At 43.4% G+C, this 116630-nt stretch overlaps 2 protein-coding genes across 3 annotated transcripts; both read left to right on the top strand.

Annotated features, from left to right (window-relative positions):
• Positions 1–9789: 9789 nt before the first annotated feature.
• On the top strand, positions 9790–45609 carry eif3ea (eukaryotic translation initiation factor 3, subunit E, a). Its single transcript, XM_084052633.1, has 13 exons — positions 9790–9987; positions 11350–11467; positions 11762–11879; positions 15542–15584; positions 16765–16869; positions 25378–25503; positions 26487–26611; positions 29196–29322; positions 30567–30668; positions 37527–37636; positions 43510–43612; positions 44099–44233; positions 45450–45609. Exons 1-13 carry the CDS (start codon positions 9898–9900, stop codon positions 45483–45485), a joined length of 1338 nt encoding a protein of 445 aa, XP_083908759.1. The 5' UTR covers positions 9790–9897; the 3' UTR covers positions 45486–45609.
• A 2761-nt stretch (positions 45610–48370) lies between these two features.
• Positions 48371–114954, top strand: rspo2 (R-spondin 2). 2 transcript variants are annotated; one of them, XM_084052878.1, is made up of 6 exons: positions 48371–48710; positions 49242–49589; positions 79949–80137; positions 90749–90892; positions 91491–91679; positions 113341–114954. In XM_084052878.1, exons 2-6 carry the CDS (start codon positions 49487–49489, stop codon positions 113463–113465), a joined length of 750 nt encoding a protein of 249 aa, XP_083909004.1. In that variant the 5' UTR covers positions 48371–48710; positions 49242–49486; the 3' UTR covers positions 113466–114954. The 2 variants fall into 2 exon arrangements, with proteins under 2 accessions (XP_083909004.1, XP_083909003.1); XM_084052877.1 differs by having other exon boundaries at positions 48371–48938.
• Positions 114955–116630: the final 1676 nt, after the last annotated feature.

Below are 116630 nucleotides of genomic sequence, written 5' to 3'. Positions count from 1 at the left end.
CTGAACTACCCCGACACAAAATAAAGCATATTTTGAATGATTTGCCTAAGTATGTTTTAAACGCCAATACTCCAGCACTTTAACTCAAGTCCAAATTTTGTAGAGCAACCTTCACTTGTAGTTGAGTAATATTTGACCAGGAGTATGTATACTATGATTCAAGTACTGGGGTGTAGAATGAGTACTTTGTCCACCACTGGATATTTACATACCAGCCTGGCCAACAATATCAGTTGCTTTTTTAATATAATTGTATTGACATTAAACGTTATGAAAAGGTTACTGTATAGGTAGCAGAATGGACTAGAACTCAGTTCATGTGCAAAGCACAATTTGTAACATTGTATTGAAGAGTGCTAATAAAATGTATTATGATGATGATGATGATGATGATGATGATGATGATAATGAGCTACGTTGTGTTTATCAGTGTGGATTCTTCCACTCCTGACATCACAGTATGAGAAATGTATACTCAAACAATTTCCAAAACCTATAATAATAATAAAACTTTATTTATATAGCACCTTTACAAACTGGGTTACAAAGTGCTTTGCAAAGGAAACAACATTTAATGCCAAATTATAGCATAGGTACTGTTTTTCAAATTTAAAGTGTTTAAAAGTATCTGTTGCCCTGTCTTTAGGGGGATTTTTTGGTATTTGGTTGTGTGCTGTGTCGCTGTCACACATCAAAAATAGCAGATCGACAAGCTCACAGTGCACTGTACATGCTTACAGTACATGCTTATTGCTTTACATTATGCAGGTGAACTATTTATTTGCCTACATTTAAAGACTATTCTTTAAATTCGTCGTTTATAACTGCAGGACAATAAATCGTGTTGAACTAATTCTCTCTATTCTTAACATTGTTGTTCCTGCTGCAGCAGAGACCAGTGAATAATATTAATGACTTTTATCAATTTGAATGTTACAAGTCTAGATCATATATGCTGTGCAGTGTGAAGGTCAGCGAACAGATGTGAGGCACTGGGAAGCTAGGGTTCCAGCACCATCTACAATGAATCATAATAAATCTGTCATTGCCTACCCATAGCACTCTCCAAAGACATAATGGTCTGTAGGCTGGACCTTCAGTGAAACCATTTACAAGGCCAGATGCTGTCACTCTGATGCTCCATAACATTCTCAAATCATTCCCTGCGAAAGGATCGATTAGGACAGTCAACTGAACCTAGAATATATCAACTGTCCTCCCAAGATTAACATGATGAGATGTGCTTCTCCTTCACATGTCCCATTTTCTTCCTGTTTTGCCTAGGATTTAACAGATTTCATCGCCACTCTGTGTTTGTTATGAGCTTCTCTCTCACTACATTACCCACTTGTTGTGGTCCAACATTGGTCATTGCACTGACTGTAGCCTATAGCGTATTCATGTACTTTGTTAATGTTCTATTGTCTCAGTTCAGGTTGCAACACCCTAATTAAGACTTCATAACTGAAACATTGGTGCTTCAATAATTGTCACTGTAACTATGAGGAGGAATGTGCAGCCACTTTTTGTTTAGTACACTACTTACTATTGTCACAGTTCAACATGGCGGTGCTTTCCTGAATTACGCATGATCATTGTTGGGCAAGTGCACAAGGGGATTCTTAAAATGTCATCATCTTTGTCAAATAAAAACACTTTGTGTTGTTTAATGTACTTTCAGCTGAAGCGATCCATAGACTTGTAATTTTCAAGTCTGCACATGGCAGTCGGTTGATATGTGGTTGGGGATTTTGCTGGAAAACCAAATACTAAAGGAGCCACGTTAGAACAAGTGAACACTGTCCTTTGGGGTAAAGGGCATAACTCTCCCTGCCAGGGTGCTAGTAAAAGGCCACAGGCCCAGATCATGACCTGAATTAAAGAACAGACAGGGCCTGACTCATTGGATGACATGGCATGATGGTAAATGCCCTCTGTGCACAGCTTTAAGTATTTGTCTATAGGATTGTCAGTGTGAGGTGCATCTGACCCAAAAGAAGCTTTTGGACATAAGGTGCCTATTTACCTTGGAGCTACTCTCTCGCACAGAAATGTCACAATAAGGGAGATCAATTGCAACCATCTGAAAAGCCAAATTGTACTACTTGACTGGTGCTTACGTAGGTTTCCATTCTCTGGAAGCCCCACATGGGACAAGCATACATATATTTTCCCTTTCAGTGTCCATGCATTAAAAAAAAGAAATATTCCAGTAGAAACACTTCACAGACAGAATATTTTGATTTGTGACAGAAGCAATCAGAGTTGGCAATCTCTAAAATGAACAGTTATGAATTGAAAATTGAGGTAAGGTTGAGGTGCTTTCTGTGGTTTTGAAACAGCTCCTGTTCCATCTAAATTTCTTTCTCGTTGGTGTCGCACTGTGAGTTGCGGAAAATGAAGACAGATGCAATTAGCAACAATGTTTGGACTCAGCCCTCTGGAGCCAGCAGTGCTGTGTTTACTTTGAAATCTGATTAGGTCCCCTGTCCGACCAAGTTGCATTCACCTCACTGTGAATCACTCTCTACAGATGACTCCAGCACACGTTGCCTCTGATGGTCTCCCTCCATTGCACCTTTGACCTCACCCATATCCTGAGTGAGAGGCCCTGAGCGGGAAATTATGGCACATCACAATTAGGCTTCCTCACTCTCTCCTCTCTCCTCTCTCCCTGGGTTTCAGTGCTTCAGTGCCAAGAACAATATTCAGCCCCATGTCAGACCAGCTCCGTGCTGGTAATTGACGTTACTCACCCAGTACGAAGCTTAGGATGTATAGCTCCCAAGACACCTTGTGTAGCAATGCGATTGCTCATTGTGGAGTGGAGTATTACCACATGCACTATATTATGTGTTGCTGGATTGGTTTTAATAGCCAATCCTTCTTGCTCATTAAATTCAATTCAAACACGAGTTTAACATCACCACACGCACGATTATTTCCAAAAGACTTTAGCACACTGTGTGTGTTCAGCCACATCTGAACGACGTGTCAAGACAATTAGATGCATGTTCCATCATGAGAAGGGGTGGGAATTTACAAACCAACAACCCCATCTGTGCAACCTTTGAAGTTACAATAAATTGATTTTTGTACACATAAAAGTATTCTGCCTGGTACTGGTTACATTAACAGAGGAAAAACAAAATCAACATGAAGTAACTATTTTTTCATTTATTTGTATTTGAGTACTCTAAATAAGTTGACACAGCAGGGCTACTGCAGAACTAGTTTGACCCTTAACCCTGTGTTCATGAGTACACTTTGCCAATAATGCAAAATCTCTGGAGACCTGTAAATCAAATATTGCAGTTTTTGCTCCCTGGAAACCACAAAACACATTATTTTCCCCTCGGTTTGAAATTACACACATTAGAGGTGCAATGACTGGTGAGGTTCATTGATTCCCTAGCATTTGTCCTATTTTTCCAGCTTGAAACGCAGAGCACTTCTACGTCCCCTCAGGGGGGCTTACTTGAGGTTTGCCGTTCAGAGAAGTCGTGGCCCTTGCTCACTCTCATTAATTGCTTTCTTCCAATTGTTCTGAGAGTGGTTTTCTTCGGGGGCCTCATATAAGTTACACAAATACATGCAACAGCCGTTATTCCAGAAATCCAGAATCCAGACGAACGGGAATAATCAAATCCCCTCCCCTCTACGGCAAAAGCCCATTGCTAAACAACATGATCTGGAGTTATCAGGTTTCACTCGTCTTTTCTTTTTCTTTTTCTTAAGAATTTTCATGACCACAAATTTGGAGATAGCACCACATTCCCTGTAATGTCATGTTTTCAGAGAAAATTGCAGAGGAAAAGTGAAGTTATGCATATCATGGAGAGTGAGTCTGGGAAAGGGTTTGTGAAGGAAGATTAGGGGGGTCAAATATTGTTCATGCCCTTTTCTGCCTCAGGAGATATTGCTGAAGTGTATAATCCACGATTATGGCATCACACAATTTTACATGCTAACAGCCGGTGTGTTTTGTAAGCATGTGGCATATGGCCATGTGAGGACACGCTAAAGTTGGAAGAGTACATGATATGCACTCTGTGTAAAGTTGACATGTGCTGTACAGATGTTCTGCCATGCTTGGTGCCACTGGCTGTTTGCTGGGAGTTTGTATCTTTTTCTGGCCCCTATAGGCTTGGTTGATAAACTTGGTCCCATCGAGTATGACAGTGCTGAAGTCAGCATTGGGCTCAGGCTCAGGAATGTAGGCTACTGATTTATAACCTGACACACACTAGGAGCGAGGTAATGCATATCAAAAAAGTCTACAAAAGAAGCATTGAAATTCATATGAGATATTCTGAAATTACTATTCGCAGAGGGGATGCTTGGCTTTGCAACATCCAGCAGAAGCATTCATCTTCTGATCTTATTGATTTATTTTTTGATAGATATAGAGAGAGGGGCTGGTGGTTGGTGTCTTTGGCAGTGTCATCCCCTCTCCCTGCCTTGGATTCATCCGTTGACCGAGAAAGCGCTCTCTTTCGGGGAAGTGAAGTTCTGAGGTTTTCCATGGAATCTTTGACCCATCACTTTAGCCCCTTTAAGTTTATCCCATTAAGGCAGCTAAGGAGTATTTTCTACACGACTGACACATGAAATGATTAATAACTGTTTCGCATGCTGAAATGTTTCTGACAACATCCCTATATTGGATGGCGATAAACAGAACCTTGGATCATGTGTGGTCAAAAGCAAGTCTCTTGCTTACAAAAGCACACATTTTGATTTACAGCAGCAGAAATGGTATATGACTGTTTACAGTTACATTGTTTTCTGAGCTTTGCTTAAAGGTTTGATAAGCTCCCATCCTGGAACTCTTCATGAATTATAATGGTGATATGATGTGGAACTAAAGCTTAATTTATATTTTGTTTATGACAGTGTTTGAGATGAATTAGAATTTAAGCTATAAGTCCCTCTAGCTTGATTGGGCTGACCACAGAAGCATCTTGGCACCTATTTGACACTGCCCAGACATACTGTATGTTATTTTTTGAGACCACTGTGTATTGTATCCCTACCAAGTTTGAGTTTGACAAACAGCAATGGAAGTGAATTTAGATTTAGGTTCACATGGGGAATAACTAGTTTCAGAGAACAATGTTGTGCTTACCCTACCAGCATAGTTGGAAACACAACATTTTGGTTTGTGATAATCAGTTCTCCACAACCTAGCTCCCACATTTCAGTACCTACTTTTCACTACCATTCGCTACCAAATTTATTACATCCTGAATTTCCGCACTTTGAATTATTATTTTTGAAGGTTTATTATACTGCTGATGTATTATCTGATTAATGTACCTAATACACAACATATCATTACAGTGCCCAGAATCCCTTTATATTTTTTACTATATGACGTGGCCAATTTTCAACTCCTGTGGGAGTTCATGGGTTTGGCTTAGTTTTGATCTGTGGGGATGGATGAGCATGCAATTGAATAATTTAATTCACCCTTTTATAAAACATGAGTTGAGACTATAGTTTAGAACTACATTATGTTCAGTTGTTGAGATTCTCTGGTTAGGAAACAATCAAGAAGACCAATAGGATGGGTTCTGGATCCAACACACGGCTCTTGTTCAGACTTCTAATATATACTGTACTGTACAGTCACCATCTTGTTAAATACCTACAAATCCATGTGACATAACACACCTGTTGCACAATTGCCATCAGTTAAATTGTAGAAAACACAAATGCATTTCATGTATTACTATACACAGATTTATAGATACTCACTACATATATACAAAAGGTACCTGAAGAAAATCACTGTATATATAATTCAGGGGGAAACAGTTGATACTGAATCCCTATATCTTATGTCCCCTTTGATGGGATACTGCCTGCTGCCAAATCCTATTACCTGTATCTTGGATCTTATTAATCCATTCAATCCGGGAATGCATCTCTGTCATTTTAGAGTTCTTTGGCTATTCAAAAATAGCAGATATACAAGCTCATAGTGTGGCACTGAGTGCCGTACTATGAGCTTGTAGATCTGCATGCAAATCTTTTAATATTTTTAAGCGAACATTTGTAAAAAATATTTTGTTCCAGGGACCCCCAGAAGCAAAGATTTGAGATATATTTGCACAAATGTTCACGAGTTTTCATAATGAATAGCCAATGAAATCTAAAATGGCAGAGATGGGTTCCCAGATTGACTGGGTTAAGGAGCATGTCACACTTGTACAGACTCCCTAACATGAACATGCTGGTGAGAGCAGACCTTCCCCCTCCATCGCCCTCACATATTTCCTTTGCTCTGTCCCCTCTGGAAATTACCCATGCTGTATGTGGTCATTGCCAACAATGCCATTTCTCACATAAAACGTTAGCACTATACTGCTAACATCATATACAGTACATGCTTAAATGCCCGTGTGGACTGGCATACATTGGTAAGACCACAAGAACGTTAAACACTTGAATCGCTGAACACTGCAGTACTATCAGAAACCATGTAACATCTAGTCCTCCTGTGGCTGTACACTTTGCCAAGGCGAAACACAACACTTCCACTCTCAGATATATGGGAATTGAGTTAATAAAACATCCAAACAGAGGGGGAGTTATAAACTCTATGCTCCTAAAACATGAACTCCTCTGGATGCTTATTACACTGGGCACTTGGATGAGGATTTTGATCTAAGACCATTGCTGTGAATGAATTCCCTGAGTCATGTCTCTGGTAACACTGCTGTTTTATACTTTATATTTTATGTGTTCTTTATTTTGGAGTGTTCTTTTTTTGCATATGGTGATACATTTTCCCTATTTCAAAATACCAGGTGCTCTTATAAATAGACAGAGGCGCCTGTAATAGGTATGGCTATTTAGCCATCATATACAACTACCTTTTGGAGTCCTTTTGGAGTACAAACTATTGAGGGCACATGAGTTGTATAAATGATTGTCTTTATGTACCTCTTGTAGCCCTACTGTATACAGTATGTAAATCTGCATATACTGTATGTAGAATATGAAATACATTGTGTGTTTCAATTTGATTCATGGCTATGTAAAATATGTTATGTCATATGGTATGACTTTCTGTACGTAACAGAAGTCTTAGGAAGAGCTGTGTGCTCAAACATCACAACAGCAGAAAACTAAAAATGTTTTAATTGGAGCTATTAGTTGGGGATATCTGAGTTCAACTTGACGAGATTCTCTGGTTAGGCATAATCTGATCATTACTAAAATCAATTCTATCAGTGTTTAGCTCCTGTGGTGTTGCATATGGTTGTACACAAAGGTGATGAGTAATCAATTCATAATGAAACAGTTCATGCAATATTCTTGGCCTGCCATAGAAGCACTGTTACATACTGTATTCCTTCAAAGAAGAAGATTATGTCACATATATTTTGTAAAAGGGAATATTTATCTATTCTATAATGAAATTCTGAAACATGGTTGTTGTTCTGGGGTAAATTGATTTATGTGAGGGTTGTAACACTGCAACAAAGTAAGCTTTAGAATGGAAAACATTCAAACAAACAAAAACATATCCTTATCCATTTGCTGGTTGAAATAAAATAACGTGTGCAGTTTAGCAGTCATATGTGTTTGTTATTTGGTACTTAACCAATTTGAAAAATACATCAAATGAAAAGTATTTTATTGCCTTTGTGTATAAGAGTATCTATATAAACAAATTTGCCTATATGCATGACAAGCATAAATTGAAATTGCACTGTCAACCGATGCAAACATGGTTAAAAAGCTCACTTTTATATTTTTTATGTTGCATTCATTTGTCAGCTCCACAAATGTGTTGGATTCAGGTCTTGATTTTCCTTTTCACTGGGACAGAAATGTTAAGTTAACAGACTTACTATTCCACAATGCAACATTTCTATATGTACTTGGGAGGCTCTTCGTTTTAACCCTTTTTTTAAAAATCATTTTGAACAGAACACACAAAGGAGGCTTCAGAAGCGCGCTGACATTAAGCCAAAGCTGCTGGCTGTGTCAGAAGCACCCAGTAAAACAGCATCGGCCACGGTGTGTGCTGTCTATTTATGACTCATTTCTACCTGCTGTCAGAGGGGAGGGAGAAGGAGAGAAAGAGTGGGAGAAAGCTCCACAGTAACAAGGACAGAATTGTTAGAGGATTAGTGCCGTGTGTGGTTGTCAAGCAAACAAGGTACTAGTGAAACCTATTAGAGATGGGCCATTTGGTAGCTGATATTGGCTCTTCTCTTCTGGGTATATGGTCAGCACATGGAGCAGCTGCTGAATTGAAGAAGAACAATATTACATTCACCTGGACACACAGTGAAGACATTTTAACTTTTGGGAAATTTGGAGTATTCTTATTTTTATGGAAGGGGAAATTTTATTAAAAGCCGGGGCTCAGGGCTCAGGAAGATGCTTCTTTTTTACCTGTTAAAGCCCTGAACAAGGACAAAAACAAAACAGAAATCAAAACAAAAACTGTATTCAATTCGTAAATACCCGTTTTTGCTGATACTGTACTATACAGTACCTTGCACTAATAAACAGTGTACTATGCATACAGTATTTGTATACCTTGGTGTACATTCTATAAGCCAAATACTAAACCAACACATATTCTGCACATTTTACCATTGCTGTTAAGTGTTTTTACTTTTTACCTGCACTATTACCAACATTCTCTTTTATCTCTATTCTTCTTTTTTATGTATTTTTATGACATCCAGTGTAATCATTATTATTGTTATTATTATTATATTATTATTTAACTCTATTTAGCCTGCAATTGTTCAATTATCGTTATTATTATTATTTTTATAGAAACATACTGTTTCAGTTATACATCTGTGTATGTATTATATCAGAGAGATATGGAGATATGGAGGAAACCTGATGTGCTATGATTCAACATTAAATTGACCAATTTACTTAAATGAAATATGTCATTGTATCAACATTATTAAACATACATTATGCATGCATCCTTCAGAAAAACATGTGCAATTACAAACATGGGTTTCCACTGAAGAGGGACCAGATATACAAGCCAAGTCAATATAAAGTTGTAATAACAACTATGATTATATTTTAAGAAAATCAAGGTCAAAATTGATTGATCTGTGAATTGGGAGGCTGTAATTGCAGCTCTCTGACGTGTTACGCTGAAATAATATCATATTGCTGTGAGTATTATATTATTATTACATTATTATTATATTATAATACAATGTGATATTATTCCAGCATAAAAGGATGCAGAAATAATAGGATTATTATTACAGTGTAATAATAATCCTGGAAAATCCGGGTCAATCAATTTGTACACAGACAAATGTGTCTGTGGCAAGACTTGTCCTTGTCCGTGGAAAAAACAGATTTTGTTTTTACATTACATTATAATGATCTCATTGTGATCATAAGACCCAATTGCTGAATGTCAGTCTCCAGGTTTTCTTCAAAATATGTATGACACTGATTTGCTACAGTATTGGCACATTAGGAGTCCACTACCACTGTGGTTCTCAAACATTTTATTTTCAAGGACCTCCATAACTCTGAGTCCACCTTCAAAGAACCTCTCTCGACCTGCTTTGAGAACCACTGCGCTGCAGCGCTATAGTTTACATTTTCGGCTGGCTCTTTGTGTGTTTCTGGTAATATTACTGTCCGCTCATTTGTATGTGCATGGCAAAAATATTATTTGGACAAAAATGTCCACCACAACAAGCCAGCATGGCGATGATGACCCCTGCTTTTGGCACTTCTTTTCTGATTCTTCTTGGAGGATGGGGATGCTGAGGCTCAGCCTGTCGCTGATTGGCTGGTCACAGTCACTGTGTTGACACCGCTGCTCCAAGCTCCTCCATCATCATCATCATCATCATCATCCTCCTCCTCTCTCTAGTAAAGATGGCGGAGTACGATCTCACCACCAGAATTGCCCATTTCTTGGACCGGCATCTCGTGTTCCCTTTGCTGGAATTTCTTTCCGTCAAAGAGGTTTGTTTCTTGGATTTATTCTTTAAGTAGACGATGCTACTGTTCTCTGGATTTACAGACTAACGTAGAAGGCATTTTCTAAGTCCTAAAAACGCCACGTGCGCTGGTTGTTAGTAGTGCAGCCTTTACTACGCTGTTTTCAGCTGACTTTGGAAGCACTCGTTTCAATACACCCGGTATAGATTTTATGGGCGGTGTTCCTTAATGCCAGTATCGTGACCGCTCGAGCGGAGCACCCGGTGTCTTAAAACAAACATTCGCTACGCCGTTGCTATCTATGGTTGCTATGCTAACGGCATTGCTAATATCTTAGCTTAGCAATAGATGGCCGCGCATAGACAGCTGATAAGTGTATTATCATGTCTATCGTGTCTAGTATGAAGCTGTGTGACACCATTTATAGGTAGTTGACGAGTGTCTCCCGGTTCCAAAAGTATTTTAGTGATATAAATTACCGTTACATAATCGAATAAGTTACTTGCTAGTTGCTAATGCTAACTAGTAAATATCAACAAAGAGTTGGCTACGGGTATCAAGATAGGTGGGCACTTAAGGACATCTGGGCACCTCGATGTAAAATTGGCTCATTTGTCCAACATGTAAAAAAAAAATGGAATATTAGAATAATGGTCTTAAGAAATGTAAAGTATACATGATTATTTAGAACATATATCCAGTCCCTTTGGCGCATAAACAAGAAGTTGAAGGATACATTTAAGTCTGATAATGATGTATCGTGCAAAATGTTAAAATATTTTTTGGACATTTTGGACAAAATAGCCAATTTTACATTGAGTTGCCCAGTTGTCCCTATAGTGCCCACCTATCCTGTATCCGATTTAGTGAACATCGCCATGTATCATATTAACTAATGTTCACTAAATCTAACAATATTAAACCTTCGGCTGTTGAATCTCGTGCAAACGACCCAACAGCAACTCAGATATGTTGTTGTTGATGTACTTTCTCTATTAAATCCTTGAGTTTTACAGTCACAACACTGAAAGCAGGCCACAATGATTCAATTATAATTTCATTCTTATTCATCTTGCAGTTCACCCCAAAACAATTTAGTTGGGTTTAATTTGTATTAATGTTATTCAGGTAACAATAGTTGGACATTAGCAGATCGAAAAAATAATATGAACTTTACTGAGAGGTAATTAACAGATAATAACCAACATGAAATCAATTATTATGGTAGCTATTGGAACAGGCTCTCACGTTATTAGTAATAGAATATATAATAGTACATAACAATAAATAAGCAAGTAATAGTAATAATACCAATAATATTAGAAACATTTAGGCCTACTGATATCACTACATCCTCATTTTGTTCTGTTATGCCTCTCTTTATAGATCTTCAATGAACAGGAGCTGCTTCATGGAAAGCTGGACCTCCTCAGCGAGACAAACATGGTGGACTTCGCCATGGACGTGCACAAAAACCTTTTCCCCGATAAGGAGATCCCCCCCAGTATGTGACTGTCCATACTGTCTGTACTGCTACACTCATACTGTCTGTACTGCTACACTCATTTTACTAACGAGCTGTCAAGATTATGCTACACACACACACACACACACACACACACACACACACACACACACACACACACACACACACACACACACACACACACACACACACACACAGTTGTGTGAAGTTGTTGCTATACAGCATATTTATAGATTATGTATTTTCATTATTGATCATGAACTTCATTTATGGTGCCATTGTCTAGAAACACTACCCCCTGTCATTATTCAGCGCTACGGGAGAAGAGGATATCCGTAGTGGCTCAATTAAAGCAGCTCCAGTCAGAGACAGAACCCATTGTGAAGATGTTTGAGGACCCAGAGACTACCAAGCAGATGCAGTCCACCAGGTGAGTCTGAGTGAGCTACTGTAGTGGAAATAGTCAAGTGTTCAGTGTCATTTCACCCTGCAATTCTTATCCAAAAGCACAGTGACAGAGAGCATAGTCTGTTTTTTGCCAAACATACCCGCAAAAGAGGTTTTATGCAAGACATGTAGTGAGGTTGCGGTTGACATTTATTAGTGGTCGTGTTCTTGTGATTCCAGGATGAGTAAAAACAAAGTGTTATTTAATACAGTAGATGGCACGGCAACACCACGAGGGAATTTTGTAATTGAAGAAGTGATGGGAATGCATCAAATGAAAAGAATTCTCTCATTCTTTTAAGGGTCTCGTTGAGCAAACTCAGCAAACACAGGGAGGAACAGAGACAGACACAAGATCCTGTGGTTAACTTTATTAAGGCTATTTTGTCGTCTGCGGTGATTAAAATATTTTGGTCCAATTCAGTCTTTATCCTTTCCTTTTGTCTCTTGGCGAGAGTGAGTACAGTTGATCAAAAGCATTTTTCATTTTTATCCATTTTCCAGTTTGGACTTCTCTCGTTATTCTTTTTGTTGAATCATAGACATTTGTTTATTAAAGCCAACATTTCACAGGGGTTATAATTGAACAGTAACGTGAGAGTTGAAGGCTGTGCTTAGATGTTAGCTCATGTATATGTTTTTGTCAGTTTGCAGTTTTGGTAAATGTCTTTTTTGGACACGGTATCATTTTGCTGTTTCTGTCTTTTGTTATTCTTAGATTCTTTTTGATACCGTTGGATTTGTAAAACAATGGGAAAGTTGTCTGGGGAAACGAAAGAATTCTGTCGTAAGCCAAAAGACAAGCAAAAGACTTATTTAGCTATTGTGGCCTATCTGCTTAACTTATGCTTGATACAGTGGAGTATGTTTAACATTATTTCTCGATTTACACAGAGGATCATGTACTGAAGATGCTAAAACGGTGCTTAGATGTTTGAAACCATTAGTCCTGTCTTCTTGGGTTAATACAGCCAGATATGCAAACGATAATACAGTATTGAAAAGCCTGTTGTACTTAAAGCTCTTATCCAACAGAGTTTGCCAATTATCTCATACCAGACTTTTCTTCAGACAACTGAAGCCAGAAATGTAATAGGCCAAACCTAATCATCATGGTCAATCTCATTATGGCTTAATCTTTAAACAGTCAGTCATTATTAGACACACTTGCAGGATTACAGTCACCATTAGGCTCTAAGCTATGTTCTCATTTGTTTGGATTTGTTGAGGTAATGAAAACCACTTTTGGGGGTTTTGATTGTGCAAACTGCCTCCGTTTCCTTGCTTTGTTTTTAGTGCAGACAGAGGCAGTAATGCAGTGCAAACGTTTTTAACAAAGGGTAGTTACTGGTTGTACCAGCAGATTTGCTCTCACCCAAAGCCGATCATAACATTGGTACTGGATAGGTTTTCATCATGACATTAACCCACGTAAAGCCTATATACTTAGTTGACCGAGGTCCCCCAGGGGTCCTCTCCTTTTTCCCTCCACACAATATCTCTTCACCAAAAATAGCCAATCTATATGCCCGTAACGCGTTGAGTTGCAATGACGTAACGTGCTGTGAGCTTGTAGATCAGCTATTCACTTTCAGCAAATGTTCACTCATTATGACATAACCTTACATCCTTAAATTATATTCCATGTTCGAAAAAGAGTAGGAAGAAGTTTTCTGAAAACATATCAGGTCCTACCCCTTCTTTTATGTGTCTCAAATATCTTAGCCAAAATATATCTTGGCTTTCCACCCCAGTGTTTACACACTTTCATTTAAAAACAAAAACAAAAAACATATATATATGTACTTTGGCTATTCAAAAACAGCAGATATACAGGCTCATAGCGCGGCACCAAGTGCCGCTCTACTAGTTGTAGATCTGCAATTTTTGGGCAAAATCAAAAATTTCAGAGTGCCGCGCTACAAGCGTGTATATCTGCAATATTTGAGTAGCTAAAGAAATCAAAAAATTCGATCCAATCTAAAAATTCCCGGTCTAAATGGCTTAAGCATGCAGCTATTCAAGTCATTAGTTGTACAGATGTCCTCTTATAGGATTGTATGGCCAGTGGCCATACAGTGATACATCATCAGGTCCTGTGTTCCCCACCAGACACCGCAGGCTAACATTCCCGTCCACAGGGAACATGGTAACCTTGGAGCTCCTACAAACTGTCCTTCATTAGACTCTTGGCAGGGGGTAGCGAGAAGATGGCAGATAGATGCCTACCAAGAATTGTGTCACTGAATACATGTGCACAAAATGCATGCGAGCAGCATGTGCTCCCTTTTGGTACAGCAGTGGCTCAGGAGGTATCAGAAGGTTCTCGGTTCCATCCCTGGCTCCCCCTTGGTTTGTGTCAAATTGTCCTTGAGCAAGACACTTACAGGAGTAGTTCACACAAAACATTACTTATTTTCTATCAATTACACAGTTACACACCCATGAAGCATTGAATTCATCAAGATTCTTTAGTTTTTGTCGCATTCCTAAGCCAATAATTTGGCGACCGGCGGTCTCTCCGGTAGGAGACTCAAAGAGTTTACTTTGAGTCTCCTACTGGATACATTAGCATCTTTCCGCCGGTCATCAAATTATTGGCTTAGACAAAAACTAAAAAATCCATGAATTCAATGCTTCATGGGGTGTGTAATTGATAGAAAATAAGACTTTTTTTTGGGTGAAGTACTCCCTTAAGCCTTAACTGCTGCCTTGCATGGTTTCCTCTGCCATCGGTGTATGAACGTCTGAATGGCTGAATTTATTGCGCACACTGTAAGCACTTTGGATAAGGGCGCTATATGAATGCAGAATTTACCATTTACCTTGCATCTGTCCGAGATCCTGTCCGGACCACATCGCCTATACTATTAGGCCTAGGATAACCAAATTTGCGGTAGGTTACATCCAGGGAAGGCAGTGTTTTGTGTACCCAAAGTAGGTCAATGTGACCCTAAAATCAGAACCACTGCTTCGTCGACTGGTGGACTACAGATGTCCCTGCAATACTATTCCTTGTTTATTGAATTTATTTTTTCATTTTGAGATGTTTGTTACAAACGTCAGTTCTGCTATTTGCCACTACAAAAGAAAGACAAATATATAAATATTATATCTGTGACAGAACAACTAGATGGAACAATGTGGGCGTAATTTCCAAGACCATAGCCTCAAAGTCTGTACCCAGAACTCACGATTGATTTGGTTCATGAGAAGTTCTAATTTGCTAGACATGGGCCCTAGACCGCTGGCGTAGCGGTCCAGGCACCTAGCTAGGCTCAATATAGCCTGACAGCGCGTCGCGGGTTCGAGTCTCGATCCCGACAGCTTTTGGTGCATGTCACTCCCCATCTCTCTCCCCATTTCCTGTCAGCCTACTGTCTTATCCATAAAGGCATAAAGGCCCCCCCCCAAAAAAGACATGGCTAACACAGAGGTATAATGGCCAACTCAAATGTTACAAACAGCCCATCAACCTGATTTAAACATGAAATGGACTTAGTCTTTATTTGCCTACAGCTTGTGATGTACACCAGACATGGAAAAATACACCTGAGTGACGCTCCGGAGAAAGGGATGTCAGCCAACTGGCGACTCCCGTTAAACGGCTTCTAACCACGGCACTGTCTTGCTTTCTTTTTTCAGGGATGGACGTGCGCTCTTTGATTATCTAGCGGAGAAACACAACGTAAGTTCTTCATTACTGTGTGTTTCCCATGACTCCTATGTGAACTCATGGCTGTTTAGGGGTGCAGTGTGGGAGGGGAAGCTGTAGCAAGGGAGATGCAAAATTACTTCCCAAAAACCTTAACTCATTTTCGGGGTTTGTATGGCTTGCAAAAATTCTGTGGACATTTACATTCTGTGGTGAATTGTTAAGAATAAACGGAACAGTTCGGGACTCGTGGATTTAGCCGCAAGAATGCCGGAGGTTCTATATTTGGCACGTTGTTTGGCTTCTTCCCCTCCCCTCTGTCGGTCCCCTCCCACTCCGGTATCCCGCTGACCTGCACCCTGTCCTCAGTGCAACTCCGTGCACGGCCCAGGCTCGGGGCCCCTCGGCCGGGTGTGGGAAAGGCTTGGAGCACCCGCTGTCTGTCAGAGGCACAAGCATTGAATGGCCTCGGTTCACACTGACGTCAGAACAACAACTGCTCTGAGGTGCCGGACAGCAGGAAGGATGTTCAAATATAAGCATATAATGTGGAACCCAAATTATATCCTTGTTAGACACACTTCAGTTGAATGTGACCACTATGTCGGATTTTTCACACAACAAGTGGAATGTGTTTGTTTTCTAGAAGTTTTTATGTGCTTGACTGCCTTTTTCCTTTTTATAAATGACCTCTGTATGACCGTATCACATTGTTGGGAGCAAAGAGTTTAACCACTTTCAACCTGTCATCCCTGTTATTGGTCATTATAGGCGAACATTTTCAAAAATGGTAAAATTGTGAAAATAGCAGATCTACAAGCTCACAATGCATTGCGATGTGAGCTTGTAGATTGGCTATATCCGCTATTCAACGTACGGCAAAGTATGTAGGGCATAACTACTTAAACCATACATACTACATTGACTGGGGTACCCCGAGGGTCTCTACTTGGCCCCCTCCTTTTTATCCCTCTACACCAAATCATTTCGCTGAAAAGCTCATTGCGACACATTGTGAGCTTGTAGATGTAGATTTGTTTGCCTATTATAACATGCCCAGAATCGGGACGCTATAGGCGTTAAGTAATTAAATCTGATACTGTAAAGCAATGTTTTATCACGTGTTTGTTTTATGTTGTACTGTATGGCAGAAACTGTTGTCTGCTGAATGTACGTGTTAATGGTTGATAATTTGTTTGTGTTTCCCTTGAAGTTTCGCCAGGAGTACTTGGACACCCTGTATCGATATGCCAAGTTCCAGTATGAGTGTGGAAACTATTCTGGAGCTGCTGAATACCTCTACTTCTTCCGAGTCTTGGTAAGTTCTCAACCGTTGTCAGACACCCACACACTAAAGCCTCATTTATACTCCACACCAGTGGTTCTCAAAGTGGGGTCTGGGGACTCCCAGGGGTCCTTGAGTTTGTAACTCTGGGTTCTTTGTACTCTCTCAGAGTTAGGGTTTTATAAGATTGGAGTCCCTGAGATAGAAGATGGTTTCAAATGGGCCTCATGAATATCAAACTGCTACAAACAGGTTCCTTGAAATAAAAAAAGGTTTGACAACCACTGCTCCACACCATCACACGACAAAGAGTCTATCTATGTCATCACGCAGTACGTTTTCATTTGACGGAAAGTAATTAAGATTGGCTATTTAGGGACTTTTGGTATAAGAATACAAAGAAATTGATTTCCTTCAATGTTTTTTGCCATCTATTGGTAGGTATGTCCATATTATGACCATGGATATGCTCTGAAGTGTATTTTTCATTTCACCACTACTTTTCAAACACAGCAGAAGTCTCTTTCTTTCTCTCTTTCTTTGCGCTGGCCGTGGTTGATGCTGAGAAACACAATCTCTTGCTAGATCAAATGAATGATAACTTCATACTTATTTTGTTATATAACCAATAAAGCTGTAATGGTTTAGATACAAGCCCGGACTTAAGGAGAACGGAGACGCATCGCTCCAAGGATGTGCCTGCCCATTGTGCTGTCATGGAAGTTGGAACAATCTTTACCTCGAAATGAAACAGGAAATTATAATCAAAACAATCTATTTGTTCTTTGTTTAAATCAAATCAAGGTAGGCTAGAAGAGAAATGTGACAATTAAGGGAGTTTTACCGTGAGGGACAATCCATACATAGTTTATATCGCTTTTTTTGGTTGAGTTTCGTTCGTAAACGGTCTGCCATCACTACCAAATGAATAACCCGTTTCAGTTTCACCCCAGTTATCATTTTGAATCAATTAAAGTGACGTTGTGTGATGATGATTAAACGTGTGTGCTTTCTAGTACCGACCACCGAGCAGCGAGCAAGTCTGGTTAGTGGTTACTGTGTGTGCGTGTCTGCCATGTGAAGTCTGTGTGTTTACAGCGAGGCAGCTGATTTATCCTTCATTGTATGATGGTGTCGCGTGGAAAACACAGCTAATCTACAAGCCCACAACGCGTTGCAGCGATACATTGTGGACTTCTTGTAGATCGGCTCGTGTTCACGCGTGACACCGCCATACCATGAAGTAAAGGGTCTTTAGGGGAGACTTCTCGACTTCTCCCTTCTGCCTCTCAGACTGACGGCGAATGAAGGAATATTCGAATATGGAATATTCGTTGACAGCCTTAGTGCAGCGGAGTAGACGGCCAGCCAGCTGTGTTGCCATATCTGGATATTATAAGCGACTTTGGGCTTGTTTTTCTGTAAAGTCGCTTGTAAATATTGGTGGTTGCAGACTTTTTTTTGGGTTTGTTTCTTAAGTGTAGTTGCTTATTTGGGCTTGCTTCCTAATGTTGTTTGAACCAGCGAAACTGGGATTGTTCCGAAGCAAATAATAAATGTAGTCAGTCGTGTGTGTGTGTGTGTGTGTGTGTGTGTGTGTGTCACATATCAATTATTTCAATATTACAATATTATAGTTGATTAACTTGATATGAACCTGAGTGGGAAAATGACTGTGTTCAGAGCAAAATGACGTGTTGGTACTCAAAGGGAGGTACATCTGTGACCTACTGGCAGTGTGCGCTTGAAATTTGGTGCTGATTGTTCCAGCGGTTTGTGAGGTTAGCTCCAGGGACACAGACAGACAGACAAGACCCTCTGATAGACTGCTAGCCTCCAACAGAGCCACATCGCAAAAATGTTGTTTATTTTTTCTCCCCACTGGGCAAATTCATTGGGCAATGGATTGTCATTTGGAGGTCATATGAAGTTAACTCTGTTAGGTCAATGTTATCACACACTTGTTTTTCTTTACAGACCTTTTCAAGATGTCTACTTGCCTTTTACATTCATTTAACAATGTGGGTTGTGCTATAGCACGGTTCTCTCTGAGCTACTGGCCCCAGCCAGCCCTACGATGAAATATTGAAATGGCACACCACTTTTTTTTTATTGTGTTTGCCAGATTACTTTAATTTCTCTAAAGGCCAGCGCTTGCGCAGAGGAGGAAAAGAACACTTATCGGTAATTGAATGTGAAAAGCTTACGTCATTCCCTCTTCAATTCCCTGCACGTCGTCTGTATTAGGGGAAGGCTGCTGTTCAAGGACTTGAGTAGGATCTTTTACTGGGCCAAGTGTTCAGCAGCAGACTTCATAATCTGTCTTTAGTCCTCTTGCTGGGCGGGCCTCAGACGAGAGCTTATTGATTTGAACATTGCAGCCAGATAGCTCCATGTCCTGATTCCCGGGCTTTGGTGTGTTTCAGTTAGGGATGGGACGATATGAAAATTACATGTCACGATTATTGTGGCAATTGTTTTTGCGATTAACGATATTATTGTGATAATCAAAATATGCTTAAAACTTTAAAGGACACTTTAGTTAACCACTTGAACCCCCAGCATCGCTAATCTGGGGGGAACGTTCGCCAGAAATTGCCCCTCCCCTCTGTAGATCTGCTATTTTTGGCGAATTGATTTGTGTAGAGAGAAATAAGAGCTAGGGGTGTTGGAAAAAATCGATTAATGTAAAAAACTTGCCAATTTTTACACAACCCTCTCTGGTATTATATATTTTTTTGTTTGAGCTGTTGGAAATAACTAGGCTACACTTGGTTGTTAAAGTCCAGATGAAAACAATATGACTTAAATAATGTTGATAAAACTGATTTGGATTTTTCTTTTTTCATGAGAATCCATTTTTTTTAAATCGTTTTGAATCGGATGCTGACCCCAAGAATTGGGATCGAATCATGAGATAGCAGAAGATTCACAGCCCTAATAAGAGCGTACCAAATATGCTCTTTATAGGTCCGTCTTATCAAGTATAGAGGGTTTAAATGGTACCGAATTTGCAGCTCAACAAAAGCTAATTCAAACTAGTGTATGACGGAGGACAATTTCACGATAAATTTAAATATCTGCGATGCGATTATTGTGAGTGTTTTCTTATCACGATAAACGATTATCGTCCCGTCCCTAGTTTCAGTTAAGCAAACCAGCCCCCTGTGAACCTTCATGTAGCCTATTGTATTTTATCACACCGGCTTGTTATCGAGAGAATTTATGGCAATTTTGCAAGGGGAAAATTATTTTCAATTTACTGAATGAAGGCCCTTTCATTTCTTTCCCACCCACGTTTACACTCTGCGTGTGAACCAATGTGAAAATAATAACAAAAGGGTGACAAAGTCGGAGGTATGCACACGCTAGATTAAATAATTTCCAACAGTTGAAATATTTTGGAAATCAGATAATACCAAAGTAGGTTTTGCGGGGGAAGATAATTACAGTTCACAGAGAGTACTGGCAGTATCTTCGTTACACATGCGTACTTCTTATTTCCTCTATAAACAAAGGACTCATTGCCTGGGCTCTGGTGTTAGTGGCTTCTATCCCACTGCCCTCAGAATTGAGTGAAAGATGAACTACACAGTGAACAGAGCGAGGTGCAGCAGGACTCGGAGGGAGCTGCACCTCCTTAGAGGGCTGCAAAGCCCTTTAGGGGCCTTGGTCGCAAACTCGAGTGAGGGGAGAGGGGAGTTTGGGTCACAATGGAGTGTTGTAACTTGTAACATTAGCTAGCCCTAAGTCTTGGGAATGGTCAGCCTGTGACCTCTTTCTTTGCTTCGCAGAAGTTGCCACCACAATGTTACAGATGTCTTTGTTAGTTTCTTGGGGACTGGTGAGTCCTGGTTTTGTTTGCTTTTTTGTGTCACTCTTTGTCTGTTAACCACTTAAACCGTAATACTTAATTGACTGCGAGTCTGCACTCTGTGGTCCCCCAGGGCTCTATACTAGGTCCGCAAGTATTTCCCTCTACACCAAATCTCTGCAAGCTTGCAATGCGTTTCAACGCTCTGTGACGCGTTGAGCTTGTAGATTATGCAAATATATATTTTTTGCCCCAGAATAGGGACGCAAGGCTTCATGTGGTTAAAGACACACATTGTAGTTGCATTTGGAATGAAATACAAGAGGTTTATGGGTATTATATATTCCTTCTGGAAGCAGGGGTTTAGCTCCTGCTGTGGTGTCATATAGTAGCCAGTGTTAACAAGTTCATCCCTACAGCATGTATGTCCTGTAATGACCGGCACAACCAGGCTACACAGCCAGTGGTTTCCAAGTGTCACTCACTTGTCTTATTGTTTTTGTTTGTCCTTGGTTCTGCACTGAGTTTTGTGGTGAAGTAAGGACTTGCGCCAAAGCCAATCCTGAAAGAATGGGCAAGAATAAAAATCAACATTTTGTCCTTCATTAGAGTGAAAAAATATATATATATCAAGACCATCCATCTTTTGTTCCGATTCTAATTGGCATTTGATACTCGACTGTGTTGCCTCTTCTTGTCTAGTGGATGTCAGTGACTCTGGCGAGTCATGCACACTGATGGTGCTGGAGTGTCCTCTACTGAAAGGCTTGGCAGGGACTCTGAACCATGATGAGCCCTCTCCGCTATAAACAAGCCTCTTAACCCAAAGCAGTTGGGTACTTCATTTGATGGCTTGTCTCACTGATGTTACTCGCCTCTACAGAAGGAAGACTCGTCCCAGAGACGAGATGATGAGTTAGAAATGAAAAACAAAGAAACAAAAAATTAAAAAAGAAAGGAAGCATGCAACGGCTATGCCCCCACATCCCACCAACAGTTGTTTATGGCTCTGCAATTCTGTCTAAATAAACCAAAATTGCTCTAATTGAGGTATGTTGTTCTTAGTCCAGCAATGATTTTTCTTTTTTTTTTCTTCTCCCTTTTCGTTTGCCCCTCAAATCGTTAGACCCCTCATTTTAAGTTCCAGCCAGAACAGGCTCTGTAACTAGATATCTGTTGCTTACGGTTGACAATGCAAGAGGCTTTTTAGAAAGAGAGTGTGTGTTGGGGTGGGGGGGCTGTAGAAATGGATTTCATCAGTGGCATCAGTGGCAGTCTTTATACTGCTCTCCCCTCATCTCTTTTCTGTGTTTTGTGGACCTCCCATCCACATAGGCCCCCCATCTTCCTCCCCCTTATGGGAGGTGAGGCTCCATAAGTCATTTAACGTGGGAAACCCAGTCAATTAAATGAAGGAAGCCAGCCTTGCAAAATCCAGGCCTCAGGTCCTGTTACAGTGTGGCCTAGCGCGAAAAGAGCAAGTTATTCATATCATCGCTTAATGCAGGGATTGGATGTTGAGAATAAAGATTGAGTGTCCCGACAGATCCGCAGCACAGTAAATTTATTGTTGCTGGTCAGTCAGCGAAAATGTGCCCATTTCGCAAACCAATGGAAACTTAAGGTAACTGCTGGAAAAACCCAGGTATTGAAACTTTTCTAGCGTGGCCACCAGTGAATGCCGGGCAGTGTGTGTAGAAAGCTGCCATAATGACCTGGAGGTCAGCCAAACGTAGCAGTCAGGAACTTCCAAGAGAGAGGGAGAAAAAAACAAACAAAACAAAACACTTGAGGAGATGAAACGCTGACCTTTTCTATTGGCAGTGCTGCCAATTTCTTCTCCCGCGGCTACAATAATCATCTTTATTATGACTTCTGTATTTAAAATGTTAGCCAGAACAGTCTTAAGGTGTGTTCCATGATCAAAGACCTCAGTTTTTACTGACTGGATGGACTGGACAAGTACATCCCTGGGTGTTCTTGTCAGTGATTTTCCTGTTAATTTTTCCCCTCCTACCTGCCATCCTGTCTTATAACTGTAGTTCATTCACATATCTGAGTCTAAATTACCCTAGTCTAGGAGAAGAAAAAAAGTATACTCTAATACTCTTCTTTCCCCAATTACTGGGATTCCAACGGAAACCTGATCTTTTTTTGGTGTTTCCTCTACTTGTGGATCTGTCATGTCTCACAGTCCACTCCACTGGCTGTCCGACGGGGAAAGGGGGTGTGTGGTTTGCGTCTAGGTTTCTCTGGCCGCACACCAGACACCCGCCCTGACTTCCTGCTTGACTCATGTCACTACGTCTGGTGTTTGGTGTTATCATGGGCTACTGTTGGCCAGAGTTTCCCATGAGCCTGAGGGTGTAGCCCTACGTCCACTATAGAATGATTGCCATGCTGAGGTTCAGAGGCATTTCTCAACCTGAGTTTGATTACCTAATTATTTTTGTTTGTTTTAAGCCTTTTATTATAATCAGAAACGGTAGCGTACAACCTTTCTGAGGGAGAATATCCATGCCAAGATTGTTAGGCTCAGTTCATATTTCAACCTAATTATGTTATCATAATAAAAAAGAGTTGTCTTGAGACTTTGTAACATAATTCCACAGAAGGTAATGATTGGAGATATTACAATCACCATTTTATTTGTTTGAAAGTTTCTAGGGCTGGTTTAAATAAATTGTTTGCTTTAGCGTATAGCATTTTTTCAAAGAAAACCTAAATTTAAGTTTTCTCACTTGCATTATACTGTACCAGGCAAACAAAAACGAATTAGGCTATGGTTCCATCTGGTTAGTGAGGGTGACTTATATATATAAAATATATATATATTGTTTTTTTTTTTTATGCCTTTTATTATAGATAGGACAGTAGGCTGACAGGAACAGGGGAGAGAGAGATGGGGGGTGACACGCAGCAAAGGCCGTTGGGATTGGCGCTCGAACCAGTGACGTGCTGTGAGGCTACATTGTAGCCTAGGTAGCGGTCCAGGCTAGTGAGGGCGACGTTTAATTAATTGACAGCCAGCTTCGATTTTTTTCCCCGTCACAATATGTATTTAAAGGTGAATGTTTTCTGTTTCTGTTTTCTCTTATTAAGCAGAGTAAGGCATCCTATAGTGTGTATAGTTTCAATGTACACAGTATTTATATTATAGACGGTTTAGACTTTAGACTGATGATAGGTTCTTGGTTTACCTATGATCCTGGATTACTACTTCTATGCATTTGATGTATTACCTCGTATTTACCTGCTTACTGTAAATCTGTAAATTAATTGTAAGTTGTGTAAGATGTTGCTTACTGAAAGCGCAGATCATCATTTCACAGAGGAATTTATAAAAAACAAACAGGCCGTAATAAATAGCCTCCCCTCTCTGTCTATTCCTTGCTCTGACTCGCCGTGAATCAGTCTGAGTCTTTCTCATTCTCTTTCTCACTGGCCCCCTCTCACTGTCTGCTGTCCCTTACCTCCCTCTCCCCTGCTAGCCTTGTTGATCAAAGCCCTCAGACATGTGTTTCCCAAACCAGTAGTAGTAGTTGTAGCAGCAGCAGCAGCAGCAGCAGTGGTACACTTCATTATAGACCCCTCAGAGAGGCCAGAGTGTTTTCACAAGGGATTTGTCCTGAGGTCAATGCAAAGTCAGAGGAACAGGGGATGCCACCCCCCACATCACCCGTCCCCTTGAGATGCTAGGTGCGCCTGCCCTCCCCATCCATACCCTTCAGCTTGATTGTTGTTCTTCCAGATTGGTAGCGTAGCTCATTTTTCACTTAATTGCAGTTGATGAAACAATTTCAGATGGTTTTTTTTTCAGGTACTGCGGGTAGAAGAAACCAAATGTTTAATTTGGAGGCGTGGCTGGTTCACAACGGTGATACACATCTAAACGCAGCCCAATCTACAGCTCTTTTATACTGATTAGAGGGTATCTGACCCGTGCACTAGTGTGGTATTACAATGTCACAGACAGCCCGACCCTTGGCCTCATGACCCCTGTCTCAATAACATTTGAACCCTGGAGCTTGCTGAAAAGTGTTCGTGACTAAAAGGGCAGCTTGACCTGGCTCGAGTTGGGTTAAATGATAGTTTCCATCTTTTTTAATCCAATTGAAAAAGGACAAATTGCCCGTGGAATAAAAGGTTCATTATAAGACCTTTTGCCATTTGCACATTTTTAAGATGTTCAGAATTGGCTTCCTTAAGTAAACAAGGCACCATCCTAATGTTTTAGCACTGTCCAATTGTACAGAAAGCAGTTACACACATGCTTCAAATATGGCTCCGTTTACTGTGGTAATCTGAAAGGATCGTTCAGCATGGTCATCTGCAATGCAGTGGTTGTTGTATCTCAAAGTGCAGCAAATTAGGTTTTATAAAAAGCTAAACAGTCTTTCATGATCCATTTCTCTTTTTCTGTCAAGGCCCATTCCCCCAGGATGACATAATTTAATTCATTTATCCAGTATAAATAAGAAAAGTGACTGCACCAAACGGCAGTGCCACTGAAGCCAAGCAAGTGGTGGCAACAGCCTGCTCTCACTGTCCAAGGATGCAGATGTTATTGAACACTCTCCGTCAGCCCATTTGAAGAAACTTTTAATCAGGGTTCGGTCTGCCAAGTAATGTGGAAAAATGTTGTTTCATGTGTTCTGCCTTGCTGTCTATTCCAGGTTTTAACAAGTGTGCCGTGCTGTCCTGTCCGTCTTTCTTTCTCTCCCCAGGTCCCGGCCACGGACAGGAATGCCCTGAGCTCTCTGTGGGGCAAGCTGGCCTCTGAGATCCTGATGCAGAACTGGGAGGCTGCCATGGAAGACCTCACCCGCCTGAGAGAGACTATCGATAACAACGTAAATGCCCCACCTCTCAGAATTTGATAGCACATTTAGATTGCCTTACATAGACTCTCATATTGACCGCTTTACTTTTCAGTGCAGCGGTGCTGTGTTTTTTTTCCCTTGCCACATTCTGCCTAAGCACAAGCAGTGATCTGACTACTTAATAACTGTTTTAGATTTTCAGCCCGACTGGTGGTGGTCTCAAATGATAGCAATGTTGTTCCTTCCGTCCCTCCATCCAACTCTTTGGTCCCAAACAAGATATTTGAAGAAATGCGGAATGGGTTGCCAGGGAATTTGCGTATCACGTTCATGCTTCCCAGAGGAAGAACCCTACTGATTTTGGTGACCCCATGGCCTTTCCTCTAGCTCAACCTTAGTTTAGGCCAAATTTGCCACTTGCACACATAGTTTCTCAAAACCTAATGAGCAAATTTCCATGAAACTTGCAGATTGTGTTCATGCTCTCCGGAGGATGAACCCTAACGGCCTTTCCTATAGCCACACGTTGAGGACAACGTTCACTCAAGATATCTCAAAATCTAATGTGAAACTTGTATTGTATTAAACACTTAAAGGGATATTTCACTTTCAAACTTGTTTGGGGTCATTTTAAAGTCTACTCTGGCTTTTGTAAGACAGTTTTTAAGTTTCAAATGTATCCATTTTAACCATGATAGATTCATCGAAAACATCCGTCTTTGGTTCTGGTGACTGACATTGTCCTTTTAATGCGTGAGGGGGTTGTATTATGTCAATTACTTTTTTATTTTATTTCTTATATATATATATATTATATATTTCCCCAAAAATATATAAAGTGAATATCAAATATCTAAATACTGAATCAATTAACTTAAAAAACTTGTCTGGGGTCCTTATAAAAACCAGTGTAGACATTAAACGACCCCAAACATGTTTGAAAGTGAAATGTAATGTTTTATTAACGCTTTCTTACCGTCACCTTCCTTTCCTTCTGCTTTTCTCCATTTCAGTCAGTTAGCTCCCCTCTCCAGTCTCTCCAGCAGAGGACATGGCTCATTCATTGGTCACTATTTGTCTTCTTCAACCATCCCAAAGGCAGAGACAATATCATCGAACTCTTCCTGTATCAGCCTCAGTAAGCATAAGTCTATACACATATTTCATAAAGTACAAAGTGTTCCTAGTTTTACCCTGAAACCCTGTAAAGCGAAAAGTAAAGCGGTCAATAGACCTGACCAAATTGCATTTTCACCATTTGCCCACAAATTCAAACCCCCCACCAGATTCATGCTTATACATGTACAAATGAAACCAAATGGACCCTTACAGTTCCATTTGTACACTGTGTACACTTGGGTCATCCAAGATGTACTCCTGAACATCGGCAGGCCCATTGGACTTTCCCAGCACCAGCAAAGGACAAATACCCACAAGAGAAACGGGAAAACAAAGAGCTGCACCTTAGCTGAACCTTGGCTCTTGGGGGGTTTTGGCCCAGGAAGGTGGACCCAAATGGGCATAGAGCAGCCCGGGCTGGCAGACTTTCCCCTCCATTCTGTGAGATCTGGAGGAAAAGTTGGACACGTTTTATTAGAGTAACTCAATTTTGAGAAAACCATTTGCTATTATAACGTTGTTTTGGGGGGGGCGGGGGGGGGGCTTCTTCATGAACCCTGCTGGTATTTTTAAAGTGGTTACAGTCAGTGTGTTTTTGTGTGGTCTGTTTACTCTCCAAGTTGAGAAGAATGCCATGTGTACAGCAGAGCGGAAACTTGATACAGTGTGTTAAAATTTACACACCACCTATTTTGATGTCCCCCCCACCCCACCCTCCCCCTGCTCTGATTGTAGGTTTGTGTAATTGAACAGATGATTGCGCTCCACAGACAGAATGACAGGCCACCACAACACAGCACATCGGGGCTGTCTGTTTTTTTGAATTTTGCTCAGTTTTTAATTTTATTGTGGATGATTAAGGATGGCTGCCCAATAATTAGTCATGAAAAAAGCTCTCCTCCCGCCATCTGTGTGCACAAACTGGGGTAGCTGTGTATGCTTTGCAGTCTCACAGTGGAGAAACCTCATGTTTCCCCAGTGAGGCTTGGCTTGGCATTTGTCCCCCATCGCTTGACCATTACTTCCTTTGGCTGACGGTCGGTGACCAGTGGCTGGCCTTCAGTTCCACATTTGACCTCCCTTACCTCTGGAGTCAGCAGATGTTGGCCAAAGTGTTGTTTGTGTACTAATGGCAGCCCGCACCGAGTTCAAGGGCATTCATACAAGGGAACGATGCCCAACAACAACTGTGATGCAGGTGCAAACTGGACAAATAATACTGCGGTAATGCAATCCAAGCACTCACTTGATTGTCTGTATCACTCGTTCTACATCATTGTCTTCTCCAGATGGGCCATGAAATTGGAACTTGTTTCCCTGTCTCTGGCCTGCTTTCTCATACCCCCCCCCCCCTCCACCAGCACCACCATGTCCTCCCTCCCCATCCTATCCAAACCCCCCCACGCCTCCTCTCCGCTGGTAAAGTCCTGTTGAGTTCAAAATGTTTTGAACAGGGGAAATTTGAACTCTCCTCGGTTCCTTGGCTGGGTGCCGCAGAAGCATCTTCAGCCGCCGGTACAGCAGTGTCGTTGCCTCAAACTCCAAAATGATTAAGTCCCATAAGTGGGGTCGGGTGAATGTTACCGCTCTTTTCTTTCCCCAATCCCCGTACAAGTCCCAGATATGGCACGGTGACTCATGCAGGATTGCTCGCTATTGGAGCCCCCCTGGAGAGGGAGTAGGTGTAAGCTAATCAGGAACACAGCACGGAGTGTTGCGGTCGGCCCACGGAGTCGAGCAACTACAAAGGGAGAGGAGAGGGCTTCTCTAAACCAGGCTGACAATCGCCTGGCCTGCACAGCACAGCCCGCTGCTGTTTTTAGACGCAACATCATAACTGCCGCAGGCCACTTGTCCCTTTAATTGTTTCGGCTAATTAAACCGTAGCTCGATGCTCTCCCTCTCTTTCTGTCTCCCCTCCCCCTTCTGTTCCTCTGGCCAAATCTATTGGAGTGCTGAACGGGGCCCACTCTCTGTGGTAGGGGGAAAACTCCACTTCCTCTGCTCAGATTTAATTTGGTCAGTAGGGGTTGAGTGGAGGGCGAAGTTCAAAGATAGATGCATGGATAAGGATAAGGAGTGGTCCCGATATATAATGAATGCAGATTGCTCGCACATCTTGACAAGGCATGGCGTTGTACATGTGTAGCCCCTACATGTTGTTTTTAAAGAAACGCAGTCTCGAGAGTCCAAATGTTGTCTGGGGTTAGAATCAGCCTCTTAACAAGGCCTACTCTCTCGTGCTCAACCCTCAGCCAGTTGACCTGTGGTTGAAACACGAAGGCCTTGATGGATAGGGTTTCAGCTACTGGGCAGGTCCCTGCTGCTCAGTGATCTGTATCTACTACCCAGGGTGAGCTCTCCCTCCCTCCCCCGCACAGGACACTAATGAAAGAGAAGGCTTAAAGCCGGGACCCGCATCCCCACACAGAGTGCCCCGGTACGACTCTTATCTGTTTAGCTGGAAAAGGCTACTTCTCCATTCTAAATGCCACGAGCCTCGCAAGCAGCCAAAATGTCCCATTGTTTGTCCCTCTAAAGATCACATTCCTCCTTAATTCTGGTTTGGTGAGTGATGTTGACCTTTAATTTTCTTTCTCCAGATACCTCAACGCCATCCAGACCATGTGCCCCCACATCTTGCGTTACCTCACCACAGCAGTCATCACAAACAAGGATGTCCGCAAGCGGCGGCAGGTTCTGAAGGATCTGGTGAAGGTCATACAGCAGGTAAAACTCTCCCTTTACACCCCTATCATACTATAATACTAGTAAGGGCGTAGTGGTGAGTAGGTGAAGCTACCCGGTTCTGGCCTGGGAATCCGTTCAGGCAGGCATCAATGAGTGAGTAACTGACCATGTATACCCAGTATACCACATTGACACAGTGGCCATTTTGCTTTTACGTCATACTCGGGTGCATGCTTAGGAGTATGAAGAGCAAAATGGCCACCGTGTGAATATGGTCAATAGGTTTTGTGGTACTTCCTTTTAAGAGCAGAGTGAGTTTAAGCCCAAGCTGGAGAGGTCTTGAACCCATTAGGTTTGATGAATGGCAGTGCACTGTCTGATTGTAGTGTACCCGATGCTTTCCCCACCAATGACAGTAGCTTCTTCAGACATCAATGGCTCTGAAATCCAAATAAGCGCCGTCTCGGTGGGTTCTGGGTAATCACTAAAACATGTGCTTGGTGCTCCGTGTTAAGGCCCCAAGTCTTTTTGGGACTCATCCTCAAGCACGACTTGGAACTACTTATGGGAGTTTTAGTGTGTGTTTTTACTCAAGTTCTTGTAAAGTGTGGTGTTCATTCTGCAGTTGTCATTTTGATTTCATGATAGTCGTTGTTCCTTGTTAGTCAAGCTACCTGGACAAACTTTTGACTTTTGTTTTGTGATATTGGTGTTGGTGTTTTTCTGACTCCAGCTGACACGGGGCATGGATATCGTTAGGAGGTTATTGATTCCGATTATGCTTATCGATTCCAGTTCTTAACCATCTGATGAGTGTGAAGGACTACTGACCAACATGTTTTTATTCCAATTAAAAGTTGTATTTATCATTTTATATAATTTATTATGTGCGGGAGTATTGCTTCTACATTGGTTGGTCCTTGGTCTTCTCTGACACACCTGTCAATCTGTAGGTGTGCAAGAGTTCTGCTCATTTAGATTCTAAAAGGTTTAGGTTTCTTCTCATCATTAACTGAAATAAACAGTATTTACAATTAGTACTCCAAAACTGCTTATATGAGTAGTACCTGAGATAGAGGCATACTAAGCTAGGTATGTCCTTGCAGCTATGTAACGGTTCTTTGCAATAATGAAAGGTTATTAGCTCATTTAGGAACCGATAAGTAGAACCGGAATTTGATTATTTTTTATGGATACTCTGTACTTTTTTTTTTGGTACCCAACCCTAAATGACGCACATACTGTACATACCTCATACATTTCTCATATTGTTTTGTTTGCAGGAGTCTTACACCTACAAAGACCCAATTACAGAGTTTGTGGAGTGCCTGTACGTGAACTTTGACTTTGACAGTGCTCAGAAGAAGCTAAGGGAGTGTGAGTCGGTAAGTAAGCAGTTACACCACCACCAGTTATTAACTCATCTCATCTGCTGGCTATCATCACTTCATCTCATCTGCTGGCTATCATCACTTTTGTCATATCTGCGTATTGTAGGGGGATAGGAGAAAGGATTTCACACCCAATCCTGGTTTATTGTGCCTCTGAGGTGATCAATCAGGTGATGAATTCCTCATTTTGCAGGTCAGCCTGCTGAACTTTCAGATGAAGCTTTGTAGTAAATACCATTAGCAATCATGCGACTATACCGTTTTTCCAAACAAATTTTGTATTTGATGGAGACCTGTGTGGGTCCAGGTCTCCAGGGCAGACTTATATCATACCGGGGTGATACAGAGGTTCTCTTGGAAACCCTATGACTCACGGTTTCGGTCAGATTTTACTATGGCCTGTAATTGTCCATCAGGCTAGTAGTTAACAGTAAAAGCTTTATAAGCAAAGGTCTATGCAGAGGCGTGCAGACACTCATTTTAAGAGGGAGGTCTGTCACAGAGGATCCATTTAAAGCATTTATTTCCATTTTGGTTTGTAATGGCTCAATGGATTATACCATAACAATTCCAACTGTAGTGCTTGAGCTAAGAATGGAATATGAGTTGCACACTTGTAAAAAGCCCTCTGTATGTTCACTACAACAGCGCTGAAATCACAGTGCTGTGGACACATTGTGTTTTGATAACATAAGTAATTCTTGGACAATTCTGAAATAGCCCAGAGAAGACCAGGAGACCCAACAAATTCACAGAATCAGGCCTCAAATGTCATTGTTGTACACACAGTGCATCAGTCACTTACCAGCAATACTTAAGGGCTGTCCACACCAAGCACTATAACTAAAACTATATCATTCACCACTGTCGTTTTAGTTGTGGTGTGGACTTTGCCATCCACTTTAGTTACAATGATTTTTAAAACAATATCTTGATAGTTATAGTGTTTGGTGTGGATGGCCCTTGGGGTTCATGACTGACAGTAAAGTCACACAACTTCTGGCAATTTGAGAACGTTTGACGTCAGACCACAGTTTAGCTAAGTGGCAGTGTGAGATGTTCTACACTCTGTTCCCTGAAGAGGTGTAACTTACTCTGTGATGCCCAGCTAAGGACACACTGTAGGTGGCATTGGCTAGAGTTTCTGGCTCGGCTAGAACAATCTGCCCACACAAAGAATACTGAGCATAAAGCATACACTTGTAATGATATAACTTGATACTCATCAGCTGTGATTCGAGCAGAGTACTACTTTTTCTAAAGGCCTGATTATATTTTTCGATGTAGGTCTGTCCTTCCGTCCACAACAAACAGCATACGGTAATACTAACGTTTTCGTCTGGATTGCTATGGAATTGGATGTTTACCTTCATGCACCTCAGAGGATGAACCCCACTGAATTTAGTGACCCCACCCATGGCCTTTCCTCTAGTCTAGTGCTACCCTTAGGCCAAAATGTCCACTTGCACACAAGATATGTTTAAAAAATGATGGCCAGTTGTCTTGAAACTAGCTGAGCTTGCTTCCCAGAGAATAACTGAGGCGCCGATGGCCTAGTGTTTAAGGTGTGAGTCGCGGGTTCGATTCCTGAGCCCGACGGCCTTTACTGCATGTTCCTGTCACTCTCTACTGTACTATTTGAATAAAAAAATAACACCCAGTGTGAAGTGAGCGGTGTGGTCATCACAGTGGTCATTACAGTGATGTAAGCTCACTTAAAAAAGTGCATAGTCCTATTTATAGGTTATTAATTTCATCATGTGTCTCGCTAGCCAATCACAGTGCTGAACAGAGTCAGCCAATAGAGTCAGCCAATCACAGTACAGCTAGGGGTGTACTAATGTAGAGTGTGTGCTATTATGAGCCAATCACAGTACAGCGAAGGGTGTACTAATGAGGTGTCCCAACCCCACTTATAGGAGCGGCTACACCGCTCAAAAATAATAATAATAATAATTAACCTTAACTGATTTTAGTGACCCCATGACCTTTCCTCTAGCACCACCTGTAGGCCAATATTTCAACTTGCCCATAAGATATCTCATAATCTAATAGATTGCAGGATTTAAATTAGCCAGTCAGTGAATGCATAATAGAAAATAATTCTGCTACTACTAATAATAATAGCAAATAATGATTACAATTGATTTATTCATGTTAAGCCCCAATAGTTACAGTGATCAACGTTTTCTATCTTTCCATTTTATCGCAAAATGCAATAAAATGGTATGAGTGACACCCTCATAGATGAGCGAGTTGTGATCCAATATTGAGAGCTCCAATGTTCTTGAGTTGCTCAAGGCAGCACACCTGTGTATTAGTATGTACGCCTAGTGCACGCCTACTTCGGAGCACAGCGTGCTTTTGGTTGGCTGGAAAGTTTGAACTTTTCTCAACTTTTCTCACTTTTTGCTGCCTCTTTTTGCTGAATTACGGTCATTACACACCATGAGCAATACAAAGAAAAGCAATGCAAAGAAATGATACGAAAATGCGTCGTGAATATTTCACATCAAACTTTTATTAAGGCGATGCCTCATTCATACAGGTTGATGATTTTATTCACGCTGAAAAATCTACCTTGTTTTGAAAAATAATTGTCGCTTTGTAGTCACGCTCTGGATGTGCATGCACTCATAACATAAACAGCGGTTCAAATTAATGCAAACGAATCGCACAAAATAAACATTCCCGGTGTGTACGGACCTTTAGAAAACAACATTGCAGAACCAATCCAAAGTCTTTATGGCGGTGACATGATTGGTTTCCAAAGCATTAGTTGAAAGTTTGTTAGCGAGTGTTCTCACCACCATTCTAACAACTACTTTGCACTTAGAATTCCCCAGACGATTGGTAGGTACTAGGCGGAGAACTCCGATCATCTGGCAATGCGAGACTAATGTCAACCTGGCCAAACTATATACAGACCACTGTATAATACAAAAGAAATGTTCATGCCTTAAAATATGTACTATACCTTACAACGTTTATCTAGGCACCTGAACACTGGGTGTACTCAGTATAATAAGGAGTAACATATCCCTATAGGGGTCGGTAGTGGGGCTTTCAGATGGAGTCGTTTTTATTAGACTGATACTGCTGTTTTAACTAACTGTTAGTAAAATAGTTAAAACTGCTGAATTCACACCAGTAGTGGCTGCATTTTTTCCGCTAAATGGGTGTGTACTGTGTACAAAACATCTGAAACACGCACGTCACCTTTGCTTGAACGCATAGTCCATGCCTATTTCAGACCCCTGCTTGGGTGTCACTATCTCGCCGCACTGCAGCAGTGGCAAAGTTTCTTTTCTCTACTTTGCTTGCTTGCTCTGTCCACCTGCTGCAGGGGGGAAAGCAGTGGTTGCTCCCTGTCATAAACGATGCATTGAACCTTGCTCAAAAAACAAACCTGACGCTACCAATCATCACTGAGATTGTTCGTCTTCCACGCTGTTGCCATCTTCACAGTACCACCCGTAAACTCGTTCGAAAGTTTAGTTATTCACAAAACCACAGCTAAACAAAATGGTCCATGGTAGCAGAGAGGGGCTCTTGATAGCGTGTTTAAATCTTTGAAAGATTTTACAGAATGACTATACGAAATGCAGAAGGGAAGAAAATAAAAACATTTGTTGGTGTAAACTTTACACCCACCACTGTAAAGCCAGGTTTTTGTGACGGCATGAATCGAGTTACGTCAGCTTTGCGACAACGCAGAAGTAAATTGCAGATGATTGCATCATGCCGCCCTCTGGCGGTTGTGATCGAATCTGACCACGAGACCGACTCAACTAGGCCAGAGGTTTTTCTTTGTTTTCTTTTCATTTCAGTGGTGTGCTGTGACGTAACTCCCCCCATCCATCCTATTTCCGCCGCCCCCTGGTGATCTGATCACCTATTGGCGATCTTCAGTAGCTGCGATTGGAAGATGATGATGTAAATAGAAACAATCACCTAATGCAAAAGACCCTTTCAGTCTTCAATATTCTTTGATATTGCAGCTTACCAAAATTGTATATGTTCTCATTGATTTTGGCTGCTTTTAACCTGTTAGGCCAATGCTTGCTCTTAATTCATTTTGAAATGTTTAATATTTAATGTATGTTTAACATTTTAACAGTTTGAGCTGCACTATAATCATGAGGAAAACTGAGGTAATCATTCATGTATGGCAAATCACGTGTTACATTGATTGACTATGCCCCAGGAGATGGGTAATTTAGGCCCTCTGGTGGGTTTTTTTTTGGGGGGGGGGGCAGGTTCTGGAGGCCCAGTCATTGGCTAGCAATCAGATTTAGAAGCACAGCAGGTGTGCTAATTGGTTCTGTGTTCTATGTTACACTGAAACCTGATCCCCCAGTTCATTCTTTGCATACAGACTGTAATTTAGATTTCCCAAATGATTTGATAATTTGGACCTGCTGAAGAGTAAAGGACTAAACTTGGGCTTGTTTGGCCCCTTTTTCATCTTTTGCCTCTTGACGATAAATGTCCACAATGAAAAACATCTGGCCTGATCAAATGGCTCTTTCACTGTAGTAAATGTTTATAAATCATGTCAGTGGTTTACTGAAGGTTCCATTTCGTTCTAATCTATTTTTAAGCTAATACAAAGAGTCTGCCCCATTCCAAGTCACCATTTAACAAATAAGAAGCCTATAACCAAACTCATTGCGTGGATTTGTTTTTACTTCATAATATCCTTACAGAATTTGTGCTCTGGACAGAAAGAATTCCAAGCATGGCCTCCGAGAAAATGAGATTTTTCCTGTGCAATTGCCTCCAGGGACCTTCTTCAAATGATGACATGTACTTCCAACAATATTAGAAGTGTATCCCATTTCAGCTCAGACATGACACACGACCTCAATCTTCGAACTTGTTAAACACTTGCACGCACTTTTGTAGAACTCTCTGGGTCGGTCCTGACCTCGCTCCACAGGGATGTTTTTACAAAGACTTTGTCCTCCCCCGCTACCATGCAGGTCAGCCCAAGTTATTCCAGGTGCTTTTAGCACCGGCCTGGGAATAGGTAACTGTCATTATCAGAGCTTACCCAGTACATTGAAAAGCCCTCGTCAAAACTTGTTTTGTCCACACATAGTTGTAGCAAGGTGGGTGGTTACGCTAAGGGTTTGACTGCAGCTTCAACGCATTACCTGTGATGGTCTGCAACCATTTTCAGAAAATGACCTTGTGTTTGAAAAGCAACAACGGTAAGGTTTTTTTCTTTATCCCCCAGAGACCGACGCATTTCATGAAAACGCACGTCACTCAAGGGTTTAAAAGGATGTTCTAAAATGTGTAGTGATGGTTGAAAAGTAAATGGATACCCCATAGGAATGGGCTCTTGCTCTGATGGGCGTTTGTAATTTATCAATTTAGAGTCACTGAGGAGAACAAAAAGGCTGTTAGTGACAACCACCTATTCACTGATTGCCATAATAGCCAGATTTGGGTTTTGTTTTCACTTCACAGTACTCTTTGCAATGGAGTGAATTGAAAGTGGGGAGTCTAGCTTGGTTTGAATTGTCTTGTTTAGGGTGTTCATGTTGTTGTTTTTTTCACCCTCTCCGTCCTCATCTGGAATCACTGTCAGATGTTGGTTTCTCGCATGTCCAAGTAAGAAAAGTATAGCCTACCTATAGTCCAGATTGTCCATAAAAGGCCTCTTGAAGCCCCTTTCAGACTGTTTAAGCTTTGTGGTCTGAATCCCAGATGACAGTAATTAGAGCACTTAGCTGTTCAAAGTTTATCAGCCTTAGATAAGCGTTGTCATAGCTGAAATGTGCGTTGCCTGATAGCGCCATGTAGTTGGGATTTATTCAAGCAGAACTCTGGGTAGATAGCAGCTTTCTAAGCTTAAGCAAACAAAGAGTTGGCAATTCTTGGTGAAGCGTTTGAAGATGGAGTTCAGTGATGTGAAGTGGTACTCAAAGGATAGTTGGAGCACAGCAACAACTGTGGAATGTGAGCATTTCATTCAATGGTACCTCTGGGGGCACAGCTGGGTCATGAGCATTCACCATCTAGATGAATCGTCTGATTGCTCCTTTTGGCTAACGTCAAAAGTCCAAGCAAGGCCATATTTCTCTGTGTAGCTGGCCACAGGTGATGCATGAACTGCAGAAGAGCCTCATAGGTCTCATCTGTGGGTGTAAGCAGAGTGGAGGTGCTCATGTGTCTTAGTGTGACCGTAACGCCTTTGAGAATATGATGGTGTGTAAATTGGAGGTCCTGCACAGTAGAGTTGACACGGCAACACTGGAGGAGATGAAGGGTGATAAGTCACAGCCACTGTGGTCAGTTCAGTGGCTGGCTCCATTCTTGCATTCTTGTTTCATGTGGAGACCGTGGAATTCAAAGATTTGTGGTTGATTTGGAGCACCCCAAGTGGCCTGGGATTACTTTTTTTTTAACAGATGGGGCTTTCTCCTTTTAGGCTTGTGCCAAAGCAAACCGCTCTGTAACTTAAATGTGGCCAAAATGGACTTCCCTACCCCATTCACTGTGTGCCTGTATCTCAAAAACTGTGATTTAGTTTTTCCCTGTTCTGTTTTAATTTGACTTGGGTTTCAGTGAATTGAGTTTTCCCACAATTAAATCAGACTTGAATCCCCAAAAATGGACAAAGAAGGAAACCTGTAATGCTGCACTTATATGGCTCTCAGGGACCGTTCAGTCAGAAAGCCTGGTCTTGATTGCATCAGCGAGTCTCTGAAAAGCCCTGAAGTCTGTCCTCATTTCACTGTCTTAACCTTCCAGAAACCTTAGTTTCAGCTAGCCTATACACTGACTGAAATAACTCTTGGTATAATATTTACAGTAACGTTAACCTATTCTCTCTCCTAGGTTCTTGTGAATGACTTCTTTCTGGTTGCTTGCCTGGAGGACTTCATTGAGAACGCCCGCCTCTTCATCTTTGAGACTTTCTGCAGAATACATCAGTGTATCAGCATCAGGTCGGTCACTTGATCGGATTACCGCGTGAAATCTCACGTCTCATTGTTAGTATTGCAGGAAGGTGGTCTATTCGTTTTGTCACTCTTCAGCATAATACAGCAGAACCCCTCAAGACTATGAGGAAGTGCCCTCTGCTACGTGCTATCGCTAGGCTTGTTTAGTGCAGGAAGTACGAACAACAGCCTTGTGATTTAGTGGAATGTCCCGTACAGATAAGTGTTTATTGCCCTGTCCTCCCTAGCCGAAAAGACACGCATGTGCACACACACACACACACACACACACACACACACACACACACACACACACACACACACACACACACACACACACACACACACACACACACACACACACGCATGCTGATCACACACTTAGAGATTAGGCATTTAGAAGTTTAAGTACTACCAGGTCTCCGGCGGCCATTCTGCTCACTAGACATTAAAGACCACCTGGGTGAGCCCAAACCAGAGACAGGTTTCTCCCAGGAAGAGGTCAGAGTTTAGAGATGGCTTCAGACGTTCCCAACCATCGTGCCTTTTTCAGGCATTTTTCCTCCGGGTTGTATTGGGTCAGGGGGTTCTGAGGGGCTCTACTGACCCGAGTTCAAAATACACTGTTGTGACATGAAAAATAAATTAACCTTGGATGTCCACCAAACCAAGAAATTTAGTCAATGCTAATTATAGTGAGCATTAGAGGGGGAAAAAAGAGATTATAGTAATTGTATGCAATTAAGAGAGATTATATGATTGGGCTGCCGCTTTACATAAATTTTAGAAAATGACAAATATAAAGATGTGTTTTCAGAGCATCCACCCTTCCGGACTATTAGCCTCTGTGTTTGCATGCCTGGATTTTCCTATGTCATGCCTTAGATCTCTGATATCATGTTAACTCGTACATAAGTAGGTGTCTTGTTTAATCATGATTACCTCACCGTTGTAGAGTACAAATGGCCCTGTGCATGGAGAAAGCCATATTCGCATTATGTTGCCCCTCAGGCATATTTGGTATGTTCAAACACTGAAGGCAGGCTTGCATTTCAAATATGCTACCCTGAACATATGATGCTCAGTGGAAAGAGGGAATGAATTACTTCTCTTGACACGTAAATGATTGCATTGACTGTTATATAGAGCTGTGGAGGTCTGTAGTCAAGGTTGAACCATGGAACATGATCGGGCTCTGTCGAAATCTCCAGTTGCAGATTGTCTGGAATTGATTAGGAGTCCTGGCTCTTTTTGGCAGTCTTACTGCAATTGGATCCATTTACTTGTTAAAGACCACAAAGGTTAGTGGTAACATCGAAATAGGAAGTTGAACGGTTATTTTCCTACTTTTCACCTTTTTTCAGTATTTTCAGGTTTGTTTGTTGAGGTTTCTACAGCAGGAGGACACGTTGTGGGCAGTGTCAGGGATTTCCCTGTTTATTTTCGGTGTTATGACAGAATGTGTCTATTTTTGACAAACGCCCAAATTCCAAGTCATTAGTCCTCTACCCAGAAGCCCTTTGCACCCAAGCATGGACCCGAATGAATTTGATGCCTGTTTTTAATGAGGCCATTTTTACAGCCTGCTGGCCGTGATACTTTCACAGATATTTGCTCGCTCTTTGCCCATGGCATGGGACACAGAAGTAGACCAGAATTTGCCGTAATTTAGTTATTTTATGCAGTAACTAGGCTTATGTAAAACTTACTGTAGGCAGTGAAAATGTGACCCTGCGATTCAAGCCTGCACTCATAATTGCACACATTCATCCTTTTGTCTAGACTTTTTGAATGTCCCAGTGTGTGTATTTCCTCTTTAATTTTGTTTTTATTGTGTGATTTACTGGGATAAATCCCTTCTAACATTGATTTGTTGCTCGCAAGGCCCTTCATCGACCTCAAATGGCACACTTGTTCTTTGACGTTTTAAGTAAGTGCCAGAGACGGCTGTTTAGCCCTTGCTGCACTGGAAATGGTGTGAGTGGACAGTCTTTTCCCATTGCCGAATTGTATTTTTGTTCACTGGCAGTTGGACGGATCTACCCAGTGTTGTGTATTTGGACCTAAAATGGAGGATCTTTCCACCTCACAATTGAGTCATTAGAAAGACCACACGGTCATTTCGGTTTTCCCGAAAAATCTATTTTACCCCAAGCCGAAAGCGGGGCTGCTCCAAATGGCTTGGAATCTCCAAATGCTATCATATGGTAGTGTTTAACAATGCATTCATTTTAGCCCAGCCATGTTAAGAAGGGGGCTACTTTTTTAGAAGGACCCCCTTCCCCCCTCCTCCTCCTCCTCCTTCTTCTCCTCTCTAACCCATTTATACCCCTACGTCTGACCCTTCTACCTTAGTGTGAGGTTGGTATTGAGACACAGAGGAGTCCTGTAGCCTGAAGTCGAAAAAGCTCAGGAGCCAGAGTGAGTAAGGGGTCGAAATGAAAGTGATCCCCTCTCCCCCAAGGAACAGGGGCATGGTTGTGTAAAACAAAACCAGTCATGGAAGCTGTCTGCTTGGCTTAAGGGCCAAAGGATGTCAATAGTTTGGGTTGTGTAAGTCCGGCACTCTCTCTTGCCCCTCTCACATCTCCTCACATTGCTACCCCTCTCCCCCTGCAACTTGCTCTTATTTGCTCTCCAGGGTCTATGTAGGCCTTGTTGAGAAGGACCTGCCTCAGAAACACAGCAAGATAAAGGCTGCCCCTCTCTGAAACACAAATGCCCTTCTTATGAGGAAAGCATGGCCTGATTTTCCTTTTATAAATTAGATTAGAGATCTTTGAACCCAGAGCCTTTTGGGGGTTCTCTGTACTATGTCCTCCACTATGCTGGATAGATTACGTTCAGAGGGGTTAAGGGTTTGATGAACTCTTTGACGGTTAAACTCGATTGTGTTTGTTTTTATGTTCATATCTGACTGGGGCTTGGACTGACATGTGCCCCCACTTTGCAAAATTGCCAAACAAAATACCCAACACCCCTGTGCAGCAATCACTTAATCACTGGGATAAGCCGAAACCAAAACAACACTTCTTTGTATTTGCCCTTTATTATTTGAATCCTCAGTAATAAGTGTGAATGCGTCAGAAGTAGGCTAGGCTTGACAATCGTTTTAGGGATTTGCTGTTTTTCACAGTTTTTCTACTGGCGAGCAAGTTCGTGGCGGATTATTGTGTACAGCCATCCTCAGATTACCTTTAACAAATTGGCTTTGGCTGTGAATATGCACTGTGATTATCCCTCAAATGAACCATTTGCTATGCATGGGCAGCCATCAGGCATACAGGCTTCTACCACAAAGCGCTGCCTCATTCTGACAGGAGGCCCTGCGTTGGCCTCTCTGGTGTTAACGGTGTCACTTTGTGATGGCAGACATGTGTTAGCCATCACGATCCCAACTCACGTCACTTGACAGCCGACACTTTCCACGCTTGTTAGGTCCCAAATAATGATCCATAAGAACGATTTATTTGCCAAGCATCGTTTTCCACAGGTTTTGCCGAGCCCAAGCATAATTGTCCGTCCGGCGGAGCTTAGCGGGTCGAATCACGTCTCTCTGAGTGGCAGGTTGATCAGCCTCCCTCCATGCTTCTTTACTCCTCTGGGCTGTTGAGGTTCACATGAATCAGTGCCTAACTGGTGTTTTTCTGTCCTGCTGTCCACCTCCTCCGTCTCTTTTCTGTGGTGAAAGTGCTGATAGATCATGCACTGTCATTGGGAGACCACACTCTATTTTGTCTATTATGCTGAGGTAATGCTATTTATTTGTTGTTGATGTCTTAACGACCCTTCCAGACACTGATGTCATTTCAGCCCCCTCCTGTATGTGGTTTTTGCTACAGTTTGAAAAAAAAAAAAGAAACCTAGTGGGTTTGGATGATTTTTCTTTTTTCTTCTGTTCGAGCCTTGAGGTAAGGCAAACATTATCGTAAATGAGATTACTTTCAAGGGGGCATTTACAAGGAAGTAAGTCTTAAAGAAGTCCGGGTCTTGGAGCGACAGTCCAAATCGTCCTGCTGGCATTAGCGGTTGTGGGATGCGTCTGTGCGGACCCATAGCGTGAGAAGTGGTTTGGTCTGGCCAGGTTCTAGCTTACTCACTGGTCTGTTTCACTGAATGAGACTCGCAAAATGTGATTAATGGACCAGGAAGTGATAATTAGTGGGGTAAATTGTTTTTATACAGACCTCATAACCCCTGTTATTTTGCGCACACATACACATACATAGTAAGTACACTCAGGCCGCCTTGCACTCAAATTAGTAACCTATTTTCCAAGCATGTGTGTTAATAAGGTTTGTTCAAAGGTGGTGTGTGTGTGTGTGTGTGTGTGTGTGTGTGTGTGTGTGTGTGTGTGTGTGTGTGTGTGTGTGTGTGTGTGTGTGTGTGTGTGTGTGTGTGTGTGTGTGTGTGTGTGTGTGTGTGTGTGTGTGTGTGTGTGTGTGTGAGGTGTCTTTCCTGAGGAGTAGGGTAGCTGTAGTAATTGTGGGCAGTGTGGCGGGCAGAGGGGGCAGGGATATTTATAGGCCCCTTATATGAAATTGGGGGGGGGGGCGGGGGACGGCAGGAAACGTGGGGAGGGGGTCTAGATGGCGGTATCAAGGGGTTCTAGTTATTTTGAAAGCCACAAGGGAGGCCAGCTGCACTCTTTGGATCAAAGAGTAGCGGCCAGCACCCCCCACCTCCCTTCCTCTGTTGTGACACATCCACGTCCTGCTGTATCAAACAGCGGCACAGGCTGCAACCTGGCTTTCATTTTGAGGGACAGTAGCTGGTCCTGGGCTGGTGTGTCACACACGCCTGTAGGGACCAGGTGGAGAGAAGCGGTATGTCCAGGAGAGAGAGAGAGAGGGATCAAAGAGGAAGGAGAACAGACTCGGAACAAGGGGGAAGTTCCACTGCCTCTAATTGAGTTGGCTTCGGGAGTCTCTAAATCAAGTGTTTCCCAAATATTGGGGTCATGGACCTGTTTCTTATGAGTCGTGGATATATTTTAGTTTTTTTTACCTTTCCCACAAAAATAAATCTTCCAGAAATGTTTAAGAAATGTTCACATTTTCACAATTTCTTTTCCACAAATTTTCCAGAATAGGTAAAAGAGGGCAGATCTACCAGCTTTCGCATCGCAGCATGTTGTTAGTTTGTAGAGCGGCTATTTTCAGTTGGGTTTCTTTATGGGGCTTAAGTAGTTAATTCATATGGGGCTTAAGTAGTTAATTCATCATGTATTTTTGTAAGTTTGAATCCTGAGAAGGCACCATATTTGGGTCTGGAGCTGAAAATGTTTGGGAACCCCTGCTCTAAATCATGCTCCCCTTCCTGTCAAACCCATGGAGGTGTTGTCTGTCTGCTGGCATTTTCTCTGTTTTATGTTATACACCCTTCTGCCCCAAGTACAGTCACTGTCACTCGCTCATTAACATTGTCGCTTTAATAGCAGCTGGTCATTTATTAATGTTGTCACTTAATTGGCTACAGCACATAATGTACAACATCCATCATGTTGATGTGTAGCCACATATTTTGTTGTGTATAGAAAGAAATCTACAGTTTCAGAATACTACACAGTAAAATGTTTACACAATCTTGAGCAAAATGAACACTGAGGAGTTTACTGCGTAGGATATTTGCCCACATAGGCCCATTTCATAGCCAGACAATGCATTCTTTAACCTCACACCATTATCCTCTAAACTTAGTTCGGAAACAGCTCCTGAGATTGTGTTGTTTATCCAGCTTCTTCAGCAGTAAACACAAACCCATATTGCATGTTCAGGGGGATCTGCCCTGACACCGTCTTGCGCCTACAGTAGATAAACCCCCCACTACCGTTTTCGTATCTTCCTACCTGATGGTGTGTGTCTGCCTCCCTTCCACAGCATGCTGGCAGACAAGCTGAACATGACGCCCGAGGAGGCTGAGAGATGGATCGTCAACCTTATCCGCAACGCCAGGCTAGATGCCAAGATAGACTCCAAGCTGGTAAGACGCCCCCTGTCTGCCTCCTCAATCAATCAGTCCAGGACTTGATTGATTAATCAAAGATTCCCCAACAGACCCCCCCCTCCTTTCTTCAAACTGGGGGCCGTTGCTTCCACATACTGTTACAGTAGGTGTGACCGTTGAGGGAATATGACTAAAATGTACCTTTATGTATGTCCTGATATTTTTTTGTAATTGAAGGGTATATTGTGAGGACGTTGTAACCCACCTCTTGAGGTCCCCTTAGTGCCGCTCAGAGTTGGTCTTGCATGTTTTGGAATAAGCATCACAGCACAGGCTCTCTGTAATCAGCAAATCATACCCCAACTCCGCTGGAATGACATAGAATTATCTAGATGATGTGAATGCGACCTATTCCACCACTGTTTTGGTGTTCTTTTTTTGTGGGTGTGTCTTGCAAAACCAAATGTGATAGGCTTATTTGTCCTGACCGTGTGCCTGTTGCCATCCCTCCTATGTTCCTAGGGTCATGTGGTTATGGGGAACAACGCTGTGTCGCCGTACCAGCAGGTGATTGAGAAGACCAAGAGCCTCTCCTTCCGCAGCCAAATGTTGGCCATGAACATTGAAAAGAAACAGGCCCACAGCAACAGGAACGAGGTGAGCATGACGCACCTGCACAGCAAACCTATAGGTGAACCCTCGTCCTTAGCCAGAGGCCACCAACCCTTCCTTGACTGATCACATGGCTGGAAGGGCGACATGAGCACAGTGCAGTTCAAAGCCTCTCAAATGATCAGCTCAGGAGACCTGGGCCCAAGAATGTTGATGAACAACCATCAACAAAAGCTCTCTTTACACGAAATAAACCAGTAAGAGCAAGTTTAACAGAGCTAACGCTTTCATCCTTCCATTGCCCTTCAAAGGCCTAATGACAAGGTAGATTCCGATGCAGCCGTAAAACGAGGCCCAAGCTCTGTGACTCAGCTCTGCAACGTAAATAAGGTGGACTCACACTCAAACTGGCTCTTGGTGAACATTACTCAAAGCCCTGGAGTTCCCTGCACTTAGGAGCTCCCGCAGATGTTTGGCTGTGGATGCTGTCATCCCAGTGCGTGTGTTTTGATGTTGACCTTGCGCGGATGAGTGGCATGTTAGGCCGTTGAAACTACTACAACTACCCAGAATGTCATAATCACACATCCTCTGACCTAGCCCTCCCAACCTGCCCCTCAGCTCCTTGAAGTTGGTAAAGAGAGGCATGTCAGTAAAAGCGGATTGATGCATTAGCCCCCCACCTCACTGTCCTTCAGTCTACACACGCAAGGGCCAAGGCCGTGGAATTACAACGTGCACATTAAATGTTCACTTTTTAACTGCGCAGCTCTAGAGAGGGTATCGTTTGATGTGCGCAATTACCCTCCTCCTTATTGTTTGAATATCTGCAGCGGGAGAGCTGCTATAACCCTGTCCTGTAAAAAGCATAGCCCCCCCTCCCCTTCATTAAGGAGTTTTTTGTAATTAGACAAAAGAGGCTGCAAACAACTCACAGAGCACCATTACATCCTGCTGTCCTCGGGGCTACAAATCACTTACATATAGAGTGCATTTACTGCCTGCCATCTGGGTAGGCTGCTGAGGGTCCCTGTCAACTCTCACAACCACCCCTTGTGTAACAATAGAACACACACGCACACACACAAAGTTATACATCTACAAGAAGGAAACGTCACGTTAAATGCTTGCACGTGTATCTTGTTTCTTTTACATTTTTTCTTCTCACAATTAACAACAAAGTGTTTGTATCGGATCATTCTTGATGATCAAAACTAACTCCTCAAATGTTGATGTATTTTTCTTCATCTTTATGTTTCAGACTCCAAACTGGGCAGGTCAAGAAAGTGGATTTTAGAAGCACATAGAAGAATTTTTCTTTTTGTCCCGGTTCTCCATGCATCATCTCTGCTACATCCTGTTTTGTTTCCTACTTGTCCCCCAAGAAGCAGAGTACTTTTTCACTGATTCAATAAAAAAAGAAAGACCTAAAACCATTTTCACCCATGATTGCCTTATTTCTGGACATTACAAATGGCGGTTTAGGTTTCAGTGGTCGGGCTTTTTTGTATTGGTAATACTTGATGAAGTTTTAATGTGTGTATTGAGTCACTGAGTGGGACGGCTAAGACTGTTCTGTGCGATGCGGCCCATGTATGCGCTGTAATGATGAATGGGTGTTTAGTCTGTCGGTTTTATGGTGTTTTAGTGGTAGGTTCACCGTAGCGGGCAGTCTCACTGAGTGGGAAGTGAGATGAAGGGGGCAAGCAGAGGTGATGTACAGTTACTAGTGGTCATACTCTCTGCCAGTCATCCTTCCCATCGGAGGACATGAGGGAGCCATAAAGAACCATTAGCCAGACGGACACAATCATTTTAATGTCCTGCTCCCCATGTTCTCTACTTTCTGCTCTCTCACAACTCGCTTCTCTCTCCCCTTCCTCCCTCTATCACAACAGCTTACAGCCCCAGCCTTTAGCCCCCTTCTCTTCCTACTCGATAACTAGTCATTTAATGCGCTCTGTCTTCTTAAAGCCTAGTTTATACATATGATACGGCTTAACCCTACCCTCCTCATTCCCACATAGAACACCTTTTTTGATCGCCAGTGCTGACATGACCATCGCCAGTGAGGACCGAGCGTCTTCGTCAAGGGCTGCCAGGCTTGACCGCTCTGTGTCTTTGTCGAGGGAAGGAGAGCGGCTCCCATCCTTGCTGCTATGGCACCCGGGGCTCGGAGCCAGACCATTCAAAAGCTGACGTCACCTCGTCTCCCGTGGACTGCAAAGGGCTGCTGGTCAAGATGGAGGAGGGGGGAGAGAGAGAAAGAGAAGGATGAAGTGAACAAAGTGATTGGTTTACCGGTACACCCCCCCAATGACACATGAAAATAAAAGTCCTCTAGGCTTAAATTATCGCATTCACCTTACCAGTGCACTCTTAGATGTTGTTTTAGAGAGACGTCCAGACCAACACCAGGCCTGTGGCTAACAGTCCTCCCAACCACAATGTCTGTCACTGCACTCTGAATAAATAAATAAACAAAGTCAGGAGAAAGGTCACTATCGGTTTTGGCAAGGAAACGTCCATGGTTCTTTTTTTACATATTGTTAGAGGTTTTCCCCCCACAAAAAGGGTTTTGCGAGCAGTTCCAGTGATGAAATGGAAACTTGCATTGTGTGTGTGTGTGTGTGTGTGTGTATGTGTGTTTTATTGCTTGAGGGTAGAAGTCTCCCTTTCTCTGGTGTCCCAAGTAAAGACCAGTGTGTTAATGAAATGTGTGACTAAATAAAAATGTGTTTAGTGAAGATGGATGGGGTTGTACCTATCTGGACCTACCGGCCACCCTATCTAAAAACCTTTTATTCTGTTTTCATGTTTCTTGATTTCAAAACTTTTCAGAATGTAAGATGGGCTGAATGTACATGCAATTATTATGTGATTGTCAGGCGACTATATACCGAGTTAGAAACGCACACACAAAAGCCTTGAAATATCCCATCCACATGAAAAATAATTTCCCAGCATAAATAAAAGATTAAGTGCCACACCTAGTGGTTGAAATGGGTAGAGCATTTACAAGTGCTATTACAATCAGGACATGCAGCATTTGCTGACTATGATGATTGTGGGCCGGAAATGTTCCCAAAATAGTCAAATATAGTAACCTCTCGTTGTTTCGTTCACGCATCACAGACTTTCCCCTTTCTTAACATCGCTGACACATTTAATCCATGCTTCTTTTTTTTTATCTGCTCGTAATTATTTCCCCTAGGCGATTTGCAGAGTTGACCTACAGCCAAATGTTGAATATCATTGTGGAGTGGATGGATGCCAAACCCCATGACTTTCCCTCAAGGTAGGTTGGGTCTAACCCCGGTTTGGTTCCTGCAATCTCAGTTTCAGTAAATGAGAAGGGGGGATTCTAATGAGGATCATTACCAAACAGGTTTTTGGTTTTAGGCCCAATGGTAAAGACCACTGAACAGCCTCAAGTTGTCCACGTTTATGGGGTCACGCGGGTCAGCGCATAGTCTTCTTTGAGCCCTGAGCATCGTAAATAATTGAATAATATATATCCTTTCACCACAATTACAGCCTCTCCAACAATTAGACCACTAATTTTGGTGTGGCCACGTCCAAGATGTACAATAAAAGGGGGTGCGACAAGCCCACCTCATTACTCACACTTATGCAGATATTTGCTTCTTGGCCAACCTTTAATTATTCAATAGGCGAATCATGAACAAAATGGGGAAAACTGATACTTATTCCGATATGTAATAACCAGTCTTTGGTCACGGAACTTCCCTCCAAGTACACAGTAAAATCATCTGTGTAGTTGGGTTGATTTAACTCTGAAAGAATACAAAAAATTTGATTGTATACAAGTGGAAGCAAATGGACACTTACGTGTCCATTTGCTTCCACTTGTATACACTCAGACTCTGAGTTAAACTAACACTCAGGGTTTTATAGTGTAGAGGGGTGATAAACGCCCACCCGGTGGTCTGCTTATAATTTCACCCTTAAAATAAAAACTATTCCAGACAGTGCTGTTGGTGGGATTCAGTCAGTGTCTTAGCCTCCACATCTGCACTAGGACCCTGGGGCAACCTCGAACAGAGGCTAGTATAGTCAGACTAGGGGGGTGGGGGCCTTGGGGTGGGGGCGAGAAATGTCATCTTCACAATCATAAGTAAAGGAGGAAAAAAAACAGCCCACTCTCCTCCTCTGGCCAACAAGGGGAGTTCTTCTTGTGAGCAGCAGGCAGCACCACAGATGGATGGAGAACCCTCCACGTGACAGACGCACACGCACGGCGTTATAGCAGCAGCTATATGAGAAAGAAGGAGCCAAGCATCAGGACCAGTTGGAGTCACTATCAGCAGCGCGCACAGACACACGCACACGATCCAACAGGAGGAGATCTGACCGGCTCTCGTTCTCTCCCTCCTCCTCCTCCTCCTCCTCCTACATCATCATCATCATCATCATCATCCTCAAAGTACATACGTTATTACATTAACAAGTTTTGCCACTATATAACTGTTCGACTGGACACGTCAGGAAAACACTCCAGGTAAATGGAATAAAGCAGCAATTCACTGATCAGCGCGTGTGTGAGAGAGAGAGAGAAAGAGAAACCCTCTTGTTGTTCCTCTTCAGTTCGGACCTCTGTTCTCTTCTCTGAAGAATAAGTTTTCATATACAAGAAGGGATGCTGTATGTTCCTCCCGACCCGCACTTCTTACTCTCAGAGGGAACCTAAAAAGTTGACCGAAGCGGATTTACTTCGTATTTAATGCAGGTAAATGATATGATGCCGTTGCATTGCATTGGAACCCGGAGCATCTTGAGACCATTACGCGTGGTGGTTGCGCTCATTTTTTTGGGGGTGTCATGCTTTGAGAGCGTAAAATAAATGTGCATGTGAGCCGAACGCATTGCCTCAATACTTCTGCTATTGTTACAGAACATTAACACACAGAACAACAGTGTATCACATGATATAGTCTTGTTTATTTTTGCCATTATTTGTGCGTTGTAGGTGTTGATCTTGTTAAAAACTGTTATCATTCACAACCTCCTTTATTGTCGTTTGTTTCCGCAGAACCCAAAGGGTCCCACTTGTGACTTAATAAGGACCAGCGGCGCTGCTTCAGAAAATGGTTCTAATCGGCGGTGTGATGATACTATATCGCCTCTCGTTTGATGTTTGACACATTGTGGGATCAATCAACCAAGAAGCTGGAGCAGGACACTGAATCATCGGAGAATTCTTCATCCCAACTATTAAAGCCCCCGCTGGCTACTTTTTATTATTCAAGTCGGAACAACAGATCATAAGTCGTCCAGATGCAGTTTCGGCTGTTCTCCTTCGCCCTCATCGTATTGAACTGTATGGAGTACAGCAACTGTCAGGCGCCGTCGTCGCATCGCTGGAGGCGAAACAAACGAGGTAGGAACAAGGATGCGTCCTCTGTGGGTTTAATGTGACAACGAGTAGCGGGGCAGGGGTCATCGCCACGCTGGGTTGTGGTGGACATTTTTGTCAAAATGTAAATTTTTGCCACGGACATGCAAATGAGCGGACAGTAATATTACCAGAAACACATAAAGAGATTAGCCCTGAATGACCATTACAGGTCTGTAACTCCGATAGTGCTCAAATGGAACCAATGTGTGAACCCTTATGTGTAACTCTGAGAGTGTATATTTGTAGGCTACACTCTCAGAGTTATGGGGGTCCTTGAAAATCAAATAAAAGTTTGAGAACCACTAGTAGGCTACTAGTGGACTCCTAATGTGTCCTATAGTGTCATATACAGTGTCATAGTAAATCAGTGTCATACATATTCTGAAGAAAACCTGCAGACATTCAGTATTGGGGTCATGATCAAAAGAAACATTATGATGTTATGTAAAAACAAAATCAAAAATGTGTCATGGACAAGGCCAACTCTAGCTACGGACAGATTTGTCCGTGTAAACGGACATCATTGATGACCACTGGTAGCGGGCACGTTATCCATCAATGACCACTAATGACGGACGGTCACATTATTCACAGCACTTGTAGGCTTAAAGTTGACTGAAGTTAATTTAGTTGCACTGCTTTTACAGACAACCACGTACAGTAAATCCTGTCTTAATTTAACTCTGAAGTGTTTTACACTCTTTTCAGTTACAAATGGATAAATTGACACTGCATGGGGATTTTGCTGTGCAGCCTATTACCTAGCCTACTGTCTGTATGCACTTTATGTTAGCATATTTTGCCTATAGCTACATGAAGTGTGCGTGTTAATGGCATGCTATTGGAAAGTACACCTCCACTATTTTAGCCTACTTGACAACACTGACTTGTTCTGACTGTGACTCTGTAGAGTCACCTGGGAGATATTTAAGAATTTAGGAAAAGTATTTGCTACAGTGGTTGGTATTACCTTCAAAAGGTATCTGGTGTTATATGTTGCCTAATGATTCCAAACATAGTGCGTAATTTGGGCAAAATTGACTGCGCCTATGTACCGTAATTTGTTTGCTCACAATAATTTAAATGTGCAGTCGAATTGAAGACGTGGGCCTATAGTGTCCTATAGCCTAGGATACTTAGGGTTTATAACGGCCGATGAAACATGTTCACTTTCATTGTCGCCTCAACCTGTCCGCCAATTATTAGCGCCAATTATCAAGGAACCGCCAAGTGTTCATTAGATGTGAAGCTGTTTTTAAAATAATTGGTAAAAAAGCAACTGGTCCAGCTCGGGCCATATATAGAATACATGATGAGTCTTGTGTTGTGGGGGTTATTTCATGAGTAGATGCGGAATCCCCTTCCAGTGTCTTATGGGGGTCTTCAACAGGGGGTCCGGGACCCCTATGGGGTCCTCAGAGTTACTGCAGGGGGTCCTCCAAATCTTAGTGTGGTAGGATTCTGAGCGGAGTGAGGGGAACATAGCCAAAAATAGCCGATCTATACAAGCCCACAACGCCTGGCACTGCAAGGTGTTGTGAGCTTGTAGATCTGCAATTAATGGCAAAGAGATTTCTTGTAGAGGGGAAAAAAAATACAGAGCCAATGGTCAATTTTTGTATTGAGGCATTAAGTGGTTAAATGTCTGAAAATACACATTAACATGAATTAATAGAGAAGCCAAATTGTTAAAAAAAATAAACAAAAAACATTAATTTATACAACATTGATGATAGTGCTGTCAATCAAGTCTATGAAACTATATATGAAAAAGTTTAATCTGCAACACAATTCTATACAATATGTAGGGGGGGGTCCCTGCTTCATATCTCTCTCTCAGCTAAGGTGTCCTTGGCCTGAAAAACGTTGAAGACCCCTGTCTTATGCCCATCTACAACTCCCTAAGCTGCTTTTAATTGATCTCATAACCACTTTGAACTGTTGGTAGGCAACCAACCCGTATAACAATCGCCTTGGGGAAGAAGCGCAGGGCCATTCAGCCCCTTAGTAAATACTACTACTACTAGGGATGAATGAGTAGACAGCGGAATTAAACTGCCGGCTGTTGCAAAGCCCCTTTGTGGGCCAGTCTACCAGTGACATAATCAAAGTCCTTGGTGTGATGACGAAAGTGCCAGTCGATCTGAATTGCGCACTGGGCTGGGCACTATACTCCACACCAGTGGTTTTCAACCCTTTTCAAGGTCCATTATTTATTCAGCATTTGAGCCACGTACCACCATTTGATGAGATTTAGCCTCTCAGACTCCAAACTTTGAATATTTTGTTGTCGTTGGATGAGAGTTTGTCCACAATTCCATGCTGTATTGATTAGGAGAGATGAAAGGCAAACGTTGATTAAAAAAAAAAAAAAAGTATTCTAATTGTGTAGACTTCTTGTAAATTAAGTAATGCAGATGTTTAACAATAATTTAACTGTAAAATGAAACCAAATGGTTCTCAAGAGTTAAAGATCTACCTAATAAGGGACCATTTGGTTACCAACTCTCCATCATTTAGCTGAGGACCACCTGGAACCCCCTCAAGGACCACTGGTGGTCCCCGGCCCACTGGTTGAGAACCACTGGAGTAGCCACAGTCGGGCAACTCGTCTAAATTCACATTTTTGGTGTGCTTGTAAAATGTAAGGCAATCACAGATGTAATCATATGCACTGCGTGCCAAGGGAACCTCCACACTCTGCAAGCCATCCACTGCCCATCTGCAAATAATCAGGCAATCACTGCGGGGTACTGGCACACATACGTTTTTCTGCTCCTCTATTTCTCTCAAAGGATTGTAAGATTTCAGATGGTAATACTAATATAATTTTGTTTGTAATATTTTTTTCCTTCTCCCTCAAACTGGTTAAGTTGAGGGTTTAGATTTGGGATAAACTGACAAAGTCATAGGTCCACAGTAATTTTATGTTTTCTCTGTATTATTCACACATTCTATATATTGTTTTTTTTTGTCTGCAATCCTTTCCCTGGTGGGTTTGGGTGTGCTGTGCTGGGTATTGGAGAGGCGGGGATGAGATCAAGAGGTCAACTTACATATTTGACCTTAAGAACAGCTTTAGACTGAGCATTACACATTGTTTAGCAGAAGGACTCTTTCTTAAACTGTGCATTTCACTTGTCAAGCTAATCCTGCAGAAACAATGTACAGTCTTGTGCCCTGATAACTAATGTTGGCCGAGGTGTGCGAGGGTGGAACACAACCTGGGGCCAAAAGTGGCATTTATAAAAGTGGTGGCTGTCGGCCAAGCGTTAGTTATTTTTTGTTTTTTTGGTTCCTTCCTTTATTTATCATGGTTTGTATTGAGAAAAGCATGTGTGAGAGATCACTGTTCAATACATTCTGAAATGCTTGAATATTTTTCTTGCCCTCAAGGTTCCTGTGACAGCTTTATATACAGTCTGTCTGGCACGCATACAGAGCTATCCAAATCATTCAGGAGTGTTGAGTCCCAGACATTCTGAACTAAATTTGAATTTGGCCACGTTCTGCTCCCCAGGCATACCTATTTTATGCATAGCAAAACACGCCCTGCATGATTTAACAAATGGCTTTACCTTATAGGTATAGGGTGGCTGAATAAACAAAGTTTTTGCCATTGATATATGCGGCTGGATTTCACGGTGAGGTGTAAGGGAAGTAGATTCCATTATAATGAGGGGATGTCAGGAGAGAAAAACTGCCATAGCAAATAACTAGATGCCACTAAGACCTATGAGGGAAGCCTAGATTGGGATCTTTGTGGTTTCTGGGCTGATCTTGTCTTGCAAGCTAACATGCTGCATGGCATGACCCGGCCCTCTGTTCTTCTGTGGTTAATGTATTTTTTTTAGTCTGCAAATAAAACAGATGAAAAAACATATTAAATTTACACCTCCTAACCCCCCGGCCCGCACAGTAAAAATGAGGAAATCATGCCAATGAGCCCTGCTATGATATCATTGGTAGACTCAAGGGTATTACTTTTCATTTTTATTCTCTGGCTAATGATGCCACCTGCTGACTACATAAAATCAGGCTGGAGTACCAACGTTGCCTGAAGGAACAGCGATACATTGTGAGTCCATGATGTCAAAGCGAGTAATGATTAGGTAATAGTACTCAACTTGGTGAACAATTACCATGCAATACTATTAACCCTTCACATTCTTTTGTCAAATGCATATTTAAGCTAAGCTGGCATGGAGTACATGCATTTTGTATGGGATATTATTCTGTTTTTAAGTTATTATTACAGTATGTCTATCTTTTCTGAATATGTTGACTGTCAGACAGATATTGATTGATCTTGATCGTTGATACAGTAGTTAACTGCATTAGAGTTAACTTGAGTGTGAAGACACTGGATACTGAGGAGGCATTTTTTCAGTTTGTTTCTAAATACAATGTGACACTAGTCTGATGTTACGGATGAAAGAACCATTTGGTTTTCATAATAAGAATAATAATAGATGATTGTCTGTTACAAGATTAACGTTCATATTAATATTAAACGAAATATGTTTGAGTGACAGTAAAGGAGTTGGAAACTTTTGCTTCATAGACTCTTGAGGTCTGTTACATGACTTTGTGATCTAGGATGTTTTTGCATTGTGATGGAGTGGCAAAAAATGCACGTGGCAAATTTGCTTTCATAGTCGAATATCTATAGTTTTGTGAGCCTAAATATTGCATTTTACAGAATCTCAGGACCACAGGGAGGGATTCAGCCCTCTCCTGCCTCTCTCTTTTTTCTCTATAAGCGATAGACATCAGGCCTTTACGGAATGTGCTGAAAGCTTTCACAAGGTCCCAGGTTTGTGGGTTTAAGTGTTAATGTTGGATTCTGTTACTCTGGCGCAATGTAATATGTTGATTAAGTGCCTGACAGGAAAAGAGAATGCTCCAATAAGCCTCCGTTAAACCACCCTTGCCACTCTGCCTTTGGAAAAAGTGAAAAAGCGCTGCAGATGGCATGTCTTTTAACAAGGCTTTTGCACATGATGCCACTCTAATCCGCAGGATAGGATAGGAGCTCTGTGTGTGTGTGTGTGTGTGTGTGTGTGTGTGTGTGTGTGTGTGTGTGTGTGTGTGTGTGTGTGTGTGTGTGTGTGCGTGTGCGTGCGTGCTCGTGTGTGTGCGTGACTGCGTGTGTCTCACGACCAAAGCAGTGTAACTTTTTTCTTTTATTCCACAGTGCTTTTCTGGCTGGTTCTAAGAAACCCTGTACAGTGTGCATCAGGTCGTCATGGTGCCAGCCGGGCCCATGTGATGATCGTTTTACGGAAATGCTGAAAAGCGATCTGAGGTCCGCGGTGTGGAATAGCAGTAGTCCTTGGAGCTTGTGCTACTAGTGGTGAAGGGGGCTTTTAGGGATGAGAGTGAGTGCCGGGCGGAGTGGGGGGGGGCATATTTAAGCAGATCAGCTGGAAGTGCCTGAATGTGAACAGCATCACCTGAGAGGGATTACCACTAGCCAAGGCCTGACCTGAGAACAGGCTACAGTGTCAATGAACAGAGCTCTTTCTTTCTCTCCCAGGCCCATCAGCCAAGCTTCTTTACATGCATGCGCAGGTCTCCGTCTTGTATGTGTGGGTATGTGTGAGAGACAGAGGCAATGAGCACAGGTAGATTAGATGCACAGGTACAGTAGGTGCTATTTTGCCTTGCCGTAACCACATGACCCCTTATGTCCCTATCCTTGGCATGTCATAATGAGAGAAAATAGGCGAACACATCGGATATTTTCGATAAAGAGATTTAGTGTAGAGGGAAAAAAGGGAGTGGACCAAGCAGACAACCTGGGGACCCTGATCAATGTTGTATATAGGGTTTAAGTGGTTGATTGATACACCAGTTTAGCTACTATAGTATACACACTCCCCATTACAAACTCCTGGACAAATTATAACTGCAAGCCATTTTGTTTGTCATTATCACAGTCATTACGGTACACAGGTCTTAACACCTCTGACTCCTCAGCATTAATTAACCGGTTTCAACCTGGCGTCCCTATTTTGGGCATTTTAGATCAGCTATTTTCACGTTAACTACAGTGCTTTAACCCCTTAAACACTATATACCTCATTGACCAAGCTCCCCCAGGGGCCTGTACTTCCCTCTTCACAAATCTCTTCACTCAACATAGCCGATCTGCTATTTTCGGCGAATGTTCACCTATTTTCATCAAATGTTCGACCTAATTTGACATGCCCATAAACAGAACAGGGTTCACGTGGTTAAGTGGTTAAGTTCTTGGTCCATTTTTACGCTCTCCAGAGCTAAATGAAAATGGAGGATTTCAGCAGTGTATGTCTGATGCTGTATTGGAAGATCACATAGGTCTGATCCAGCCTCTGAACTGTCTGAAAAGACTATAGTACCCTGTTTGACCTACTAACCCATGCATGTCAGTGCTGCCTGTAGCAGAGCTCCCTGCTCTAAGTCACAGCAGTATCAGATGAAGCCAGTGAAAGGCCCCTTCAGTGCACCGATGCCATGCAACACTGGCAAGAAAAACCCAGCAGAGGAACGAACATGCAGTGGCATGAACTCTCTATAGGGAGACAGGGAGAGGGAGATTCTTCAGGGTACCACGTGACAAACTGCGGGTTATCTCTGTCTCTATTTTTCATTGTCTTCATTGTCGCCACAACAACAGTCTGTTCACCCCTCTCTCCCTCACCCAATAAACTCAATTAAGTCTAATTCGTTTATATTTGCCCCAAAGATCCTTCATTCTAAGCCAAGACGCTGGATCTGTGAGTTGAGTGAAGAGGGGTTTACAGTGCGTATGTTCCTGTTTTCGGCTCTTATAAGGGGCGATGTTTAGCGTACGAGTCGAGACTGCGGAGGATCCATTTCACAAGAAGGCTAGTTTGGTAACACTCCTGCGCGTTTCCATTTATCACGTCACGGCGGAGGAACATTCGCTGTGTGTGGATTTGTTCCCTTTTTTTAATACACAAGGGGATCTACTCTTCCACCCTCAATCATTGTCATCAGAGGATCCCATATGCTGGCAACGCTAAATGCCAAACAGATGTTTTTCTTTCAGGCTACATTTTTTACCATACTGTAAAAGTTCATTTTCGGAAATGTGAAATAAAAAAGGACTTATTACACAAATCTCATAATACGCTCCATATTTCCCCATGGTGATTGGAAACTCCAGAGCAGCAGACAAAAGGTCCAGTGTCCCTTCCGAGAGGGAGGGAGGTTTGGTAAGCCTCACCTACGCTATTCTCTCAATAGCACACTTGCCGAGAGCAATTACACCTTAATATGTTTTCTTATAAAGCTACTAAATATGGCCAGCCAATTTGGTTCGATTCTCTCAAGTTTATTGGGCTGTAAAAAATCTAATATGGGAATCATTTCTAAGTGGTAAATGAAGACAAAAAAACAACATCAACAACACAAAAGAAGCATTAAAAAAGTCATAGAAGGGATTCACAGGTGGGAGAGCTGTCCAGGGCCAGAAATTCTGCCCCCCACAGTAGATCACTGTTTCCCAAACAGTGGGTCGGGACCCATTTGTGGGTCGCGGATCCATTTTCGTGTGTCATGAGTGAATATCCCTTTATATTTCGTTTCCTAAATTGTGTCAATTATAATTATTTTATTCATGAATTTTCATGAATGAAATAAAATAATCAAATAAATTCCCAGCATGAAGCGACGCGTTGTGAGCTTGTAGATCTGCTATTGTCACTATTTGGGTCCCGGGCAAACATCTGATTTTGGGTCTTGAGCTAAAAGGTTTGGGAACCACTGCCCTGGACTCACACCTCAGAAAGAGTCTAGAGAACTATGTTCCGCGCTAATACCAGATGATGGCATGATAACCATAGTCCATAGTATTTGTATTAATGTAATCAAATGCACCCTGACTCATTTGTTACAGTGTTGCTGCAGATGCAGGTTAGCCAGAACCATTTCGCCAGAAACAGCTGATCTACAAGCACGGCGAAGAGATTTGGTGTAGGAGGAAACAAGAGCAGGCCAAGTACAGAGGCAGCTCAGGTCCGTTTGACTATGTATAGAGGGTTTAAGTGGTTAGTAGACGGAGGGCAGTCAGGGAAGATGCTTTAGGGCTAGTGTTGTGTTACTGCAGAAGGCCACATATCTGCTCCTTGTTTTCCATGTCTGTGTGTGTTCGCCTGTGTGCGCAGAGCCTGGTACCTACTTTGGATCGATCTGCAAGGCCTGGTAATTTGAAACCAGGAGCCCCCTTGAGAAAATACACAAATCTGTGTAGAAGCAACAAACACACGCACTCACGCACGCACGCACGCACAGCGCACGCACACGCACGCACGCACGCACGCACGCACGCACGCACGCACGCACGCACACACACACACACACACACACACACACACACACACACACACACACACACACACACGCACACACGCGCACACGCACGCATGCACACACAGGTCCTCATTTGCCATTAAGGGGTATCTGCATCCGTGCCTGTTGGAATGGCTGCTGCCATAGCAACGGGGGTGCTGTGATCCAGAACATGAAGCTCTAACCCCCCCCCCACGCACCCCCCCAACCCCTTAACACTCGACAGATGGACATGCCTTCTTTTTTTCCCCCCTCTCCTCCGCTTTTATGGGACCTCTAATTATGCTTACACGCCACATCAAAATAAAGCTCAGCATGCAATGCCTTCGGTATGGAGAGGAAGTGAGCTGGTCAGATGCAATAAAGCGTCTCTCTGGGGAGTGCGTCTGTAATTTGGGGGTCCCACTGTGGACTTTGGGAGAGGTAAAGGTGATCCAACATACTCGCCCTGCTGCCCGTCCGACACCCCAGCTTCTTGATCTTGAGGAACGATGAGCCACACTGGGATAAATAAATAAAGAATAAAGCCAGGCGCACTAGGCGTAGGCGACGAGTACATTTGGAAACACTTGGAAAACCAGAGGAGCGCTTGATTGATCCTGTCTCTCTGTAGGCGACTTATCCGTGATGTGTTTGACGTGATAAATAAAGCACGCCCCACCTTAAGTAGTTCATATATCTTAAAACTTTTTTCTTCCTCACATGAGCCCTCTATGAGGCTGAGACTGCAGTCGGTGAGGCTTTGTTATGGTTTTGGCTGAGGCCTGGACTGGTAATTGGGCACACTTGGACTAAATAAGGACTGGCCTTTGGATTTAGCCTTGGACTAGAGCTTTGAGTGCTACAATGGCTAGGGCTTACGTGGGATTTAGAAGCTTTTTTTAGAGCGTGGAATCGTGTTGAGATTGGGGCCGTGCCTCTATCTCTTGGCTCTCGGGCCTTGTGGTGTGAGGAGGGGAAGGCCTCATGGCTGCCTGCGGAGTGCAGAAGCACCCAGTGTGTTTTTAATCAGGCCCGGGGCTGGTAGTCATTAGTGGGCCCCGATTCTGAGCTCATTGTCTCTCTGACTCCCTCTGCGGAGGGAGTGAGAGAGAGAGAGAGAGAGAGAGAGAGAGAGAGAGAGGGAGAGAGAGAGAGAGGGAGAGAGAGACAGAGGGGGGAAGAGAGTGAGAGAAAAAAAAACGAGAGGGAGAGATAGCGTGCGTGTCAGATGTAAAGAGGTCTTAGAGGGTCATCCCCTTTAGATTTATGTGGTCAGAGCAGAGGGGAGTGGAGAGGAAGAAAGCGATGGGAGAGGGAAAGATAGAGGGAGAGAGGATGCAGCATAAGGTTGGAAGAATGATTGAACGAGACATACAGTGCATCCGTCTTTTATCAGGATAAAGCAATAAGATGGAACATCAATCATGTAATTAATATCGCAACTGGAACAACCATCCTGGCTGCCCCGTCAGAACTGCATCCCTCCAGATCGGTAGACGTGGATGGGATTACCTTGACCTGGTTGTGCACAGCTGTCGCTGCATGGGGGGCGTCGTGTGATCAGCTATGGGTCCTTTTCTAACGGTCCACGATGCCTTCTCTGAAGACTGCAGTCATTAGGGTGCAGTCTGACAACATTCTTATTGAACTGAGTTACGCTCTCTCTCAGGGCCCTAGCCCTGCGTCAAGCCCCTGCGAATGGGCCCAGCCCTGTTCACTGTAATATAGTGCATGACTGGCTCAGTCGTGCGGTTGCGGCCTTTGTTGTTGTTTGTCTTGCTGTTGTCTATGTTGACTCAAGGCCATGCACATTTTATGCACTTGGTTCTGGTTGCATGCCAAAGAGAGCCCTAGACACACACAGAAACACACAGAAACAGAGATACACAGACACACAAGACACACAGACACACAGACACACGCACGCACGCACGCACGCACGCACGCACGCACGCACGCACACACACACACACACACACACACACACACACACACACACTGTACATAAAAAGAGAGAGCTCCTCTGTCCTCGTTTGGGATCTGTTAAGTATAATTTGTCGGGGGAATTTGCAAGCTGTATTATGATTTTAACATAACACATTTTTAGGTTCTGCCTCGTCACAGACGACCTCAATTGTGGTGAGTTTTTTGCATTCCCTGCCCCATTAGGGTTTCTTGCTAACCTTGTTTTAAGGACCAAACAATGAAACAAGACTGCGGTAGAGATGAATGGTAAAGAAAAAGTAAAAACTCGTGGAAGAAAATAGCCCATTAACATTTCTCACATTCCTTCCCTTTTTTCCCTACGGTTATGCACTTGTATTACATCTTGGCTGGCTTCTCCTTAACTGGATATTATTTTATTTGAACCCGGGCCAGGTTTCAGGAGCACCGGCCTTAGCTGTGTAAACAACTGTCACCAGCAGGAGTCATAACTAATAGGTCTCTGCAGGCAGGGGTCACATGTAGTTTACATGTTTACCAGCTAATGGCTTCAGAGATGGTACTGCCTTGGTGCCGTAATGGACAGTAGCCAAATTTCATCTGCGGCTGGTTATCATCATCAATGGACAAAAGCACACATGCACGCACAGTCGCACACGTAGGTATACGTGAACAATAATATCGTCACTGTTTGGTAGAAACATTGTATTTCCGTTCCATTTTTTTCATAAATGGATGCCCTATTTTATACTTCGCCATACAACGAAAATAGTCCATCTACAAGCTCACAGCACGGTGATGCGATGACTTATAATGAAATGCGATCTTCACATATAGAATGAAATGCCCAAAATGAGGATGCCAGATTGAAAGTGGTTGTTATGTGCCTGTCTTTGGGTTTTATGAATATTGAAACAATGAAAAGTATTAACAGGAGCTTGCGACTAAATAATAACTACACTGGATCTTTTGGATTTCTTTAAGAGTGACGATTTTGGACATACAAGGTTTCTGCCCGACAGTGATAATATCCTTAAAAACAACGGTTAAGATTGGTTGTCTCACAGTGGAATGCATCAGCTTTTAGAGAACACATGGATGATCATTTGTAAAATTACAGCAGGTCCTTTGGGAATGTCTGACTGTTCAATGAAAACGTCTCCCCTGGATGAATTGTTATCACACAACTCTTTAACAGATACAGTACCTTGGGGCTTTGCTTTAATCCGTTAAGACCGGGAACGCATTTGCACAAATTATCGTGAAAATTTGTGCAAATCTTTGAATATATATATATTTTTAAAGCAAGCATTTGAATCTGAAATATTTGCTTCCCCATCACATCCCCCATGAGATGGGGGTCCGCAGCCAAATACATATAATTTTGGGGGTCCTTGACATGGAAAAGTTTGAGCACCACTGATGTAGCAACATACTGTTAGGATTTAGAAAACATTTTTAGATATGTATTTGGCTGCAGACCCCCATCTCAAAATATTTTGTTCCAGGGACCCCCCCAGAAGCAAAGATTTGAGTAAAAAATGTTCGCTTTAAATATATATATATATATTCAAAGATTTGCTAAATATTATATATCTTTTTTATTAATAGCAGATCTACAAGCTTGTATATCTGCTATTTTTGAATAGCCAAAGAAATCTAAAATGACACAGATGCTTTTGCCGGTCTTAATGGCTTAACAGCAGCCGTTACATAAAAACCCAATTTGTTGCTCGTTTATCACAGTGAATGCCGCGGCATGTAGTCACCTGCGAGGCAGAGGTTAATGCATCCTACTTTGAGACTCTGTTGTGTCCTTGTAATCGTACACTTAGGCATTTCATGCCACCCAAGGCTTTGGATGTAAGCCTGCAGTCCTAATTCAAAAATTCCCTGTATCACAATATCCAACGCCCTCATTTCCAGTTCTCTCATGTACCTGAAGCTCACTTCATGTGACTCCTGCCTAAAATAGTACAGTTAACATTTCCATATCCAGAAGCATTCGCAGTAAGTGCACACACCGGACCATTAATCGAGTCAGGTTAACTGTACACACACACACACAGTCATCATTATGTTTTACTTTTGTTATGCTCTGTTCTTTTCTCAGTTTCTTTGGCCGACAAAATACTTTAGTCCTATGAAAACATTGATCCTGTGCCACCACATGGTTATATAAAAAAAAGAGATAAGACTACTATGGTTTTGTCCCTAATGACTCCTTCGAATGCTCATTGAGGATGTGGTGTGTCTGTGTATAGTTTCAATGTACACATAGGCGGCGGGTGAGCCTAACAATTGGGAAGGCTGGGGGGTTGGCCGTGGCGCCAAAGTTTTTTTCGTTTTTGGGCGGATTTTGTTCGTTTCTTTTTGATTTTTGGTTACTTTATTTCGGTTTTAGGGTTAGGGTTAGGGTTAGGTTAGGGTTATATTATTTAATTCTTATTTTTGCCTGATTTTACTGATTTATTATCAAAAAAATAACTAAATAATGCTGCACACATATCTTACATATATTTTGCACAATTCCCAGAATTTCCCAGGATAACATTTGGGAAGGCTTAGCCTACCCTAGCCTTCATTACCCGCCGCCAATGAATGTACAGATTATTTACTTTTTTGGATATTCTACTGTTAGACTGATTATAGGTTCTTGGTTTACTTATGATCCTAGATTACTATTTCTATGCATTTGATGTATTACCTTGTGTTGTCCTAGCTTACAATAAATCGCTCTGGACTAAGAGCGTCTGCTAAATGCCTGAATTGTAAATTGTACTGTATGCATGATGTCTGCACTTTTTAACATGGAAGTTAGAATCACATTACAGCTCTCAGAACTGTGATGTTTTATAATATTTAACAAGCTGGATTATTTATTTTCCATGTAATACCCAGGTCTAATACATAGTCTACACCAGGGGTCTTCAACATTTTTCAGACCAAGGACCCCTTAGCAGAGAGAGAGAGAGAGATGAAGCAGGGAGCCCCACTACATATTGTATAAAATTGTGTTGCAGAGCAAACTTTTTCATAGATTTCATAGAGACAGTAGCTTCATAGATTTGTTTGACATACATTATCTTTTATATGAATATGTTGGATTCACGTTAATGTGTATTTTCAGTGTGTATAATGTGTATTTTCAGTGTGTATAATGTGTATTTACAGTTAACCTTTTAAACCTTCAATATTTAGTCAACTTGACTGTTGGCTCTGTATTTGGTCTACTCTTTTCCCCCTCTCTCCGAAAATAGCAGATCTGCTTGTAGACCTGCGCTGCGAGGCGTTGTAAGCTTGTAGATCTGCTATTATCACAATTTTGGAACAGAGTCAAACTAAATTGAATGCCTCAACTCCTACAATTCCAAGTGCTTGTCAGGGTGGGGGGTCCCCAGTTCAAATGTGATTATTTTGGGGGGTCACGGCCTGAAAAGGTTGAGAACCACTGGGTTAGACTGTGTGTGTGTTTGGACCTCTGCTTTTACAAGTCAGGCGTTCAGGAACTAAAGATTATTCATTGTGTCCTCAATTGTGCCTAAAACGATTCCCGCACTAATCCTTCATCTTGTGTGTAATTGGATCAGAATCAGCCAATCGGCCGCTTGTTCTGACTGAGTGGTGTGATTGACATTGGGCTCTGCCTGACCGAGATGTGTGGCTGCAGAACATCGACGCCAAATGATCCGTCATACACTCGCTCCATGTATTTAATGCTTTAATCGCCCCAATCGTCTTTAATCGCCCCAATCGCCCCAATCGTCTGCTAATGGCCTGGCCCATTATTCACATAAGAAACAGGTTCCAGTTAAAGCGGGGGGAAGTAAAGGAGTGTTGTGCATGGGTTTCCCGTGAAGCATCTAGTGTAGATCTTGGACTCGGCCCAGGGAGGGGTGTGTGTGTGTGTGTGTGTGTGTGTGTGTGTGTGTGTGGGGGGGGGGGGGTACATTCTTTTGATGTTTGGTTTTCATGGGCAGGCACCATGTGTGAAAAAAGGGAGACCGTGTCTCATCTCTCCCCCCGCGGAGCAATCCACTTTTGACCCTGGCGATCACCTCAGATCTCCCCGTGGGCCTCCGGGGCCGAGCAGGGGTGTGAGGTTGTATCTTGTTAAAGGGTCAATGAGGTAGAACTGCGTGGCGCGGTTCATGTTCGCCCCGCTCCCCATGGCAGGAGGGAGGGAGTGAGAGAGAGAGAGAGAGGGGGCTGCAGCCGGGATGGGGGGGTGTCGCACTCATCTCGACTCTCGTCAAGCCCCGGCGTGGGAGTATTTGTTTGGATGTGACTTCGTTTGTATTGCGCGATGCATCAAACGCGACTCCCATCTGGATTCTAGAGGCTTTTGCACAGCAAAATACAGAGTGTTAATTTAACTTTGAGTGTCCAATTTTACACCTCTAAGAGTTAAATTAAGCGTAAGATCTTTCTGACAGTCGGCAACGCCACATCCATCATCTCCTTGTGTTTTTTAGGTGTGTGAGCTGAAGGCTGGAATGGGTTTAGTTGAGGTGACAGGGGGGATGGGGGACGGGGGTGGAGGGAGCCATGCTACATGGGGTGCAAATATTCCAAGCACGCCTGCACGCCTTGTCCACTGATCCTCACTGGTGACGTCCTTTGCCCCGCCTCTGCTGAAAGAACCTATGGCCAAGCCCCGCTCAACAGCCTCTGTACGTACATGCGTGCGTGCGTGTGTGTGTGTGTGTGTGTGTGAGTGTGTATGTGTGAGTCAATTACTAGACTTCCAGCACATTGAGCTACAGGTGTGAAAATTAGGTGTGAGATTTATGTGTGATAAATTACGAACAGGTGTGCTAATTTGAGCCACCCCACCTTTTCCCCGGCTCACCTCTCCCTAACTCTTTTCCGACGGAAAGACACATTTCTCGCGCAGCGTGGGAGAGGAATTCAGGGGATGTATATCAAGCGATGTACTGTAACATTGGCCGTGCACACTCCTGTTTTTCTTTATCCATAACGGCGGCCAGGTCTCTTTCATTATGATTTGGAATGTTGTATGAAAATATAAATTGTATTTTGTTTTTTTTTGTGTCATTGTTCAAATTATTTACTACAATGGAATATTTTAAGTTCTTTCTTATACAGTACATTGTTCATCACACAGATTGCATTGATGAACTACAGCTTGCCAAGAATGTAGCTGCATGCTGTCAGCCTGGTGTTTTGATTTGCCGTTAGATTTAAGGAGATGTATAACGGAGCCATTGTGATATCAAAGCACAATGTTCTGTACTATTATGGAACATAATATGGAACGTGTGTCTACCAGAGGAATGATACGTGGAAAATGAGTTTGAACAATAACAGCAACATTTTCCTTAAAAAAAAAAGGAATTGGGGTGGGGTGGAGGAGGTGGTGGAGGTGGTGGTGGGAAGGGGGTGTAGAGGGGGCTGGGCAGAAACATAAACCACATGTTTGTCTTTCTAAAGCTTGCCCGGAGAGTGATAAAGTCCATCCTTATGAGTCATAGATTAACTCCCACGGTGATTCCATTCCCGAGTGCCATAAACTCCATAACACCTGCACCGACTGACTAGAGCGCATAAACTGGACATTATCATGAAGAGGATTGGAGGCAGATGTTGGCTGAGGATCTGTGCCACTCGGTAATGGCTGGTGGAGCATCTTTCTTATGGATTGTAACGAAGCACATTGGGTTACAGTGTTGTACGTGTTGAACAGAACACAATATGGCAGTGAACACTTTGACCACGGGGGCCCAATCTACAGTGCAAAATCCTCAATGTTAATTTGACTCTCTCTCTCTGAGTTACAGACCCGTTCTGTTTGGTTCTGAATTATCAGTTATTTAGCTGGGCTCCCCTGGAACCCTCTCAAGGACTCCTTGAGGCCCCAAGACACCATGTTGTGAAACAGTGCAGTATGGCATAACTACATTTTTTGATTAAACATCAATTTAAACCAATTAGTAAAGAAAACTATCAAACCGGTCTTGCATGTTTAAATTTTTTTGCGCAATATTGAACTAATTTAAGCTGTCATTATGAACACTAAGACCTTTGTTTTGGAATCTGGGCTACACTGTAAAACGTTTTACAGGAACGCAACCCGTGGAGCAGAGGTCAGCCCATGGCTTGACCACTGCATTAGGGTCATCCTGGCAGTTGTTATTTCTCACATTGGACATTTTTTTGGTCTGTATGAGGACACAGAGATTTTAGCCCCTATTACAGGTCTATTACGATCAAGGTCATTCTCATTTTGAATGGCCATCAACTTGATGGAACGTGGGAAACGACCGAAGCGCACAAACGTGCACATAGGTCAGGCACCTTTCTCATTTTTTCAAAAAGAGGCTTTCTCAAGGTCTCTCTCACATCAGGGAATCCACATGTGGGATTTGACCTGGTACACGGGACTTAAGTCAAAATCCATCATAAAGATATTAATAAGGAAGAAGTGAACCAACCTGAGTTGTTCATTCTTGGATGGAGTGCTGTGGTGAGAACCATAAAGAACCCCGTACTGAGAGGCAGGGCTGGACAGATGGGCTAAATGTACTGAGAGTGTTTCCAGATTGACTTGAAATAGACGTCTCTGTCAGTAAAGATGGAGACGAGATGTCACGCAGACAATGACTATAAAGATCATTATCAGTGCAGTCGGGTCATGTTTTTGTCATTCATGCCATTGTTTCAGTGAAGGGCTGGTCATGTGTTGGTATTTATCTTAATATTGTGCTATCAATTATCTTGTAAGAGTTAGGCTTTGAATCATTCTGAAACAAACCTGATGGGTTCTTTTATGGGATAAAAGACCGGGCAGCATCTTTATCTAGAATAGGCCTATCTGATCATGGACCCTCTTAACTTCTTGTATTCAATATTTTGACCTGCATGTGACTCAGTCTGTTGAATGGCAGCCAGGTCATTAACTTGAGGGGATTTTCTTTTTCTTTTTTCTTTTCATTCAGCTGAACACCTTTTTCATGTGGCCCTCATTTTGCTGGCACCTTGTTTTAATGAACCAAGCCATTTCCGAAACTGGGCCTGTTTTACCCATTGGCTGCAATACAGACCTCTCCACCCTTATACGTGATGCAGTAACCACTTTCAACCTGGCGTACCTATTGTGGGCATGTCATTATAGGCAAAAATGTTCAATAAAATTTGAATGATTTTTTTCTAATATATATATATATATATATATATATATATATATATATATATATATATATATATATATATATATATATATATATATATATATATATATATATATTATTATTTTTTAAACAGCAGATCTACAAGCTCACAGTGTGTCATATAGACACGGCTATATTATTTTTTGTAGCTATTTTCACCTTGCCCGCTGGGTCTGTGTCACAGGGACACTTTGACTATAGCTGAGTTAACGCCATGTGACTCAATGCCCGGTTCTGTCCACGGTCAGCCTGATCCCTGCGGTCGGGACACATTTTACACACTCAGGACAATAGCAACACAAGTGACATTCTTCAAAGGTTCTTGGCAAGTGGTGACACCGTCCTCGTTATCCACGGTGCTTCTCAGTCTCCCCCACTGGACTATACACAGTAAAATCCTCAGGGCCCTATTTTTACGGCGCAACTTAGCACCCGGCGCGGGTGTGACCCAGTGCTATTTTGCTATCTTCCGACAAGAGCATCACCGGCGCTAGACGCTAGACGTTATACAGCCCTGGATTATTCATAGGTGTGGTTTGGGTGTTACATTAATCAAACCAATCACAAGGCGCAGCAGTGCTATCTTTTGTGTGTTTAAGTGTCTCTATCAAAATATTACAGAATGCTTTCCTAGCATCTTTGTGCCTCAAGTGAAAGCACGCGAGCGGGAGCACTCGGACCAGCATTAATGATGTGATATACTGTAATGATGTCAGGTAACGCGGGTGAAACAAAAGTCCACTACTCACCGAAACATCTCATTGAAAGGAGAGATGCCTAAGCCTAATCATGTCTCATGTCCAACAGACATCTGTGATATCTTAACATATCAACTAATATTCACATTCTCAGTTGGCTATTATATATTAAAGTATCCCAATGTGTTTGTTGCATTTCTTCCCTTTTCTCTTTCCTCACAGTGACAACCTGACAGAGCTCTCCAAACGCGCACCGAGTTGAGAGACATTCGTATGTTTCACTTAGTTGCACGCTACTACACAAAAATATATGACCTCCAAAATTGCTTGGAGATCAGATATTTTTGGTGCGCACCGCATCTACTGTAAAAGAGGCGATCTGTTTGTTTCCATAATCGGTTGTCTAACAGGCAGTGGCAACCTTTTATTTCAGGGTTAAAGGCATTGACGGCGAGTCAGAGATAAACAAACACCGCGCCTCCAGCAGTTTGTTTCCCCGACCACCAGGGGGTGACGCAGGAGGGACTTCCATAGAGCTAAGGGGACTTCTGAAGGGGCCATGCCGAAAATAGGTTGCTTTATTCGGATATAATTCGCGGAACTGCCCGCCCCTGCTGGTTCTCTGAATTTTTATTTTTAAATAGGCTCTTTCATGATAAATTGACCACATATATGAAGTTAAACAACTAAATTCTATCCAAACGCTATCTTAAAAGTAAATTCTGTGCCTCAAAAACGAAGTTTGAGAGCGTTTTAAAACCGAAAGTAAAAAGTTCACACAGACACGGACGCGCACGAACGCGCACATGCGTGCGTTAATTTACGACCCGGACAAACATAAACAGTAGGTGTAATGGAACATGTTCCTTATTGTTTTCATTACTGCCTCTAGGGGGCATAGTTTTTCCTTATTGTTTTCATTACTGCCTCTAGGGGGCATAGTTCTTCCTTTTTCCTTTAAGTTTAGTACCTCCCTGTCTTCAGGGGGCGCTGTTTGTGTTGTGGAGCTGCAGTATACTTGTGCTGAATAATGTGACCAGACTTCCTTTTCCCCTTGTAAACAACAAGAGAGATTGTTTGTGAGTGTTGTCAGTAATCTTTAGCCATCAGTTGTTTCTACCCCTTTGAGTGGCAAAATAAGTAAGTAGGCATATCATCCATTATTGTGACTACTTATTTTAGGAAGAATTGTGACTTATGTTAAACTTTTATGTGTTCTTTATTGCCATGAATGGCACTGCAGTGTACTGGTGAAATTGAGCTTCTTAACTGCAAATGCTTACCTGTTTGTGTTACCTGTAACAAGCTGTTTGTATTTTATGTTAATTTGTGCTTTTCTGTATTTTGTGTTTCAGTTTTACACTTTTTTGTAATAAACCAGTCCATATTCAACAACTGCTTGTTCCTTGGAGGAAATATTACAAAGGAGAGTTTAACTGGCTATGAAAGCCCAATAAGGACATTGGGTGTAACAGTACAGTAGGGAAAATACGGATTTCAGAAAGAGGACTGTGTTTCAATGCAGGAAAACACCCCAGTGGCTGATAGAGGGGCAAAAATGCAATATATATATATATATATATATATATATATATATATATATATATATATATATATATATATATATATATATATTTATTTAGGCTTAATGTTGCCTAGAATCCCTTTAAGGATTAAGTGCTTGAAATGCCACCTCAATTGTGAGTGAAACATAACATGAGTGTTGTGTTCAGTTTGGATGGATTCAAACGAGTTGAGCAGTTGCTTTTGCTTTTTACTTCATCATGCATGCCAGGAACCCTCTGTGCGCACTGGGAGTGCATTTGACACTTCCATTTCAAGCTATATCAGTTAATTGAGTTGTAATCAAATCATAACTGATAATAGCTATACTTTGCTGATAACAGAGAACTTTTAATTATAGCAGTCGGTTGAGAATTTCATGCGGTATAGATGGAGTAATGAAACTGAATGGTGTGAGGAGCAAACACCAGAACCACAACTTACATTTTAAATCATTGTCTTTGATTAGCCTAACTGGTGATACAAACACGATTGATTCAGCATGCATTGATTCAGCACTTTATTGAAAATGAATTAAAAACGATAAAAACACAATAAAGTCTGAAGACTTGTTTCCATTGTGGTTCACAATGGAATTGCAGTCACACATCTTACAGGCATATTTGAATCACAATCGCTTAGTTCAGAAGTACCAGTGTCCAAGTGTATGTGTTGTGAAGTCGCCTGCCGAGGTGCGCTCTTGTGTACAACTAAACCCTTGCACTTTGCGTATAAGAAGAGCTCCAAAGGTCGTCTTAAGTGCAAGTGCAAAGTCTGTGGGGAAGGCTTAGCACTCTGATCGCAGGACACCATGCCTCATTTTAAGACCAACCACACCTCCACTCGCTAAGTTGCCGCATAGTGCTGTGGTATCTAGACAATCTTAAGCACAAAGCAGTTGCGTGTGGGGAAGATATCATAAAAGCCGGCGCAAGCCAACTTAATAAGTAATAGAGGATAGCAATGGTCACGGTTAATTTAACTCTGTGAGTGTTCCAATGAAACTGAGTGAACTCGCAAGGGCACATTTTTACACTCACAGAATTAGAAATAGATAAATTGTCTTGTTTTGAGTGAAACCAGATTTCACTGTTATTGCCCTATATGGAAGTGGTCACGTATCCACAAGATCTGAGACGCGAAACAACAAAACGTTTCATGTAGTGTAGTGTACACAATTCTGATGGAAAGGCAACGTTTTTATTCAGTAATTGTATTTGTTTCATCAAGACGAGTCGTAGTGTAAACAGTAGCTGGATACAGCTAGTGGACATAGTGGTCTAGTGTAAAGCCTACATGAGCTAATAAGTCTGAAATCAAATGTGTTCATTCAGACTCTGGCTGCAAAATCATTATAAGCAGCAGGACTGTCCTAAATTATAAACATGTGCTTATAGTGTGATCAGTTAAAGTAAACTGGAAAAAAATGTAGATCCTAAAACTTGACTATTTCCAGCTGGAAAGGAGTCGGACGCAAGGCCAACATATTTTCTGCTAAATTGGAGCAGAAACGTGCCTTCATGTGCTCATTGCTGCTGTGCCCCCATCCATACCCGCCCGTTTCTTTTCTTTTTTTCTCATAGAAATGTTTTGAGCGAAGTGTGTCTTCCAGATCTGCGACAAATTAAGTCATACTGGGCTTAGAATGCGGGTGGTTTGATGTTGCTTTTCCATGTACCAACTTTAACAAGCTAGAACAGTGTCGAACCGTTCCAGGGGGCTGGTGAACATTGTGTGGACGGCCTGGGACGTTTACAGCGTGGACTTGGCTCCTCAGCCGGTTACGGCTACGGCGCATAAGCCTGGAGGGTTCCGTGGTTTGAACAGAGATCCAAGGAGCGGTTGGGTCTCAGTTCGATTTGAGGCCAGACTGCTGGTGGTACTGTAGCTGCTATGCTGTGGCACATGTCTCTGCCTCAGTGCTCCTTCACGATACTTCACGCCATCGCTCTCTCTCTCTCACCTGTGGGTGGGTACTACTGTATACAGTAGGCACTAGGGGTGCAAATGTTAATCGAACTAATCGATTTAATATAAAAATATCGATGATCGATAGTTTAATAAATATAATTGATTAATAATCTATCCCTATTTTGAGAGTCATAATAATAGCCAAACTTTTCCAAAAATAAAAATGAGTGAAAATAGCCGATCTACAAGCTCACATCTTTGCACGACAATGCAATTAAGTATATTTAAGTATATATATTTTGAAAGGCACTTCTCGATTATACGATTAATCGAAAATGCAATCGATAGAATAATCGCTAAGAAAATAATCGATAGTTGGTGTCGGGTAGCACACCTGATTGGCTCATAAGCACAATATCTCCCCTGGACAAGCAGATATTGGCCCTTGGCCTGAGTGGTAGAAATGTTTTCTCTCACGTGGGAGACCTGAGTTCGGATCCCAGATAGTACATAAAAGTTACAGATTGCGTTTTTTTTCTTTTTTTTAAATGTTAAACAATAAACAGTATAGCCAATGGCTAGCTGCCATCATAGTAGTAGTCAGTGTTATTCAATTTACATCTCAGGGGACCTTGGACAAATGCAGAGAAATGAGACATAACTATGTTAGTCTAGATTAACTAATAAAAGCTCTTGTAGTCGATCTTGTGTTACTTGTTTTGTAGATTTGTAGTCTCACCGTGAGCCTGTTTGTCTATAGTATACGCCTTCACGTCCACTCCACCTGCATAACCTTGACCTTGGACCTTGATTCTTGATTATTAACCACCTCATCCCATGATATAATCGTTTCCCATTCAATGTGATGATATAGGGATTAAACAGTCATCCGAACATCCTATAAGACACAAGATCCAAAGATGAAGACTATTCCAATATACTTAGTTGACCGGGTGCCCCAGGGCTCTTTACTTTGTCCGCTCCCTTTTCCCCTCAACTCCAAATCTCTGTGGCGAAAATAGCCGATCTACAAGCTCACAAGTGACGTGTTGTGAGTGACCTTGTAGATCTGCTATTTTCACCAAATGTTCCCCCCTGAATAGTAACGCTACAGTTCATGAGGTTAAAGCCAGACATAATGGGATGGGTGACTTATGCGCTGTGTTTCTAGCAGGGAACAATCATCAACCATTGTTCATAGAACAGTGGTGGTAGTCTAATGGTTTGATTATCAACTGGTGACTGATCATAAACTGCAATTCAATATATTAGTCAATGTGGAACCAGAACTTAAAATACATTTAAAAATCACCAGTGCTAAAAAATGATAGAGGAAACACTGTGTTTAATCCGTAACTCCCCCAGGCCATTACTCTGCATAAAGATTTGTTTCGAGTCTGAGAATGTGCTCTTGTTCTAACTGTTAAGTAAGGTTTGAAAAAACAAAAGAACAAAAATTATGTGTAATTTGCCTTTTTATGGTTTCAAGTTGCAGAAAGTAGTAATGAGTAATGTGGATGATTTCATGGGGAGTGGTGGCTGCGTGAGAGGCAGGAGGCTGCTTGGCCAGGGGTTGCAACCTCTGTTTGTGGGGGCTTTTTGGCAACAGTGGCTGACGCCTGTCACGCTTCCTTTGGAATTGTAAAAAAAAACTACCTGAGACAGAGAACGGTTCTGCTGGATCTCACTGTGGCTCTAATTGGCCTTGAGCTGCGTTCAAAACAAACCTCCCAGCAACGCCGCCGCTGCTGAATGAAACTGCCATGCTCCAAACATGAAGTCATACTCAATTTTATGAGCTCAAGTGTTTTGCATGAATGAAAGACCAAAACGTCACCTGACTGCACCAGGAAGTAGGACCAACTGAAATATCACAATATGTATTTCGATATCAATATGATGGTGATATCGTGGGGATGAGTAGTGATGATTTTTTCTCAGTAATAATCAGTAATGTCTATTTAATGACTAAGTGGTGTAAGTCTAATAGCAGCTAGAACAGTCAGGTAAGTTCAGAAAATGACATCACTTTACTGTAGTGAAGTCTTTAAAAGCAGGATATCACAATACAATTCAAAATACTAGCTGATATCTAGTCTCATCATAACACGCTATCAATATAATATTGATATATTCCCCAGCCCTACCAGGGGTGCTCAGTGAGTGTCTGCTGAACAGGGCGTATCACCTTGCAAAATTAAGTAAGTGGAGTAATGCCTATTTTATGCTCCTTCATACGATGGTGTCGCAGACCGAAACTAGCCGATCTATAAACTCACAACGTGTTGCATCTGCAATGCATAGTGAACTTATAGATTGGCTATATTCAGCGCACGGATGGTGATTGATAACCAAAAGGCCGGCTGATCCCAAATCTGTGCATTTTAGATTAACTCTCACAAGCTAGCCACTGCAAATGGCTCGACCGTTTAAGGGTGAGATGTTTCTCTGACGGACTCATTATGTGGTTCCTATACCCGAAAGCAGTGCTTTGTGTGCACCACATACTTCCCTATAGAAATGTTGCACATCACTTGGCCTGTAATATCTGTCCTCTATATGCTTGTTGGGCCTCTGCACTCAAGAGTCGTTGTAGTGTCTTCTCTAGCGATGTTCAAAGGGGCCCTGGCTTTTGTAAATACAATACTTGCGGCTCAGAGGGATGATTAGTTGGCCGTCAGAAGTGGGGACTGTGGAGATGTTTCGTTTTAAGTAATATTTATTCTGTGGTTGAAACTGTAAACTGTGTTGGTTTATCACGAGTATAGGGAGTGGCACTTTTTTCATGGTGTGTACTGTGCACTTATTTTCCCCCTTTTTCAAAACATGCATGGTGAACCGTGCTATCCATAATCTCACAATGACCATCTTCTACATGTTTTGGGCCCTTTTGGTTTTGAACTGGAAGGCCTGACAAACTGACAAAAAGGGGGGGAAGAGAAAAAAAGACAAAAAGACCTTAACCGCTGCAGAAAAAAGAGAAAAAATAAAGCTGGCAAGCATGTGTCAAAGTATGGTTAACATTTGGATGGGTTGGTTTTGAATGTATCTACTGTTTGTAGTAAAAAAAAAAAAAACAGTTTATGCGAATAAGCCAGAGCCGTAACTCAGAACACTGCACACTATCACTGTGTGTTTAAAGCACAGTTTGGTGCCAAATTAGGTTAAGATGCTGTAATTTGGAGAAATCCCAGAACTTCCGCCAGAACCGACTTACTTTGATCGTGTCCTCTGTAGTGTGACTTAAAATCATGGCTGTGGACGGTGTTTACACATCTGAGCCGCATAGTGTTCAGCTGTTTCTTGGAGAAGTGCACAGTCAAATCCTTAGCGTTAATTTAACTCTGAGATTGCACAAATGTAACCAAAATGGTCCCATATTTGCAACCACATTCGTGAGCATGCACCATGGTTCATGGCTCATTTAGTCGAGGACCCCATGGAACTCTCTCAAGGACCCCCTGCTGGGGGTTTCCCGGACCTCCACTGTGGAAACCCCTGACTCAAAGTAAATGGTTAAAAGTGTGATGTGGGAGAAATGTCAGCTTCTGTTACTCCTTAATACGTTTGCACAAAACTGCACTTTTGACTCTCACGCTAAGAGAGAAGGCTGTTGCTTGTTTTTCTCCTTTACCTTGATTCAAATTGAGCTCATGTTGGGCGAGTGTTTTATTGATGACTGACTGAAAGCAGTTGGCAGTTAACAGATTGATGTAAAGAGCGCTAGACGTCGTCCCAGTGGTGTAGGACGTGAGTTGGACGGCGGCTGCTCCAGACATTGTAAATTGTGGCCGCCCCGCTGACATACCTGTGGGCTGAACGTCGAGAAAAAAAACCAACCTCTACAGACAGACACGGACAGGCGAACGCAGACACGCACATGTACAACCTGATCCAAATGTCTCCCTAGATCAGCACCAAAAAATGCTTCACTCAACCGTAGAGGACTTCCTTCCTTTTTTTTTTTCTCTCTCTCTCTCTCTTTCAGTCATATGGTAATTGTCGGATGTGGGATCCGCTGGATCCAAACTTCGCATGCTGCTGTTGGCCTCAATCAGCATGTGCTGCGAGATACGGCAACCAGCAAAACAAAATGTTCAGCAAAGTCAAACAAACGGTGCGGACAGCACCACCAGCCAGCCAAGATTGTTATGAGGCTTTTCACTGACTGTAATCCCACTGCTGACTGATCAGCTAGTGAGCTTAGATGATTGCATGTATTGTACAGTATGTATAGTATTTATGTTAGAATAGAATATTTATGTTATGTTGTAATATATGATTGAAACTGCCGGAATTGAAACTAGAAACACAGTTTGTCAGAGAGAAACCCTCCAATGATGATAAAAGCCAAGATTGTTATGAAGCATGTCACTGGCTGTAATCCCCTTGTTGACTATACAGCTAGCGAGCTGCCTGAAGATGATCATTGTGTGTACAGTATAGTATTTATGTTAAACTAGTCTGTAACCTCATTGGAACTGCCGTAATTGAACTAGAAACAGTTTGTTATTGAGAAAACCCTCCGATGATGATGATGTTTGTGATTACACCCTTCCTATGACCATTTTAATATTTCCCCTTCTTAAAGGGATAGTTCACTCAACACATTACTTTTTTTCTATCGATTAGTCACCCCATGGAGATTTTTTTTTTTTTTTTTTTCACATTCCTAAGCCAATAATTAATAAGCGTTTCTGGTAGGAGACACAAAGGACTCTTTTTGTCTGCTACCGGGCATCAAATTATTGGCTTAGGAATGCGACAAAGATATCCATGAATTCTAGTCTCCATGGGGTGACTAATCAATAGAAAAACAGTCATTTTGGGGGTGAACTATCCCTTTAACTGGGAAAAGAATTGGTACATTATTCACCTAGAATTTGTCAGAGCTTACCTATCCTAACTATTAGGAACAGTGGGCAGCTACTAAGCAGTGCCCTGGGAACAGTTAAGCAGATGAACTCTATGCATCCCTATTCTGGGGAGCGAACGTTGGGCAGAATTAGCTGATCTACAAGCTCAGAACGCATCGCAACAAGACGTGTGATGAGCTTGCAGTTTGGCTATAGCTCTTAGATAAAGAGATGTTGTTTGGAGGGAAAAAATGGCGTGGGCCTAGTATAGACCCCTGGGGGACTCCGGTCAACAAAGTAGGGTTAAGGGGTTAATGGTTCACCGTCTTGCTCTTGGACATTTTTTTTTCTTTTGACACAGTGCCAGGAGGAGCCGTGATCGAACCGGGAACCTTCCGATTCCCAGGCGACTGCTCTACCTCCCGAGCCACTTGCCAACTTTTTACAGTTCTTTGCTTTGGCAAGGTGCTGTTCCACTCTTTTCATCGTTGTGTTAACAGTTGAATTTGGAGAGCGCAGATCAATTTAATGTGATTGTCAGCTTGTCGTAAATATGTAAGGAGTTGTGTATTTTCACTAAGTGGAAAGATGGAAAGATTGACAGTTTGAAGCGGCAGATATATTTGTAGTGAAAGTAATTACTTTGTGGTGTTATCTTTGAAACTAAACCCACCAATTTTGTACATTTTGCGAGCAGCTTCATGACCAGAAACAGGTTTGTTATTAAAAGTTGGAACATTTATTTCTTAAATGCTCAATCAGTGAGGCAAATGACAGCTCTAACGTCTATGAACTTAAACATACTGTGCGAGACACTCAATTTGAAGTCATTATTTTCATGTTATGCTGTTAGATATGCAATTAGCCATTTATCAAGTTTAAGTCTGGTATTCAAAATGTACTTGATTAAAAGTACTAGTAAGTATTAGCATCAGAATATACGTAAAGTACCAAGGTACTCATAATGCAGAAGGTTTCACAAGTTTTCATATGTATAAAATGTTTAAAAATCATTTGAAAATAGCAGATCTACAAGCTCACAACATGTCGTAAAGCGACGCGTTGTGAGCTTGTAGATCCGCTATTTTCAAATTGCCAAAGTATATAGGTCTGAAGTGTTTTTTTTTTATAATAATCAAAGTAACTAAAGTTTTCAAATAATTATAGTGGACAAAAAGTACGATATTTGCCTCTGAGATGTAATGGAGTAGAAGTAAAAGTATTGACAATTGGAAATACTCCAGTAAAGTAAGTAAAAAACTTTACTTAAGTACAGTACTTTAGTAAATGTCCTTAGTTACTTTCCACCACGGCATGTAGTACACCCATCTCACAATGCTGTTAGCATTAACTTAACCAGTTATTAACATTATTATTAGACAGATCAGTTACTACCTAAAAGTCATTATCTTTCTTAGTTTTCCAGAGTTCACTATTTAGTTCAGTATATTATGGTTAGACAAAGCACGGCAGTCTTACAGTATTTAGCATAAAACTTGCAATGCCCACCGTGGAGAATGTATTTTTGGATATTTCCTGATTTTCTGACAACACACGCTTTGTCCCAATTTGCCTGCTGGCTTGTAGAAATGGGACATTTTTTATTTGTTTATTTGTTTATTTTCTAACAAACTTGACAGATAGGGGCTTTAGGGGTGTTTTTCATCTTTTTTTTGAAAATGTTGAATTTTTTTTGCCTATAATAGCATGCTCAAAATAGGGATGCGTGGTTATGTTTGTCTGTGGGTTTCATAAATATTTAACCAATGAAAAGTACTGCATTAACAAGAGCTATATAATAACCACATTGGATAGTTTTTTCTGAAAAGTAACAGTTTTGGACATACTGTCCAAGGTTTCTACCCGACAGCGACAATATGTTGGTATCTGAACACTGTAGAGAAATAGTAATTATTGGAAAAATAAATGATTTTGAGTCTGTACTTTTAAACTAAAGCTATGATTCCAACAGGGCACAGTATCATTGCACTAAGCAAAGTGTCTTTCTTCTTGGGGGGAGTTCATTACATTGAGAGATTACCTTACTTGGCGCAGCTAAAAAATGATAAACGAGAAAAACGTCAATGCTAGATTGACAGTTGAACATTAGAAATCAGTTTTCCATCTCAGGACAGTAGGAAGCCAAAACTTTAAGAGTTATTTGGGCTTATTCCCCCAAAACGTCTCACGGAGTGAGTGATGCTGACTGGAGATGAGCAATCAACAGTGCATGTGATGAATAGACCTGGAGCACACTTCCCAGTGCTGGCCATGATGGATGAGGTGTTGCCGTGAGCCTCATCTCTAAAGACCATCAGAGACACATTCTGATTACCACTTAATCTCACTCCATCCACCCCTCTTCCACCAGACTGAGTGGAGTTTGGCAGGGCCGTCAGACCGTACCTCTCTGTAGGCTGGTTCTCTGTATTCCAGCTGAATAAGTAAATAAAAAAAGAAGAAATCGGTGAATCCAAGTCAGCCACTGACATCCGCTCGCTGATTTTCGCATGATTACAAACTGATGCTCGCACTGGGCCCACTTAGCGCTTTTCTTTTGTCTGAGGCAAATCTGTTCAGAGAAATCTAATACGTGGATCCGTGGCCAATAACACAGGCATGCTCTGCTCTGTCTCCCACGGCTTGTCCAGTTTGCTACACGGTGTTTTATTAAGCGTTGTGGTAGGTCGCCCAGTTGGAGCTGTGCTGTTACCCTGTCTCCGACTGTGATATTTAAAACTTGGCTCAGATCAATAGAAGTGTCTCTCGTTTGGAGAGATTGCATGCGCCCAAGGACATTTTCCTGTAAACGGGACGCTAAGGAGTTTACATTAAGAGTCACTTATTGTGGAATGGACTGCCTTTTTACTGGCTTCTTTGTCTTCCGCAGGCAACTCGAGCTGGGGCCAGAGTCACTGTGGTTTGGGGGCTTTCATCGGCTGTCTCAACACAATCGTTCAGGGGAGCAGCTCTGACCAGAATTAATGCAATATTCACATTCATAACCAATCAGCGCTCAAACTTTGAGAGGGGAACCAGAGTTTGCATCAATGACAAATTGTTGAAGTGGACATATTTCCAATGAATTAGAGAGTATCCCACTGACATATCTATTACGGTTGTTTTGCTTTTACTCTTGTACTCTTGTTGTACTTTCCTTTTCGACTGGTTGGACCCCCTACGTGTTGAACCGATGTTCACCCTCGAGTTCACCCATGTCCTCATCCTAGGGCGAAAGTTACGGTTGACCACAGTTTTGTCATGCTGAAACTGTGGTGCTATTCAAGCAACTTGCTTTAGGCCTATGACACAAAAGAGAAAGAATCAATTCACCATTTTATTACGTGTTTGTGCACCCTATCCAGCCTATGTGGTTTCGTTTACCAGTTAGATATGGCTGTCATTAATCAAACTTGCACATTGTCAGTGGAATATCGGTGACACAGAGGAACGTCACATCCACAACAACCTGGGTATCTCAGTGCTGAAGGGAGATTTCGTTAGCGCCCACACAGAACTCTGAGGAAACACCACAGTCTGGGTATTTGTTTTCCAAGTGCTCAGACTAGAGGCCTCAGAATTCTTGTAACACTCAAGTGTAGTCCAGTGTATCATTTAACATGGCACTGGATTTTGCATTTTATTACAGCCCACTAATAATGTTTCCTGTTTTCTCTCCTCTCTCTGTGTGTGTGTGTGTGTGTGTGTGTGTGTGTGTGTGTGTGTGTGTGTGTGTGTGTGTGTGTGTGTGTGTGTGTGTGTGTGTGTGTGTGTGTGTGTGTGTGTGTGTGTGTGTGTGTCCGTGTCCGTGTCTGCGTGCGTGTGTGTGTGTCCTGCAGCTAGTTATGGTGCGTACCCCATGTGTAAGGGCTGTTCGGTGTGCTCCAGGGACAACGGCTGTGTAAACTGCCAGCCCAAGCTCTTCCTGTTCCTGCGGAGGGAGAGGATGAGGCAGTATGGCGAGTGTCTCCACGACTGCCCGTCAGGATACTACGGCATGCGCAGCCCCGACATCAACATGTGCTCCAGTAAGTCTCCCCTTCACGCCAGCCCGTCGCCCTTGAACCCAACCGCTGTCGCGCCCCCCCCCCCCCCGGCCCCGACCCCCACCCCCTGTCTTCCTACACCACCCCTAACCCCCCCTCCCCCCCAGTCCCTAGCCTCCTCAACTTCCCCTCTCCCACATCACATGATTTATTGTCTCGTCACATGCTCCTTATCCAGAGGAGATACACATGCCTCAGATTTTTAACGGCTGATCCATTCACACATGAAGCCAGTTCTCCTTCCAGGGGTTAACACTGGCTCCCAGCAGGCTGCTATCCATCCATTTTCTTAAAGCGGGAAGGCTAATTCAGGACCGTCGACCGAACGCCCTCGACCATGTCATTCACCATAATCTCAAAGACAAATCTGATCAAAGATTAGCATCAGGCCATTAAACTAAATGGTTCATCAAGTGACCACAGGGACTGATGCTGTAGATCCAGGGTTCACCAGGCGGTTTAATTTCTTGGCTTTTGTTTTTTGAAGTGGGGCTTGGTCACCTGCCTGGAGTAGCATGATTGACAGTGGCTAGTGTAATTGACCGACTCTACTGACAGATTTAAAAGTGTTGGCTGCTGACTAGACTGCCTGACCATTATTGTGCTATTCTCACACAATGAATAGAATAGATTCATGAGCTGTCTGGTCAGTGTGTTTTCCAACAAACAATACCATTTCATGGAAAAGCTTGTTTTGGTTTCATAACGTAAAACAGACCACACCTTCGGTCACACACTGAATTCATGTTTTCTGTTTTAAAGCAAGAATAAAAAAGAAAAAGAAAAAAGTGTTTTCCTCACTCTCTCGTCGAAAAATAACTCCCAAAATCCAATTAATGGAATGTCCCGCTCTCCTCTTTATCCTTCGCCCCAATCTCATAACCTTATTTTAACATCGGGTTCGGGCCTGAGAGAGACAGCCTTTATAGGTTTACATGGAGCCTGAGGTGTTGGCTGAGTGTTTCATGTGAAAACAGAGAGGAACTTGAACCCATTTGGTTCCGTGAGCCAAGCTCCTGACAGACACGCTGAAATGAGGCCCCAGAGGAGAGTGTCAGGACCTTTAGGCCCAATAATCCAGGCACGCAGCAAACCAAAGAAAAAAATAAGCTATGTTCTGCTTACCCAATCACTGCCTGGTCTCCATGCGCATACATCTACTTGGCTCCAGACAAATATGGCAAGGAGATACCAACAAGAACACACCCGCTTGTAGTAAACTGCTGGTATCAATTGGATGCCCCCTTCCAAACACGTACTCCCTCCGTGCACTTGTATACACACAGACACGTTCATCTCCGCTCCCCACAATAAAGTCAAAGACAGGCAGGCCTGAAGTAATTTCACCATATCTTAGTAAGTCAGGGAAAATTGAAGGAGAAAGACATCTTGTTTGCTGGCGTTTTTTTCTTTTTACTATTTCCCCCACCGCCTCACCCGCTGACTCCCTATGCTGCACACATTTTTGAGTTTAACTACTACTGATGTGTGGCAAGTTAATCTGAATCCCACTCCGAGCAAACTGCCCCCAGAACAAAATCTTGCATTGTCACGGAGCATCAGATCTCCGACTGAGGCTCACTTTGATGTGATCGCCATTTCAGTCATGACTCTCTAATCCAGCTTCCCATTTGACCTTCCTCCTTAGTTAGGATCTACGTGTCACTTTCACTGAACAGCTCATGTCTGTCCCCCTGTAACGGCTTGTTCTATCAGCTTGGCTAAAATGGTCGGGGCAGTGAGAATTTCAATCGTTGGCTGGAGGCTCAAAGGCACACCGGCCAACGGAGGCCGGAGCTCCTGTTTTCCAAACAGGCCTGGCTGGAACGTGCCATTATGTCTCTGTTATCATGAGCTTTAAAAACAGACTCTGAAATCACTTAGGGAGACAGCTGCTTATTATTACACCAGAGTATGTCTGTGTGATCTTATCTCATTCAAGAATGTTTTGTGGACTCCCTGGGTAAGGAAAACCAGAGCCGAGCAAACGAGGGGCTTTGCGTACACTCAACCACTCTCACACTAGAATCTCAGGACAAGTTCCACTCTCTAAATGATCAACACCCGTGTGACGCGAAGGCATGATTACACTTTAACCCATGTGCTGGTGCAAGACTAACCAAGTTAACCACTTTCAACCTGGCATCCCTATTTTTGACATGGCATTGTAGGTGAAAATTATCAAAACAGTTCAAAATTGTCGTCACAAGGCGACACGTTGTGAGCTGGTAGATAGGCTGTTTTAGTTTCTCATCATACAATGAAGTATGTAGAGGTTAAGCTAAAGATACAACCAAAGTATTTTTCATGAAAGCTAGACTACGTTGAATATACATGCTGTAGATGATGTCGAGTTTAAACATGCTGTTGGGATCGGTTTTAAATCGAAATCACGCTGTTATGAAATGTTTTCGTGGAGAGCACTCTACAGTCACAAAACTCTTCACACACAAAATGCGTCATACATTCAAATGGGGTCCATTGTCACGGGGTCCATTTTTTAGTTAAATTAATACTCAGGATTGTTTATGAGCAGGAACCGTGTAGGTTTAAACACACAAACGTGCGCACGCACGCACGCACGCACGCACGCACGCACGCACGCACGCACGCACGCACGCACGCACGCACGCACGCACGCACGCACGCACGCACACACACACACACACACACACACACACACACACACACACACACACACACACACACACACACACACACACACACACACACACACACACACACACACACACACACACACTCATAAAGGGCTCTATTATATCCCTACCCTCTCGTGTCCATTTCTTGTCTGAGCCTCCTTTCAGCGGCTCAGGGGTGGTATGATATGAGCCATAGCTCCAGCTGTGTCCATGGAGGATCTTATCAGGCCTCTATAGAGCAGGACCTTTCATCAGCATCTGTGGGTGTCGTCAACCCACTGCCCCACTCGGAGGATTTGTAACGGCTGCATGTGAGTTCGCGATCAGCCAAATCTGTCTGAATGTGGTACTGCTGCACTCGCCCTCTCTCTCTCTCCAGTCACTCTCTCCAAGTAAATGTTAAGGGGTGAACAAGGTCTACCAGAGCTCTGTGGAGTTAAAACAGACGATATAGGTAGACCTTTATTTATCACACGCGCGGCTGGGGGCTCATTGATTGCCGTTAGCCAACCGGACAAGAGTGACAGCCTGTCAACTGGTGTCAACGTTTGTGTGTGCTTGTCACACACGCAAGCACACACACACACACACACAGAGAGGCGAAAACAGGAAAAGCAGATACAAACGTATGAAGTTTGCTGTACATGACGGAGGAGTACCGTGAATCCGTTACAGGTCCCTGCTCCCACGTTAAACAATGGGAATGGATTGTTTTATATGTTGTTTAGTTGTCTGAGTGTCTATCTAGTTTAACATCTTAATATTCACTGCATCCCTACAGCAGTTGGTTTCTGCCCATTTCAAGTCTAGTTCACGCGCAGCGAGAGCCAACTGATGTAGGCTGTGTCAAGCTCTTTGCCTGCATGGCCAGAAAGCAGCTGTCTGATTCGCTCAGCTGCAAAATGACACTAGAGATTTTTATAATCTTAATAAATAAGCATAAACAAACTGCATCACAAGATCAATGTTGGGGTAACTAAAATTTGTTGGGGGGAAAAAAATGATATTCACAGATCAACAACTGACAAGAGAAAACCATGTAGAGGTAAAGGTCTATTTCCTAGTGCTTTGCTCTGGTGGATGAAGAGATAGAGCTTTCCCCCTTTTTACCCAGGGGGAGAAATGTGAAATACAATGACATCTACCAAAAAGAATTACATTGATTTTGATATCTTTAAGGCCTATATAATTGATATATCTTATATTAAAATAGGCTTAAGGGACGACTGGGGCCAGCGGACCTCGTTGTCAGCCATAGTTGAGTTCCCAATGCACCTACGCTCAAATACGGATTGTGTTAACCTCAATGTGTCATCATGGCATCAGGCGTAAATAAATCAGTCAGTCATTTATGATGGGCATTTACTGATGACATCAGCGATCTCCATATATGGGCTTAAACGGGACGGCGGCCCGAACCCCTAGTACCTGTAGATTTCCACTAGCTTTGAACGTTTCATATTGTTTTCGCATTTTTCAACATTTCCGCCTATAATGACATGCCCAAAATAGGGACGTCAGGTTGAAAGTGGTTAAGAGCAATGGAGCTGTTCATGGACCAGGCTTCTAATCAAAGCCAATCACACGCACACACGAACACGCACGCACACATGCACACGCACATGCACACACACACACACACACACACACACAAACGTGTGCGCGCGCACACACACACACACACACACACACACACACACACACACACACACACACACACACACACACACACACACACACACACACACACACACACACACACACACACACACACACACACACACACACACACACACACATGCATGTCCCACTTAGTTCCCCTTAGCCCCCTGCAGCATGCATTAAAGCCTTAAGCTCTGTTCCCTAGCAGTCAGCATGGAAAGCCAGTCTATCATGATTGCCAGTATCCTGGATGTGTGGTTCAAATATCACAACTCATCCAGTGCCCAGTACGATGTGCCACTTGAGGCTTTCTTTCTTTTTCTTTTTTCACAATCCCAGTTGCAATTTCTGTTTTATTTCCTACCTAGTGTTGAGACAGTGCTAAATACCGTTGTTCTCGCCTCCTTGTCATATTTTGGAGGTTTATGGACAGATCGGTCAAACCTTTCCCTAGTATCGTTCATGTCTTTAAGGTGAACTAGCTCTATTTCATATATAGTGAAAATAGCCCAATCTACAGGCTCACAACGTGTCGCACAGCGGGGCGATTCATTGGTATTGAAAATAAAATGTACTTTGTAAGTTCTACTTTTGAATACTTGAGTACTGCCAGTGGGTAGGAGATGGGTGACTGCCACGTGAGCCACAGCTAAGTGGGTACTGAAAAAGGAACCACACTTTTGTATGAAAGATTGGAATTTTCTTTCTTATTTTTTTCCCAAAAATAACCAAAATAGCAAATCTACAAGCTCACAATACATCATACATGTTGTTAGCTTGTAGATCGGCTATTTTCGCTATTTGTTGTACAACGAAGATGATAGGGTTTAAATGATTACCTCTGAGAGCGTCAAAATATACGCAAAAGGACCCATGTGAGTCCTGTCCGTTCGGGTAGTACCCCATGCTATGAGCTTGGTTGGTATCACTGGGAAGCTGCTTTCTATCTCTCCCTCTTTCTCCATCTACTCTCTTTCTCTCTGTCTCGCTCGCCGTCTAATTCTGTGCTTGTGGGTATTTCCATTGCACAGTGAAAAAGACCAGTTGCTTTTGGCGTTTGAGCTTTACCAAGGGACATTTAATCATCACAGCTTTACTAACCACACTTTCAGATTTGCCAGACAATACAATAGACACACCAACCCTCACTAGTCTGCTCCCAGGACATTGCAACCAGACATGAAGCTCAATAGGGCTTTTTCTCCAAACAGAGTGTAATTGTGCATATTGCGAGTGGATGGACTGTCTGCATTCAACCACTGTCTGAAGTCCGAGCTGTCTGTGTGTACGTGCGTGCGTGCGTGCGTGCATCCGTGCATGGTGCGTGCGTGCGTGCGTGCGTCCGTGCATGTGTGCGTGCGTGCGTGTGTGCTTGCATGCGTGTGTGCGTGCGTGCGTGTGTTCGTGCTTGCATGCGTGCAGCAGTGTTTGGCAAGTTACTCAGAAGAGTAATACGTTACTAGTTACTTATTACTCCATTAAAAGTAATAATAGTACATTACTTACACGTTATATTACAGCCTCACCGTCGTGAGTTAAGTCACAATTTTGCAAGAGGACGCATACTGTACTTAAAAAGAAAACATCTAGAAGCAAACAATGTATCGCAACGTGTTGATAGCTTGTAGATCTGTTTCTATTTCTTCACATTTCTTCACATCTCGGCTAAAAACAAATACGTTCATTGTAACTTAGTCACTCAAAGTTACTTGGATTAATAACTGTAATATTATGTCTGTGCTGACAATTGTAATAAGTTACACTACAACTATTACTTACTGGGAAAAGTAATAATGTGCGTGCGTGCGTGCGTGCGTGCGTGCGTGCGTGCGTGCGTGCGTGCGTGCGTGCGTGTGTGCATGTGCTGGAACTGGCAAGGCAGATACAGGGTGAGATTCCTGATATCCTGGCTTCTCTGTTCCTTGGTGTGGAGAGGATCACTGACACATGTGTCACCTCTGCTCTCTGTACAAGGACATCCTGATTGACAGGAACACCACCTCTGCTGCACCCGGCTCCGTGTCGGCGCGCGGGACGAGCGCCCATGTGGAAAGGATGGAGCGGGAGGGAGCAGGCCGGGTGCGCAGGAGGACATGGCAGCCCGTGGCCTTTGCCATGAACCCCTGCCATCCGCAGTTCCATACGACATGGCTGGGTGGCAGCGAGCAAGCCAAGGCTTCCATGTCAGCCAAAACCCGTGGCCTAGAGTAGGTCAGAGTTGTTCTGCTCAGCTCCACTCATTGCAGCTTGGAGAGGAAGGATGGAAAAACGGGGGCTTGTTTTCCCTCTCGTCGTGCCAGGCCTTTTTTCGCAGCACGGACACTCCCGCTGTGCGACATCAGGTCTGGTTAGCATTCTGCAGCAGAGAGGCTCTGTTCGCGGGCCGATGAGCAGTTTGACAACCTGCCATCGGCCCAGATAACATGAAAGACCCATTCTGGGACACGCAGCGTATTCATCAGTCCTTTTGAAAAGTGATTTAGCACTCTTTTCGCAATGAATATTCACGCAAATAAATCAAGTGATTACATATGGCGCTGTCACTCCGCTGAGGCGCAGCATGTCACTGAATTTGACAGGAAGCTTTGAATGTCCATGATACAAAAAAAAAGACTGGTTGGTTCTCCATCCAGACCACAGCAGAGGGACCCGCTCCTGCCAAGCATGTGCGATTAGATCACGAGCGACACTCGGTGACTCATTGCTAAACTTCAGATGCACTTGACTAGGAAACCACACAAAACACATGCGAGAAAGGAAAAGTATTACCGCGATATGTTGGATGCGATGCAGTGCTAACACCATGGCTTCAGAATTGGTGACCCCCAGCCACTGTATTGGGAGGCGTTGAAATTCCTCTCAGAGCAGAAAACATAGATTTTTCCACAATATTACTCGCGCTCCAGATCCAGGGCAGAGAGATAATGATGATAATGCGTTTAAGTCTCAGGAACATCGGGCCTTCTGTGGGATCCGATGACCTCATTATTTCTCATTAGTCTCCCAGAGGCACCTCGTTGAAGACTTTTAAGGTGGTCCAGAGGTTAATCTCATAGGGAGGATGAGCCCCCCCCCCCCCCATATCTGTGTGTGGAGCCTGCTTGCTGACTCAGCCAACCAGGCTATAGCTGGTTATTGGAGTGGCCAGATCCCACAACGTCCAACCTGCCCCCTCACAGATAGCGTCCACGCGGCCGATAGCGTGCAGCTTGATAATCAGACAGGGATGGATGTCTGTCATGAAGTTCCCCTTCGAGTCCGACCCACCTCTCTCGCTCTGATGCCCTTTGACCTTGAAGGCCTGCCACCCAAGATTCCAACTCTCAGACAGTTTAACCACATGAACCCTTGTGTCCCTATTCCTGGGCGTATCATAATAAGCGAACATTTGTTAAAAAAAGGAAACATTTAGCGAAAATAGCAAATCTACAAGCTCACAAACCGCCGTTTTTTTTTCGATGCGCTTTGAGCTTGTAGATCGCCATTTATTTTGCTTACTGATGTACAATGGAGTGCAAAGGGTATAAGTGGTTAACTGATTTGTCATCGACTTATGGTACAGTATGATGTTGTGGCTCATCTTGTAAAAGGAACCATCTTTCGAGAGTGTCAAGTATTGACATCAAAACGTTTCAATCAGAATATTGTAAGCTGAACACGAGCAGCGCTGCAAGATTACTTAGCACATCTGGGCTGTTCCTATTTGTTGTCAATAACTGAAGGTTGCACAACAAGCCAGTGCTTGAGAGTGCTGCCAGATGTTCTGCCCCCCCCCCCCTCTTCTCCTTTTTCCCCCCTTTTTTTTGGGTTCGTGAGCTAAAAGTCAGTCAGGTGATGACAGGCCTGGGAAGTGTGAGGGGCAGAAGAGAGCTTTGTGCTTTCCAATTAGCTCTGTGATTTATTAGCAAGCTCCCTGTCTTGGTTGCTTGACGCATCTCGAAACCGAGCCCTGCGGAGATCCAGTTTCACGTCAGGGAACAAAGGAGGTGGAAGGCAGAGCTTGTACAGGGGAGGCAAAGCGCATCCTGCCTTTGTGTGGCCTTACCTCCCCTAATCTTACACATTCCACGCCAAGATCTCTACAGCGGCGTGTAACCCTACCAGCAAACCGTGTTTATCAAACACGAGATAAGTGTGTGAGATACGATGGAGCAGAGTATAGAATTAATGTGTCAAAGAGATGGTGGGAGTGTCGACACAGTATGTTGAATGGAGTTATTTTTCTATCCGCGTGTTACAGTGCAATTGATTTATTTCTGTTCTGGCTCATTAACATTAATAATCAGGGGTCTGAATACTGTTTCATCTTTGGTACTGTACTTGCCTACAAGAGCCAAATAGCTGATATCTGAAGAAATGTTATGGTCAGTGTGTCTCACGTTTTCACATACATGGACAACAGTGGAAATGGGTGTATCTCCAGCCATATCAGATTAGTGGGCTCTGTGAGTATATGCATGTGAGTGCATGCACACATGTGCATGTACTGTGTGTGTGTGTGTGTGTGTGTGTGTGTGTGTGTGTGTGTGTGTGTGTGTGTGTGTGTGTGTGTGTGTGTGTGTGTGTGTGTGTGTGTGTGTGTGTGTGTGTGTGTGTGTGTGTGTGTGTGTGTGTGTGGTGGGTTTGTTTAGACTGGTCGGGAGCAGCGTGAGACCAGAGTGAGTGGGCAGAGGCCATACTTTAGGGTTCAAAGTGATGTGGGGAAGGACCCCCTCGTTTTGGAGGAATGTGGAGGAGGAGGCCTGATGGTTAGCTGGAGATGGTGTAATTAAGGGGCGTGATTGTGAGAATGTTCCCTTCCCTACACTGCACAATTCTCAGTGTTAATTTAACTCTGAATAGCTTACAAATGGATCCAAATTGACTCACATAAGGGTCCATTTGGCACCATTTGATTTGACTGTGCAGCCCCTGCAAGGGTCATAGATAAAAAGGGCATCCCTCTGCCTCTGTTTCTGTCACTTGTGGTAAATCACTGTAAAGTTTGTGCGCGTGCGGAGCGGCACGAGCGCACTTATGCGCGGTTAAGCTCCCCTATTCAAAGACACAATCGCAGGGCCGGCTGCCGCCCTACAGTACCTGGGTCAGCCCTAGTATAGGGCTGAGGGAGATGGCGGTTGTCGGTTATGGATTGTGGTTACCCAACACTGGAAGCCTATTGGGCAATCAGTGCCGCTAACAGCTTCTAAGGAGCGTCATAAATTAGACAGCTCTGGGAGGCTCCTTTTAATCATTCGGGCCAGAGCGTCGCCCCGTTGGTGTGGCTCGTGTAATTTAGTCCCTGCCTTGACGTGCTATTTGCAGAGTTACAGCTTGATGACACATCAGGCTTGCCCTGCAGCGGGCCGCTGTGTGTCATGCGCACTCGCAGGGTGGGGCGTGGGAGGATAATGCTTGAAGAGCATTGCCGATCTACGAGCTCACAGCGCGCCGCGGATGCAACGGGTTGTGAGCTTGTAGATCTGCCATTTCTGGTGTGTGACACCGTCGTATGACAGAGCATAAATCAGGCTTAAGTGTGCCGTGGCGTTCCTCAATAAACGCATCAGTATCTGTTTGGCAAAGGAGTACATGGGGAGCGTGTTTTTCTTCTCCCAACACCCTGTCTGTCCACCTTTTCCAATTTCAAATCGGGGTCAAAATGATTCTGTCTATGCTCAAAGTTTTGTTCGCTTGCCAACTTGGATCGATCAGCAGAATGTCATCACAAAGGAAGCCAAAGTGCAGAGATATACAGGGATTAATATTAAAGCACGATGGGATCGATGCGTTTTTAAAGGTCGCAATGGGATCAATTCTCAACAGTTGCCGAAAACCATGTGCAAAACAAAAACGAACATGTGAAATTTGGTGCTGTAGGATGTGTAGACTGTTGAATGTCAGAGGAATTTGTTTTCCTGCCCGCGTTGAAAGGGGTCAGTGTGAGGTAATCCTTCACCAACCCTCTGTTGTAATTTCACACTGTTCATCGGTTGCCTCTGAACATGTACAAGACACACACACAAAAAAGTGAATGTCTGTCAGGCAAAACAAGTTTGCTGAAATGCTGTGGAGCCCGGAGAGACATGATTCACAGGGCATCAATGACTTCTTCCTTTTTTTTTTCTTTTTGGGAGGGAGGGGGGGGGTATAATCCTTTCAAGAGCCCCTTCCCCAAACCCCTTAGCTCTCGATCAACTCCAGATGAGACGGGTGTACTGTATGTATATTGTGCTGCATCTTGAACACTGATCATCTCCCCTCTCTCTCTCTCTCTCTCTCTTTTCCCTAGGGTGCAGGATAGAGAACTGCGAGTCCTGCTTCAGTAAAGATTTTTGCACGAAGTGCAAGTCAGGTTTTTACCTGCACAAAGGGCGCTGTTTTGACAAGTGTCCCGAGGGCTTCGCCCCACTAGAAGACACTATGGAGTGTGGAGGTAGGTGCAATTATGCAGATGTATTGAAATTAGGAGATCAACTGAAAGCTTTATCAACAGAATTCATTGCACAATAAAATCTGGAATATTGATTTAAAGCTGCAACCCAGAAGTTGTTTTTCACCTATGTATAGTATACCAGAGCATGTTAATATAATATAACTAACTAGCACATCTGCAGTGGTTGGAAGTGGTCTCACTACTCTTACAGAAATGTTGACCCCGGTGGACGCCTACCGGTTGACAAATAGTACTGACTGAAGCGCATAAGCACATTATATGCCCTTGAAAATCCAGGGATGGCCTATGGTAAAAATGTGGTCTCTCATGCAGGGAGACCCGCGTTCAAATCCCAGGTAGGACACGAAAGTTATGGATTGCAGCTTTAACTGAGAGTGTAAAAAGTGTTGGCCTTGTTGTTTCTGCTCCCCAAAGAAACAGAGACCTCACACAATGCATCCTAGCTCTTTGACACTGCAGTAAAGCTCAACCTATAGGGTCTCCGGGTCACCCCCACCCCCAGGTGGCTGCTCTGCTGCAGTTTTCATGGCGCCTCCTCTCTCTCTCTCTCTCTCTCTCTCTCTCTCCATCCCCACAGAGGGCTGTGAGGTGGGCCAGTGGAGCGAGTGGGGTACCTGCACCAGGAGGAACAAAACCTGTGGCTTCAAGTGGGGTCTGGAGACTCGGACGCGGCACATCGTAAAGAAGCCCCCCAAGGACACGATACCCTGTCCCACCATCGCCGAGTCCCGGAGGTGCAAAATGGCCATGAGGCACTGCAGGAGAGGTAAGATGAAGAAGAAGTTTTTTTTTACGTCCATCCACACATACAGTAGAGTGTCTACTCTCTTCTTCTTCTTTATTATCTTTATTTCTTTTGATTCTTTTCTGCCTTTAATTGATAGTTTACTGTGTAGATGGACAGGAAACAGGGAGAGGGAGAGATGGGGAGAGACATGCAGTAAAGATTGTCGGGAACAGGACTCGAACACACAATGCACTGTCAGGCAACTATAGAGCCTAGGGTCAGGCCGAGTGTCTTCTATTATAGCAACCAGTCCATTACTGTTTGGGGCGGCTATAGCTGAGTGGGCAGAGCGGCTGTCTGGGAACCAAGACCCATTTTGCTCATTATAGCCATCTGAGCAGTCATCAGCTTGGTGAAACTGTGAAAGCAATTTCCCCCTCCCTTTCCTTTCCTGTATAACCGTGGGAGTTAAGTACCCCAACCCCCTCTTAGTATCGCACCTGTCCCATGTCAGACATCAAGCATATAGTCCGCACAACCCCATACTGTACGTGCCCCTAAAACACAAACATGCCACTTTTATCCATCAGACTAATCTCCAGGGGCACAGTGGCGTTTTCATGGATGAAATATAGCAGTATTTTTCCACGGCGGCTCTTTTCAAGCCAAGGTTTTCCTGGGGTATATTTTTCTATCTCCTCTCCTCTCCTCACCTCACCTCAGTGGAATTCTTCACCGTACGAACTGCAGGTTTCCTCAATGGCCGCCTCTGTTTCCTCCCGTCAATTTGAAAGTTATTTGCGGTACGCGCAGCATGTACGTCGGCCCAAATCTGGAAATATTTTTTGTGTAAATACAGCTAGAGAAATATTTTTTCATAAGGTAATCCATTTCTCCTCTGATGATCCAAACACACCATTTAGGGGTGATGGCTTCGTTCCGTAGTGCTTTTTGACATGCCGTCCTTTTCCTTGAACACTCTTTTGACTCCCCTCATAAACTTTGGATTAGCAAAAAGGCCCACTGTTTGAAATATTTTAATTTGCCAAATGAGGAAGCAATTACACTGGCAGATGTCCTTCAACCTCCCTGAAAAAAGAAGAGACTCGAAAAGACCTGAAAAAGCATCAACATTGTTTTACAGAAGGGGGAAAATATTCAAACCTCGAGGATTTTCCTCCAGCCAGGCGTGTTGAATCAGAGTGTCATTTAGTGAGGTGGTGAGAGAGTAAATAAACTTGAAATAAACCATGATAGCGTCTCATGTTTCAGCAGTACACATACAGAGGGAGGCAGTGCACTCCCGGTTGGAAACTGTGATTCTATGGCACATTCAGCCCCTAAACCCCTGTCCTGTTTTTCAGGGAAATTCTCTCCTGCAACTCCCCCCCCCCCATCCTCAACACCCCCTCCTTCCTGAATTTGCTGTGCCTGCTTGACCTTTTCCATGAAATTTTATGGTCGTCTTTAATTAAAATCTGGCATTGTTTCGCATGGTTACTGGCACCAATTATCTCCAGCATGAGGTCAGTCATGGGGAATTATTGTGAAGTCTTAATTGAATGCATAGCAGAACCGCTCTTCCGCCAGCCTTTAGAAACCGACTGTGGACTCCCCGTGTCCCACCTTGCTTATAGCTTCTGGTGCAGTTGTTATTGTAAAGCTCTTAGTCCAGTCCCACTATGGTTCCCAGTCCAATGGCTGCCTTATAGTGTCTTTGTGGAAGATCAGCGGTCCCAGTTGTGTGCTTAAAAGCTGTGTGTAAAGTGTCAGTGTGTATGTGAGCCAGCCCCTCCATGGTTAGGACTCTTTAGGCTTATGAAGTGCAGGGGTGGCCTATTTAATAAAGTTAAGTTTTATACTTAAGCAAGCACTGTAAACTCCCCATGCTGCTCAATCCAACTGCTAGTGCAAAAAAAAGAAAGAAACCTGTCCAGCGAAAGGCTGTGAAATGGTACACTCGTCCATGTCAAGCTGTTTAAATAAATACAATGTAAAAATGTAAGCCATTTAAATTGAGCAGAAGAAGGGGGCCAAGAAACCAAGAAGAAACACTCCATAGATCCAGTGCAAGTCGCATGGGAGTCAGGCTGACTGACATTGTAAAATAATCACTTCCCGTGAGTGATAACAAAGTAATCCAATGAGAGGACAAGCTGCCTCTTGGAATGCAGGTGACCAGGAAGTGGTCAAAGCCTGCGGATGAAAATCAAGAGGTTCATGGAAGGGCCTCATTAAAGCAGGGTTCATCATGAAATACCTCACTAGATGGCCTTTTAAATTACTACAGATTCCTGGGACTTTGCAAGCCAGGGCCCCACGTGCTATCTAATATAGACGGCTTTGAAACTTAATATAATACATTTTATGAGACAAATAGGATTATCATTAGACTAAAAACACAAGGTACGTTTTTATGAAAGTAAATTTGATAGAATAAATTGAATATTTTTCAAAGAATGCGTGTTTTCAGTCTAACATGTAACTTTGTCTAGGTCTACTGAAAGATGAGCCTTTTTCAAACCATACAGCAGATCCTACTGGACACCAGACACCAGTATTTGGGATAAGTATTGGATTATGTAACTGCAGACCGTAAAGATTGCTATGGATAAACGGATACAGGAAATAAGGGAAAGAAATCGGGAGAGAGAAAGAAAAAAAAAAACGCCTGGTGCGTGGAGACACTATTTATGGCAATGTTTATCTAATCACCCCAGCTTGCATTTCTATGTATTTAAATTACACCAGAGGTCACGCAGAGATCCCTGTCTCCCAGCTTAACCCTGACGCACACAGGGCAACGTACAGTACATGATCTTTCTCCTCCACTGTCTGTCTGCCAAGACATAATCCCCGACAAAAATGTAGATGACGCAACAGCAAAGCCCAGATCATGTCAAGAAGCATGGCGTTTTTCACAGTGATCGTGAAGGACGAGTCGCTTAAACCGTGTCTGATGCGTTCAACTTGTGCAACTTGTCGATCGGCACAAACACAGCGTATCTCATTCCCACTGCTGGGATTCATTTGCTGTTCTCGGCCGGTGGTTGACATAAGCGCCGTATTCTGATAACACACCGTGGCTCATGGTCTCTGGAGGGATCAGGAAGTTGGGGGTTGGCTGTGCTGCTGCCTCTGCTGTGGAGCTGGCATGGACGCCAGGCATGTGCTGTCCCTTGGGGCAGGTAAAATGCTGTTAAACTATAAGCTATGAAGAGGCTTTATTAATAGCTGCGCCAACATTATCAGCATTGACAGACTGAGAGGAGAGGAGAGGAGAGGGAGAGGAGAGGAGAGGAGAGGAGAGGAGAGGGAGTGATAACACATACTGTGTACTAGACCCCCAGCTTGTTCAATATTGATGCCATTAAGCCTTTGTCCCTATGGAGACTTCCCAGCAGCCCCCTGTCATCAGATTCACTGGTGTATAAACAGACATGTGACAAGTTCCTTGCTTCCCCTCCCCTCCTGCTCGCCTCTCTTTCTTCTCTTTCTCTTCTCTCTCTTTCTTTCAGTCTATTGCGCTGCTCTGCCCATCTGGCTGCTTATCTGTTATCATATTTCACATAAAATTAGATGGAAATAAGTTATTTTCATCTCTTTCCCTCCCGTCTTGTTTCATCACCGTCATCATCTTTCTGTCTCTCCTCTGTCCCCCCCCCCTCTCTCTCTCTCTCTCTCTCTCTCTCTCTCTCTCCCTCTCTCTCTCTCTCTCTCTCTCTCTCTCTCTCTCTCTCTCTCTCTCTCTCTCTCTCTCTCTCTCTCTCTCTCTCTCTCTCTCTCTCTCTCTCTCTCTCTCTCTCTCTCTCTCTCTGTGTCTCTCGCTCCATGCCACCCACACTCACTCCTGTCCGCTTGTTGCACCCGAGCCCATTAACCACATTAACCATGGTGTCCCAATTTTGGGCATGCCATTATAGGCGGAAATTCCCCCCAAATATTTTCTTTTCAAAAATAGCAAAAATGTCACATCTACAAGCTCTCAACGTGATGGGACTCGACACATTTTTAGCTATTCTTCATACAACGGAGTACAGTACAGTACGTATAGGGCTTACAGGTTTAGCAAATACTTCTTCAATTAACATGGTAAAGCTCTCAAAAGTCCCACTTGATCTTATTGTAACGCCTTATTTCGGGATTTAAAGGGAGTGCAGGTCCAACACAAACGCACCATTGAAACTCATCGGCTAATTTAGTGCTGGCCGCAAATTGGCTTTCTCAGATTCTCATGCAGCGGAAAAGAAAATCTCTCTGTTACACTCCGTTAAATTAACACTCTGTACTTTTGCTGTGTTGAAAGATATAGAGAAAGAAAACATTTGTGTGCGTGCGTGTGTGTGTGTGTGTGTGTGCGTGTGTGCGTGTGCGTGTGTGTGTGAGTGTGAAAGAGAGAAAGACAGAGACAAGAGAAACAGAGAGTATATAATGATTATCCGTGGTCATTGGATTATGTACCTGTGCTGGGGGAGCGGGAGGCCTGCGTGGGAGTATCGATCTCCCATGTGTGTAACCAGAGAAACCCACTCTGCTGTAGAGCTCATCTGAGGCCAAGCTCTCCGTCCCATCATCAATCTTACACTTATCCGTCTCAGCACAAGCCCAGGCCTTGAGCACTTGGCTGAAGCCGCCACTAATGCCTCGTAATTACTCTGTGTGTGTGTGTGTGTGTGTGTGTGTGTGTGTGTGTGTGTGTGTGTGTGTGTGTGTGTGTGTGTGTGTGTGTGTGTGTGTGTGTGTGTGTGTGTGTGTGTGTGTGTGTGTGTGTGTGTGTGTGCGTGTGTGCGAACACACATGCGTGTGAACGTGTATGGGGGGGGTCATTATACGTGTGTTTGAGTTATGTATGTTTGTGTTTGTCCACAGCCACGTGTTCGCTCCTAGTTTTGAAAACGACAGCAAAGCAGGTTAAACCCAATTTATTTGTGGCTTGGCGAGCTGACATGGACACGGCCAGCTGTTTAATGCTCCGGTGACACCTAGATGAGTGTCTGTCACACAGAGAAGTCCAGGCTCGTGGTGTCTAGCCCGTGTACCAATACCACCAGCTACTGCAGTCTGGAATAGGGGGGGCCTGAAATGATCCCAGATCTACCCAGGATCCAACCGGCCCAGGAGGGTTGAGCTTGACTAGAGGGGATGTGGGCCAGGTTCCGTCTGAAGCCAGTCTGGTTCTGTGGTGAACCCACAGCGCTGTGGACCTCCTGGTCCTCAGCGCCTGGGAGCCATCTGCTCCGACAGGCCCCTGTTCCTGTAAAATGATGCACAGAGAATGGTATTGCCTCAAATCCAGTCTGGAGGGAACTCAACCACTCCATCTGACACAAACACGCACACGCACACGCACAAACGCACACGCATGCACAAACACACACACACACACGCACACACACAAACAAACGTGTGAGCGAGCGTGTGCACACGCTGTTCGTGACACCAAACAACTTTGGGTTTGGCTTCTTTACGCGTGAGAGAGAGAGAGAGAGAGAGAGAGAGAGAGAGAGAGAGAGAGAGAGAGAGAGAGAGAGAGAGAGAGAGAGAGAGAGAGAGAGAGAGAGAGAGAGAGAGAGAGAGAGAGAGAGAGAGAGAGAGAGAGAGAGAGAGAGAGAGAGAGAGAGAGAGAGAGAGAGAGAGAGAGAGAGAGAGAGAGAGAGAGAGAGAGAGAGAGAGAGAGAGAGAGAGAGCAACACCAAACTTTGGTGTTTATGGCCATTGAGCCAAGAGGTTTAGGCTCTGGCATTGCTTGTTGTTCCCTTCTGAGCATTACAATTACACACTCAGCATGATCACATCTGACGCTGGCCTGTGTTTGGCTTGAAAAAGCCAATTTCCAAACTCATATCTGGATGTGTTTTCGTCAGACACGGCCGCTCTTCTTCCATCACAGCATTTTTTTTTCTTCTTCTTTCTAAGACATGGGCATATGCTTGCAACTGGAAGATAACCCACCACCACCACCACCACCACCATCACCACACCATATCCCTCCTTCACAGAGCGTGCTCTCCTGGTCTCCACAGACAAGCTCATGGGAGAGCATGTCCGAGCCAAACTGTGAGCTAACGCTGCACTCGTGATCCTCTTGGTAACAGAGACTCGTAGGACAGCTCTTTGATGTACAGTATAGCTGCAGCTATCGATTAACTTCTTAGCGATTATTATAATTACTTTTTTGATTAATCAAATAATCAAGAATCTCAGTATAATTTTTTTAATCTATATCAACGAACACAATTTCTTTTCCCATAGACTATTTTTTATAATCGACTAAATCAAGTATTCTGATTAACCACTTCAATCCTATTTTAATGGTGTCGCACAAAAGTTGCTCACAAGCTTACAAGCTCACAGTGTGTCTCTCGTAGATCAGCTATTTCTTTCAAATCAAGTATTTTACTAAAATCGATTATTTTATATAATGGAAGTGTTGTTTGTTAATGTCCGGTTACTGTTACTGTTAATGTTCTCTAGCCATTCTCGGTGGACAGTCGAGGCAGGTGGGGTGGGGTGGATGCGTTGGGAGCTTGATTTGCGAGATGGCAACTCCTGAGTTCTGATTTCCGCCGGAGCGGAATAACGGCAGGTGATTAGCGGCGATTCCATCGGCCTGGGTAATATCGCGGACAATCCGGCTCAGTTCCTCCCGCCAGCGGGAGCGGAGCGAGGAGCGCTTTCCCAGGACAGAAGGAGAGGACTAATTGGCTTCTGCCCTGTCAAAGTGATTATATGCGCCCCACACTGCAGCCTGTTGTGACTGGGGGAGCCGTGGCCTAATCTTCATTTAATAAGGCCACACCGTAGGGGCCGACTCAGTAGCCGCTAAGGGGGCCTCCGAAGTAGTATGTCTCCTCAAGACCTGACTGGATGGATGGATGGGTGGGCTTGGCCCAGCTCTAGACACTAGGGGAAGGTCGCTTTCTTACGCTTCGTACACATCCACCCCTCTTCATGAGCTGGTGACATGTAGATATGTGGATATGACTAGATCAAATTCACCCCAAACTGTGGCAAAACATTTTTTTGGGGGAAAATGGGCAAATATAAACCTGTTGATTACTCCTTTGTAAAATAATCGACATAATAATCTATTGTGTGAAATGACAAAGCTGCAATTGACAGAAAGGGCTTTGGAGGTATTGATGTGCATAGGCTACCAAGTCAAAATGAATGAGAGGCATATGGATAATGAGGAAAGGCACATCAACCTGTCATTGACTTGGCCAGGCCCTAAGTTTACCCGGGGCCAATGGCAGTTATGGTCACCACTGCGGTCTCAGTCACAAATTAACACAACTTCTGTTTCAGCGATCCCCCTGTCCTCGTAGATCCCTGCCACATATTCAGTTTGTTTTATGCTTCCCGTCCCCCTTCCCTAACCAGAATGAAAATTGATTGTCTAAGCTCACGTCTGGACAGGCAGTCAACACTTGCCTCACGCCGACGGTCTGTGACAAAACGTTTGGGTTTATTTTTCTGCCTCTCCTGCATTTTAACTGCGTTAAATCTTCCACCGGAGGAGAAAGTCATTACCAGTAGTCTCTGGGACGTCTCTGCCCTGGGTACATTCCTTAACTGGAAGGGGGGGGGGGGTTGGAAGCTGGAAGTGGAGGGGGGGAGGGGTAGGTCTGATTAACTCCCCACTAAGTGCCCCCGCTCCCTGACCAAAATAAATATGGCTGCTGTCATTTTGTCAGCAACTGTCTTCAGAGAGCAATATTTGAAACACCCCATGATCCCGCTGGCTTTTATATGGAGAATCCATCGTCATACCACAGGCATGAGCCATAAACATGTGGACGCCTTTCAAAGACCAGTGGGGGTGGGGGGAGGGAAGGAGGGAGGGATGGATGGATGGAAGTAGGGAGGTGGGGGGGGGGGGAGCAGGGGGCCAGTACTGCTCGCTGGGCCTCCATACTCCACATTATTGTCATCTGGTCTTTTCTAAGCAGGAAGAAAGAGGAGGAGTGTCAAGTGAAGTTTTTTTTTTCTTCTCACTTCTTGGCCTGGTTTGAGTTGTGGTTTTTACTGAACTGCCTTTGGTAGACTTGTGTAGTCACATTAGATATGTCCGTCCGCCTATTTGTTTGGCTCTCTTTATTGTGAATTGCACATTCATAATAAGAACGCAAGCTAATGCGCTCGTTTTGTTTTGGGGTGTTTTTCTTTCTCGCAATTTCTGTAACGTTTCGGAAGCGACGGCCTGAAATACGCTCATGGCCCTCCTGTCACACACATTGTTCGGGATCGTGACCTTGTGTCATACGCAATGAAGAGCGGGAGAGGAGGGGGAGCGTTGCGTTGGAAGGCTTCCGCCGTCATCGCCTTCAAGCGGGGAGGAAATGAGACATATGGACAAACATCAACAGCCCCATCAAAAACAGACTATACTGTACAAACAAACAAAGTGGCAGCAAACAGGAGGGGGTGTGGGGGAAATGGGGGACGCAGTAGTGGAATGTTTATTCACGCTTCACAAATGGGGGCTAACACCCCACCCTTGCACACACACACACATTGTATAGTGAATGATCTGATATTGCCCATGACACGGTCTGGGCTGTAAAGTTGGGTCCTCCACTAAAGGTTCACGACATGCGGCAGATTCTACTGGTCTTCTTCGGGGGGTTCACCAGTGGTTGAGACAGATGGTGTGTTTTTTTCTCTTCTTTCTTTCTTTCTTTCTTTCTTTCTTTCTTTCCAGGAATGAGCTTGTTTGAAATCTTTTGCGTCTGGGTATTCCCACCTCCCATTATTTAGATAACCTTGAGCTGCTCTCTGGATCCTCTATCTGATCCCCAGTGCGGCCCCACCGTGTGTCCGTGCTGCATCCCTGCCTCTCGGCGTGCATTCTCGTCTGCCAAACCTCCAGTCCAGCACTACTGCCAGCTTTCCTACTGTGGGACGCACATGCTTTCATCTCTGCTGCGCAGACCAGACTAGGATCTGTGCGGACACACACGCACGCACGCACACACACGCACACGCGCGCACACACACACGCACGCACGCACGCACGCACGCACGCACGCACGCACGCACGCACGCACGCACGCACGCACGCACGCACGCACGCACGCACGCACGCACACACACACACACACACACACACCGACACAGATGTGCGCTATACATGCGCGTGCAGATGCTTTCACACAAACAACAGTGCGAAACGCGAACACACGCTGACGAACTATAAAACAGACCTCACAGGCAGAACAAGTCGCCGCATTTTTCTGCTATATTCCTTGTCTCCTGCTACTTCCTCCTGTCTCTCTCTCTCTCTTGCCCTTCATGTGTCGTGAGACCCCTCTCTCACTCTGGTGTCACATTTATAACAGTGCCTGGCTGTGTGAGTGTCAATGTGCGCGCCACACAGAAGGATGTGTTCGCGTGGCGCACATTGTTCCGAGGAGCGGCATGGCACGGCCTGCGTCCGCCCTGCTCCAGAGTTCTGGCTGGAAGTGGAAAAGACAGGAGCAGAGGAGGAGAACAGGGGAGCCTGAGAACATCTGGTACGCAGTTGCACTGGCTCAGCCACCAGAAGCCCCTCTCCTCTCCTCCTCTTCCTTCTCTCTCTCTCTCTCTCTCTCTGTCTCTCTCTCTTTCTCTCCCTCTCTCTCTCTTGCGCGCGCGCAATCTCGGGCGGGCGTCTTTATAGAGACATCACAGCTTTTAATTAGAGCCTGATGACTCAGAGAGAGAGGCTGTGGCTTCTGACCCACTCATGTCCATAAGCATGGACCCAGAGAACAGACATGCAGACACAACAAAACGGCAAGTATAGGCCTGTTGGCCCCTGTCCGTGTGTGTGTGTGTGTGTGTGTGTGTGTGTGTGTGTGTGTGTCTGTCTGTCTGTCTGTCTGTCTGTCTGTCTGTCTGTCTGTCTGTCTGTCTGTCTGTCTGTGTGTGTGTGTGTGTGTGTGTGAGTGAGAGAGAAAAATTTAGACAAATACAGACAGTAGAGCATTTATTCTGGCCTAAGTAGAGGCTAGAGTCAACCTGTGAAGGTTGTACTGTACTCTTTTGCATCAACATGCACAGGCACTGAGGTGATGTCACCAGCTGAGAATGTCAACTTTAAAAGAAATTTGTCTCAGTGCAGTGCATTATCTAAGGTCTCGTGTATTTGTTCTCCAATGACAGGGTCGCAGCTTCTCTGACCGCTTGTCATCATAAAACACTCAAACAGGTTTTCAGATTTCTTCAACAGCTAGATATGCAGTGGTACGTGACCATAGCCAGGTGCCGTATCAGTGACATTGTAAATCTCTTTGAAAATGCAGCCTCTATGCTGATGGGTGGCCAGGTACAGGACCATAACTCCACTGGGCCTTGACGCACTTTGATTCAATTGCCTCTCCTTCTGTTACCTTGCTTCAGCTCCTCTGATTGATGTATCTGCTGTCTGCGGAGTACACAAACCCCCCCTCGTCGAGGTGAGACCCTGAAATGACCGATGAAATTGCACTGTAATCAAACACAGCTAAAAACAACAAGAAAATGTCTGCCATATGCCGGTAAAGCCTTCTGTTTGTGTTTGAGTGAGTGGTGTGGGGCGGGGGGATTATTGACAGGACTGGATGAGTGGTTCCTGGTTAGAGAGCCAGAGAGGAGCCGGTGCGCTGTTTGAGCGGCGGTGACTCCTGTGTCTCATGTCTGCGATGGGATCTGTCAAAGCCAATCAGCTGTCTGTCTCCCCCCGGCGTTTGACAGGCGTTTGATGAAGCGCAGGCCTTAGAGAGGATCAGGCCCTTCCTGGCTCAGCTCTATACCCTCCCACCCCCACCCGTCCCACCACGCGCAACAGGAGCTCCGCAAACTACATCCAACGTGGCCCCCCTCCCCCCCAAACCTCCAACTCCAACTCTGTGAAGTAGTGAACTATTTTTATCAAAAGATGTGTCGTTCGTTAGGCTTCATGAGTGTATTGTCCTCTGAGGGGATCGAGCGACAGTGTCATTCCTGAGTTAGAAAAACAGAATCAACGAAGACACACAAAAAAAAGAAAAGAAAAAAGGCCGGCTACGATTGATTCCCCCGTCAACAGACATTGCACGGGGATTGCGGCATGATCCGGACGGCCCCTGTCTCTGGCTTTAGAAGCTAAGCCCCGTCTGACTTAGCTTGGCTCCTCACTCGTTAGGGCCCTGGTCCTGTTTTTCTGGGACGGTCGCAGCGCTCCGTGTCCGGACATGAGAGGGATTTCCTCCCAGAGTTTCCCAGCAGAGAGCGGAGGGATGAAAGGCCTTGCAGAGAAATGAAATATAAAGAACCAATCATGCTGGACAATTTCCTCCTAAACACCACCACCCCCGTCCGCTCCTCCCAAGACCCTCAGAGAACACAGGGCTGTAGATCAGAGGGTGTTAGCGGGGTGCTACCCCCCACGACACGCAGACGGACCATGTCAGACCATGTCGCCTTTTTGTGTCCCTCCTGTGACACGCCGCGCTCAATATAGCCATGATGTAATGAGGACACACTGTTGACATAGTCTTAATATTTCCACGTGTGTGCATTCGCATGCCATACATACTCTGGTACACGCTTACATGGTTATAATGCATATGCTAGGCTCAGTGCATGCTATGCATAGGATGTTAGTGGCTCATAGCAAAGACAGATTGTTTATGTGCGTGCAATAGAGGGCCTTGCAGACAGCACCCTGGATGCTTGCTTGTACAAGCCCTTGCGGCCCCCCTCTGGCCCTCCTTCATATAGTGTTACGGGGGTCCCAAGAGTTTTACCTCTTATTGCGTGCCCCCCTCATGGCTGTGTTAACAGACTTTTTATTCCTCTTTATAAAACTGGGTGGGTTATCGTAATGCGGCAGGATTGTTTCAGCAGGAGGAGGGGATCGAGACAGGTAAATCCCCCAAGCTCGGGTCCTCCGTTGGGGGTTGACGCCCACTGCCCAGGGCCCAGGCTTAAGACCCGGTCCAAGTCAACACCACCACCAGCAGGCTCTGGAAATGCAGATTCACCTCACCCAAATGAGAAACAAATGTTCCATCCAACAAGCTGTTTAACAGCGGTGTGAAGAGGTCACCTCCTTGGCGGGATCCGATTTTTCTGTTATTTTTTTTGGCATGATCCGTTCTCAGTGTGAGCGTGCTTTTTTAAAAGTGTACAGTTAAGCCCAGTGAGGTGGTGTTTTTATGCGTCGTAAGGGAGATCGATGTGGTCCTCTGGAGTGAGGGAGCGCTTCATTTTCTAAGTTAGAGGGTGCCAAAGATTGTTTGAAAAGGAAAAGGTGGAGCATGTGAACACTCGCTGTCTTTGGCTGCACTGCCAATTCCCATTTTCATTAGCTTTTACTGCTTAATAGCATGGCGAAGATAATGAATCACAGAGGCCATCACTGTTGATCCAGTCTAGACAAAGGGAGCGCTACGGTACAGTTGTACCAGAATGGCCTGAGAGAAAAATATACACTATATTGGCAACAGATTGTTATGTGTCTTTGGAAATAATTCATTTTGTCAATTTGAAACTGAGATGAACGGCTATCACAGCTACTCCCTGAAGGCGCTGCCTGATTTAGATCACGTTGTGCGGGAAGTACAAAAATCCATCATAGCTTCTTTTTTTGTTTTTTTTCTCGAATGAGATCTAATTTTGATATTCAAGATATCAAAATGAAAGCTTGTGTTGTGCTGTGGCGCATCTCCTCTGTTTGAGCGAAACCGAAAACCCAGCTGACATCTGTAATAACTTCCCTTGCTATAATGATGAATTTGTTACATCCCCGTGTTCTCTTCTTGATCTTCTAATTGGAACCCTGGTCCAATTTTGCACCACTCCTCATAGTATCTGCGGGCGATATGTGCAGCGAGGACAGAAAACAAACACAGGCGGCCAACACAGGCGGCCGGCCTCCAGAAACGTTGGTGCGCGGTCCCCTTTGATAAATGCAGAGCTTTACATTTCGCTCATCAGAAACAAAACACAACATTAAGCCATTCATTAAAGTCAACTGAGGCTAATTATCCCTCATTTACCCCCGTGCCCGTGGGGCAGGAGAGCTCCATATATTTAGGCCCAGATGTGTGGGGTGAGTCAGTCGGGAGATAGCAGACCGCAGATGAGGTTGTGCCGGCTCTCTGTGGGCCCTGTGGTTTCCAGGCGCATCAGACACAGCGGGCCAGTCATCGCGCCTGTTCACCGCCTGGCCTGCTGACGCTCACCCCGGTGACACCATCGGTTGGTTAAGTGAAGCCAGTGTGGTGGAGGGAGGTTCTGGGTCTAAATTAGATAAAAAATAGTTGGTAATGTGTGACTCGCCTGGCAGTTGTTGTTTTGATTCCTAAATTAGTCCCTTCTGGGCTTTCTTGCATACTATAAAGGGAGCTAAATGGACCTGTATGGTTACATGTCAGGGTCCAATTTAGTTTTTTTTTTTACACTCTCAGAGTTAAATTACCACTGAGGATTTTACTGTGTGGCTAGTATTGTAGTAGTGACAATGTAGTGATTTAGGAGTCTGTTTGTGAGACTCTTGGCTAAATATTTACAGGTAAGGTACAGAACCTCTCATTAGTGTACTCATAACAGCAAAGTATCTCAGGGCTGGCGAGGAGATAAGAGGGCTGATGTTTATTAAGGTCTCTGCAGCTGCAGTACCAATCTAGAGTCAGTCTTTCTTTTTCAAATGAGATGGTTGGTGGAGGCTCGGCCATTGATTGCACAGCAGACTCTTAACTCTCTGGCAAGATTGATAGACTTGAACCCAGAAGATAAGTGTAGGGTTTCATGGTCTGTACTGTACTATTCCCTCATCTCTCCTGGACAGGTTGTGGGCACCGTCTGGTGTGACTGTCTCCAGAGGGGGAAAAACACGCTGTCCGCGTCGTCCATTGGGCATATTAATCACTGTGTCATTCATGCATGCTTCACCGGGGCTTCTTCGCTTAAAGAGGCTAATCTCCGAGTTGGGTTTTCACCTCTACTTATTGTCAGCGAAAGAGAGCTTCAAAGAGCAAAGCGGTGAGCTAACCTGCTTTTTAATCTCGGTGCAGATCCTCCACCGGGCCATAGATGAGAAAATAATGACCCACCTAATCCCGACATTAGCTTTTTAAACCGGAATGCATATGTTTTAAATCATTCTTACTAAGCAGCTCTGTGAATGTGAGCAGAGCATGGGGGAGAGAGAGAGAGAGAGAGAGAGAGAGAGAGAGAGAGAGAGAGAGAGAGAGAGAGAGAGAGAGAGAGAGAGAGAGAGAGAGAGAGAGAGAGAGAGAGAGAGAGAGAGAGAGAGAGAGAGAGAGAGAGAGAGAGAGAGAGAGAGAGAGAGAGAGAGAGAGAGAGAGAGAGAGAGAGAGAGAGCAGAAGGTATGATCCAGAGTAATCTTGTTAGAGCTAAATGACACTGTGCAGTTTCTTGTCAGCTGGATGGCAAAATGAACTTCTTATAAAAAGATTGTCCTTTGTACGTAATGGCCCACATTTTCAGACATAATAAATCTCTTCCATTATTTCCCAGCATTTTTTCCTTTAAAAAAATTCCCTGTCTCTCAGTTAAATCTTCGTCATTTCCATTTCATCACCATCCTCATCTTTGATTTATTTTCTGTTCTAACTCAACACTTGTTGAGTTTTGTTACAGTTTTGTTAACTTGATTTAACGGTATGAAGACAGCTGAAGAAAGAATAGAAATTAGAGAATGACAAGTCACCATGCATTTTCCAGCATAATGTGGAATGAGAGCAACGGCATACAAGCCGCATTGATGGTGTTAAATCTAATCCACCTATTCTCAATGTGGGGTCTGGGGACCCCCAGGGGTCCTTGACGGGGTTCCAGGGGGCACCCAGCTACAATAAATGATTGATATTTAGGAACTGAATGGACCTTTCTGTAACTCTAAAAGTTTAGAAATGGAACCAAATAGACCTGTCCATTTGGTTCCAAATGTATTTAACACTAAGGATTTCACTGTGTATGTTGGATAGAGATTCAAACTAAACTAACTGGCCTAATGCATATAACTTGGGGTCCTAAGTGAAAAGTTTTGAGAATCACTGGTCTAATCCATACTTTGTGATACAATGTTATGCGACGCGATCGTACAATGAATTATACATTTGTTTTTTGCGAACGCGGAAGGAGGCGCGTAGTGGAGCTTACTATGAAACCCTGCTCGGCTTGTGTGTGTGTGTGTGTGTGTGTGTGTGTGTGTGTCTCTGTCCGTGTGTGTCTCTGTGGTGCACTGCCTGTGTGTGACTCACGCTCTCATTGGCTCACGCCCCCATGTGACTCACGCTCTCATTGGAATTCCTTGCATAGATGACTAGGAACTCCGAAACTCCGTGCATAGGAGAACCATATCCCCCCCATTCACTTCAATACGAGGCGAAGGCAGTCACGTGACTTTCTCTCTACGCTCTCCCCATCACGGTGAAATAAAACGGATTACAAGTCCGTCAATACACAATATTTTCGAGCTGCGTTCGCTTCCAGCGTTTGCGTGTCTTACTTGTAGTAATGCAGGCTGTGCATTAATGTTGCCAAGGCCTCCATCTGTATGAACCATGGGTCACTTTGGGTCCTGACTCCTGCTTGTCTAAACAACTTCTAAAATAAAACACACAACTAAATTAAACAGCAGTAGGACAGTGTCAAAGGAGTCTATCTTTTTCCAGACCGAGGAGTGTGTGTGTGTGTGTGTGTGTGTGTGTGTGTGTGTGTGTGTGTGTGTGTGTGTGTGTGTGTGTGTGTGTGTGTGTGTGTGTGTGTGTGTGTGTGTGTGTGTGTGTGTGTGTGTGTGTGTGTGTGCGTGCGCGTGCGCGTGCGTGCGCGTGCGTGAGTGAGTGAGGAGAGCGCTGGCTGGCTACAGATCCGTTCCCCTTCACGGCATTATAAATGTATGTGTGAGGAGGCCCTTAATGGCTGCTAATCCAATTTCTGCCACTGAAATCAAATCTCACTGGCGCCAGTAGTTCTCTCCTTCCCTCGCAAATAATGGCCTCTGCTTTGGCCTGTTTATGAAAAAGACGAGCCACCGAAAAATTCCAGCTTTACCGTACTAAGTCCATCAGAATCATCTTCAGAATTGTTTTGATTTTCCCCTTCCCCCTTCTTATGAGATTCTTGTCAGAGTCCAAAGGAGGGATAGAGAGAGGTGGAGAGGTTTTTGTCAGGAGCATCGTCAGCCCATTTACCGTATGTCTTAATGCCTTCTCGAGGTCAGCCATCGATCTTTCTTCAAACCGCAAGCAATGGAGATAAGATTAGGCCTTCGATTCCTGCACTGCCGCCGGGGGCAGTTGGTGGATGAAATCACTTGGCTATGCCAGTAGTCTGTGCATTGCTCTTTTTATTAGGTCATGGCCTCTGTGATTATAGGTTTGCATGTACACATACACCCCAGAAATAGCAGCAGGCCATTCCAATCACAAAATAATCTGCCTTTTCTTTTCGGCTGGGCAGTGTGGGGGGGCATACTTCAGCTAGGGTCTCCTTTTCCAAAACAAAGATATTATGTTTGAAACAGACGAGGGGAGTTTTGGCTTTGGCTTCCTTCCCCCCTGGATATAGATTTGATTGATTATCTGTTAGCCCATCAGTTAGACGTACACGTCAGTCGCATTGACTTTCCACAAAGACATGTGTATGCTGGAGCATTTAATAATATGATACATCGAATAAGACTTATCTCTTAGCTGGATATCCAGCTGCATGCAGTCATTATCGCTGAAGGCCTCAAATATCAGCCGAGGGGTACAGAAGGGTATATAGAAGGACAGTGAGTGATGGGGTGGGATAGGGTGGTGAGGTTTAGATGAAAAGACGACTACAAAATGAAAAAGTGGTGGATCCCAGTCGCACTGGTTCTGGAATGTCCGGTCGTGAAAGGTCAGCGCGTGGAACTTCCACCCCAGTACAACGTAGGGAAGGTTAATCTTCCTTTGCCAGGTGCGTTGGCAGCTGATACGATTGCAAGTGACACTAGAAGGTACAGGAAGTATTTCCACAGACACATAGTTGATATGAAAGCTTACAGTATGCTTATGGATGGGTCGATGTGGGGCACATGCACAGACACACGCACAAAGCACACACAAATGCACGCACACACGCACGTGCACACACACACACACACACACACACACACACACACACACACACACACACACACACACACACACACACACACATAAAGGAATGGTGCATAGGTCATCTTCGTAAACAACCATCCCACATTGTCTGCTTCTGATTCAGAAATTCCAAACATTTTGATTGCTTATGCGATTATTGTTTATTTGTTTTACTTACTTTCAATGCAAACCCAGACACAAATGTCTTGCTGGCAGAAGAAGATTTTTATCTACAAAGGGAAACCAAACATTGTGAAATTAAGGTTTGCTGAAGTGACACTAAATCCAGCCAAATTGAAAAACATTGCATATCTGCGATAAAAGACCTACTCCGTCTTTGGCAGCCCAACCTAATTCTTACAGTGCCAGTTATGACTTTGAAAGAAGACAGAAAATGATTTCAGACATGCTGTGCCTTCCAAGACAAAATTATCTTTACGTGCTCTGAGATTTATGAATTTGTTCCTGGTTTTTGAAAGCAACCAAGATGACTTAATCATTTCTTTCCGGATAAATTAAACAGTTTCTTCTGTGAACCCTGGTAATCAGTTTAAGTGATTACATCGGTTGTAAATATGAGATGATGAAAGCTCGGTGTTCAGAGAGCATTGTGCCCTAAAGGAAAGTCCTTGATATGATACTCCATCTCACTTGCATTGTATCAGATGCGAAGGGAAGAAGTGTTGGAGCCTTGGTGTTGGTTGCCCTCTAGCTGTCAGCACCGAGAACTTGGGGTTATGAAATATTGGTCCCAAGGCTGTGCAAGAGACTTTTTTGAACCGATTCAATCGTTGGCCCAGGTTTTGTCTTGCAGTTCTATCACCACAGAATTTTTCGGCTTGCAGGATTGTAAATAGGACAATGTCTGTAAGCGGATATTAGTACGCCAATAAAAAAACCCGACCCTAACTGCCAGATCCCAAACTCAACAGCTCAGTCTTAAACCAAAGCTGTTGAATTTGTTTCTTTTCCTGTCGATTAGGTATGAAACCGAGGGGCATTGCCACTGCAATCTTGTACGTGTTGTAAGTGGTGTTACAGAGTTCGTAAAGCGGTTTGGATTACAGATCTCCTGCCCGACCCTGAACTAGCCAGGAAAGCTACAGTAGGCTTTTAACTCAACTCTCACGTATTTATTTGTGCTTCACGCAATTGCCGTAAATGCTGCCTTTTTTCAGTGTAAATGTAGCCTTGGGTCCCAGGAATGGCCCATGTGGGCTTTGCCTTGTTACAGTGGGAGTTTAATACTGTACCATGCACTTTATTGCCGTCAAACGTAATTCATGTTGAGCTGGTTGCATTGAAGGCCATGTTTATGTAGCACATAGCAACACTGTTTTGAATGAAAATGACCTCTTTAAATAGCAATTAGGAAAAGAAACCTATAGGCCAAATGCCTTTGAGCCTTGTGTTTGTAATAGCAGCCGTAATCATACTCTAACTCACCCAAAAAATCTAAAGAGACATTTACTAAACAAGCATAACAAGTGTTCTGTTAATGTTTTTCAATTTGAAGGCATGGGAATTTTTATCTAACAGATGTGAGATGTCTTTTTACGAGAAAGCTGCTGAGTTTAACATTAATACCGTGGCTTAGAGTGGCAACGTGACTGAAATGAGCAAGATTAAATTAATAGCAGGAAATGGCTCTGAAAAGGTTTGATGTTTGTTTGCAGTTTCAATTAACAGCGCCATGAATTGTTTTCTCTTCCATGTCTTTTAAAGCAGAGAATATTATTCAAATGCATTTGACAGTGAGTTCTTCATATACTAGTGTAGCTGGGGCCTGGCTTTATACAGTGTGGCCAAAGACCGTCTGGCAATCAGAAGGTTGCTGGTATGCCGCCCGGTCCCTGAGCAAGACACTGCTTCTCGACAACTTAAACCCGCTATTCTTAGAAAAAATGGACCTGAGTTACAACTGTACTTGGACTGCTTTTTTCCATCTACACCAAATCTCTTTGCCAAAAATAGCCAATCTACAAGCTCACAACACATTGTTGTAGATCTGCTATTTTTGCCATATGTTCCCCCCCGAATAGGCATGCTGGGATTCAAGTGGCTAGTAGTGCCCACTGCTCCTAATATTTAGGATGGGTAAATGCAGAGGACAAATTTCACATCATGTGCAAATGTACAGTGACAAATACCCCAACAAATAAAGGCTGCTACTTTATAATTATGTACAGTGTGTCTGAATGTCCCCATACAATTAGACCAATCACAATTCAGTGCATGACAAAACTAATTCACCGTAGGAGTGAATTATGTTGTTTAGACAAGTGTTAGGTTTGATGTTTACCTGGTATCCTAGTTACTTTGTAGCACTTAATTGATTTCTTGGCACTCTATTTGCTTGACCATTTAGTTGTTTGTTAGGGTTCTTGCCACTTCCTCCGATCTTGCACTCGCTCCAAAGTGTCTGCTTCTGCTAAATGCTCAAATTGTAAATTGTGGACACACCAAGATTGGATGGGGAAGCCACATCGTTATTAGAATCTATGGCCTCTATTTGGCCAATAACTACCCAGTAGTTAGTGGCTCGGAGTTTCATGCAGGCACTAACATCCTTTGAGTGCCAAGATTCTCAAGTATTGTGAGCCTAAACCATCAGCGTGGTGTTGCTGATCTGGGTGTGTTCGCAATATTCCACCAACAATATGCAAGATTGTGGCCGCCAGGCGTGGGTGGGCTGGGGGGTGCATGGGCAATTGGAAGGAGAGACAAACAAAATAATCATAAAATACATAAAAAATGTAATTTAAAATCAGATTAAGTTCATTAGATTATTGTGCCTGTTTAACCACTTTCAACCTGGCGTCCCTATTTTGGGCATGTCATTATTATAAAAAGTTGCAAATTGCAAAAGTAATTTTTTTGTTTAAAAAATAACGAAAACAGCAGATCTACAAGCCCACAACACATTGCATTGTAAAGCGATGTGAGATCATCTATTTCTAAAAACATTTTGCAATAGGGGGGCCGTAGCCAGAGCCTGTGGCTATTTGGATGGTCCTTGTCAAGCAAAGGTTTTGAAACCCCTGGACTAACTCATTATCACCCATGACAGCCATAATATGCATACTGTACACATATTACGTCCTACTTCCCCTTTACTGTACTCTTTTCCTATTTGTTAATACTGTATATATTTCACTATTACTTACTTAAATTTTGTTGCCACACGGACCAAAAACCAAAGAATTACACTCTCATGTACTTGTGAATCAGATGTAACAAATACAAATCTTGAATCTTGAATCTTGAATTGGAGAACCATTTCAACTGGATAGGGTGCACATACCGATAATAAAATAGTGATACAAAATGCAATAGAAGCCTGTGTTCATGTGCTGAATTTTCCCTTTTCATTAGCCTTACATTTTTCGTCCGTTAAGTACGATAATTCGATAAACATTAACACTTGCTGCCCTCAAAGTACAGTTCTATGTCTTGTTTGGAGGTGTTCAAAGTGTCCCTATTTAGCCAGCCCAATTAGAGAGGCAATTAGAGATAATGCCACATATTAAACACATCACTTTCCTTACAGAAATAGGTCGAGCAAGTGCAATAATAGCATCAAACTAATAAAGCCCCTGCTTGAAACAAAATGTTTTTGTAGCATTTCGCTGTGTTTCCCCCCTCAGTGAACCATGACATGGCTTGTTTCTTTGTGTTCCAGATCAGGGTCCAGATACTATCTAATCATCCAAGCCTTACTTCACTTTTCCCCCGCATCAAATTTTCTTTTCCCTTAAATTCCCTCACACTCACTCGCCCTCATGCACACACATCTCATATTCACACATCTCCTTATCTTATTTGTGGCCTTTGGCAGCCAGATGGCTGTCCTGTGGTTCAGTAGCCAGTCTGTCATAGATAGCCCTCCGTACAAGAACCTCCACCACACAAGGTTCCATGAGCACAGGAAGTTGGTTCCCCACAGTGGTGGAAAGTAACTAAGTACATGTACTCAAATACTGTATACTTAAGTACTTTTTTTTTTTTACTTTACTTGAGTATTTCTGATTTTCAATATTTTTACTTCTACTCCGCTACATCTCAGAGGCAAATATTGGACTTTTTACTTGACTACAATTATTTGAAAACTCTACTACAGATTTACATTATTATCTAATTATTAATGATATTGCAAAACATACATTAACCACCTAAGCCCTATTCTATTGTTAAGCTCACAACACGTACGTTTACTCAAGTAAAATGTTAAATACAGGAGTATTTCTACATTGTGGTATTGCTACTTTTACTTAGGTAAAAAATCTGAGTACTTCTTATTGGTTCCCCAGCATGCCTTGCCTGCCCCAGTGAAACCTGGGATGCATTAACCCTGGGCTGGAGGACCTTTCCAGCTTGGAAAGACTTATGCAACTTACCATACATCTCTCCCCACTGTATTCCCCAGCAGTGACAGTGAAAATGCTGGGTTGAATAAAAGTACATGGGTTGGGGGGGGAGGGGGGGGGGGGGTGTAGAGATATTGGCTCAACGAATCATTGTATCGACTAAACTAATGAAGCATTGACATGAGCAGCAACCATCAGAATAATAAAACATGTTTTCCCTCTTTTTCCAGGAGGATCAGGAGGCAAGCACCGATCCAAAGAACCAAAGAAGAAGAACAACAAGCAGAGGCTCCGGTTTCGGGCTCAGAACCAACACAGCGACCATCTGGCTTCCGTGCGCACCGTCAGCCAATGAGGACTGAGGCTCCCCCGCGGAAACAGGGAACCGACGCAAAGCTGCTAGCTGCTGCTCCACAAACACCCTGACAAACGACTCCCGTCCCACCCACCCATCCATCCAACCAACACCCACCCCCCCAACTACCAACTCTGCCCCCGGCGCACGGTTCAAACACAACTCAACCTGTCACACCATGGCGCTAACGTACAGTACAGTCGCAGTATCGATGCTAAACATAACGCTCGGTGTCGCTGCCTCCCGCTGCTCCCCCAACAACCCAACCCCACCACCCCCACCACCACTCCCAACGTAACGGCGACCAGTCGACCTCAGCAACGCCCCCGCCCAACCCCCCCCCCCCTTTTTGCCCCCGCCCGTGCCCCTTACACAGCGTAGAACTCGTAGAAGACTTGTTTCCCTTCGTGCACATGTCATTAACCATCCGAGTTGATGGAAAACCAGAGGGGGCACCACAGACTGAGGAGTTCAGAGAGCAGGAGAGTGAAGTGGACATTGTTATTAGAGGTATAGTAAAGGGAGTGGGGCAAGCCTTCTGGGGGAAGGGAGGACCCTGACAGAGGAGAAGAAAGGAGGGATGCGGGAGTGAGGGAGAAGAAGAAGTAGAAGAGGAAGGGGCACGAAGACAAGAAGAAGTTTGGCTTAAGCAAATGACGCTGATGGACATGTAACTGACATCTTGAACTAAAAAGAGACTTTTTTTTCTGTATTTATGTCAAAGCTACCCTTAACGCTCCCTCTGACGGAGACAGAGTGTCCCACGTATGGCCTTTATGTTATGTACATTTTTGAGAGTAATGTTAAGAAATACCATGCATAGTTGCAAAGTATTTTATTCTCAGCACAAACTGTTTACGTTCAGACCGCTTTATGCTCTAACTGTATAGTGTGGATAAAAAAAAGAAGAAGAAATGTAGTTGTTTGACTAGCATGGCAACGAACTCATGTGTACATAGTGGGTGAGTTTATCTAATTATGAAAAAACCTATTACTGTATTTTCAGTATTGAGACGTTCACAGTTGTAAATGTTTTAGAGATGAAAAAGGTTGTAATACCAAGCTACAGAATTAAACAGATTAAAAACTAAATAATAAACATAGCCACCACCTAGCTATTACATTTATATGGTATATATTTGATTTATTTATTAATTCTATTTTGTACTTTTGTGTTCAGTGAGAATTTTTTGCCTCATACTGTTGTTACTCTTATGTGCTGAAATATTCTTTAAAATCCTTATACCAATACACATTATCTTTAAAAAGTGGAGAAAGGTTTTCTGTCTGGTATGTCGAGCAAAGTGTCGTATCACATCCATTTGACCTCATCTACTGATTTAAATGCTTTGAGGATAAAAAGAAAAAAAAGTATGCATCGTTTGACATATTCTAGATTTAATATTTCAGGATCCAGCAAATATATGGTCATAGGACTGCATATGTGTACATTGTGTTTTATTAAAATACATTTCATGTGACTCTGTGATGAAGCTGTTCAGTATTGTCTGTAGGCTACATGCACTGGTTCTAAACAACAACATGGGGTCCTGGGACCACCAGGGTTCTCCTTGAGGAGATAAGGGTATGTAACTCTGAAGGGGTACAAATGGAACCAAGTGGATCCGTAAGGGTCCTTTTGGTTCCATCCTCAGAGTAGAATTAACACTGAGGGATTTGACTGTGTAGATTGGGGTTTCAGAGATAAAGAATGGTAACAAAGGAGGGTCCGTGGCCTAATAATGCATATCAAACTGGGGGGCCCTAGAAATGCAAAAATTAGAGAATCACGGGCTACTGTGCATGACTATAAACTCTCCGCTAGGGAGGTTAATTGCAGATTATTGATCTATTATCGATTGATTGCCGTTAAGAATTTGCTTGATTAAATGTATTGATTTCTTATTAATTGAAAAAAAAATTGGAGCTAGTGAAAGTTACAGGTATGGTGTGTGTGATATCAAATGTGAGCTTACCATAATCACAGTAATCCTTAATCATAGTCCATCATATTCAAGGGCTTTTGGGGAGAAATGAGACAGACTCCATAGAGCACTGCAGAGGGAAGGTCTGTGTGTCTGTGTCCAGCTGATGCTCGTTGACGCTCGTTAATGTTATATACCTCAAGGCAATTATGTTTATGCACTCATTTTCGGTTTCCGATTAATCGATTAATCGATCGATAAGGTTATCAACTATCAATCAATGAATTCATTAATTGATAATTTGCATCCCTACTCTCCGCTCCCATTTCTCTCATCTCACTCCACTATTAATTAATACACTTATGCGACTGAAATCAATCATGTCGCACCGCGTGAGACACAAGTGCTAACTCCAAGCCAAAGGATTGGATTTGGTCAATTGGGCCTTTAACAGCATGACGACAGCGTTGAGGGCTTGTAAGACGGTATGACGTGTCCTCGTCGATGGTGCCTGGCAAGGATGTCATTGGTGGCCCGTAGCTTTCCAACCTCATCATGTAATGCACTGACTGACGTACTTGGCTGTGGGACTGTCTTCCGTCACACACACAACCATTCATCCACCTCTTTATGAGAAACACGTCACACTCTCAGTCATTTTCATGGCCCTCGGAACATTGCGTGAAGATATATAAAAGTCCCCTTCAGACTAATGCTGCCTGGTATATGCCAAAGACAAAATGTTTTAGTGCACGTCACGGCCAATTAAGCCAGAGATCCATACTGTATAATCATTGCCCGTTAAAAAATGTGAGGCCAAATCTGCCAGACAGCTTATGGACGCACAGTAGCAAATGAATCATGTTGTGTCATATATATCATTCTGAGAGACACAGACCACAGGCTTCCTGCCCCTGCTAACCCTCTGAAGTCACACATGATATTTCCATAGGGAGGCTGATCAGTGTTGAGATATCCCACTCACTTTGCTGCCTATACTACTTGCGCTGCAACACATTGTGAGCTTGTAGATCTGCCATTATTTGGTGTGCGACACCGGCACACAACCAACATCAAGCCAGACTCTCCGCAGGCTGGCTTGCCGGGTATCTGAACATCTTTCACAGGTGTTCACACTGGTCCCTTAGTCTATTTCACTGGAACGTTTACTCACTTACACCAACATATAATCATATTCACAGCGCAACGCTGCAGCCAAATCACAGTCGGATCTCATCGT

Source organism: Gymnoscopelus microlampas, assembly GCF_963454915.1.
Source record: "Gymnoscopelus microlampas genome assembly, chromosome: 3".
Classification (NCBI taxonomy): domain Eukaryota; kingdom Metazoa; phylum Chordata; class Actinopteri; order Myctophiformes; family Myctophidae; genus Gymnoscopelus; species Gymnoscopelus microlampas.
This window is presented reverse-complemented; position numbering and strand designations above follow the sequence as displayed.

What these genes read in the sequence shown, in the direction of transcription:
- eif3ea (XM_084052633.1), top strand. Translation starts at nt 9,898, where the DNA reads ATGGCGGAGTACGATCTCACCACCAGAATTGCCCATTTCTTGGACCGG. An exon ending in ATCTAGCGGAGAAACACAAC is followed by an intron (nt 15,585 to 16,764) that starts GTAAGTTCTTCA and finishes TTTCCCTTGAAG; the next exon opens with TTTCGCCAGGAGTACTTGGA. An exon ending in TCTACTTCTTCCGAGTCTTG is followed by an intron (nt 16,870 to 25,377) that starts GTAAGTTCTCAA and finishes TTCTCTCCCCAG; the next exon opens with GTCCCGGCCACGGACAGGAA.
- rspo2 (XM_084052878.1), top strand. Translation starts at nt 49,487, where the DNA reads ATGCAGTTTCGGCTGTTCTCCTTCGCCCTCATCGTATTGAACTGTATG. An exon ending in CTGGAGGCGAAACAAACGAG is followed by an intron (nt 49,590 to 79,948) that starts GTAGGAACAAGG and finishes TGTGTCCTGCAG; the next exon opens with CTAGTTATGGTGCGTACCCC. An exon ending in AGACACTATGGAGTGTGGAG is followed by an intron (nt 90,893 to 91,490) that starts GTAGGTGCAATT and finishes CCATCCCCACAG; the next exon opens with AGGGCTGTGAGGTGGGCCAG.